Source organism: Castor canadensis, chromosome 11, assembly GCF_047511655.1.
Source record: "Castor canadensis chromosome 11, mCasCan1.hap1v2, whole genome shotgun sequence".
NCBI classification, from domain to species: domain Eukaryota; kingdom Metazoa; phylum Chordata; class Mammalia; order Rodentia; family Castoridae; genus Castor; species Castor canadensis.
In genome coordinates, this window is record NC_133396.1 from 91093025 (window position 1) to 91237203 (window position 144179).

General features: G+C 37.8%; 2 protein-coding genes, 1 long non-coding RNA gene and 1 pseudogene across 10 annotated transcripts; 1 reads left to right on the top strand and 3 right to left on the bottom strand.

The window, feature by feature from the left end:
• Window positions 1-5138: 5138 nt before the first annotated feature.
• Fmo1 (flavin containing dimethylaniline monoxygenase 1) lies at window positions 5139-36190 on the bottom strand. 7 transcript variants are annotated; one of them, XM_074047507.1, is made up of 10 exons: window positions 35813-35946; window positions 28450-28521; window positions 25469-25606; window positions 17803-17991; window positions 16641-16803; window positions 13943-14085; window positions 10519-10718; window positions 8151-8506; window positions 7324-7396; window positions 5139-5896 (listed from the first exon to the last, which is right to left on the bottom strand). In XM_074047507.1, the coding sequence occupies exons 2-10, from the start codon at window positions 28450-28452 to the stop codon at window positions 5554-5556; spliced, it is 1608 nt and encodes a 535-aa protein (XP_073903608.1). In that variant the 5' UTR covers window positions 28453-28521; window positions 35813-35946; the 3' UTR covers window positions 5139-5553. The 7 variants fall into 7 exon arrangements, 6 of the variants coding, with proteins under 6 accessions (XP_073903608.1, XP_073903609.1, XP_020025617.2 ...); XM_074047508.1 differs by lacking the exons at window positions 28450-28521; window positions 35813-35946 and adding an exon at window positions 36056-36190; XM_020170028.2 differs by lacking the exon at window positions 28450-28521 and having other exon boundaries at window positions 35813-35962.
• LOC141413869 (uncharacterized) lies at window positions 36100-56412 on the top strand. Its single transcript, XR_012438839.1, has 5 exons — window positions 36100-36233; window positions 37855-37991; window positions 41260-42889; window positions 44326-52144; window positions 53854-56412. It is a non-coding gene; the product is annotated as an uncharacterized lncRNA (long non-coding RNA).
• Window positions 40008-66255, bottom strand: Fmo2 (flavin containing dimethylaniline monoxygenase 2). 2 transcript variants are annotated; one of them, XM_020170032.2, is made up of 10 exons: window positions 66097-66255; window positions 65601-65738; window positions 56343-56531; window positions 53512-53674; window positions 51964-52106; window positions 49267-49466; window positions 47650-48005; window positions 45955-46027; window positions 44657-44730; window positions 40008-43180 (listed from the first exon to the last, which is right to left on the bottom strand). In XM_020170032.2, the coding sequence occupies exons 2-10, from the start codon at window positions 65730-65732 to the stop codon at window positions 43164-43166; spliced, it is 1347 nt and encodes a 448-aa protein (XP_020025621.1). In that variant the 5' UTR covers window positions 65733-65738; window positions 66097-66255; the 3' UTR covers window positions 40008-43163. The 2 variants fall into 2 exon arrangements, with proteins under 2 accessions (XP_020025621.1, XP_020025620.1); XM_020170031.2 differs by having other exon boundaries at window positions 40008-44730.
• Window positions 66256-89716: 23461 nt separating this feature from the next.
• On the bottom strand, window positions 89717-113065 carry LOC109690588 (putative dimethylaniline monooxygenase [N-oxide-forming] 6; annotated as a pseudogene).
• Window positions 113066-144179: the final 31114 nt, after the last annotated feature.

Sequence of the window (144179 nt, forward strand, 5' to 3'; positions counted from 1 at the left end):
TTACTGATTTGGGTCTTTTCCCTTCTTATTTTAGTCAGATTTGCCAGGGGCTTGTCAATCTTGTTTATTTTTTCAAAGAACCAGCTTTTTGTTTCATTGATTCTTGTACGGTTTTTTTTTTTTTTTTGGTCTCTAATTCATAAATTTTGGCCCTTATTTTTATTATTTCTCTTCTGCTTGTTTTGGGTTTTGTTTGTTCTTGTGTTTCTAGGAGCTTGGGATGTAGCATTAGGTTGTTTATTTGAGATCTTTCTGTCCTTTTAGTATATGCACTCATGGCTATTAACTTTCCTTTTAGGGTTGCCTTTTCTGTGTTCCATAGATTCTGATAGGTTGTGTTTTCATTTTCATTAGATTCCAGGAACTTTTTGATTTCCTCTTTTATCTCTTCTATGACCCACTGATCATTGAACAACATATTATTCAGCCTCCAATTATTTGCATATTTTCTGCTGTTGTTTTTGTTGTTGAGTTCTAGTCTTTTTTTGCATTCTAGGGATCAGATAGATGTAGGGGGTTATTTTTGTTTTCTTATATTTGATGAGGCTTGCTTTGTGCCCTAAGATATGATCTATTTTGGAGAAAGTTCCATGGGCTGCTGAGAAGAATGTATATTGTGCTGTTGTCAGATGAAATATTCTGTAGACATCAGTTAGGTCCATTTGATCTATGGTGTCATTTAGTTCTAGGATTTCTTTGTTGATTTTTTTGTTTGGGTGGCCTATCTGTTGCTGATAGAGGAGTATTAAAGTCTCCCACTACCACTGTGTTGGAGTCCTTTAGTATATGTTTGATAAAATTGGGTGCACTGACATTGGGTGCATATAGGTTGAAAGTTATTATTTCCTTTTGATGTATTACTCCTTTCCTTAGTATGAAGTGTCCTTCTTTGTCTCATTTGATCAATGTAAATTTGAAGACTACTTTGTCTGATATGAGTATTGATATATTCCTGCCTGTTTTCAGAGGCCATTGGCTTGATAAATCTTCCAGCCTTTGATCTGAAGCCACCAGTGTTTATTTCTGTCAATAAGATGGGTCTCTTGTAAACAACAGATTGTCAGATCTTCCTTTTTAATCCAGTTTGCCAAAAGTTGTCTTTTGATAGGGGAATTGAATTCACTGACATTCAGAGTTAATATTGATAGATATGTGGTGACTCCTGCCATTTAGCTACTTTTAAACAGTTTTTAACAGGTTTCTATTTTCATACATAGGCATGAAGTACTTTGATCATATTAACTCACATTACTTTCTTTTCATTGATTCTTAAAAAAATTATTTTTTGACCATGGTTGGTCAAAACCATATGTAATAAATCTATCATATGTACAGTCTTACTGAATACACACACACACACACACACACACACACACACACACACACATGGGTGTGAGTGTGTGGTTAAAGTGGAGTGGATATGAAAAAAGAGGACCCCCCCACCACCAATACAATGGGCCAAATAAGACAAAACTTTATTTCTCTGTCATGTAACAACTTGACTATCTAGTCTGGTAAAGCAACTCTGTGGCCTGGGCTGTTCAGGGATACTTGTTCCTTCTATCTCATTGCTCTGCTTTCTGTCAGGACTTTGTCCTTTTCTGCATGGTTGAAGCTGGGTTGCTGCTATGACCGTGATATAGTTTCCAGGAAAGGGAAAGTAAAGGAGTCCAGAGTAAGCATAAGTGGGCGAGATAGTGCACATATTAGTTCCATTCATATTCTGTTTGCAAGAAAATGATCACATGGCCACACTAGTGCAAGGAAGTCTGGGAAATGTAGTTGGTGGCTAAATGGCCATGTGACCAGGAAGAAGGGATAAACAGACTTTTGATATAAGAACTTGTTTGCCAGATTCTCATTCTGGAAGGGTTCTGGGAGTACTTCTTTCTTCATAGATTGTAGTTCTCTTAACATGCTGAGAATTATGCTGGTCTAGGGATAAGGGTAGATCCAAGGGAATTGTGGAGAAATGGCATCAAAGTCACTGGATTAAGTCAGCCCTGAAGCCTGGTGAGGTGGTATATAATATAGTTTCCATGTTTCAGGAGGGAAAACTATGTTAGGACAAGTGACTGGGTCAGTGTCACACAGCAAGTAACTAAGCATCCGTCCACAATAGGGAATATTGAAAGATACAGAGCACTGGTATAGGGAATAGGCATCTCTCCTTAAGACTAGTCCAGAAGGGGGTGCTGTTTATATGCTTTAGAAAAAATTGCAGAAAATATAAAATTACCTTTGGAGATGAAATGCCTTAGAAGTTCTTCTGACTTAAAAGGTGTACAAGAAAGGAAGTGAGCAAAGCTAAAGTGCTCTGTATACTTCCTCTTTTGTTGGATTTCTGGGAAGTTGTTGTGTTTTCTTCTTTCTGTAATTATTTATTAATTTTTTCTTAGTACTGGGGATTGAATCTTGGACCTTGTGCATGCTAGTCAAGCATTTTACCATTGAGTTACAACTCCAGTCCTGTGTTTTGTTTTCTGGATGAGAAAAGTGGTAATTTTTCCCAGTATGGTGAATGGAGTGATTTCTAGAGTAAGGATTAGAAACCTTTCTTTCTTTTGAGTTTGTTTTCCATTATGGTCATAAAGTAGGCTTAGTATAGGTATAGTTGGAAAAGCAAGGGAGGGATAAACAGGCAAAAGATGCATGTTATTCAGAAAAAAATAGGTGTATATAAAGGGAAAGATACGAAATCCCAGATACAATAGTAAAGTTATACATTGATAGAGAGACAGGCAGACAGACTGATCCATACGCACTTATAGAGTGTGAGAAAGGGAGAGAGACATATAGATACTTTTAAGGAAGAATATTCTTGTTAAATGACTTTTGCTATTAAGACTTTTCTTTTTACATTTTTATTACCATATTATTGTTGTACTGAAGGTACACTGTGACAGTTACAAAAGTTTTTACAATATGTCATGGTTAAATTCACCCTCTCCATCATTCTCCTTTATCCCCTCTCCCTTCCCCCATTCCTGGAATAGTTTCAACAGGTCTTATTTTTCCATTTGCATACATGAGTACATAATATTTCTACCACATTACTCCCCCTATATCCTTTCCTTATATCCTCCCCTTTCCCACTGGAACCAACCCTCAGACAGGACCTGTTTTACCTTCCTTTTCTCCATTTTTGAAAAAAAGACATTTTTGTTTGCTTAAGATAGCTATACTGGAAGTTTCATATATACATTATAAATTGGTTCATCCCCTCTATTTTTCTCTTTTCTGCGATTAAGACTTTTGAAGTGATTTGAACACTGGAAACCACAGGCCTAAATGGTAAAATCCACAGATGTATGTTTTGGAGACATAGCCCTTACCCAACCACTGGTTACCTTTGCTATCTTGCACAAGTCAACTGGCATCCCCTTGTCTGAGTTTTCTTGTTAATTATGTAGTGCAGTTGCACTCCAACCATAAATTTCTTATGATGATTAAATGAGAAAATGGTTGGCACATTATTTATTTTCTAGTAGTACAAATGTGCAGAATATCATTACCACCTCAGTCTTTAGGTGCATTACCAGTTTACAGGATGTGTGTTTTATATTGTTGAAGCAAATGAAGAGGGAGCTTGTTATAGAAAGTGATTTAACCACTACCACTCATGTTTGGCCTAGATTCAAGGAAGGCAAGGGAGATTTTTTGTTATTGTTTTTGTGTTTTGGTGGTACTAGAGTTTTGAATTCATGGCCTCATACTTGCTAGGCAGGCACTATACCACTTGAGCCATGCTCCCACCTTTTTGCTTTTAGTTTATTCTTCAGGAGGAATTTCACTATTGTCCAGACAAGCCCTTGTACTACAGTTCTCCTACCTGTGGCTCTCATGCAGCTGGAATTACAGATGTGTGTGTGTGATGCCATGTCCAGGTTGTTTGTTGAAGTGGGGTCTCACTAACTTTTTTTCTGGGCTAGCATTGAGCTGCAGTTCTCCCAATCTCTGCTCCCCCCACCCCTAAGTAGCTGGAATTATTGTTGTTTTAAAATTTTTGAAAGCAAAAAAAAAGAGAAGGTTTCAAGTACACTCCCACTGGAGGTTGTTTGTATGGGGAAGATGGAACTCGGCCAAAGAGCAAGACATCATATAAGACTGGCATGGGGACCTTATTTGGTTTTCTTTGGTTGGTTGAGAATTGGAAGCTGGAGCAAAAATTAGAAGAACTGGTACTCATTGCCCAAGTCCTGGCTGCTCTGAGCTGACTGCGACACTGTTATAGGTCAGAGTTCTGTTAGATATTCTGGCCACTGTTGATTTGTAGATTCAGTCTCCTAGATCAGTAGATAAGATTCAGCTCACCTTTCATCCTGTGGTTTGCCAATGTGGCCTGGGTGTCTCCCTGGCCTTGTCTCACATTGGGCATCAATCCCCACCCCAACTGCCAGCAGCTTCATGAAGAGTGATAAAATGTCAGCTGTGCTTCAATGGAGAGAAAAGCAGTTCCAAAAGTAATCTAGACTGAATTTTGTGGGATAATTTTTCATTATAAATTTCTATGCTATAAAGTGAAATAGGCCAGGAGGAGTGTTGAAAAGTGAAATAATACTGGGGATGTAGTGGAGCAGACAAAAGTGGAGGAGAAGTGATGTATCTGTAGCTGTGTTGACCTCCAGAGCTCAATCTTACCTGACTCCATAGTTTCTTAATCTCCCCAACTCAATCCATGGGCCTATTTTGAGGTGAGGTTTTCTATCTAAGCCCATTAACCAGGTAAACTGAGGGCTCATTTCCTCTGGTACATGGCATCTTCATCAGATGTAACTGTGAGGTGGGCTGGCTCTAGTTTTTCCTTCCTTCCTTCCTTCCTTCCTTCCTTCCTTCCTTCCTTCTTCTTCTCCTGGGGATCCAACTCAGGGCATGTTAAGCAAATGCTGTACCACTGAGCTATATCCCCAGCCAAGGTAGTTGTTTCTGTGGAGTAAATGTGATTTGAGTCTTTAGTATAATACCAGATGGAGCATTGGTTTTATTATAGACAAGGTTCTGGGGAATGAGCTTTCCCAGGCAAGTACATTCCTTTGGAAAACCTCAAGCTAACAACTTGAACTGCCCATCCTTTTATATGCTTCTTTTTTTCCCAACCCATAAAAAGAGAACAAAGACCACTTGAAACAATCAGCTCCTAGGTTTTTCTTCCTTTTTATTTTTAGTCAGCTAATACCATAGGAGAACCATTTTAGTGCAAATCAATCTTCTAAGAGGTAGGGAGGTTTAGTTAAGATTGGTAAAAATAGTTTTTATGGGAATGAGTTATGACTGCTCACAGTGCTGCCAAGGACAGTGCTGCTCCTAAAATGGACCTGGAAGCTCTCAACACTTCAAGTGCACAGAGTCTTCAGTCATCATCCTCTAGTATTAGACATAATGGTACTGGGAAAGGCTCAGGAGTACCAGGGGTAGACTGGGGTCACCTGGGGAGGAAGGGTTGGACTTCACTATCTGAACATGGTTTATAACTGTGAAGGCAGTGTTGCTGTAATAAAGGAGTCAGAGCATTGTACTCTGTACATTTGAAAAGCCATCTAAATGATCTGGTACTTATAAGAAAATCAAGAAAACAGCTACCAGCAAAGCCAGACAGCTAAAGAGTTTAAGCAAATTTTCAAAGGGCGATGGGGATTCTTGTACAATCCGAGTTTTGGTGACATTCAGTGTTCTGTCCCACTGCATCATGATGGCCTTTCTGGCTCCTTCCCATTTTCCTGTGCCAGTCAGGCGGAACTGGTATGATGAGCACGGGCCAAAGAAGAGGGTCAAAGCCAGGCGTGGGTCCATCAGGAGCATAGAGAACAAATTGGGTTTTGCATTGATGGAGGTCAGGAGATCATCTATGTATTTAATATAATCTGTTTGTAAAGCATTGCAGTAGCACAAGCCAAACCTTTATAAAAGAAAGATTGAGGGGAAGCAAAGAGATAACATAATGGTTATCTTAGAATAAAATAAACTTTGAACATTTGTTCAAAGCAAACAAATACTGTTGCAATATTTGGAATGATTCTGGTTCTCCCCTTTATGTCCATAGCTATCTAATGGTCTCACTCGATTTCTTAAAGCTAAATTATTACTTCATTTGTATAATTTGAAGAACCACAAAAATACATACAGTGAAATTTTCTGTACTACTAGTATTAGTCCTTAGAATTGTCAACTCATCTTCAAGACAAGATTTTTACATTTGTAATAGTTTTAATTCTTCATCTATTAGACTAGAGTTCCATAAAAAAATAAAACCATATTGCAGTTTAAGGGTAAAGAAGAGACATCTAAAATGCTTTTCTTGTTTTAGAATTTGGCACTATGACAAGGATAGATCAACACTTGAACTCTGAGGATATTTGAATGAGAGTAGTGATAAGTTCCTTAAATGCAGTGATTTAAAAAGATTTTTCTGCCACAGAACCTCTTTGTTATTTAAATGAAAATTTATATCAAAGCCCCAAACAGAAAAACAGGTAAAAAAATAAAGCATATAAAGTTAGAGGTATGTTGGTTGATTGGGGGGCCAGATTGGGTGGCCATGAAACATGAAACTTCTTCTTCGCTGTTCATCTCCCTTCTCTCTTATCCCTGACTCGTGAGTGGCAGCCACAGAGCAAAGCACATGTGGAAACTTCTCTAGACAGGAACCAAGAAACATATTTTGCAAAAGGCCAACTGGTAAATAGTATAGTCTCAGAGGACCTAATAGAGTTTCTGTCTCTACTACTTGACTCTTCTATGGTAACACCAGAGCAGTGTTGACAATAGACAAGGAATGAATATGGCTACATTACCACAAAATTTTGTTTATGACTACTTTGGTTTGAATTTCATCTAATTTTCATGTATTGCAAAATGAAAAGCAAAAACCCCATCAGTGGATTTAGCCCACAGACCACGGTTAGCTGACTCCTACTTTAGAGCAGCAACCTGAATGAAAACAGCAGGGCTGACAAAGACCTGTTGAATGAGTAAATGAACAGACGCTTTCAGCAAGCATAACTGTTTGCTTTTGATTGCAGGTCAGGAATGGAATAATGTATGTGATGGATGGATGGATGGATGGATGGATGGAAGTAAGGGTCATTTGTACTCAATCACAACCAAACTCCAGGTCATGCTAGATGACTATGGTCTGTAGTGATAGTTCTGGGAATATTAAAACTTCTAGATTTTCTTTTACTGCCTTTGTCCTTAAACAGGCTCTCCAATTTTTTCCTGTAAGTCTCACATGATACGCTTTTATCCATATACCTCTCACCTCTCTGCTGTTGTTTTACTGATTTCAGTTATGATTCAGAAAGGATGCCTAAGTCGTTCACTCACCCACTGTGCTTGTTTTCTTTTTTTTCATTAACGTCCTTTATCATGACACTTGGTGGTGGTAACATGCTCACACCTATAACACAAACAAAAATACAATTTAACTTCAGATCTAGGTGCTTTTGTACTGCTCATCTTTCATTTCTAGTACCCTGCTACTCATCCGTGTTCTTGGCAATAATGCCACCAACTGAAAAGAGAAGCAACTATGCTAACTGAATAAACCAGCTGATTTAGTCAAAGTAGCAAGAATGTGTATATATTCTTGATATATATATATATATCAGGACTAGGGTGTGAACTCAGGGCCTCATCTTTGTGAGGCAAGCACTCTATCATTTGAGCTATGCCCTCAGTTCCTTTGCTTTTAGTTTGTTTTCTAGATAGAGTCTTGTGTTAACTTTGCCTGGCTGGGGATCCTCTTGACCTCCCAAATAGCTTGGATTACAGGCTTGTGCTTGGCTTTTTTTTTTTTTTTTTTTTTTGAGCAGAATCTTTCTATATAATCCAGGCTGGCCTGGAATTTGCTGTGTAGCCCAGGTTGGCCTCAAACTCGATGATTCGTCTGCCTCAGTCTCTCAAGTGCTAGGATTAAGGACATGGGCCACCACACCTGGCCTGCTTATAATTTTTTGATCACTAATTTATCATTTGTGTTGGTGACAGCACAAGTCAGTATAATAGGATAATTCAGTGGACAATTGAATGGATCCTGCTTTTTAAAGATTCTATTGCTCAAAAGAGGAATTAGGTGATAGTCTCGAATTTCCAGTATCCAAAAACCACATGGCATACAAAAATATATGCCCTGTTATTTCTCATGTGCTTACCTTTTAGGACTTGAACAACCCATCGAGCTTGTGTTTCTCCTGTGGGTATCATGGAGCCCAAAGGTTTGACAAGGCCAATCACAGCCAGAGTTGGTTTTTGCAGATGTGGGGGAAATATATACTTGTATAGCGATGCTTGTTCATCTTCAACTTTCAGAACAGATTCATCGAGGAAGGGGAAAGCAATGGTATATCCAGTGGCAAAGACAATGATATCAATGGGCTCTTCCTTTGGGGTATTGTTGAATATGACAGACTTTTCCTTCACCTCCTTTATGCTTGGCTTGATCAACACTTTCCCAGTAATAATATATCCAGGGAGCTCACTGTTTAGCACAGGCTCTCTCAACTGAGTCCTGAACAAAAACATGGATAGGGAAGAGACCTGCTGGTGAATGATTCAGTCAGCCTTCTCTCCTCTTTTCCCTTCTTTTCTTGGTGTGGGACAAGAGTTGCCAGTCTTGGGAGAAGTTACCTCTGAGAGAAGGGACTCATAATGCCCAAGGGCTATAAAATAGTAGAATTTGGAAGCTGAGGAGGAAACTAGAGCTTTCTCTCATTTCTGTTTCTCTTGCTGATTTTCAGCATTCATCTATTACTGTCTTTTGAGAGATAGATTCATGCTGAAGGTCTACAAGGGAGACCAGTACTTCCCTATCTGATCAGAACTGCTGGAAACTATCTAATCCCTCATCCTAGAAAGCAATTGTATAAGGAAAATGTATATATTTTCAAAAAGGAACAAGGACAGAATAATTTTCTGGCTATACTTTTGGGATCACAAAACTTGCTACTTTGTGAGTTGATGTTTTTATAAGGTAAGCCATTTTTGGTTATGGTGAATGCATAGAAAGAAGCCAGGCATGGTGGCCCATGCCTGTATGGAAGGAAGGAAGAAAGGAAGAGATGGTGTGTTAAAGCAGATAAAACAGTGTTTTCTTTTCCAACTATTTATACTTTACAGAGCTTGGTCAAGTCTTATAATCCTTGTGGACTTCCTTCTATTCATCTATATAGTAGGGATATTAACGATTGCATCCTTAGGATATTTGTAAAAGGACAGAGTATATGAAATAGTATTCATATAAATATAAACTTTGTAGGAAAGACAAAGGTGTTTGTCTATGTTTTTAATTTGTATATGACAAAAGATAATACACATATGAACTGATAAATGAGAAATTTTGTAATTCATAGGTAGTATCTGTCAAAAAAATAAACTTTGGAAGTGATAAAGGATTAACTATGTCAAAGAGGGAAGGGATTTTAATTCTTCATTACTGTGAGCCATTATCTAGGCTAGATAAAACTTAGAAAAGGTTATAGTGGGAGAGTCAATGCCCTTAAGCCTGGAGGTAGAAGAGAGAAGAGAAATAAGGAAAAAAGTGAGGACAATAGACAGAAGTGGTGAGAGGAAAGTAGAAGTATATGGTTGTAATTCACATGTGCATGGAAGCAACACTAGGAATCTCTCTATAGTTATTTGTAGCTCTAACTAGCAAAAATGCTATGTCTTTCTTATTATCTCTTATGTTTTCTCTTCAACAAAATTGGAGAACAAGAGGGCGGAACAGGTTCTTCCTGGAAGCAAAGGGGTTGGGGGTGAGGGGAAGAGGGAGTGGGGCTGGTAGTAGAGGAGAGAGGTGGCCCAAACAATGTATACACATATGAATAAATATAAAAACAATAAAAAAAAATAAAGGTTAAAAAAAGGAAGTAATGGAGAGAGGTCTGCATGTCCGCAGTGGTGGCCTGGGGCCACTGGTCCATAGTGGTGTCTAGAGGGAGACCTGGGTAGATCCCCAGGCTGCAGTGTTACCTGGTAATGGGTTTTCCTCCATATGCCTAATGAAGGAGGAAGTAACACTTTTGGTTTTTTATTGATGAAGTAATTCTTAGGTTGTAACTTAAGGGACAGACTGAAATCAAGGTCATCTTGACAAAGTCAAGAAGCCACTTCCATTAGAAAGATGGTGAAAGGAAACTATAGGATTCCTTTTTTCCAGCACAATGAAATAACATGAATGTGTTGCTTTTGTCAACAAAATTATGGACAAATCCTTGTCTTTTGTTGCTGCAGCAGAGGCCTAAGTAACTTGCCAGGGTCACAGAGCTTACTACTAAAGGAGCTAGGGGAAGTGACTAAATTTTGATAAGCTTCTGTTTTCCCACAATGAATGGGAGATTATAATAATGTTTACCTTAAAGAGTTGTTGGCAAGGTGAATCACATAACTTCATTTACTGAGCACTTAAGAACAGCTAGCTGTCATTATCAAGTAAATTTGTATGAGAATATTTTATATTCAATCAGATTGCCATGTTATTACCTGGTTTGTATGTGCCTTTGGTAGATATGTTATACTTACTTGTCTTCTGGTACTAAGCCATAATTTGTATGATTGAACCAGCTATTCATCTTTCTTGCTATCAACCAGGTCACAATTGGAGTTGGGAGAAAATTTCTGACCATGTTCTGAAATCGTGTTGTGAACACCATGTCCCATGGGTATCCTGAGTCATTGACTCGGCTGATTACCCATGCCCCTCCAGTGGTGCTGAGGAATACCTGGAAGCAATCAAAGAGATGTGAGAGGTGTCATGAACTGAAAGCCATTGCTACATCTGCCACTCTCAAAATACATACCTGACAAGATAGTCTTCTTTATTTTGACTACTATTTTAAAAGTTATTGTTTTGGAATAATAATTTGAAGATGTAGAGTATTAAATGCCTTAGGACATATTCTTGAACACTTCCAGGATTGAAATACTGTGGCAAGCCATAGGGAAATTTGTCTTATGGAAGAAGACAATGAACAGGTGATTGCAATTTTGTGTTCTAACTATTAATAGAAGGAAGTAAGGACAGGGCATGGTAGAAATTGGAAGTTGTCTACAAAGATAATTTCAATGCAAACCACTGACTGACAGTAAAATTCATCATAACAATTATTTTATATCTTTTTTTCTTTTTTTGTTAAGTTAGATTGACTGAGTTTATCAGCATCTGAATTCATTGAGCTAATATGGTTTTTTTTTTTTGGTACCTATACAACAAGGTATTTCCTGTATAACTGTTTAAAAAGAAAAAAATTTAGTCAGCCATCTGTTACTTTGCTGATACAAAACAGTTAACTTTAGCAGATTGCTTTTTCTCCTACCATACTGGGGCATGATGGCCACAGACACAGAGTCAATATTTTGGTTTGACCTTATAACACCATGGAGCAGTATACAGCACACTGGAAATGTGGTAGTAAGCAGCTCAGGCCCATCAGTGCTTCTCACACGAGCTATTTGGCTCTTTGCACTGAACCTGTCTCTCTGTTATAATGCAGAATCAGATATGACATTTTGGTAGATAAGAACTATGTTCTAAGCTAAGGGGAGCTTCTTCATTGGTATAGAAATGATAAGATGTATGCCAGAATATGTTTTCTTATTGAAGAAATTTCCAAATGATTAGAGAAATGAAAATTATATGTTACCCATGTGTGTGTGGTGATCATAGTGGATGGAGCTGTGTTGATTTTCATCTCAGGAGCTCCTTTCTCTTTTTTCAGAATAATGCCACCAAATTGCTGATTGTCTTCAAATCAATCAATCAATCAGTATATTGATTAATGAATCAGCCATCAAGTCCTTTTTTTTTTTTTTAATTTCCAGAAGGGAATATCAAAGTTACACTCCAATCCTTTTTCTTCACAACTATTTTCACTCTTTCAATTATTGGTCTAATTATTTACACTTATTTACTTGCCATCTGGTTTTTCCACAATTATATGTTCCATGAGAGTGGGGATCTTAATATTGTTGTTGTGTGTCTTCAGTCTCACACAATGTTTGGCACATCAAAGTCAACAACTCATATATACTAGTTTGCTGAGTGGCTCTTGATGAGTCTGTAGCATGGTTGTAAAGAACACATATACTATAAAAGGTAATTAACAATACTAAGAACCAAAGCATGCCAACTGAAGAGTGTAAATTATGATAATACACAAATCCTGAAAAGGAGAGATCACTTTGTGTTGGGGTGAGATAGCTGGAAATGTATTGGCTGCAATAGAAGGGAAAGGTCACCATGGAAGGGAGGGGGATGAGGTGGGCAAAAAAGAAACAAAGACCTGGAAAGGGCCATGGAGTAGATCGTTTTGACTGCAGATGATCGTGTAAGGGTATGTGATGGACCAAGTAAAGGTTTAAATGAGATTTTAAACTCTGTGATGCAGGGCTAATATACCAGCAACCTATTATTATCTTTATCAGGTAAGGGGAGTTACTAGTTTTCAATATGAAAGTGTCATGTGAGAACAGGCTTTTCAGAGGACTTGTCTGTTGGTGGTTAAGGGTTTGCATGGATTGTTGAAAGTGCAAGGATGGAATGTGGATAGAGGTTCCAGGATGAAGGGCAGAATTAGGAGCATGAGGTTTTTTTTGATATTGGAGTTTAAACTCAGGGGCTTGAGCTTGCTAGGCAGGCTCTACCATTTAAGCTATTCCTCTAGCCCTTTTTTGCTTTAATTATTTTTTCAGATAGGGTCTTGTGGTTTTTTTCCCAGGGCTGTCCTCAGACCTTAATCCTCACACCTCAAGTGTAGGTGATGTTATAGGTGTGTGCCACATGCCTGGCTTATTTGTTGAGATGGATTCACAATAACTTTTTGCCAGTGCTGTCCTTGAACTGTGAACTCTGCCTCTGGAGTATTTGGGAATGTAAGCATGAGCCACCACGTCCAACTTGGAGCAGGAGCTTTGAGTTAAAGAGACTTGTGTTTGAGGACTGGCTCTACCACCAGCTAGTGGTATGACTTTAGGAAGTTTGCTCAACCTCTCTAAACCTTAGTTTCTTCATCTGTACTCAGGGGTACTAATAGTACCTACTTTCAGGTATTGTTTAAATGGTTAAGAAATGCAGTCATAACTGTTTAGTACAGTGCTTGACAAGGAGTAATCCCAGTAAATATTGGCCATTTTTGCAGTTCTATGAGAAGAGCAATTCAATAGACTCTGTGTGAGGTGGAATGGACCTGATGAGGGTGGTGGCAATAAATAAGGAAAGAACAGGGCAAATGGGAGACCTTCACAAGGAGAAATTACCAGGATTTTCTGACCTATAGGATTGAGTAAAAGAAGAGATGTGGTCTGTGGCTTTTGTTGGGTGGTTAGGAAAAAATGAAATCAGAGACTTGGGCATGGCTCAAGTGATAGAGAGCTTGCCTAGAAAGCACAAGGCCCTGAGTTCAATCCCCAGTACTGCTAAAAATATTGGCTTGGTGCAGTGGTACATACCTGTAATACCAGCTACTAGGGGGTCGAGAAGGGGAGGATTGTGGTTTGAGGCCAGACCTGATAAAAAGTTAGTGAGACCCCCATTTCAATTAATAAGCCAGGCATGGTGGCATGCACCTGTGATCCCAGCTATGTAGGAAGAATAAGCAAGTGAATTCCTGGCCTGAAGCCAGCCATGCGCAAAAATACAAGACCCTACCTGAAGAATAACTAAAGCAAAAAGGAGTGAGGGCATGGCTCAAGTGGCAGAGTGCCTGCCTCGCAAGTGCAAGGCCCTAAGTTCAATCAGCTATGCTGTCCAAAAAAAAAGTCAGAGTAGTTGATCTTGGAGGAAAGACAACAATTGGATTTCATAGTAAAATTTATGAGCATCCAATACAAATACTTTAAAACTCTTGTTTTATTCCTTTAACATTTATCATGATGGTGTCAAGCACTGTTTGCTTGAGATGTGAATCTTAAGCTACACCTCTTCATTAAGTCTCATTGAAAGTGGTACCTTTTTTGCCACATGACTGGCCTCTATTGCAATGTCTGTGCCGGAATTTCCCATTCCAACCACAAGGACTGTCTTGTCTTTAAATATGTCTGGATGTTTATACTGTCGGCTATGAAAGTATTGGCCTTTAAAAGTATTTATACCTATGGAAAAACAAAACCAAATAGAGAATTTATAGGATCAGTGAATGACGCATAAATACTTTTCAGTTGATATCATCCTTTTAACATGACTTACGTTACTATTACTAATATCCTCAGGTTTGAGAAACTCTGAACTCTGAATAAAAAGCTTTAAAAATATTTAATCACTCCATTTAATTATGGATAAAGATGGGTAATTACTCTATCTTACTAGATAGACCACTCGTTTTACTTACTGAGTGATTAACTACTAAGCTGAAATATTGTGGCATAAAGACATATTTACTAAGACTTCATTTATATATACTGTGCAGCTTTTCACAAACAAGAAGCAAGAGCAAAGGAGTTAAAGGGATGAGTTAGTGCTCTATTCAGCAGTTTTTTGGGGATATCTGCCATGTGCTTGGCACTGTGCTAGATGATATGAGGGCAATAGATAAATAAAATGTAGTGTGTGTTCATAAAGATTTATGTGTTAGAGAAATTTGCTCAAAGTCTACCTTGTGACTGACTATAACTCAGGCTGAGTTTGCTGAGTCAGCCAGAGTTGGTGAAGAGAAAAAAAGGTCATGTTAGTGACACCAGGATTACCTCCACTGTGCTAACTAGATATCTTAGGCAGTTGGTGTCAAACCACATTGAGACATCAAAGGCAAATGGAGAGATTTTGACAATACTGTGAAGGCCAAAATAGCTATTTTGAGAGATTATACATTTATTTAAGCTGTGATACTTATTATCACAATTAAGACTCTTTGGACCACCTCCTTAGGAGTTATTTCCAGCATTTTTGGTCCATGTTATTGAGCATTTTTAGTGAGTTTGAAGTTTTGTCATGGTTAACAACCACCCTAGGGAGTAAATACAGACTAAGCAAGTCTGCTATAAGGCAGAGGCAGGGAGGGGATAGTGGGGCTGAAAGACCACCATTTCAAGTCTAGAGTCACAGAATTTTAGAGCTCAAAGGCTCCTTGACAATCTTATAGCCAGCAATTTCAAATTGGTAGTGCCGGTAAATTGACGTTAAGAAGGACTTCAAGTCTCATAGAGCCCTCCTTGTTTGATTTGTGATACATGTGATTGGGGTAAGGTGATTCAAGTTTCTCAATTTAAGAGTGAAAATCAACCTTAGAAAAGAGAAGTGGGAGGCTAAAGATTACATACTAGCTAGTTATGTAGCTTAGAATTTATACCTTCCGGGTTCTAAGTTCATTCTACTCAAACTGAGCTCATTGGCCTAGTGCTTCCAGGGTAGGCTTGATCTCCATCTGACACAACTAGTGATGTTGCTTGTGGGGCAGATCCAGGACTATGGGAAATATTTGAGTTTACTGAACATGAGTATTGTGTCACTCCAGGTCATAGATAGACTGTGAGTGCTACACTGGGCTCCCATAAAACTCTATTTATGCTTTCAATACTAGTTATATATTATCTTATCTACTTCTATATTCTTAGTACCTAGTATAATATACTTAAATACTGAATAAACACAGCTTTCTTCATGCCATAGAGCTTTCTAGACTGTTGGGATGATACCATACCAGGTACTCCTTCCTGAGAGTGGAAGGTGTGGCTGCTCAGAGCATTGCTCTGCAGGCAAGAACTCACAAAGAGTTGTGTTGCCTTGTGAATGACAAGAGTTCATCGTTGAGTGTGTTCAAGCAGAGACTGTTGAGATTCTTTTGGGGATCTTGGAGAAAAATTTCCCACATTAGGAAAGAAACTAAAATTGGTCCTTTTCAGCTCAATGACTCAGTTCTAGGGTAGTTTTCAGGATATGTTTTATCCTAATCTGACCTGGCTTGAGTGACCTCTGTGGTAGATCCAGGACCACTGGAAGTTTATGAGCTTAATTTAAGATTAGTCTTGAGATCACTCGAGGCCATATCTACATGATTTGGAAAAAAAGGTTCCTTAAGTTTTAACTTTTTGAATGCTTACTGTGGTGAAATAAAACAAAGGATTGTGTATTCTATTCCCTTGAGTTGAAATCCAATTGAAATTTGGCATAGATTATCATGAATCATAGTTGCAAAAGCTAGGTAAAGAAACTGAGACCAAAAGATGTCTTAACTTGTCTCTCAAGATTCATTTCCCTGTTGACTGTTTTCCTACTGCCATAAACCTTTGATCTGGTCAATTGCTAGGTTCATATAAACCAAACAGCAAAAATCCAAATTACTCTTTCCTTTATTTACAGATGGATGTTTGTGTCCTCTAAACTCAGCTTTGGCACTGTGTAACTGCTGCTGAAGCAGCAACTTGTCTGAGAATCCCATTTCAGAAGACTTTTCAAGTGCTGTCTGTTGCTAAATGACTCTTACTGAAGCATGAAACTGTTTAGTAAGTTCTCCACTGTTCTCCTTTTGTTCTCATAGGTTGTTTGAAAGTGAAAAGCTTGCTGATTTAAAAAAGTGCTGGTTGGAAAAAACCTGTTATCTCACAACTTTAATTATTTAATGAAGGCACGTAGAAATTTATCCCCAGACCGACTACATATCACAATGGTTCTCCTGAGATAATTGAAAGTCAATTTGCAGAAAATGCTGTACCTGGAAAGGAATCCAGTGGTAGAAAAGGGTTGGTGAGAAAACCAATGCAGACCATGACAGCATCAAAGACGGTTGAGTTTTGTTTTCCTTCATGCAGCGTGACCACTTCCCATTGGCCTGAGATAGCAAAATCTGGGCACTTTTTAACACTGCACACTTTGGTCTGAAAAAAAAAAATCAGAGACATGATTCACAGTTGTCTAGTTTTCCTTTAAGGGATTGTTGACTGATTTGCCAGTTGATTTTTTTAAAGTTCTAATTAGTAAAGCATAATTAGTAAGCATGATCTTAGACTTTTAGTCAGACTACAGACTAACCATGATTTTTTAGATGGAAGTTTTCTAAGCTTGGAGTTATGGAGGGGCATCAAAGAGAAGTGGTAGCAGCATTCATAGATTTTAAGTGATTTGCTCAAATTCTCATGGTAAGTGTTAGAACCAAGATTATAAACTAGGTTTCTGATGTCTCTTATTGTTATTTTTTTGTTATGAAACCTTATTTTTCATAGAGCTCTTTCTTGAACAATAGTTACTCTGATAGAGACATGGATTATCTATCATTGAAAACATAAATTTGGTCCCAAGTATCTTAGCTTATGAAAAGTCTTATAGAATATGCTGCTGAAGTTTTCCTAGATCTAGGGAGCTATTGAAAAGTGCTAACATTATAGCCTGAATATTTTGGGAATAGTCCAAAGTTTAAGTAATCTATATTTTGCACCGAGAATATATGTCCATGAGTACGAGGTTCTGATTCAGGAAATATATTTTTTTTTGGTGATCAAAACCAGAGTTTTGTGCAAGCAAGGCAAACACTGCCCCATCTCCAAGAAATATTTTTATATTAAAAAATAATATAAGAAAAAACTGAAAGCAAAAATTTATCCACTAAACCAAGAAGCATTGCTACCTCTCCTTCCTTTTCAAAAATTTCAAGGAAGATGGATTTTTCAAGTTCCTCCTAATGGGTTCCCTGATTGGTTTACAATATTCAAAGTTCCTATTGGGTTTCTACACTTCCATTACCAACTCTATCTTTTAGAAAAGGTATCATTAATCTTGCCAGTTCAATATCTCATCTACAGAACCTAGGGCTATGTACAGAGAGGTAATAGAAAATAGGAGAATGCTTCCTGACTACTAGTTGATATTTTATGTCTCACCTTAAATTGAATGCATTTCAGAAGATCAAACTGTTTTGCATACATTTTGAGATATTCCAGGAATAGAGAATTTGGCACATAGTTTGGATAATCTTCTGGGAATGGAAAATCTGAGTAACAAGACATCTCCTTGCTGCTGTTGGAAATCACAGACTGGTAGAGACTGGCTCTACCTTCTTCAACATGTTCCTGTAAAACAGTGCACACTCATGAGCATGCATGCATGCATGCTCCCCCCAACTCCTCACAAAATAGATGTTAAGATTTTTGAAATATCAAACATTGACCATGATTAAGGTGATCCAGATGTTATATTCTACTTGCCACCTTTCTAATGGGATTTGCTATTTTCATTTGGGAAACGAAGAAACTTGGGCCCCAACATAAATTGCATGACCAGAACTATTTCCTTCATTACATGGTAACAAACAATCCTGGGATAAATTCACCTGTCCATTTTCATGCAGTATCACTGCAAAGTATAGGAAAATACGGAAATACATAGACGAGAACTTGGAAGCAGTTTTTCGATGATAAATGCTTGCAAGGCACTTTGGTTTCATGGAATATTGTTGGAATGATTATGGAGAAGCAAGTTTCAAGTTATGAAAGCTTTATACAAAGTTCAACCATTTGGATTGTTTTTCACAGAAAAGTCATGGCAGTCTACTGAATGTTTTAAACATGGATGCAATTCATACTACATTTTGGAAAGATAATTCTGGTTCTACAAAAGATAAATTAGAGGGGGCTAGAAAAAAAAAGAAAGGAATCTGGTTAAGAGCATTAAATACAAATCTATTTGGTTGCTAATGAGGAAGAAAGTGGAGAAAATGGCAGTTGGAACCCAGAGAGTTTGGATTTATGAGATGGTAGAAAGATAGAATGCATAGGATTGCAAGACTAATTAGATTTGAGGACTGGGAAAAGAAATAGGTCAATAGTTTCCAAATTGGACAACTATGTGCATGGCACACACTAACCAATTTCCTACTCCTAGTTTTGACTTGAATAACTAGTAAACACCAGTATCTCATAGGACTACCACAAGGTTGAATAATAAGTTTTAGTAATGTCTTTACATACATGGCCTCTGTCTTGGAGGACTGTGCCCCTGATTTCTTTTTTTTTTTTAAATTATTCATTTATTCACATGTGCATACATTGTTTGGGTCATTTCTCCCCCCTGCTCCCCTCACCCACTCTCCTCCCTCCTCCCCCCCTCAGTTCCAGGCAGGTCTTGTTCTGCCTTTATCACTAATTTTGTTGAAGAAAAGATACAAGCCTAGTAAGGAAAACGAAGTGTTTTTGCTAGTTGAGTTGAGGATAGCTATATAGAAATATTCCTAGCATTGTTTTCTTGTACACATGTTTTATGACCCATGTTAATTCATCTCTAACTGATATTTACACTGGTTACTGATCCCCTTCTCATGATAACCTCTGTTGCTTTAAGGTTTCTATATTAGCTCCTCTGGAGTGGTGTGCCCCTGATTTCAATGAGAAAGTCATTAATGTTTTAATATTATTTATCATCTTGGATATGCGTAGTTTCTTTTTCCATTGAAATTAAAATTATTTTGTTTATGTGAACAAGTGGAAACATGAACATAAACTTCACATATAGAGAGGGTTCACTCGGTTCCCCTAAAGGGTATGAATCTAGATCTATGTGACATACACAGCAATCATAGAGGATAACATTGTAAGTATAATTTAAAATCAATGTTATTGGTTTAAATTAAAGCTACTGATCTCATCAAGTGATATGAGTTGACACTATAATCTGCTTATCTGTGATACCACCTCAGACAGCCTCACTTATCCAGAATATAGCTAGAAACTAGAAGCTAAAAGGCTTCTGAGAAAGATGGCAGTTTAAATGTTGATTTTTAAATTCTGCTGGAATAGCTAGAGGAGTGCTAATCAAATGTAGTTTGTGGAGCAGTACCAATCTGAATTGGTTGTTAACAGTCTGTGACAAGATAAATGCAGAAATTGGGAGTCAGCATAGAGAACATTTTACACCAGTAACTTGGCATTGCTCAACATTCAAGCATGTGGACTTCTTTTTGTTGCCCAGGACATAGATCAGTCTTGGTTTTGTCGAACTTGTTGATGAGTTGCATGGATTTGAGCTGTGCACTAATCACATGCAGAAGAGCTGCATTACAATGTGCAATGTTTAAACTTAGTTTGAAAACTGTTATCCAAAAGTACATAAACTCTGGAATCAATTTATTTCATTGAAAGATAATACATCTAACCATAACCTTATATGATAAGTTGTTTGAACTGGCTACTGATAAAGGATCCAATATATATTTTAAAACAATACAGTACCACTTACTTCATTTTGAATAGCAGTTTTAAAAAATAATGCCTTGAACTTGCTGAGATTGCTTTAAGATCTCTTCTTCCATTTCAGCGAACATATCTCTGTAAGCCTTCTTTCTGTACTTTGAATACTATTAAGTAATACTTAGAAAATGTTTAGGTTTACATTATCCCTTGAAAAAAAGCATCGTCACTCATCCTACCCATATTAGGTTCAGTGATAAGGAAGCAACAAGATTAGTTGTCACATTCAAAATCTTATTGGGCTGGGATATAAAACATCAGTTGTAAACATTTAGGGTAAGGCCAAATTTTCCTCATGTTTCTCTGGCTCTAGCCAAATTTTAGTAAGGCCAAACTTGACTCTCTCTCTCTCCTTACCTGCAGAAGGTTCAGGTATTATAATACACATTGTAGAGATTTCCACAAAAATGGTTCAAAAATTTCAAGCATTTTTAATGGCATGTTTAAATGTCAGAGTAATGGGGAATTATTGGAACTCGATAATTCAGGGAGCCATCTTAAAGAAAATGAATAAACTGAATAAACAATAATAGAAGTGAAAATCTCTCTGTTTTGTAAAACTCAGGAAAATAATTGTAGAGGCAGGAAGAGGAAAAGCTTCCATGAAACACTGAAGCCTGTAGTGAAATAATGTATCACAGATGTTAACAGAGTGGAGAAACTGTTAGCTTACAAAGAAAACTTAGTCCCTAGGGTGGAATCAAAGACTTGAACTCTGCTCTCTTCTCTTTCCTTCATTGATTGTTTGTCCTGGAAAAATACAAGGTCTGGAGTATTTAGCACATACACAGTGAGCATGGTTCATGTGACTTCTAAATGGTACTTGTTGGTCTGGGTTCCTCCCCTTCAGTGTTTGCCTCAGATCTGCCCCAGTGATTCCCAGGTCCTTGGGACCTCTCCCCCAACCCCTTTCAGCTGCCGACACTCCTGGCACTGCCTCTGTGTGGGTCTGCCAATTGCCCTGGTGCTTCTAGTGTGGGAGCACATGCCCTCTGAGAATTGATGGGGGTGTGTGTGAGCATTTAGAGGACATGTTCAGGAAGGGGGAAATAAGTGAGGGGTGAAGGGAAGAGATGGTCTGTGGAGAACGGGAAAATAATAGGAGCATGAATGGTGGGGTTTCTGGCTTTCTGGTCCACTTTGATATTGCAGCACAGTGAGAATGCCACTGTGACCCACTACAACACTTAGTAGGACTCTGTGTGCCACAGTCCAGGTTTGTCTGAAGCTATGAACCAAACTCTGAAAATGCATGAAGTGTAGATCATAACAGCACAGCTGTCAGAGTCAGACAGCCCACCTCCATATTCAAGCTCTACATTTTTACTGGGTGATTTTGGAATTTTCTTACCTTCTCTCTTTCTCATTTTTCCTGATCTATATGTAGGAACAATAAGAGCACATACCCCCTAGGATAAATCAAAATAATAACTGTAATGCATTCAGAACAGTGTCTGGGAAGCTTTCAGTAAAGATTAACTATTGTCTGTAACCTCTAAGGAGATTTACTTTCTTGAGATTTGCATGTTTTGGGGAAAACTGTTGGCACTGGGAAGAAAGTGTTGTCAAGTCAAAGGTCTTTCCTTTCTCATCTTAAAAACATATAAAATGGCAGTAAAATTCTCAACTAGAGACCTCTTCTCCATGCACAATATTCACACCTCATGTTCTTCAAGAGTAATTATTTCCTTTCATTAGAATAGCCAGAGGGCTTGGGATATAACCAGAGGAAGAATGCTTGCCTCGCATGTGCAATGCCCTGGGTTTGAGTCCCTTGCACCCCTCTAAAAATATAAAGAAAGAGAACAGCCAGCACCCTCTTTGTTGCCCCTTCTCCGTGGTGAGGCAGACCCTCTTGGATCTGTATCACAGGAGAGTTGTGGGTTCCTCAGAGAAAGTTCAAGGAACCCCAAGAACATGAAGTCTCCTCATGGATGTATAGTAGAAATTCAATAAATGTTTATTGAAGATATGAATAAAATGAAACCTACCAAGATTATTGAAGTTTTAGAAATAAAGCTTTTAAAGAAAGTTTGTAGGAATTGGGTTTACTAAACATAAGGAAGAAATAGCCGAGGAACAATTCCTCAATGATTTAAAGGGGTGAAATATTTTTACACTCCAATACCCTCACTGAAAGTGAGAGAACATGCTGTGCAAGGCACATGGCAGAAGGTCAGTATATGTTTGTAGAATAAATAAAAGGATGCATGTGACCTACAGCGTTACCATCCTACCTTCTCCTCCCTCTCCTCTTGGGTCTGAGAAGGCAGGTTGTGGCACAGGTGCTCCATACAGTTCCTACCTCCTCTTGAGCGTGCTATTGGACAGAAGTGGTGTTTTATCAATGTAGCTTTTTTCTTTTTAATGATTGCCATTTCTCCCCTGCCCCAAATCCACTGTGACTGCTTCTCCATTGCCACCTATGTCTCCTGTGGGAGCTGGGAGGACAAGAAACATGCCCTTGGTAGTAGCCAGTTAAGTGCGAGAATTTAAAATCTCTATAATCTTTGGGTCCTCTTCCTGTTTGGAAATGGAAACTATTCTCCATATGTTTTATTGAACTTCTGCCTTTGCCTCTGTTTTCTTGCATGATGGTCCCTTCTGCCTAAATGGGCACTAAGGATAGTGCTTTGTATATACAGCTTCTGTCAAGTACAGTCGTGCAGGCTCTTTCGTTCTGCAGGTTTTGAATTGGCTGCCTATTTTGAGTGCCAAGACAATGTGAAATGATCGTGTGTGTGTGTGTGTGTGTGTGTGTGTGTGTGTGTGTGTGAAGAGGGAAAAGGTGTCTCCAGAAAGATTCAGGAGACAGCATATTGGAGCTGGAAGGCATCTGCAAGGTCACCTAGTTTGCAGATTTCCAATTAGTTTTAGGAGAATCTCAAGGTATTACAGAGGTACCCTAAGAGGGTACTGTATCAAGAGAGGGCTGCTAAATTAAGGTAGGGGTGGGTTTCTCTACTTTTAGGCCTCTAGGATTCAACATTTATCTGTTTTACAAACTGGCCTTGTCTTTTCATTTTATAAATGAGGTGACAGAAGTGGAATGGCTTATTAATTGGATGCCATTTTACTTGGCCACTGCTTGATAATACCCTTAGTCATCTTTCTGACAGTCTCTCATATTCTCCACAAAATGTTTTCATGACCTTGTCTATTTTTGTAATTCTCCAACTCCATTTACCTTCCCTGTGTCCTCTTCACACTCCATAGCTGCCACGTTTTCCAGGAAGAACTGAGGCCTCTGGAAGGAGAGTGTGCTCTTGCATCCTCTCTCTTCTCACCTTCACAATTTCTCCCGTGCTCACTTTCCCTTCCCTCCACTCTTGGGAGAAGGTGTATCTTGTCTCTCTCACTTTCCAGTGCTAACCCTTCCACTTGCACCTACAGTTAATTCTCTTACATCTGCCACATGCACCAGTAACCTGTTCTTAGTTTATGGAATGCCTGGCACTTTTTCTTTACTAGTTCCCTCCCTGTTATGTTCTGCTGAGTCTTTTTTTCCTGTTGAAATGCTTCAAAAGACTTCCATAGACTTTCTTTTCCATGAAGCCTTCCCTTGCTTCCCACCAGTCGCTATAATTCTGTCTGCGTTTTAATGCCCATAGCACTGCTTCTGACTTGCAAGTTCTTAGTCTTTTTCCATCTGCTTAACAGATCCCCAGGGCAGGGAAAATCCTTCTCATTTTTAGGTCCCCTTATAGTGCTTTCTGCATAGGTGTTTGATCTGCCCAAGTCACAAGTTAGTGAGGCACAGCTTGATCTAGACATGTATCTCTTGATTCTTAGACCAGTGAGTTTTAGTGTTAATAATTAGGTGTCTGTGACCTAAATAAGCATTTTTGTTTGGTGTCCTAAGAAGCTAGGTATAGCCTTTGGTCTTTGGACTCACTTTTTGTTTTCAGTGAGATTATCTTTGACAAACAAATCACCAAATTTAATTAGGTAGTTTCATCTTGTAATCCAGCTTCCAACTCTTATTGATTTCAATGTACTTATCTGGCATATAGTGTTAAGAAGGAATCTGAGACTTATCTTGGGAAAGATAGTAATGTCTTCAATGAGCACTGAGAGGAGAGTTTTGGAACAGGTCTCAGGGTTCTGTCATCCTATCAGAACATATGCAGTTTGAACCATGGGAACAGATGTGCTCTTTTATCTTGTACCCTTTGGAAGGTCTCCATGCATTGATGGTCACATTTGGTGGTTGGGGATATTGAAAATATGCAATTCTTTATATGAGCCAAACTGGCCTATGCAGGAAAACTGTGACTAAACTAGCAATGCTAGAGTCCCTGAAGATTTGCTCACTGAATTAGAAAATCATTATTCTACTCCAGTTCTGAATTCCATCCGTCTATAATGGAGCAATGCTCAGTCTTTCTCTTTGCTTCTCAGGAATCTGAGACTAGGCTATCTGACACCCTGCTCCTTTTCACTATTCCTGATAGCTTTCTCTTTAACATAATGAAAGTTCAAGGGAAAAGTTTCATCCTTGAAAGCGTAAAAATAAAAGCTTTGTAGAGATCTTATACAAATTCTCCCCAGGCTGAGCCCTGGAGCTCACAGAACATGTTCTCTGTCTGGCTTTAGGGTTTCACTGGCCCAAAACAGGGCCATTGTGATTGTTCAGGATCTAGACCCAGTATCCCTTCCCCTATCCAGACAGAAATCCAGCTGAGAGTTGAGAATATTAGTTTCTCTTTTGCTCAGGGAACACAAAAGACTCTAAATTCATTCTTCACTTCTGACTACTTGCAGCATGGACTGGCATTACTTAGACAGCGGGATCTTGATTATGGAACTCATCCTACACTGAGCCCTATGCCACCTTGATGTGGATGGAACAGGGTCAGGAAAAGATGTGAGTAAAAGCAGCAAAGTCGTGCAGACAGAGGTTGAAATTCTTGCTATTACCCAAAATGCCACACAGACTCTGATCCTTCAGACCCCATATACTTCTGTCCTGTACAGAACTTCTGGTTCTGTTCCCCTGGTCCTGAGCCTTGCTGGTCTGCCCCAGTCATTCCATTCTCTTCTATACTTCATGGGCTTCTTTGGAACATTTGTTTTTCTTGACCCTGGGTAAAGTTTGTAAGGCTGCTGATAGTTTCCCCTAAAGCTCAGCTTGTGCCCTGTTTCTATACCTTGCAATTTCAGTGGCTTTTCCTAGCCTCCATTCAGCAGATCTTTCTAGCATTTTCCAGGGCAACCAGCCCTTGTGGAAGAAATACAGGTCTCTTTTTACATCAGCCAAGCCATTCTCCAGTAGACAAATAAAAGCAATTGAAACCCTACTTACAGTGAATCTCCATAGTCCCCCCAGGTCGTCACTCCTCTCAAAGCAGGTGGGCTCCAGTCCTTCCTCCAGGCAGCACTTGATGGAGGCCAGGCCACAGACTCCAGCTCCCACGATTGCAACTCGCTTTGCCATGTTCTCCTGTGTGAAGAAAATGAAGCAGAGCTTGTTATTCACAGAAGCCCCACCTCACCCTTGGCTGCTCTAACAAACTAGGAAAAAAGAATTTGGAAGATAAAGGAATTTTCTCAGTTTGAGTCCTCTCTAGTCTGTCTGTGGTGTGTGAATGTGAGAAGAGAAATGTCCAGGTCATGGGTTTAACCTCTGAGCTTGCTTATGTTCCCACCCCTCACTCTGAGCCTGGGCCCAGTGGCAGTGCAATTGTGGTTTTAGTGCAGCTGTAGCTTTTGGCAGAGTGGCTGAAATTGGACTCTTTAGTGGGCAGAGTCTTGCATTCTGGACTGGGCTGCCTCCAGCTTCCCTGCTCTAACCCTAGAGCTCAATAGAGCAGCAGAGAAGGAGAGGGTCGCCTTGTCAAACACCAAAGCTCAGATTGATGTAGGGACATTACACAAAGCCACACAGCAGCTGGTGGGGTGGAGTTGGGACCAGGAGCCATGACACTTGTGGCCATCACAGGTGCTTCTGCAGCATTGCCCTGTGTGCACCTGACCCTGGCATACTGTCAAGGTCTAGTAGTCACCAGTGAGTGGATGGTCACCACTGGAAGAGGGAGGCTGACTGCTAGTGAGGATTTGTGGTGAAAGGTAGGCATGGATGACCATACCTCACTCTTTCAATCTAATACTGATTGAAAGATTCAATCTAATACTTCACCTCTGGGGAGCATGGCACAGTCACCATTGGCACAGGTTAGAGAACCTTCTGGCACCAGACTATATGCTAATAGCCAGGACTTGTAAGAATACCACGAGGCAATATAGTGGATGATGAAGTAACCAGCTTTGTCAGTTGTTACTGTATGATCTTGGGTAATTATTTAATCTCTCTGGGCATGATATAAATAAAGAAAATAGTAATAGCTTTCTTGCAGTGTTTTGTGAGAATCAAGTGAGTTAACACATGTGTCTTAGAAAAGTTCCCAGCAAGTAGTAAGTGCTCAATAAATGCAAGCTATTATAACTATAAAAACATTTCCAAAATTTATTTCTTCTGTGTTTCACATCAGTGTGTTCCTGTAACATTTCTGGTCAACCGTACACACATCAGCATTATCAAATGATGTTAGATATGCTTCTTATATGTTTTTGAGACATTTTTATCTCCTCAAGTTTGTAAATTTTAAAAGCACAGTTTTCCTGAACATTTGCTAGTTTCACAGATGAGCTCTCCTCAAAGCTTGATGGATATTCATTGTGTTTTAGGATTTGGAACTTGAGAGAAGTAGATCAGCTAAAGAGGATTCATCTGATTTGTTCTCTGTGTCTCCATGTCTAAGGGCACCAGTCGGAACATGGTATGTAGTAGGTACTTAATAAATATTTCTTGGATGAAAAGGTTTCCCTTTTCTGGTATCTATAACAGTATTATAGAGCTGGATACCTCCTACAGCAACAAGATAAGACTTACCAGGGAAGACCTTTTAGATTCCCTTTAGGAGAAGTCATGCTTTAGACACTAGTGGATACTACAGAATCAAGGATCTTATCTTCCCAGGGCAAGAGGAGTAGAGTGACCCTACACTTAGAGAGGAAACTGAACTGTGGATGCTGGGTCAAGGTACATCCTTTTCAGATGCCTGTTCCATTATGAATCAGCTTGGTGATATAGAAAAACTGCTTTCCTCTTTTGAGCCTCATTTGCAAAATAAGATATAATGCTGATTTTTTTTTTCTTGCATTGCTGGGGTTTGAACCCAGGGCCTATACCTTGAGCCATTTCAGCCCTTTTTTGTGAAGGTTTTTTTTTTTTTTTGAGATAGGGTCTTGTGAACTATTTGCCTGGGCTGACTTCAAACTGTGATCCTCCTGATCTCTGCCTCCTGAGTAGAGAGGATTACAAGTGTGAGCCATTGGCACCCAGCCATAATGCTGTTCATTTTTGTGGGACATAACAGGCATCTAATAAAGAATATCTGCTTTGTTGTGGAAAAATTGAGTCCAGGAAAAAAGAGGGAAATCACTTCTAGAAGATGAAATTTGCAGCTATGCACAAAAGCATACTGGCTATAGAAAGTCAGTGAGTGTGATCAGACAAGATATCTATGCCTTACAGGACAACAGGAACAAAGCAGATTAATTTCCAGGAGCTGGATTAAGAAAGTGAGGTAATTTCCCTAGTGTGGCTTCATTAAAATTAGAGATGAGGTCAGTGGAGGAGTGTGGCTTTCCTGAGAAGGGCTAGTCATGTTCACCTGCCTTAGTGTCCAGGGAAGGTGTCCTGGGCAGGAGGGATGAGATGTCATGTAGCAAGGACCAGTGTTGTCTGTTTGCCAAGGTGTTGTAGTTTCAGGTACACACTTGCTGATTGAAGGCATCTGGGCTGATTCAGCAAGTAGAAATGCACCTATTCCAATTACTAGCCTAGGCACAGGAAAGTCCAGCCAGGGACCTGGTTCTCCTGTGAGCTAACTGTGGAGGCCCTGGGGAAGAAGCTGAACTGTCCTAGGAACAGTTTGCAAAAGAGTATGTAGATACTGACTCTTAATCCAAAGGCATTCTTAATGTTTATTTTTCCTTTAAATAAGCTAAGATGGTAGTGATTTGACTTCCTAATTAATAGCTTTTAGAACCTCTCTGGCTCCCTTGAGTGAAGGTCTATCAGCCAAGCACCCAGCTGGACTGCCCTCATGTCAGCCTGGCTGCTTTGAACACTTCATGGATACTTTGAGGAAGTTACACAGCAACCATAGCTGATTGTGCTGAAGCACAACTCTGGCTCCGGAAGGCACTGTCCCAGCTATGACTTGCACTAGACCTTTTCACCATCACATGTGTTGGCAAACTCTACATGACCCTGCTTACCATGCAGCCATTTTCATCCAGGGCAGCTGAAGTGTTCCAGAGAACAGTCAGGAGGGGATTCCAAGATGGCGGCTAGAGGTAGGAAGCAGAAAGCGACCCTCCTATAGTGAAATCTTGGAGAGACGCTGGAGACATACTTTGCAGGCATAATCACCGAGAAAAGGCATAACTTTGACCCCTCCACACCTCCAGCCGGTGCAGAGAATCTCCACTTCACGTTAAACGGAGAAACAAGGAGGGGGAAGACGCGGACCAGGTGAGCTTCGTGGTACCGCGGTACTCCCACAGACAAGCCTGGGCCAGAGCAGCATAGCCCCCTGGATAGACTGACCTCCACCCGGGAAAAAAGGAGAAACTGAGTAATAAGCAATAAGAACAGTTCAGACATGCTGGAAAGAGGGTGGGGCGCCCTGAGTGCTGAAGATTGGGGGAAGGGAATCCTTCCCGGGACTGTAAATAAACAAGCCAGGTGGGCCGGAAAGCCTCTGGCGGGAGCGGGGCGTGCACCCAGCAACCAGGAGCAGGAAAGCTTGTGAGAGTGGAGGAGGGAGGAAAACTCCACAGGAGAGCAGGGAAGACCCACTTCCCACGTGAACTGTAAACAAACATGGCGGCTGGCAGGAGCAGCAGCACTGCCCAGTAAGCAGGAGCAGGAAAGCTTCTGAAAGTGGCAGTGGGAGGAAAACTTCAGAGGAGAGGGGGGGAAGGCCCACTTCCCACATGAACTGTAAATAAACACGCAGGCCTGACAACGCGGGGGCAGTGTCACCTTTCCCAGTGCTTGGAAAGGGGAAAGCCTGTAGCAGAGGCTCCCGCACAGGAGAACTCTGAGCAAACAAAGCCTGTGGGACCAGATGAGTGCTAGCTCACCCCAGAGATCTGCATAAATAACGCCGCCAGCTACAGGCTGAGAGCAGCAGGCAGGCAAGCTACAGTTGCAGATACCACTCTCAGAACTGTCTCCAGATGCTTTTTTTTCTTTTTCTCCCTACCTTTGATGAGAGAACAACTGTATTACACCTGCAAGCCGAAAAACTTACTGAAACTGTATTGCATTTGAACTGGGGACACTTGGTGGGGCTTTTTTTTTTGTGTGTGTGTGTGTGAGTGTGTAGTTTTGTTCTACTTTATGCATCCCCTTTGATGAGACAACTACAGAACAACATCTGAGGCACCAACTCCAGGACTGGAGATTGAGACGGACACCCAAATTATTAAGACTGAAACTGCATTGCATATAAACTTGGAAGTTTTTTGGGTTTTTTTTTTTAATTTTCTATTTTCCATTTTATTTTAATTCATTTTTATATATAGATATTTCTTTCATTTACTTATTTTTTATTTTTTTATCTTTGATTTTCAATCCTCTCTCTGTCTCTCTATTGTCTGTTCAGCTTACTGTCGATTAGTACAATAACACTCCCTGTTTATACCTTTGAAACTCTCTTGTCTGATACCTTGTTCTGCTTTCTCCCTCTTGTCTGTATATTTGTTTTTCCATTTTCTTTAACTTCTTGCTTTCCATCTCAGCTCACCCTTACATTCTAAATATTACCATTGTTATTATTACAAGCTAGAAAATACTTAATTACACACAGTACAGGGACAGTAACAACACCAAGGACAATGATGGGAAGACAGAAAAAACAGGGAAACCAGTTTCCCCACAGCAAAAAATTAGTACAGGAACCAGAGGGGAATGAAGAGAACAGAAACTCAGATCCAGACTCCAACAAAATGAAGATAAACTATGCCAAAGGACCCAATGAAGCCCACAGGAATAATTTAAAAGAAGACATACTACAAGTACTCAATGAGAATTTTATAGAGATGATACTGGAGATGATAGGGTCAACCAAAATGTACAGGAGACACTCAAGAAATTCCAAGACAACAAAAATAGAGAATTTGAAAAAGCAAAAGAAGAAATAAAGGAAACCATAGAAGCACTGTATAAACACCAAAGTGAAAGAGAGAACACAATGAATAAACGGATAAGTGAACTCAGGACAAAAATAGACAACATTAAAGAAGAAAACTGCCAGGATATGGAAAACCTCAGAAAAAAGAATGAAACAGAACTGCAAAACAAAATGGAGGGCCAATCCAGCAGAATAGAACAAACAGAAGACAGAATCTCAGAACTTGAAGATGAAATGGTAATTAAAGGAAAAACTGAAGAACTATTAATTAAACAACTCAAGACCTGTGAAAAGAAAATGCAAGAACTCACTGACTCCATCAAAAGACCAAACTTGAGAATCATGGGCATCGAAGAAGGACAAGAGGTGCAAGCGAAGGGAATGCGTAATCTATTCAACAAAATAATAACGGAAAATTTCCCAAATCTAGAGAAAGATATTCCCATACAGATGCAAGAGGCCTCCAGGACACCAAACAGACCAGATCAAAATAGAACTACTCCACGACATATCATCATTAAAACAACAAGTTCAGAAACTAAGGAAAGAATATTGAAGGCTGTAAGAGAGAAAAAACCAGGGAACAGTCAGGGTGAATATGACAGGGATCAGAGACAACAAAGACAACTAGAACTGCAAAGAACTAAAGATGAAAAACTGTGGGTCCTGGTCACTGGAAGTGTTCTGGAGAGCTGCCAATCCTTAAGAGTCAAGGGTTTTTTGGCCATCTGAATTTCTTCTTTTGAAAAAGTTCTGTTTAGTTCAGTTGCCCATTTCTTAATTGGTTAATTGATTTTAGGAGAATTTAGTTTCTTAAGTTCCCTGTATATTCTGGTTATCAGTCCCTTGTTTGATGTATAGCTGGCAAATATTTTCTCCCACTCTGTGGATGGTCTTTTCATTTTAGAGATCATTGCTTTTGTTGTGCAAAAAATCAAAAGATCAAAAATCGTATGTTCTCCCTCATATGCAGACTTTAGATCTAGGGCAAATGCAGCAATGTTGTTGGACTGGGATCACAAGAAAAGGGGAGAGCACATACGGGAGATATGGGAATAGGTAGAAAACCCAAAACATGAAAGTGTTTGATGTCCCTACTCGAGAGGAACTAATACAGAAACCTTAAAATGACAGGTTATCACTAGCAGGAGATCAGGAACGAATGTAAAGATCAGTTAGAGTTGAATCAACATGAGTCGTAACACATGGGTACATGAGAGCAATAGTAGGAATCTCTCTGTATAGCTATCCTTAACTCAACTAGTAAAGACGCTTTGTCTTTCTTATTATGCTTATGTCATTTCTTCAACAAAATCAGTGATAAGGGCAGAACGGGACCTGCCTGAAACTAAGGGGGGGGGGGAAGGTGGAGAAATGACCTAAACAATGTATGCACATGTGAATAAATGAACAAAATATAAACAAACAAACAAAAGAGCCAAGGGTGTCAGATACCCTAGACCTGAGATCTCTGAACAGTAACCACTGCCCAGGCCCAGGGATCCTGACACTCTAGGCCCAAGAGCTGTAATGCTTGTCACTATCAAGGGCTGAGGACCCAGATATTTTGGGCCCAAAAGCAATAACATTTGTTGCTGTAGGGCAGAGGGTCCTAGCACTGGAGGCCTGTTCAAGAGTTACAAGGTGCTGCCTTCTGCTACTTACTGCTGTCTGCTGCTGCCACCAACTGCTTCTGAAAGCCAAGGATTAAAATAGCTGCCAAGTACCAGGGCCACTGGAGGTTAAAGAAAGTTCAGATCCAACCTAAGTGACTACAGTCATGGTCTCTGATTTTCTAAATCTTGAAGCAATGGGCCCATAGTTCTCAGGGCTTAGAATTGTAAGTCTCTGGAGTTGGAGTTCAGTCCCTTGGCCTTGAACACTCAAGCACCAAGGATTTCCAGCACTGGAAGAGCTTCTCCTCACCTACTCATTATTCTTGTCTAGGTAGAACCCAAAGACCCCAGCCAGCTGATTGGTACCATTCTGACAAAGTAACATAAACGTCTGTCTTTACATCACAGTGAAAAGGATTAGAATTATGGCTAGCAGTAGAACTGAGGAAGCAATTTTAGCTCAGTATAAGCACTTTCCAACATTTTGAGCTCTGAAGTTGACTTTATTTAGGTAGCTTAGATGACAAAATTTTCAAGACAGTTTAGGAGATCAATAGTTCACATAGAGGATGAAATCAAATACCCTGTAAGGTCTTATAATCAGGTTCTGTGAGACATGTTGTGATTAATTCAGTCATCAAACACTTGGTGAATGGCTTCTATGTTACTGAGCCTGTGGCTTGGTGTTGGAGTTATGAAAGATGAAGTAGGCGTGATGCCTTCTCTAGGATAGTCATCAGTCTGATGGAAGAGTCAAAATCAAAAATAATCACAATATTCTGTGTAAAATGCTAAGACAGAGGTACGTCTTATGTACAAACTGCAGTAAGCGCATGAAGGAGAAGGTGCTAGTACTGATTTTGGGGCGGAAGGAAGCATCAGAGAGGAATACAATTTGCTCCAAGTTTTGAAGGAATAGGTAAGACTTCATTGGGCAGAGGAGGGGAGGAAGCAGCACAAGTGAGGACACGAGGTGGTCCCTCTAAGGTGTGTGTGGCTGCTTGACTCCATGATGAGCTTTCCTCTCTCTTGACTCCTAGAGGAACTACAGTGTGTACCCCATAAGAGGGAACTGTATTATACTGGTGACTAACTTGATCATATCTATTAGTCTCCTCTCCACATAAAGCTATAAATTTCCCCAAAGTAGAGTGTTTTCTTGGACTTGTCTGTTTGTTTTATCACAGCTCCTAGTTGCATGCTTGGGCTATAATAGTTGTTTCATAAATATTTGGCATGAGTTGATTTCTTATTGGGTAAAATGAATTCATTCATCATCTTCCATACTTTTCAACTTAAAAAATATTAGATGAGAAAATATTTTCTGGTAGCTAATACTTTGGGTTGGTCAAAGATTCCTGACTCAAATGAAGTCTTCTCCTCAGACTGTAACTCAGCACGAACAAAATAGTCAGCTTCTTCTGAGGAGACAATCTCCCTGGGGCTTTTCATGGGTCATTTAGGGGGTTATGAGTCAGAGTCCTAGGTTTGAGGTTCAGGGATGGCTAATTACCAGTGATGCAACTTGAGGCAAGCAATTGACTATTTCTATGTCTTAGTTTTCTTCTCCCTGTTATGAAGCTAGAAGAATAACTGGTCTTAGACATTGTAAGACTAACACAACTAATGTCTAAAAAACACTTAGCATTGGAATGAGAGCATGGTAGGACCCCAAATAGATGTTATCTTAATATCTTCACAAGATTTTTCTTTCATTATTTGCCTCGACAATTTTGGGTTTGTTTACAGAGTTACAGAATATTTGGAATCACATCTATTGGGGAAAACTAAAAATATGATTCTATAAAGTTATTTTATAAAAAGTGAAAGAAATGAGTAGGGAAATATGAGAATGATAATGAAAAGAAAAAAAAGGAGGGCATAAACTGTTTTCAAATCACTCAGAAAGGTTTTCCCTTTCTCTTTTTGCCTTTTGACTCAAATCCTCTTGGTGTATCATCAGAATCTCATTTGAGCTGGTCCCCACATTTGGAAAAGCAAACATGAGAATACGGAGCACACAGGCAGACAATATAAATTTTGCTGCCACTCTTGGATAAAAATCAATGCTTCTAACTGCTCATCCAAGTACTGATTATTATATGAAATCCATGTGATTTAATTAAAAGTGCATTTTAAGAAAGCTTTATTCTCCTTTTTTTAACTGAAATGATTTTCAATCAGTGACTGCTTTAGTTTTCTATAGAAAGACTGATAACAAAATAAGAAATTTTATTAGGATAAAAAGTACACTAATGTTGCTTATTATTGGGTACTATTTCACATGTGAATACAAAAGTAACGTTTAAAATATTATTGCTTTTTTATGTTAATATTCAATAAAAATTGGCTATTTCTTTGTTGAAAGTTAACTGAAGAACATCATCTTAAGTGAAGTTAGCTAGATTCAGAAAGCCAAAGGTGACTTGTGAAAAACAGATCACACTAAGGGGAGGTCACATATGAGAGAGAGAGGGTAAAGAACGAAGTTAAGAAGGTGAATATTGTTAATGTACTTTCCATATAAAAATGAATATAGAATTTTTAAACCTGTTGAAATCATCATAAGAAGGGGACTAAGGTAGGAAGGAGAAAAACAGAAAGGATGAACCAATTCAGGTTGTAATACATATAGACATGGAAATGTCGCATGAAACTCCCTGTGTAGCTATCTTAAACAAACAAAAATGTCATTTTTTTTTTTGTTTTTACAAAAATGGAGAACAGGAAAGCAAAACAGGTCCTGTCTGGGAGGTACCAGTGGGAGGGAGGAGGATATAAGGAAAGGGTGTAGGAGGGTGAATGTGGTGGAAATATTGTGTACACATGGATGTAAATGGAAAAATGAGACCTGTTGAAACCATTCCAGGAATGGGGTGAGGGGGAGAAAAAGGAGACAGATGGAGGGGGTGAATTCAACTATGATATATTATGAGAACTTTTGTAATGTCACAATGCACCCTCAGTACAACATTAAAAAAATAAAAAATTAAGAAAGAAACATATTTCTATTTTAATGAAGAAAGCCTTGTCAAAGCTAACTAAATAAGAAAGAAATGGGTAACAAAAATTAAGGAAATGCAACTAAATTGGTGTCACTGAAAGTAAATATAAATATAACAAGGAAAATAACTTAAGCAGATGCTTAAGTTGGCTATGAAATTTCAGGCATACTTAGAGATAGTAGATCCAGCTGTGTGGTAGTTGGGGTGGGTGAAGGTGCCCACTTAGTCCCTGGGAACACAGGAGCACAGCTGGTGTAAGACTTGCGGTAGAGCAGTTTCATCCTGTGGGATTTACTTCCCTGTAATGGCAACTTCTTACTTTCTCAAGCCTCTTCCTACCACAACCACCAAATAACACAAATTCTGTTAGTTACAAGGTCATAGTAGGTTCCCTAGGATATAGGGAAATCTCTGAGACTCAGTTCCTCCATCTATAAAATGGATATCATTAAACTAGCTATGTAGAAGTCATTTTTAAACTCTTGATAGCTGGGAGTAGGATTAGCCAAAAAAAGAAAAGAAAAGCCTGGCAATAGCACAAAAATTAAAACATTTCTACTCTAATGCATAGAATGCAGCATGAAACAGAAAAATGAAGACATACCAGCGTAAATTAGTCAGATTTCAAGGAGGCATTGCTTTTTACTTCCCTTTTGTGCCAAATGCCAATGTTTGGTAGGCAAGCCTCCCAAACCATTATCTCAAACTAGAAACTGTTGATGGAAGCAGTTAAGAAAAATGACTGAGTTCCCTGTGCATTAGAAAGTCAAGTATCACCTTTGATTCAACTACTTAATTATTTACCCAGCAGGGTACTTACCAGTGAACACAGAAGACTCAGCAATATCTGACTTTACCTTCCCGCTATAAACACTCACAGACTATTCCTTGCTTTGGAGCAAGGAGTGGCTTTATAGCCCTTACAGGGTCATGGGTAGAGGGAGCTGTGTTCTGGGGAGGTGAATCCTCCCTTGAAGCACAATAACAAAACAGGAAAAATTCTAGCCCCACCTTCCTCATCCAAAGGGATCAGAGATTATATCTTGTTATTTATTTTACATACTTGTAATTCCTGTGCCAAGGGCCTTGCTACACAGTTAGGTCTGTGGAGTGAGCAGAAATCAAAGTAGTCAGTGTTGCCTGGGAGTCAATGGTGAGTCAATGTTGGCTGGGAGTCCCCAGCACACAGGAAGAACCTGGGCTAAGAGATAAGGAATGTCATGCAAAATCTGGAATCCAAGGTTAGCTCTTGTTTATTTTTTAACTTGATTAATTGCAACAGTGATATGCTAAGAGAAACACTGGTGATATGTACTTTAAACTATTCTTCTGCTTGCAAACTATAAATTAACTTAGATAGTTACAGTGCATCCCCATTACTAATGAAATTCATTCTTTGAAGGGATAAGAATAAAATAGGACAACCATGTTAACAGCTGCTATGCTAAAAATTCACTTTTAAGAGTTTTGAACCACTTCACATTTAGAGAAAATTATTATTAAAAAAAAACTATACAACACCCACATTCTGTTTTGGGAGAGACAGCACTAGGATTTGAACTCAGGGCCTCTACTGCTTGAGTCACATCCCCAGCCCTTTTTGCTTTAATTATTTTCTGGATAAGGTCTCTTGTTTTTATCCCAGCCATCCCAGGCCGTGATTGTCCTACCTGTGTTTCCCAAGTTGCTGGGATCACAGGTGTACACCACCATGTCTGACTTATTGATTGAAATGGGTCTTGTTAACTTTTTGCCTGGGCGTGGTTCAAATCATGATTCTCTCAATCTGTTCCTCCCAAGTAGCTGGGATTGTAGGTGTGTACCTCTGTGCCGGGATTTCACCTACAGTCTTAAGTCTAAATTTTAAGGCCTTTTTAAGTGAAGACGAATGCCCAGGTACTTGGGAAGTATAAGATAGATGTACGGGAACAGCATGGCCTGTGAATCACATGCCTTGGGTTCAAGTATTGTGTTCACCAGCTAGTATCAGAGTAATCCTGGAAAAGTTGTATGACTTTTCTCAGCTCCATTTTTCTCAATTAAAATTGACATAATAATGCCTGCTTCAAATGGCCGTGGTGGGATTAGGTGGAGTAATTTATGTTAAGAACCTTGTATATATAAAACCATATGTATAAGGATGATGGTGATGATAGCCTTGTCAAGCCAGATCATTGTAATTGTTTCATAATATTGAAATGAGTCCCACAGGCACTGAGAGGAAGCTCCTAGAGACATTGTGTGCTGAAGCAGGGAGAGAACTCTAGAAGAATAAATCTTTTCTCTTGATTTAACACCATAACCACAGCCTTTGGCCCTGCATCTGAAGGGCCTTATAAATCAGGGAGTGCGTTGCTTGCTCATTGGGCTCACCCCTGGTCTTACTTCTGGACTATTAAATCCTTGGCAAGCAGACAGCATGTGAACTCTGAGTTAAGCTGCCTTCCTGCAGTTATGAAGATGACAATATTTAAATAACAGCAAATTCAATTTTTACCCAGAAAGAAACCTTCAAGATGACTACTAGCTAAAGTATGCTTTTGACAATCAAAATGTATTTGAGATTGAGTCAGGGACACCTTGAGAGTTAAGGTCACTGTTAGTGTCCCAAAGCCTAGCACTTAATTACTTATCTTGATGTATACAAGGTGCACAAGGGCCCTGTAAGTACATGGTACTAACATAAGGGGTATGGAAGGGACGTAAAGTGTTGGCTGAGCATAAACACAGTCACTTTATTATATTACCTCATTTTCCATAATTAGCCAGAGATTACAGTAATTAAAAATGAGAAGACTGGCCACCTTCAGTTTCTGCCATTTTTAGGGACTGTTGTTAATTTATTGTACTTTAAACCCACAGGATGAAGAAAACCTGTATTACTTTATTCAAGTGGACCTAGACTTCAAGAAGCCAGATCGGTAGACAATAATGCTCTCTAGGAAGTACAGACTGTCTTCCAGCAGCATGAGAGGATTGTACTTCATGGCCTCTTACTGGTTGGTTGGGAACATGTGACTAATCTGCTTAAAGAACTCTAAACCAAGTAACATGGGTTCTTCCTGGGTCACAGCAATAAATTGCCAGTATAAGATCCTATAGGACTTTCTTTTCCTTCAATATGGTAACCAGCAACTTTAAAGAAAGTTGTTTCTATAATCCCGGATACCTGAGTGACTATGAAGGGAGAGCCTATCCCCGATGGACCTGCATCAAAGAGAAATAATCTGTTTTATTTCAAGGTGCTGAGATTTGGAGATTACCTGTTAGTGCATCATAACAAAGCACTAGTTTCCTTGATCCTTCACTGTATTTATAAATCATAAATCTTACTTTCTTCCCCTGCTCTAATTCATATTTAGAACCATAAAATTTTAGAGCTGAAATTGAGCATAGAATTTACTTAGTTTTAATCCTGGTTATAAATTAGATCACAAGCCCTGCAAAAAAACAAGTTAAAACAAATACAATACCTACTATTCAACCCTTCCATCCCAAATACCTTTCTCAGTAGTACTTTATTTAAAAAGCACGTGTTCCTAACAGGAGGTAATTCCCTAACCCTTAAATGTTGAGGTTGTTCATTTTCTTTTTGTAAGAGCAAACTTGCAGAATAGAAGCACTGAAAAGGAGGTGGAGGGAGCCTCCAGCCTACTCTATGGCAATTACTGTGCTTGAAATGTGTCTTGTCGCCACCAGTGTTGGTGAGTCAGTGACACACACTTCTGCCATTTGAGCATTAAAACAACTAGCAGCCACTTTGTCTTAGAATTCCTTTAAGTGTCTTTACAGCTTGATCATAATTTTGTGGGAAAGCATACACTTGTGAGTCAGAAGCTACCATATCTCTTAGCATTCTACCCTGTTTCTACTTAAGGAGTTTATAATTCTTGGGAAATGCTGACATGGTTTACTTAGAATACAGTGGATGAAACAAGATGACACTGACAAGTAATCAAAGCTCCTTAATATTCTTATCTGTAGTGTGGGATAGTTGTCCTTGGTTTTCCTAACATACAAGGTTGTGGTAGAATTAGGTGAGACAATATTGTAGAAATTCTTTGTAAATGCTGTAGAACTCAAATTAACTAAACCTGAAAAGTTTGCGTTTGCTTTTTCTTGTTTGCCTTGATCTCCCTAGACACATCACAGTACATGACATACAGTGTACTTAGTAAGTGTTAGGTGAATGAATGAATTGTTGGCCATAAGTGTTTGCTTGTGGGAATCTAGGTTTTCCCATGGTATTACGAGTCTTATAGAAGTCAGGACTCCAAGCTGGTCTCTTGTGTGAGATGCAGACCCTTTTAAGAAACCTCTCTAAGCTTATGCAACCCGAGGGCTTATTTGAAATATATGGACCTTGGATAGCCTCTGGGATCCCCCTGGCCCTAGGCACAGCTCTCCCATGACTTCCACGTACTTTTCTATGGTCTTTATGTCTGCATTGACCTCTTGTGGTTTTATCGTTTTGAGCTATACCAGTCTAAGTGCTGAGCTTAGGTCCTCCTCCTCTACAAAAAGTCAACTTTCAATAAATATTTCTTGTGTTTAATTACTTTACTAAATTCTCAAAGGGCCACAGGGAGAGGTCTCATTGCACACTATACAGCATTTTGTCATCTCACTGACTCTATTCTTCATTTCTGTTCTTACTTTCTTTTTTTATTTTAAAATTTATTTATTTATTTTCAGTGGTGCTAGGGTTGGAACTCATGGTTTCATGCTTACAGGAGCTCTACCATTTGGGCCATGCTCTCCATCCTTTTTTGCTTTAATTATTTAGATAGGGTCTCATGTTTTGTCCCAGGACCCCCTCCAACTGTGATCCTCCCAATCTTTGCCTCTAATTGCTGAGATTACAGCTTTTTTCCTTTTTGAAGTAACTTGAACATTTTGTCTCTTTTCTCTTGAAGGACCCAATTCTGGCCAAACCCAAGTCCCTCAAAGCTTTGCCTCTTGAGCATTTTTCCAAACAAATGCAGCTCTTATTTTCATCCAGACACCATAACACCTAAATTAACATAACATTTAATGATATAGAAATTAATACAAGTTGATCTTATGTTATTAGATACAAACATACTGAGATCATTTTGCATGTTCTGTACTTCAATGTTTTAGTACTGCTGGAGTCATTTCCATCTTTGATGTATAGAGAGTAAACAAAACTAATACAATATTCCATCTCAGATATGAGACATTCATTAGAAAATACAGAGATAATGCATGTTTTAATGGCTTCATCATCCTGTAAATATTCATTTATCACAGGCTTGAGAGGCAGAAGGTCCTAGCCATAAAACCCAGACAGGCCCACTTACAAGTCATATAAAAGTCATTTACTCTAACCGATGCATTGATAGGTTGTGAGAATTAAGTAAAATTGAATTGTTTTTAACATCTAGTGACTTTTTGTATTTTATACAGGTTACTTAGTTTGGTAAAACTTGAAACAACTCAACATCAAGAGAAACTGATGCTCTTATACAATCAACCACTTTCTACTGGCCAGCAGTCCAAAGAATAGAGATATCTAACAATAAAACTCTTTATTAGCTATAAATAAAATCATTGTCCCAGAATATGCAGCATATATGAATGGACACCTGAATACAGAATTAAAATATAAACTTTCAAAATATACTTGTCCTCCACATGTGCAGCACAACCATTCCTTACAATGGTTTGTTTGGACTGGTTGTGGAAGAAGTACCAGCTTCTCAAGGTCTCTTTGATGGCTTGACCACTCCTCAGTGGCTCTGCTGAGTCTTGCTTACATTGCACTGCAGCCTAAGCTGTTTCTACCCGGCCTTTCTTCCTTCTCTCCTTTAGCAAGGATCAGACTTGCACTGTGGGCTGATGACTCTTGCAGCCTTTTCCTGCTACTTCCTCCCAACCCATCCCCCTGCATTTTCCTTACAAAACCTTGGCATGTTTAACCTCACTTTGGTATCTGATCTGGATTAAGTAGAATCTAATCTCAGAAACTTTTTGTTAGCTTCATTGATCCTTTCCCTGGTCATAGGGCAGAATGGACAGGAGGGTGAATTCTGCTCAGTCAGCACGTTCCACCTTCTGGAAAATGCCCTGGAAAGCTGCAGGTCAGCAACAACATCTTCCAACGTGGATGACTGCTTTTAAGGAAGATACTTCTTCTGGGTTAAGCTTTTACAGTCTTTATTATTTGGAATCATTGCTTGAAATTTTATTACATATCATGGCCTGAGTATTTCATTTAAAAAATATCTTTCCTTTTCTGTGCAGATCAAATGTGACCTTTGGCTTTTAATAGAGAAATTGGAGCTGGCATTTAAAGAGGGAGAGAGAAAATGCAAGGTTAGTAAAGACAGATTATGTACGAGGGCGGCCAGTTGACATCTTTTTACAGAAAGCAAACACTGGAGACTGCAGCAGGAAACATCAAAGCTGGGCTTAAGGAGGAATTTGACCCTGTGGAGAGGCAAATGTCATGGACTAATCTCTAAAAGCAGTTTAGAGAGATCCCAAACTAATGGTTCCTAAATTTAATGTGCACAGGAATCTTTTTGGGGGTTTATCAAGCTGCAGATGCCAGCAGAGACTGATTGAGCAGGTTTGGTTATTGTGATGTTTATATTCAGAAACTTCCATCCATAAGATGCTGAGTTATTCTGATGTAAGTGGTGTGTGGATTATAATTTGGAGCAAACATTAGACAGGTTGTCTGGAATGTTTTCATGTTTAGGATGCATGGAGGCAAGAGGAATGAATTGAATAAGCCATTCTCAGAGGCAGTGTTTTCTAGAAAATAACTATTCATGTTTTTGAAAAGGTACCAGAATGTTTAAAAAGATTTCAAAATTTTTTCAAGGCTATAAATTTAATAGTAATTTTGTCTTAGTGCAGCTATTTTTTACCCACTGGTTTAGCATCAACCTGACAAGTGTTCTTCAGTTTCTTCTTTCGTGGAAGTAGGATAATAACCCAAGCTACTTCAGGAGGTAGTAATGATGATGAAATGAGGCAGACCATGTTAAATGATCAGGGCAAAGACTTGTCAAACCTTTTTTGGAAAGGGTCATATGGTAAATATTTTAGGCTTTATGGGCTATATGGTTTCCATTGCAAATACTCAAGCCTGCCATTGTAGCTAAAAGCAGACACAGATCTGTATTTTAATGAAATTATTGGTTGGTGGAGTAGCTCAAGTGATAGAGCACTTGCTTAGCAAGTGTGAGGCCCTGAGTTCAAATCCCAGTATTGCTGAAAGAAAAAGAAACTACAAAAACAGGTGGTGGGCTGGATTTAGTCCACAGTCAATAGTTTCCTGACTTCTGTGATTAAGGCTGGATAATTTAAAAAACATATTAACATAGTGACTTGCAAATAATCATTAGTAAATGACAAAGCAATCATTTTAAATCAAGAGCTAAGTACATACAGCATTTGTGATTTTTTAAAGGAATTTGCTTATAAGAGCAATGAAAAATTTTGAAGGTAAAGGCAAGAAACTGGTGTAATTTCAATGAACATTAAAGAAAAAGTTTCTACAGTCAGAGATTGTCATTATATTATTTTACCATGTTGAGGAAGAAATCCAGGCCAAAATTAAGAACAGTGTTTACAAAGGTTTAGAGGAATAGGGGGAAAAATCTGGCTAAATCTTTGCCCTGTCTGATCCTGGGTCTCTCTTCAGAGGCTTTGGTCTGGGCTCATGGTAGAGCTTATTTCCCAAGCAGCAGTTCTGGAAAGAGCAGTTGTAATGAATGTTCCACAGCCAAATGTTTGCCTGTTATATCAATGTTTACTGACAATGAATTTTTCTTTTTAGTCTTCAGTCCCAAGAAAACTGACATGCTTGCTTTCATCACATGATAGATTGCATCTGTTTAGCATCTCCCTGGTTTCCGATAAGGTTAGTGCTAGACAAAAGGCTCCATCACTAACCATTTCATGTACACGGGAGATCTAGTCTTCCTTCACTCTTATTTTTCCAAAATGCTGCTGATTATCTTTAGCTGTTGTTGAAACAGAATCTCACTTCATGGATGCTGGGGCTGACCTCAAACTCACCTCAGAATCCTCCTGCCTCAGCTTCTCCTGTGCTGAGATTACAGGCGTGATCACCACACTCAGCTCGATGATTATATTAAGTGTTATTGCATCAACATCTTTCACTGTAAATTCCTTCAAATGCATTTTTGATCTAGTTGAATATAAAAGAATATTGTAAATAAAATCAATCAGTTTGGATTTACAAGTAGAGTGCTTTTTCCAAGACTTTTCCTTGGAAAGGTCCTCTAGATGAACATATATTATAAAGTGAACTATAAATAAACTATTAATAAGTATATTACCAATAGTATTTTTTTATAAATAAGAATATTGTAGGGTGAGGTTGTGACCTTCAGTTTTAGAGTCCAGCAAACCTGGGTTCCAACTTGAGCTCCAACTAAAGACTATCTGTGGTTCTTGGGTCTCTAAATCCCAGTTTCATCCTCTGTAAAATGGGTACAATAGCCATACCCATTTCAGAATTGCTATGAGAAGAAAAGAAAATATTATCTATGATGTGTACTCATCACAGTGGTCTATGATGAGCTCTCTATATACATGAGTATATATCTGTACCTATATTTTAGGAAGCTATTACATCATGTTTATTTTTATTTTGCAGCAGTGCTTCTGCCAAAATATAAGGAATGTGGCAATTTGCTTAACTTTCACTATGAGGCCCTGAAAGTCTATTATTTTTATTGTTTTCTAACTTTTTCCTTTAGTTTTTTTTTTTTTTTTTTGAGACAGAGTCCCAATATGTAGCTCAGGCTGGCCAGGAACTCTCAATCCTCCTGGCTCAGCCTCCTGAGCACTGGAATTACAGGTGTGCACCACCATACCTGGCTCCTCCAGTAATTTTGAGTGATTCCCCACCAAGCCCTTGGAGCACAGCCAACTTTGCTAACAAATACAGTCTATGCAGAAACACCACTGAGCATTCCTCTATGGAGTGCAGGACTTTAAAATATCACAATTTAAGTTGCTCACTAATTTACACTGTGGAACCTGCTTTTTATTTTGTGTAATTCTATTGTTTTCCCATATAATTCAAACCCTATAAACTGACAGTGCTGTTATATACCTACATTGGTATTGTTTTATTGTATTTTTTAGAGTCTGGTGAACTTAAGGAAAGGGTGAAATGGCAAAGAAATTTCATGACATCATTTTGGTTTTATATAGAGATCCAATTCTCATATTTCCTGTAATTAACCAGTTTACTTGTCCCTCTTAACTCTAAAATTTAGAATGTAGTTTTAATATTTTCTCTTTTAATCTTTTTTTTTCTTTAAGAGGTACTTAACTGACTGACAAGATAATAAAGCCAAAAGTGCTATGCTGACTGATTAGAACCACTGAAGCTGGAAGAAGAAAGCCACAGCAATAGCAAGAAGCCCCAGGACTTTCAGCAGGAAGCAAGCTGGGAGATTAGAGGATGCCTTCAGAGCCCGAGTTTTCAAGGGCTTCAGTATCCTTTGCTTCTGGGTGACGATGGCATTCCTGGCTCCTTCCCATTGCCCAGGCCCAACTAGGCGGTACTGATAGGAGTTGCAGGGCCCAAAATAGAGTTTCATGGCTAGTTTAGGGTCTTTCAATAAGAGAGAGACCAAGTCTGGCTTCGCACCTATCTCTGTGGCGAGCTCGTCCAGGTAGTCAATGTAATTGGTCTGCAGTATCTGGCTCTGGCTGTTTCCAAACCTTAATGAAGAAAGTGAAAAGGACAGATTCACGAAATGTTCTAAGTTCTGTAAGAATGTGAGGCACTCACTAGCTATGGAAAGAATGATGGAATGAGAGGAGGAATAAATGAATTTTGAATGAATCTCTGTGAGTTTATCCCCTGAGGAGGCCCATATCTCGGACTGGAAGTGGGACTCAAAGTAAATAGCCACAAATCCATGGAAGTTCTAGGAATGTACTGATTTTGATAACTGTATTCTGCAAGCCTCCAGGTAAGTGTGTACTACTCAGGGTTGCTGTAGAGATTCCTGAAATCTCTGCAGGCGAGCTGCTTAATATTTGCTTGTTAAATCACGAAAGTACCTGGACGTCTGGCTGGCATGCAGTAGATGCTCCATAATGCTGGATGAATTAGAACTTGAACATGGGATAACCCCTAATGTCAGACATGAGATTCCAAATCCACTTTGCGAGGGTGCCTTGATCCACCCCAACAAAAACTGCAAATGTTTGAACCTTCACACCCAAACCCCTTCCTGATTTATCTTGATGGGTCTCCTGGCCAAATTTCCAGAAATGGTCAGGCTACTGAAATCACTACTTCTCCATCCAATTCCCCAACTAACCAGAATGTGGATTGTCTGAGATGATGTGAAATCTCACGAGTATCATATGAAACTGAAATGAAACTAAGCCAAGGAACATGTTCTGATTTGGCACAATTTTTATCTTTAAGTAATCAGCTCTTAAACTAGGTTGCATAAGAATCACCTAGGAAGAACACGGAAATGCAAATTGCCTGTTTCATCCACAGAGCTTCTGATTCAATTAGAGTGGGTGTAGCATAGGACTGCTTATTTTTGGATCTGGGGTTAGAACTCAACACCTTGTGTTTGATAGGCAGTTGCTCTACCACTTAAGCCATGCCCCCAGCCTTTTTTGCTTTTAGATAAGGTCTTGGGGCCAGCTGTGTACCACAATCCTCGCACCTCTGCCTCCCTTGTAGCTGAGATTACAGGCATGAACCACTGTGCTGGGCTTGTTTATTAAGATGGGATCTTGCTAGCTTTTTTGACAAGGCTGGCTTCAAGCTGAATCCTCCTGAGATTGCAGGCATGAGCCACCATATGCAGCCCAGGACTGAATTTTTATCAAACAATGAGGTGGTTCTTCTGGTATTTAGATCACTGCTCTGTGAGAAACACTGTTCTATGTTAATAACTTTTTCAAAAACAAGCTTACAGGTCAATTCTTTTTTCATTCCTTTTGATAATGTCCACCATCATAGTCTTCTCTGAGGGCAAACTACACAAGCCTAGAAAATAAAAGATTGGTTTGAGTAGTGGGTTTCATTTAATATCATTACCTTATCAAGCATGTTCTTAAAATTAAATTCTGGCTGTTTAATCATGTCATACCAGAAAGGACTGCTGTGTTACTGAAGGGGGTAAGGCTTCCATAGCATTCTACTGATACTGGCCATGGAGAGGGTATAACATGAACTATGGTGTGAGGTGGATAGGGCTAAGAGAAGAGTCTGGAGAAGGTAAGTATGTCTGAGGCCCTTGGAAGCTGTGCCAAATGGCTTGGGCTCCATCCTGAAGGTGACAGGACCTTGTGGGAGTTTCCTGCACAGGTGACAAGATCAGACTTGCCTTCTGGAAAGATCTGTCTGGCTGCTGAATTTAGGAGAATGGGCTCAAGGGTGGTGAGCCTATAGTTAGGGAGACTAGGTAAGAGGCTGTTAAAGCAACCTGGGTGAAATTTAAGAGTACAAGAGAGTGGGGACGGAGGAAGTAGTGTCAGTGCAAGAGTCATTATCAGGGACTTGATTCCATCTCCTTGCACTGGTGTCCTCTGAGTTTCAGACATGTTAGAAAATGGTCAAGTCTCTTGGAGATGGACGGCCATCCTACACCTCAGATTCAAGCAGTCCAAAACTTGAGCTCATTACTGAGGTCCTCCTGTCTCTATTCTCAGTACCGCCATCCACCCTGTTTATAATGCTAGAGCTTGGCAACCCATCCTTGATTCTTTCCTTTTTCTTCACACATTGAACCAATCATTATGTCCTGCTGGTTTTATCCTTAACTGTTTCTCACTTGTGTGTCCTTGTTTACACTTTGTCTTTCTGCTTTGGTCCAGGCTACATTATATTTTAGCATAGGGGATGACAGATTTCTCATTGATCTCAGCAACTCCAGTCTTTTCCCCATTTCAAATCTATATTCCACACTACAGCTGAAATAATCTACCTTAAATGTAAATCTGATAATGCCTGTTTTCCGCTTATACCCTTTCATTGGTGCCATTGGCTGAAGAGCTTTCTAAAGTGCAGATTCCAGATTTAATCAGTAAGGGACCCCAAGGGTTCACTAAGTGATTGTTTTATGCAGCCACATTTGGGAAGGACTGATTTACATTTTAGAGTACAGAATCCTTAACATAGTGTGCAAAGCTTTTGTGCTGGGTCCTCCTTCTTCTCCAAGTCTACTGTCTTATTCCTCCCCACGTCACATGTCATGCTCTAGGAATGTTAAGTAGCTTGGAATTCTCTATGTGCATCATGCTTTTGTACTTTTTCTCAGGTGATTTTTTTTCTTCACCCTAGAAACTAAGTCATCCAGGAAGTTTTCCTTGATCATATGCTCTCCTGTCACCCCACTCTAAGTACCCTTTTTCTTCTTAGCACTCATGCATTCCTTTGTCAAAGCATTTGCTGTATAATGTGAAAACCACTTGTTAAAATTTCTGTCTCATTAAGACCAAGCACAGGCTAGGTAATCTATGAATCTCTGTTGAACAGATTTGAATTTCAGAAACAGGTAAATAATAGTGTTCTGAGGAAGGGTGAAGTGCTGCACAGATGCTCAGACAGTAATCTTGCAATAATTTTATAAGGTTGTAGGTATTTATGAGGTTGATCTGCTCACTCACCTTTGAAAACTCTTGTCACCCAACGGGCCTGGAGTTCGACAGTTGGGAAAATGGAACCTAGGGGCTGGATGAGGCCAATGCATGCAAGGGTTGGCTTCTCCAGGTGAGGGGGGAACATGAATTTATACAGTGAGACCATATTATCCTCTACTTTAACAAGTGAATCTTCAAGAAAAGGAAAAGAGAAAGTATATCCTGTGGCAAAGACAATGACATCAATGTCGTCCTCCACTGTGCCATCCTCAAAAATGGCAGCAGTTTCCGTGAGCTCTTTCACCCTTGGTTTCACCTTGATGGCTCCATATAGCAGACGGCTTGGAAGATCATCATTCAGTACAGGTTCTTTCATAAGGTATCTGAGACACACAGGAAAAAATAACATTTAGAAAGATCTTTTACTTAGGAAACTTCAGTCCTCTTGACATTTTGGAGGGTGATTTTGAAAATTAAGTAGTTTTTCAGATATTCATGACACTCTAACTTGACTATTTGGCTTGCCCCACCCTTATTATCTGACTTTATTCTCATGTCACAAATCTCTCCCCTCAATAAATAAAGGAAAGCATGCAGGCAATGTGAGTAAAAAGCATTTAGCAACCCTAAGGGCTTAGATAAAATGCCAGCACTTATGGTTAATCTCCGAGTGTGCTGATAATTATTATCTCATTGAAATAATATCTATCATTTTTATGTTATCCAGATTTAATTATTTTGCTGTTTTATTTAATCTGTATCTTATCCTAAGAAATGAAAAAATTCATTAAATCAACAATGAAGCCTACTGTAGGACCAGTATGAAAATTATTGTATAAAACTGGGTTCGGTGACATTTGTTTACCTCAGTATCCATGGAGTCTCTATTTGTAATAACATGGTAGAGGAGCAAATTCTGATTGTATTTCTGGAGTTCTTTTCTTCGTTTGTTTTGTCTTTAGATTTGTGAACATTTTCTTTTTTTTTTAAATAAAATAAGACAATGGCATATATATCAGATCTCAGAATACTGCAGTCACATGATATTTGTTAAAAGATTCTAAAGATCTGTTTTTTTAAGGGAAGGAGATCGTTATCAACTAAAGAAAAATAAACATCTGTAATGTTTGCTTGTACTTATAATATCTATGATGTTTGACTTTGAGATCAACAAATATTTGCTTTTTGGCAAAGAGAAGGAATGTGTTCTCAAAAGCTGCCCATGGGAAAAGCCCTTGTGATGCACAGCGTTAGAAAAACATAAATCAGATGGAGAATTTCACATTCCCTTTGCATCCCCTTGAGAAGAAGGTCATGGTCTCTTGAAGCAGTCTTCTCCAATGTTGGACAGGGTCTCACTATGTAGCCCAGGCTGGCTTTGAATTCACAATCCTCTTGCCTTTATCTCGTGAGTACTGAGATTACAGTAGTGCACCACCAGACTCATCTCTACACCATCCTCTTAAGTAATATTTTTAAGGACATCCAGAACAAATTTGGAGTTCAAACTCCAGGACCTATGCGATATTTATATGGCTATAGATTAATCTACTAGGTTAGCAATTTGGATCTTTGTAAAGAGAGGCACCTTCAGACAACCTGGCTCACCAATGAGTGTACCATGAAAAAGCAAAATAATCCTACTTGTTTTGAGGCTCAAGACCATAATTTTCATGGTTGAACCACTGGTTCATCTGTTGTTCCATCATCCATTTGACAACTGTTCGTGGCAGGACATTTCGGAGCATGGAACTAAACCTAGTGTGGAACACCATGTCCCAAGGATAGCCATCTTCAGAGATTCTGCTCATCACCCAGGAACCTTGTCTGGTACTGATAAATACCTGGTAAACAGAAAGGGTGCCATTTAAGTTAGGACATTGTCCCCCTGAAGAATCTGCTGGATAGATGATACGCATGTTTGGCCCCAGAATTTGCTGAAGTTCTGTTTTAAAGATGATTGGCATTAAAGTGAAGTGCCCCTAGTTTTCACTGCTTCTGGCAACCTGGTCACAAAAGGGGCTTTTGCACCAATGGAGGAGGCTGCAACAGAGTCCTGAGAACTTTGTGGAGCTCTGAGAAAATCCTCGGGTAATACCAATGATCAAATTGACAAGGTTTTACCATGTTTACAGTTGCAATTTCAAGCTCCTGAGGGGAAGTTGCCTTTTCTCTCTCATCTTATGCATCCACCTTAAATCTCTTTTATTATGTTGGGGAAAGTTACAATCCCCACAAATACGTGACTGTAGCCTAACGACTATTCAGGCATCCATGTATGGCTCTGGAATGAGAATAACCAGGGAAATACCTTCCTTCCATACTTAAAAGAACATTGCTATGCATTTTAAAAGTTAAAAACTCTGAACTTATGCTATGGTTCTATTTCTCTACAAGTACATATATTGAGTTCCCTTTCAGATGTGTTCTTTACCTGGTTTGATGTGATTTCCCTTGTTTTCAAAATCCAACAAATATGCATTTGATTTAATTCTTTTTTCAAATATATGTATTTCCTTGTTTATTGTCCCCAATTTTCCAAATGCATAGTTAAACTTCTTCTCAAGTTTTTATGTATTAATTCATGAATTCTATTATTTATGGCTGACCTTTATAAACAAGTGAGAGTCACTTACAAGGGATCCAGTTCACTTAAGAGGTTTAAATTGCAGACTCTGGATCCAGACATCCTAGGTTTGAATTCCAGCTTCACTACTCAGTGGCTGTGATGCCTTGGGTGAGTTATTTCAATCTTTCTGTACCTCAGTTTCATTTTTATATAGAAGGGTGGTGTAACAGTACCTACCTTATGACATTGTTTTGATAGGTTAATTGAGGTGATATGTGTGAGGTACTGACAACTGGCAATCACCGCTAGCTGTTATTATTTTGTAAATGTAGGCTGGAGGAGGGAGTTTCATGCAGTACCTCACATTTGGAGTGAGTCCAAATTTGGAGACAGAGTTTTTGGGGAAGAACCCCAATCCTGGTCCTTTCACAGAAGTTTTGAGAGATATAGGAGGCTTTATATAATTATAGATTTATGTGATCAGTCTAATAAATACTGAAGAGTCACTGAAAAAGATTAATGAGTTATAAGGCACAGAAATATAGCCAAGGTAGTTTCTTAAATATTGAATCTGGCATCATCAGGCTTTTTACATGGCCTGACCCATATAAAGAAATGGCTCTTGACATTTAAGATTTGTTATCTTTGGAACATCTGTTCTAAGTCCAAATCACTGATCCAACCATACACAGTTGTCCAGGATGGATTGTCACTTGGTTGATGGTGAGGTGGCTCAGTTCCTTTCATGTTGTCCCAACACGTTCCCTGGTGCTTTTCAGGTGTGTCTCCCACCTCTCTGCCCTGCTCTGCTTCAAGCTTTTATAGTCATTGCTTAGAGCTATGAAGTCATGTCTTAAAGCTTTGAAAGGCCAATACTTCTTGAGTCTAGGAAATCCTTTTTGATGTTAGTGACCTGATGTGTCCTGGGCTGGCACTGAGCAATACTGACTAACAGGTGACTCTGGAAAGACCTAATGTAAGTTATTCATTAATCTGCTGGGAGGTACCATGTTTGTTTATCACATTTGCTACTAGACATCTCAAGCCCTCAGGACAGGAATGTTTTGCTGGTTGTGGAGATGGCCCAGCTTTCATGGCTAAGAAGGCTAGTGTAGGATTGAGAGGGCTCCTGGTTTAGGCTGGTTGAGAGAGAATACTTTGAGAGAGGACTCTTAGCTATTCTTCCATCATTGTATAGGTCTGTCCTTCCAGAAAGGATTTATTTTCTGCCATTCCTGACAATCTCTGTCAACATTATCTGTGACTTATTTGACTCTTTGGTAATTTAGTGGTGCCACTCCTGAGCAGGTACAAAGATGACAGTGTTAGGAAGGGCTCAGAGAACACCTAAATACTATGGTCTTGGTCTTTTCATGATCCTTGGATAACAGGATTGTCTGTATTTCAAAAATAATTAACATATGCACTTATTTTCTAAAAGGCACTCTTCACACAATATAAGCCGGTCAGCTTCTCATTAGACCCTGTGGATAAAAATCAGGTCTTTTGTACTGAAAATATCTGGTTAAAACTTCCCATTTACAAGTGAGGAAGTGACAGCCCAGAGAAGTGAAATGACTCATTCTAAAATACATGACTGGTTAGTGACAAAGGTGGGATGTAAACTTAGGCTTCTTGACTTCCACATTTCTATGATAAGACACTGGGCAGCCACCTAAGGAACTAATGAGTGATAGAGCCTTGATTATACAGCTGGGGTAATTCTATAGGCACTTCTCCCCATGTCGCAAGATACGAAGGGAGCATCATACCTGAGCAGCCTTCTTACACAGTTCAGCGGCAATATCTGAAGCCGAGTTTCCTATTCCAATCACCAGGATACGCTTCCCTTCAAATCCAGCTGGATGTTTATATTGGCGGCTATGGAAATATTGCCCTTTGAACCTCTCAATTCCTTCAGGGGGAAGAAGAGAGAAAGCTGTGAACTTCCAAGTAAGCAATTCCGTCAAGCTTATTTCAATAAAACTGCATTTTCAACTTTTCCTTTTGAGGGTCAATCATTTGTTTCACTGCTTCCGCTCTTACAGGAGTTATAATAGCAAAGACAATTGCCACACTCAAGTAAAAAGCACATAAAATAATTAGGTATGCATATGGTACAGGTCCTAGAGAGGCTGAGTGTATGTATTTATCAGAGACAAATTGTTTTGATGAATACAGCAGGGTCAGATTCTGACTTCTGACTACCCATTATCCTATTTTGGACTAGTGAGAGTTTCAGATAGACATTAAGTATTGTGAAATGCTGTTATTATAATTGTGTAATAATTAGAATAACATCATTCTGATTTTTCATAAGCAAATAAAAATTAATTACAATAAAAAACAGGCACATTGAAGTTGCACATTGAGTAAGTGATCTTTTGGTTAGTCATATATAAACCTCTCTGCGTCCTCTGTAGTTATTACTTTTACACTTTGGTGGTGGAGTCACTTGAAAGAACCTTTAGATAATTACTTCTTAAAATGGGATTGCCTGGCCAGAAACACAGGCATCAATTGGGAACTTGTTAGAAATGCAAACCCCGACCCTTCTGCCAGATCTAATACCAGAAATCCTGGTATGTGACCTAGCAATTTGTATTTTTTGAAATCTTCTAGGTGATTCTGCTGCTTTAGACCAATAGGGCTCAGTCCTGACTGCATATTAAAATTTCCTGAGCAAGCTTTAATCAGTCTTAGTTCTATTCCAGAGAATTTGAAACTTTCAGGGTGGGGCTCCAGGAATGGGGGCTTTGGAAGCTCCAAGGTGATCCTAATGTGAGAACTAATACCTATAACTGCTGTGTTAGATGTTTTCCTGAGGGCCCTGGGAAGGAAGTGTTTTCTTTGAAGGAAAGGGTTGGTGAGCTTCAGGGCAGCTGGGATCCATTCCTGCTGTCCTTTCTCCATCACTATCCTGTTGCAACATGTATTTTCCAGGAATTTCACCCTTGGAATGGCTCTGTGGAAAAAGTTCCAATGATGTAACAATATTTACATGTGTATGGCAGGACAGAAATAGGCTAAGGTAGGCAAATAGATAAAAGGGTCTCTCCAACAGAGAACCAATTTGTGTAAGAATCTTTGGAAATTCTAGGAAACACTTAGTGATTGGGGGAAGTTCGCTGAGCTCTCTGTTTATGAAGACCCTAAGAGGTCCATTGAAGCAAAGATGCCGTTTGGAGTCTTTCATCTTTCCATCTCTATTCCAACCTATTACTTCTAGTAGGGAAAGCAAATCCTGCCTGTCAATCCAAAGTGGATATAAAGTTCCTGGAAACCTACTCCAACAAGCTGAGCATCCCTGCAGGCCTCACCTGGAAATGACTTGAGTGGGATGTGAGGTAGGATGTGATGGCCACTGCAAACCATAACTGCATCGAAGACAGCGCTTTGCTCCTTGCCATCGCTCTGAGTACAAACTTCCCATTTGCCACAGGATGAGAAATCTGGGCATTTTTTCACACTAAGAACGGTTGTCTTGAACAAACACACAGAAGGCATCATTAGTTATTTTGGCATAGCATGGGCTTTGTTCAGGTCCCTGGATGTAGGAATGAATAGAGTGTTGTATATAACTCCACTTAGTTTTCTTTTGAGTCCATTGCAGACCACTGCAGGCAAAGACTTGTAAATGTATCCTTCTTTTTCTTTGGCAGGCAGCACTAAATATATGCTACTTTGTGCAAAAGGACTGACTCACTTCTCACTTAAGTGAGAAGAGAGAAGGAAGACAAGGTCTGGAGAAGAACATGAAACACATGTGAGTCATTCAAGTGTTCATACAGCAAACATTTGTCAAGAACCACTTATATGTCCACCTGTGTGGTCTCCATCAGAGAAGACATTTAATGTGAAGCACTTTGCAGGTGCCGAGAATATTCTCAGTTCTCCACTGACTAGAAGTTATTAACATTAATTATTTTTTTCAAACAGAGTACATCATGTTAACAATACAGTTCATGATTTCGTCTGAATGAAATAATTTATTGGTTCATTGATTTTTAAAAAAATAGTTCACTGTCTGGACATCTGTTTGTTTTTAAAAGGGTTTACAATGCTCCATGTCTGCTGTATTTAAGAAATAATCTCAAACAGAAGCAAAGCTTGTCATACTTCTAGAGGAATGACATGCTTCTCTCTTGTTTGTAAGTATTTGAACCTCGTACATATGTATTACATAGGCCCAGTTGTTAAAGGTTTGGTCCTTAGCCCAGAGTGCTGTTGGGAGGCAGTGGATTGGTGATTTTTTTTTCTTGGTACTAGGATTTGAATTCAGGGCTTCATGCTTGCTAGGCAGGCATTCTATTACTTCAACAACTCTACCAGTCCTGTTTTGTGTTAGGTATTTTTGAGATAGAGTCTCACAGTGCTGGGGCTGGCCTTGAACCACGATCCTCCTGATTTCTGCCTCCTGACTAGCTAGGATTAGAGGCATGAGCCACCAGTGCCTAGCCAGATTGGTGATTTGTAAAGCTGTCTCAATTTAAAACTGTACATGCAGTATTAGTAGTACATAGAGTATTAATAGAGAGTATTAAAAGTATGTGGGCAGTTTTATAGTGGAGAGTAAAGATTTTAGATTTGTAGGACATAAACTAAAGTACTATAAATTTTTGCTATTCACAATGTGATTTGATGACCAGTACCTTCAGTATCACTCAGAGGCTTTATAGACATGCAGAATCCCAGAACTCACCCTCATAAAAGAACATAAGGAGACCACTTTCTGAACACAAAAGAAATTGCCAGAAATGTAACTCCTCATTGGTATCAAAATCATGGACTCATCCTGTCTCTAAGAAAAATCCCTACACATTTAATGCTAAGTAGATAGGAAATCTAATTACCTCCCCTACACATTCACACACAAAAATACCATGACTCAAATCCTAGAAGAAAGTACTCTGAATAGCCATGCCTATTTAATGAGAATCTGTATTGTAACAGGCTCTCTAGGTGATTCACATGCACATTACAGCTTGAAAAGCACTGGTGTGCATATCTTTGTCACTTGTAAGCAGCAGGGCCTTTCTCAGTTTGCCTGTGTTTTGAATTGGGTCCTGACATCTATGACTTTATCAGCTCAGAGACCAATAAACAGAAATGAGTCTTCCCAACCCTCTCCACCCTCCAGAAAACAATTGTAGCAGTAACACAATAAACAAGAGAAACAATACCCTTGCAACTTTTACATGACCTTTAAAAGAACAGATAGTACAAATTACATTTCATAAGAGGGCAATATATTTGTTGAGTAGATTTAAGTAGACAAAAACCTATAAAAGCTTCTGGCATAAAAATTCTGTCATTTATATGATGTATCTAACAGGAATGGGGGAGCTATACTAGGTAAAACTGGACATTTCGATAGTATTTACAAATATCCATCAAAATCAACTGCCATTAATATAATACAAGATTGGTACATATAAAGCTAGAATTAATAAGAAAATAAGATATGCTGAAAAAAGCCTCATTAACAGAAAAATTCCAGAAATGTAATGTAAAATTTATTTTCTATATAGTTACTAGTTTTCAGAGTGTAGCTTATTGACAAAATGCAGCATATTTAATGAGAATGTTGTATTCTTTTGTTGTTGATTATTGTTCTTGAGAAGGCACAGGAAAAAGTAATTCCAGCTGTATTTTGAAATGTTCTGAACTCTTTGGGTTGCTAGAGATTGCATTCAGCAAAAAGAAATTAGCAAAATTAGCTTCCACTGGCTTCTGAGATCAATGGAAAGTAGTAAGTTTGATTAAATCACATGTCTGAGAAATCCCATTTCTATGGAGAAATTAAAAAATAAAAGAGCAGTTTCATTTTTTTGGTATATATCCTTTCAAGGAATATGAGACCAAGAGAATTGAATGGTAGTAGATATTAGTTTAAATGCAGCTTTACCATCAATATTATCATCATTCAAAGGTTAAATTTTAATGGATTACTTTTCTCTTCTGATAATATATACAATCTATATCAAGGGTAATGACACTACTTTTTGGGTTTAATATCATGTTTTTACCTTTCAACAAAGAATTGGAGTGAGTTAGTTTCATCATAGCAGTAACTTTAAAGAAAAACTTTTCTATTTAAATGTGAACTGAACTAACATAGAGAAGCCCATTTCCCCCCACAATACAATACCTGAAACTGAATATATTTTAGGAGATCAAACTTTTGGGCAAAAATCCTAAAATATTCCAGAAGTTTAGAATTGTGCAGGAAGTTTGGGAAATCTTCAGGCATTGGAAAGTCACTGAAACAGGACATTTCTTTGCTGGTGTTGGTGATGACGGATTGGTAGATACTTGCTCGTCCATCTTCCACATTTTCCTAAAGGATTAAATAAAATAATTAGTGGTAATCATGTAGTAAAACTATTCCTTAGTTCCATACTCTTCCTCCATTTCATCCCTGAGTGAAGCGATTCTCTTATCTTGCTATAGCATGGCTAAAATAGCTGACGAATGTGGTCCATCACTCTGGGTGATGGGACCTGTTTGTTCAATGGAGATGCCATTGACAGTCAATGCCATTGACATTGGTGGGCATAGGGACAGTTCTTTTTGCATACTGTAGGATATTTAGCATCCCAGGTCTTTATCTATTTATTGCCAATTTTTGTGAGCCAGTACCTTCTCAAATTCCCCCTGGAGAAGCTTTATACATCCTCTACCTCTTTAGGAACCAATAAACCTGGACACTGGACAGAGAATGTAATAGAGAATTTAAAGTAAAATGAGTGCTTTTGGGAGCAGGGTTTTCACATCTTGATTTGAATCCTTCTGCACTTACTTTGTGCTTTATGCAAATCAACCTTCCTCAAAGGATAAAGGTGTTCACCTTAAACTTAACTTCTAATGTTAGCAAGGGTACTTTGGACACCTGATTGGACATAGCACATGCTGTATCTGAGTTTATACTTTCTTCTATGAATAGGAGACATTAGTTCTGCATAATGCTCTTTGTGTCAAAATCATGGAAAAGGATTAAGTATGGTGATTTTGAGTCTATGAAATCAACATATGATCAAAGAGGCTCTCATAAGAAAATTTAAATAATGCTACCCAATAAATCCTCAACAGGTGTTTCTGTACATGCATAGAATAAGGTATAGACAGTATTTGCTTTTTTGACTAGCATTAGAATGGGTGTAAAGACATGGAAAGCTTGTAGGAATTCATTATTTGAAAGAAATGGCTTAGTCTTACTTAAACCACACTGTAGCCTCTTCTACACAGTGGCAAAATAGTAAATATTTACCTCTAATCCAGGCACCAATCTAAATCATTTGTGCAAGCTTCTGTCCCATCATTTGCATAAAAATAATTTCTTTCCTGACAAATCTTTAGGTCAAGATTCCTTACATTTTTGGTGGCACTGGAAAAGCATTCTGGACCAGCAGAAGGAGCTTGTTGTTTCAAGTTTGAATCTATCTTTTTCAGACTGTGAGTTTGAGCCAGAATGTGCCCCTGAAAGTCAGTCTCTCTAAGACAGGAATGCACTAGGTGCCCAGTAGCAGTGTCCATTGTTACTGAGGTAGCACAGCATAGCTCTACAGCTCACTGTTCACTGCACTATAAAAGGTCATCCAGGGTGGCTGTGACTGGTACCAAATAACTGGCATAGCATACTGTTATTATACATGAGTTTTCAGACACTTTTTGTATAAGAGGTTTTGTTTGATCACAAAGAATTAAAAAAGAGTAAACTTACAGGATATTAGTATTTTAAATGAAAAACTGTACATATTGAGTCTTATTGTGTCCTAATTTCAGGGATTATCACTACCTAAAATTGTGATTTTTATCATAGCTAAAATGATGTTTGTTTTCAAATGATGTCATTTAAGATAATATGCGAAATATTGTTTCCTTTGTAAATATCTTCCCCCATTTCCCTCCTATCTCTTCTTTTTTCATTTATTCATCCATCCATCCATCCATCCATTCATCATTCATTCATTTATCTGTTTATTCTTGCCTATCATAGGACTTTTCCCATGAGCAGTGTCTTTAGTTTTTCCAGACCAGAATCAAAATCTGGATGATAACTGTTAAAATTTCAGGTGGCTTAGGGTCTCTGCCAACTTTCTAGGTGGCAAGAGTTTGCCATGGTGTAATTGTAATGGTATATGTAAGTATAGAATACAAAAGAAGTTTGCAATAGAATATGAAGGGATTTCTATCTTATACACAAGGATACAATGATCTGAACTTTGGATGAACAAGTAATCATATTTTTATTTTTAAGCACTAGCTCCACATTGCATAATACTAAAGTCAAATTGATGTGTAAACCTTTCCTTGCTGTGTCAGCATGATTGAACACAATGTCCTTGGCAAAACTGAATGCTTAAGTTTTTTATAAACCAAATTCTCAAAATGGGAAATATTTGATTAAGCAAAGAAAGACTATTTTGTACTTCTGAAAACCAGATAATTTTGTGAATAGTTCAGAGTCAATAATGAAGGCTTAGGAATATTAGTGAGTGGGTTAGTACCCTAATTCTACCACCTTTAATGTAAGGGTTTAGGATGATGATAATTTGTTTCCTCATTGTCTCCTGTAAAATGTGGTTCATTAATAACTCTGGCATCAAATAAGCCTATCTATGAGGTTTTACTGAATTGCATGAAGTGCTCAGCACGGTATCTGGTTCAAAATATGTTTTGTTTTGTTTTTTTACTTCTCTTGCTATTTATTTATTTATTTGGCAGTACTGGGGTTTGAACTCAGGTTCTCACGCTTGCTAGGCAGGTGTTCTACTACTTGAGCTACTTCACCAGCCCCTCTCTTGCTCAATAGCAAGGCCATTACAGTTAAACTTACTAAATCAGCCACAGGTTAGAATCAAACTGAGAATGTTATACTATAGCCAAAATGTTAGCTTTTTCTTTTTCAAGAATCAATAAATTAGCTTAAAGCATGGTTGGATTTGTGCTCAGGTCAATGTTAGGGAAATTTTGAGTGATGAGAACTGATTCTGATTCTGAGTTCCTACTGTAATCGCGGGGCCAGGGCAAAACTCTCCTTTACTTGTGCAGTTTATCAGCAAGTGATGATGACATCATGATTCTTTTTCTGCAGATCAGATGATAATATTTATTGTTGGGTTTATTAGTAAGCAACAAGTTTTTTTAACACTTAGTCTGGCTGGGGGTGGTAGGTAAGAGGCTCTCGGTTGCATTGCCAGCACGACAGGGTGTGGTAGGGGAAGCTTTGGTGGTTTGCCTTACATTTAGTTGGTTGAAGTAGATGTCTATGTGTTCGGACAAACTTAGTTTTCCTAGGATTGTGAAAAGAAGATGGTCAATATAGACTTAAAAAACAAAATACATATCAAATGCTTATCTTGCCTTGGCCCTGATCTTGGAGTAGGGATAAGATATAAACAGTGCAAATAGCTTCTGTTTTCTTGGATGCTATTATTATATTGAATTAAAAGGTATCTGAGCTTTGGAGATAGGAAAGTGAAAACAGAAAGAGAGAGGCTTTGCTGACAACCAAGGCAAAGACAGGGAGATGCAGTTTTCAAAACAGATAAATTTAATTCATGTACTTTTATCTTTAGGTAAATATATATTTTAATATAAACATAGCTTAAAATGATACTAATGCACAAATACCATCTGAATTTTCTTATGGGTAGATTTTGTTTGTTTAAGATTATATGTTAGAAGATTTTCCTAACTTAGAATTTTCAGAATGTCAGAAAACTATGCAAAACTAAGTTCAGAGAACACTGATTTTGAATACAGGCTGGATTAAAGTTTATATTTGATTATATTAAAATAAAAATGTTGTAAAACCTAAACTAAGTTTAATCCCAGCACATAGCAAGCAGAGGCAGGAGGATCACGAGTTTCAGATCATCCTGGATAAGTTTGAGGCTAGTGAGACCCTGTCTCATAAAAACCAAAAGCCAAAACAAAGCTAAATGAAGTTTAAGGAAGATTCCAAGGACAATATTTAATCTACTCAAGGGAGTAAACTTATAAAGCAAAAATAGATTCACTTATTATAATTGTGAGTTATAAAAACTTACAAATTGTTCTTTTCTTTATGAAACATCACTATATTGACCTTACCATTCAATACTTTGTTCTCGTGGATAGATACTATAACCAGTAGAAACAATCAAATTACATTTCTCTAAAAATATTATCTCATTCTATCTTTTAACACTTTCATCCATCTATTCTATTACTTGAAATGAATATGACTAAAATTCCTTTTATTTCCTTATGCTACAATTAGAGGCAAAAGTTTGGTTCCCAAATGCAGCAGTGGACCAGTTGCATTAGAAGAATTCTGGGGAGTTTTGAAAAATGAAAAGTTTGAGTTGGTCTGGATGATGGTCAGTTTTTTAGAGTGCTTCCAAGCTGATCATGATGTGCATGAATTTTGGGAACCATTATCTCTATTAGAGTGTCACTGTGTGTGACCATCTTTCCATTAGGCTGGTACCTCCATAAACTGCCATCCTTGATCACTGATAAGTCCTCTAATTAAACTTCATGGCTTAAGTTTCTCCATGGACTTCAGAGTAGAGGGTGTAGTCACTGACGTAGGACATGATTTACTGGCCACTGCATGTTAGCTCTTCTCTCTAGCCTCACCAGTTATTACTCATACACCTGCATCCTTGATTCCAGCTATAGAATATGATTTCTGTTCTCTAACTGCATCAGGTTTCTCACACTTTAAAGCCTTTTCACATGAGAACACTGTTTTTCCATGTTCACATGCCCGATCCCTACTTACTGTCAAGGAAATAAAAGCATTGTAACCTCATGGAAGCTTGCCCAATTCTCAGCTGAGTGAGGTTCTGTGCTTCCATATACTTAGTACATCAGCCCTTATAAAATTTCACTGTGATAGGAATATTCATTTGTATTTTCCCCTGAAGTACAAATTCTTTGACAACAAAGACTGTGTATTTTTGTATTTTTGGCACTTAGTACATGTCTGAACTTCCTAAGCAGTCAATATATTTGTTGAATGAGTGAATAAGTAATGTTTACCAGAATCCTATCTCTGTGGAAGGATAATTATATTAAAATGAGCATTCAGTAGCATGGTGAAATAAGAAAATGGTTTTGTTGATAGTGTGTTATAAACTTTGCTCTATTTTATGCATAAAACATCATGGTTTTCTGATAGTATGCTATAAGCTTTGTTTTAGTCTATGAATCCAAACTTTACTTCTTTAAAAATGTTATAAAAAACTTTTGAAAGCATATCTTAGTTGATGAAGAGACATATGGGACCATGGTATTTATACTTAACTGCCTAGAGAGTTACACATATAAACATGATAATTTGGTTTCATTAAATGGGCAGCAGAGTGCAAAACCTGTTATATTGAATTATGCTGTGATAAAATTATCTAAGAGAATCTCTGCATGTAAAACAGGGTGGAGCTTATCTTTTCTGGAAAGGAAATGGCTCTTTGCTGTAAGCAAGAGCTTGTATAATGTTGTGCTCTAAGCATACCAAACAGGCTGTTAACAAGCACATGCCAAGTAAAACAGAAGAAAGCCTGGAGGGATAGAAAGAATGGATGGAACACATATTTAGGTCAGTGTGGAGCAATCTCATTTGATGATATCCCAGCTACTGGCTTCACATTTTTGTCTTAATCCTTTTCTTTGAGACAAGTTCTTCTCTTTAACCCAGAGTGACCTTGGATTCTCAATCCTCCTGCCTCAGCCACCCCTGGGATTACAGGAATGTGCCAACATGGACTTATGGTCAACATTTTAATCAATAACTATGACAGAGATAAATGTAGGTGGTCATATTTGTGTATACCCAAAAGCAGGGAGACATATCAAAGGTGAAAGGTGATTGAAATTTCAAATAAACATTTCTTGACCAAAGACCAAACCAACTAAATAATGTTTAATATACACAAATGTAAGTTCTTCTAAATAGGGTTAAAACATCAGTTCAACAAAGATAGGATAACAGTGACTTGGATTATTAATTGCTCAAGTGGAAAATACTCTAAGGTTTTAATTGATTTCCAAATGAGTAAGAATCATCAGTGTAATGTGAGAGGATGTATGATGATGAACCCAGGTTTTCTCTCATATTGAGGCTGATTCTAGGATCTATCACTTATCACTTAGTCATCATGGGCAAGCTCTTTACCCTTGGCTTTGGTTTTTAGTTGGTGTTGACAATAAATAATGTAGGAGGTTATTGGGAATATAAGTGAGACAAAGTACATGAAAATCACTTTGCAAATGTTACCTTTTCTTCTGTGAATGCTCAAAAAGCTAACACAACATTATACTGTTTTAGTGGAGGTGGAGACTCCAGGCCACGTACAGTGTAAACCATAGTGCGCAATCATCAGACCAATTGACTATAAATTGGTTGAGGGCAACAACAAATTGTTGATTCATTCTCCTTTGCCTAATATCGTGCCTGGAAACTTTTTGATGCTAAAACATACATCTTGAGAAAGTAAATTCACTTGGAGTATTTGATCTTGGGGGAGTCATGTTTTAAGTGAGAAAGTGATATTTTAGGTTGACTCCAGAGGAAAGAGACCAAGAAGGAGAGATATCTGGAGACTACTTTATGAATATTAATTAAAATAACTGGACATATATGGCTTGGAAAGAAGAGATCTGTGTATAAAAACCCACCCCAAACTCCAGAAAAGCCACATATGTTTGTAATTTCCCTGTGAATGCAAGGTATCAGGAATGATAAAGGAGGCAGAGCAGGTTAATGGCTACTAGTTAAGGATAAGTGGGCTCAGGAATCATAGAGACCTTCATTTTTGTTCTTTTTCCATCAGCTATGATTCCTTGGACAAGTTATTTATCCCACACCCCAGTTTCCTATTTATATATCAATGAGGATAATCATAAGACCTACTTCTTAGGGGTATTATGAAAAAAAATGATGCAAGCCAATTGTTTCTCTGCTGGAGGAAGTGTTGAAAATATGTAATTACTTACCCTACCTATATTCCAAACATGATATCAGGGAGTGCTGGAGAACCTTCTGGAAGAATTTAGCACCATCAAAGCTGGGCATGGATCACAGATTTAATTTTTTTAAATTGTTGCTATTAAATGTGTTAAGTGATCTCAGAATTGTGTGTAAATATAGAAATTAATGACTAACTCATTTTAAAACTGGTTCTGGACAGTAGAGTTGCAAAGAGGCTAAGCTTCCCTAGGATGAGCATGGAAGCTCCCATCATCCTTTTCCCTGCCTCCTCCTCTTGGCAGTTCAGTCTCCAAGTAGCCAACACCCTTGGGTGGTCACAGTGGCAGCCTGTGAAATTTGGCTTATTGCATGTTTCACTCTGCAGGGAGATTGTCTTTGAGTGAACAAAATTATTTACATTTCTCTATTAGATATAGTCTTAAGAGAGACTTGTGATATGATATTGTTACAGGTTCCAGACAGTGGTGTATTTAACCTTTTAATATCCAATGAAGCTTAATTAACTCAGATTTTAATCCAACTTTCAGTTAGTAGGAAGGTATCCCTAATTCTGGAAATTCAGACACTGGGAATGGGATCACAGAAATGTTTGGTGCAGGAAGTACTTTCCTGTAATTCATCAAATCATATTTTTGACAGATCAAAGTAACTCTCACTTTTGCTAACAAAAATAAATAAGGGACATTTGGCTTTTAGATATTAAATCCCAAATTGGATAATGAAATAAAATAATGATAAATTTATTATTAAATGAACATTCGTTATAATTTCTGCATTTTCTCTTAGGTTAAAAATCTATCCGGGGTAAAAAAAAATCCCAATTGCCATCTATAGGTGAATCGAGAGTGGACAAAAATGCTATATATTTGGTTAAAACAGGAATGATCACCATGTTAAATCTCCCTCTCAGGAAAAGCTATAATGACTTTAATGACTAGTTGTTAGTAAGAAATGAATGATTCAAGCTGTCTTTCCAGTTTTTCTCTCTGCAAAGTTACTCTTCTCAAATAAGGATCAATTTCTCCACCATTAACTCTCAGCATGTTTGGATAGTTGAATGAACAGGTTTTTCACTAGTATTTGGGCAATGTTTGCCAAAATTGTTCCATCATAGGATTTATTTGAAATTTGTATTAAAAATCTTCAGTTTTTTTATTCTGTCAGTTTTTTAATCAGTACCTTTAAGATATGCTCTTGGTGTTTCTGATGGTCATATACATTTGAGAAGTAAATTCCTTTTGGCATAAGATTCAATTTGACTTAGCAAAACACATATGGTGGATGACCTTGTCATCCCCATGACTTAGTCAGCCTGTAGGAAGAACCCTTGGATCATCTCTGCTAATATGAAGGTCTGCTCTTCATAGATTAAAACCCTTTGCTCTGTCTGAAATGTTCTCACTTAGATATACCTTATGCGTAATCCAAAAATTATTGCTTCTGAGTTCTGAACTTAAGCATTAACCTTTTTTTTGAGCATTAATGCAAGTTAGGTCATGATTATAAGTTGGGGTTTAGCTGCTTGGAATCATATAGGCCTGGGTTTGTTATATGCCAGTTCCTCTAATCATGTGACTATGACTTACTTACTTATTCTCCCTCATTTTCTATTTGCTCATCTATAAAATGCACAGATATTATTAATACCTAACATACTGAATTCACTTATTATGAATCAAGAACTATTCTAAATTACTTAAATGAATTATCACCTTCCATCTTCATAAAACACTGTGAGATAATTTTCCTGTTATTATCCCCAATGCAACTAATTTACCCCACTCCTCTCACAGCAAGGAGGTGGCAAGCCAGTATCGACCTAAAAGTTTGTGGGAAGGAATAATTATTAAATCTTTACAGCCATCAATATGCCTTTCTTATTTTAATGCAAATGCTGATGGACAGCTAGCATTATCATGAAGAGAGTGATTTAATTACTAGAAAATATTTGATAAAAAGTTTCATAGTTATTATGCTACTGTATAATCAGAAAAACTCAGAGAATGGACATGGTTCCTTTGTCAGAGAAAAATAAAGTCAGTAGTGATGAGGACACATTCTCTGAAGAAACAGAAGTGGTATCTTAGAAAAAAATCCTTATTATTTCTATTTGGTAAAATGTTCTCCAATACTAATATTTACTCTAATTAGTATATCAGAGAATGGCAAAAATATGGGCTGTGAGACAATTGCTGGATACAAAAGAAGAGATTCTTTACATGCCTGGATTGGCCAGCAAGGTTGGCCTACTGTTGACCTGGGGAGAGATGCCAGCCTACGAATCAATTCCTGTATAGCTACTAAGTAAATAAAAATAAAGTTGGATTGAAGTTACTGAAGAAATCCTACACTAAGGCCTAATAGTAGCTGCAATTCACCTTGAAATAGCAACACAACTTTTCAAGAAGCCAGAAAAATCTCACTTACTTTGAACCTCCACAGCCCTCCAATATCTTCAGTCCTCTCAAAGCAAGTGGGCTCAAGTCCCTCATCCACACAGCACTTCATGGAGATCAGGCCACTGACTCCAGCTCCAATCACTGCCACCTTCTTTGCCATCGTCTCCTGTTAAGGAGCGGAACAGTAATTACTGCTTAACTAGGACAAAACTAGAATGGTGTGGTCAGGTAAGTGACTTTAAACACCGCATCAGTGGTAATTTAATAAGCAGCACTAATTGAATAAAATGCCTCACTAATCAAATCCTCATCTCATCTTCCCCTTGAGAAGAAGTTTAGTTGTCTTATGTACTTCACTGCAAATCTTGTTTACAATACCTTGGTTTAACATTAAGAAGCAACTCATTTAGCAAAGCCAAACTATTCAATAAAGTAGCGCCAAGGATGTAAGCCAAGGCTGGTAAATGTTCTTTAGAGTTTTGAGCTTTTCCTTCTCAGCTTCTCTCCCCAGCTATCTTCCTTACCTTTGTTTTTGCCTTTTAGCACTGTTCCTTTGTTGGGATAGTTTTCTCTGTTGGTTGTGTGCTAAGACAGGAGTTTTTAAGGCATGGAACTGGCTGCGAGACAAGGGTGGAGCTTTCCCCTCCTCCTTCAGAACTCTGCCAGCTGACCCTCCAAGGACTAGGAATCCTGAGATTAAGCAAGAACCTCACTTCCTGAGGTCAAGAGGAATGATGGAATGTGTTTGTAATAACAACTGTACATGGAACACATAGCACGGAGATGGTTTAAAAAATTCCTTTTATAATGGATGTAATAACTTTGCATTAACATACTGATTAAATGGATAAAGAAAAAGAAATTAAAGTCATCCCTAACCTCACCAGCCACAAATAACCATAACTACTATTGACATTTTGGTATTTTCCTTCACCAGTTTCATATACACAAACAAATGTGGAATCACACTCTAATTTCCAACTTGATTTTTTACTTTTCATTATACCAATAACTTTGTATCATTGGGAGCATTTTCTTTTGTTTTGTATACTGGGGATTGAACCTAGGAAGGACCTTGTGCATGCTAGGCAAGTGCTCTACCACTTGAGCCATACCCCTGGCCCTTTTGTTTTTACAGTGTCTTTCTGCTACCTTTCACTGGGCTGGACTTCAACTCATGATAGTTTATTTACTTTATTTCCCAAGTAGCTGGGATTATAGATGTGCACCACCATACCCTGCTATTATAAGCATTTTTAATGGTTGCCTCGATTTCATTTAGTTGATGGTGTCGTCTTCCATCTGGCAAATATCCATTTCTGTGTGTTAGGTGCTATTTCTGGCATTGTTCCTGGATAGGACATATTGTGTCCCTGATCTCATGAAAGTGACATTCTTGTTCTGGCTAGGTTCTCTTAGGCTTCATGACTTCCAGGTCTTAGCATACGATGATCACCTGTTCCTAGATTGCTTGCACTCCTCAGATCCATGTTGTATCTTCATTTCTCTGCTTGTAGGTATACTGGCTTATATGAACTGATTGAGACTTAGTGAGAAGCTAGCCATTAGTTTCTTTGGCTTCATAGATACAGAACTTTATAACCTTCCTTTGCTTGTAATCTCAGTTATGAGCCTTAACATTTATTAGAAGACTAAGTCAAGAAGTTAGAAAGCCCTTGTGTGTCATGAATGTAGTCAAAATGATGAAGGTAAAGGATTCACACCAGTGACTCTAAGGACATAAGATGTTTCATATAAATTCACTAAATAAGCATCATATACTTCCTAGCCATCTGACACTGCCTAAATACTGCAGATATAAACAAAAGAGCAAACTCCTTGCTCTTATGGACCTTGATTACTGGTCCATGGTTACTGAAGGGAGCCAGATAGTTAATCAGTACAATGAAATAAGCAGTAGACTTTAATGAAAGCTATGGAGAAAAATAAGGCAGGGAAAGAGCTTTGATGTATAGGAGTGAAGGATAATTTTGAAATGTTGAGGAGTTCAGGAAATGTCATTTTCCCTGAAGTTTCCCCAACTGAATTTGCTCATGATGAAAGGCATTCTTTGTCCAAAGAATAGAGCATCTCTATGACAAGCATGGAAGACACAACAAAGGTGACCATCAATGACTGAGACACAAAAGAACCAAATACATTTATCAGCTACAAAGAAAAAAAATTTAAGCTACTTCCTTGACAGTTGGGTCACAGACTTTGTAAATAACTGATAAATTCACCAATTATGTGTTCACTATTCCTTCTGTATTTATGATACCATAGAAACCTTGTTGGTAATAATTATACTTGACTATCATGCAGAGAAGAAGAAACATCTAGATATTCTACACACTTTTAAAGCTGTCTGAACCCTTGGGGGATGACAGAAGCAGATGGCCTGATTCTTCCTCAGAGATAGAAACTAATGCCATTTAGTGTCAAACTAAACATGCAGCTATGTTCATATAGCACACATCAGCCAAGGAGCAGGCTACTTCTTGACACCAATGCCAGCTGACAAGCTTGCTCTACAGGGTTAACTGTGCTGGCAAATGGTACTAAGTCATGACAAGTACCAGCAGTCTTCCTGGGAGAATGAGTGTATGCTCACAAATGAGTCATAGAATACCTGGCCAATTGCGTATTAGTGAACCTTTAATTCTTTCAAGGTTTTGCTGTTATAAAAGTGCTGTGTACTTTTTGTACATCTCTTCTACACTTATCTAATCATTTTCTCAAAATAAATACCCAAACCAGGACCTGCTAAGTGAGTGTTTGCACATTTTTAAGTGTACAGCGCTCCTCAAACTTTCATGTACATTGGAAACACTTGGAGATCTTGTTAATATTTAGGTAGGGGTGTTTAAAATTCTTTATTTCTAACAAGCTTCTAAAATGTGTCTTTAAACTACATTTTGAGTCACAAGCTTCTAATATGTTTTGCCAAGTTGTCCTTCAGGAAGCAGACACATTTAATAGTATTTTATATTTACAAAGTGTTTTAAATTGCAAAAACTTTCACATGCATTAATTCATTTTACTACTTCAGGGCCATAGGCATTACCCCTATTTTATGGAAATGGAAACAGGCTTGGTTTAGGTATCATTTCATGTTTCTACAGAGTTTAAGAATAGCTAGGATGGATGGGTTAAAATTGATCGATGTACATTATATGTAAATATCACAATGAAATCCCTTTGTACAATTAATTTATGCTAAGAAAAATGTAAGAATGTATATATATATATAAATTGAAAAATATATACAAAAAAGGATAAAAAGTAATTAGGATGGCAATGAACTTCTAAAATCTTGCCACATCAGGAGCCATTGAAGAGATGTTTGGTTATTTAGCATAGAGGATATATATTGAAATTCTATAATAACTGCTTTCAAAAAAGATGCTGTATGGCTGGGCACTGGTGGCTCACACCTGTAATCCTAGCTACTCAGGAGGCAGAGATCAGGAGGATCACAATTTGAAGCCAGGCCAGGCAAATAGTTCACAAGACCCTATCTCGAAAATACCTAACACAAGAAGGATTGGTGGAGTGGCTCAAGGTGTAGGCCCTGAGTTCAAGCCCCAGTACTGAAAAAAAAAAAAAAAAAAAAAGAAGAAGAAAGAAAGATGCTATATGGAAAAGTTCATACAAGCCTGTTCTAGGTAGAAACAAAAGTTTATCTAGTACCACATATGTGAATGTTCCAGAAAACTTGCATTTGCTTCAGCCTAGGAAAGAACTTTCTAGCCAAAAAATGCTGTAAAAATATAGAATGAAGTTCTTGATAAGAAAGTGAATTCCTGTTCCTGTGAGTATTCAAGTGGAGGTTAGATGGCCCATTGTTCATGAGCGCTAGAGGAATTCCTGCAGTGCATGAGAGTAGAGTAAGGCTGATGCTAACTGCAAGGGTAGGACCTGAGATCAGAAATCCTATCATTATCAGTTGAAGTTCTAGGATAAGCACAAAGATGCTGAGACGATTTTAGATTTAAAAATACCTTAATTATTGTAGGGGAGTGGGAGACTGTTGGCTTATTCACCTGACCACATGGTTGGGGGTCCTGGACTCACTCCTTAACCATTCCTGGAAGAGTCCAAGCTCCTTTCATTGGGGATACTTTCTTCCTCCATTTTTAACTTATCTATCACAGCTAGATAAATTATTTTGCTTTAGTTATTTTTTTGGAATAGCGTCTGGTGCTTTTTGCCTGGACTGGTTTCATATCACAATCCTCCTATCTGTGCCTACTATACAGCTAAGATTACAGGCATGGACCATCAAACTCAGATGCTCTCAATCTCCACCTCCCAAGTAATTGGGATTACGTACAAGTCACCATGCCTGGCCTAGAAAACTTTGCAAAACCATAATATACTTGCTGAGGAGCAAGTATGCTGGGAAGACAAGTTCTCTCTTTAAACCACTTTAGATCTTAGATAAATGACAAATCAGATTAGTTCTCTCATCCCTTGACCATGACTTGAGTTTCTCTGTTTAGATGAATTCATCTGTATTTGCTGTGTGATGTGTGTAGTCTTATATTTTGTGTGCTCTATATATTCTGAGCTTCTTCTTCCTCTTCCTTTTCCTTCTCTTCCTCCTCCCCCTCTCTCTCTGTCCTCCTCCCTCTTTTCCTCCTCCTCCTTCTTCTAATGATGATAATCCCTCTGAAGACTCTGGATCAGGGGAGTGTACTGAGAATGCACCTTTACTTCCTCTTTTAACAATAAAAGGGTTATATAAAAGCAGTAAATCTATGATAGCACTAGAAGGGGAGGCCAGATTTAAAAGAAAATTTTGTTGAAATATTCATATACTATATAAGTCACCTATTTTAACATGCAAAATTCAAAGCTTTACATATTTTCAGAGTTGTGTGATCATCACCAAAATCAATTTTAGGACATTTTTATTGCCCCCCAAAGAACTCCTGAAGCAGTCACTCTCCATTTCCCTCCAATTGGATTGCCATCCCCAGCCCCAGGTAACTATGAATTCAGGCTCTATCTCTGCAGATTTTCCTATTCTGGATATTGCATATAAATTGAATCATGTAATTCATTTTTTCTGTGACTGGTTTCTTTTTACTTAGCATAATGTTTTCAAGGTTTATTCATATTGTATCATATATCAGTACTTCATACCTTTTTCTTGTTGAATAGTATCCCATTGTATGGATACTGTATTTTACTTACCCATTTATCGATTGTTAGGCATTTGGTTAGTCTCTGCTTTTTGGCTATTGTGAATAATGCTGTATTCATGTGCAAGTTTTTGTATAAATATGTTTTCATTTGTACTGGCTATGTACCAAAGAGCAGACTTGCTGAGTTATATGGGACCTCTATGGTTAGCATTCAAGGAACTGCCAAGTGGTTTCCAAAGCAGGTGCATTTTACATTCCCACCAGCAGAGGTGGGGGTACCCTTACCAGTGGAGGAAGTTAGGGCGCCATCACACCTGCTGCTTATGTAGCACTTATTATTTACCAGAGATTGTCTAAACTTTACCTACATAAATTTTATGGATTGTTACCACAATCTGATGAGAGAGAAAAACTTGTTATGTGTAGTTTTTGAGTAAGAAAGTTGACACACTCAAGAACTGAGGTAATGGTGAAAATCACACAACAAGGAGGGCTTTGAATCTAGGCCATCTGATTCCACATGGTGAGCTCTTAATCATTGCACTTACTGTCACCTTAAACTCAGAGGTGGCAGGTGTGGGGAGGAGTGTGTGTTGTAGACAGTAATTAAGATTATTAATTAAATGAGAGTCTATGAAACAGCTGGGCTGGTTCTTCTTTCTTCATACTTCTACCCATCCCTTCCCAGCAGTGAGATTGGGAACAGCAGTATTTGCCTCCAGAATTGATTCTAATTAACAGAAAAATTCAAAATCCTTAGAATTGTATGCTCATTCTCATAAAATACCATATCCTAACATTCTTCCTCAACTTCATTCCCACATAATATTTTGCCATTTCCTCAAACTTACCCATTTGTAGAGTCCCACAACTATTGCTTTTGAAAAATTCAGCCTGAAAATTTTTGTCTTTAATTGAAATACTTAATTTATTTGTATTTAATCTCTAAGTCTACCATTTTACTATTTTTATTCTATGTGCTTAACCTGTTCTACATTCTTCTTTGTGCCTACTTTTGGGTTTCTAAAATATTTTTATTCCTTCTCCATCAATAGCTTGTCTCCTACCATTTTTTTAAGGGTGTTACTAAGGGATTAAAATATGCATCCTTGTCCTTTTAAAGTATAAGATAGCTTTGTCTTTTTACCACTTCCAAGACAATGAAAGGTCTACTTGCCACTTTAAATTTATTTATTAATCTCACACCTTTGTAGTACTATTGTCATGTATATTTAATTATTGTTGTGCTTAACACCTTACAAGAATTTTTGGCCACATACAGTCACTATCCATTTAAATTTATACAAATGTTTGCCTCTTCACTCCTTAGTATTTTTAGGCTTCCAACCAAGGTCATTTCATTTGCCCAAAGAACTTTGATATTTCCTTTAGTGTGAGTCTATTGGAGACTAGCTTAGTTTCTTTTTTTGAGTATCAATTACTTTACCTTTATTTTTGAAGGATATTTCCAAAAGGTATGGAGCTCTGAATTGTGAATATTTTTTACATAACACTTAGAAGATATTATTTCATTGCTTTTTGACTTTCATCATTTGAGAAGTCATTTGTTAGTCTTATTGTTGGGAATTTGAAGGTAATTTGTTTTTACCCTACTGTGGTTTACCTTAGCATATACTCCTTGTATTTGGTTTTTGATCCATTTTACTGTACAGGGCATATGTTTTCTTTCTGAGGTGTTCTGGAAGACACTTAGGCTGAATTTGGCTGATTAAAAGTCACAGTCAAAGACCTGGGGTGTTTTCAGATCTACCCTTTCTTGAACTTCAGTTTTTGCCTTTGCACCTTCTTGAGATTTCCAAAAGTCCATTCTCTCAGTTGTTTCTTCCTAAATGGCTCTTGCCTTAAAAACAAATGTGAAACTGAACATCTGGCTTATCCTTAGTGGGCTTTCCACTTTAGAATGTTGGTTCTTGCTGCCTTGATAGTTCTCTGATACTTAAACAATTTTTTAAAAAAGAACATTTTTTTTTAATAGTTAAAGTTGTTCTCCGTGGAGTCTGATGTAATAAAATAGCCAGTCATAGCTAGAAGATTTTAATGATTTTCAGCTATTTCTAATAGTTTGGGAGGTTTCTATTTTCTAGAGGTCCAGAAAAATTATTTGGTTTCTTCTGCTTTTGTTTCTTCATTTTGATGACATTCCATTATTGATTACATTTGAGAGATAATGTCTTTTCTTGACATTGTCCTTTATTGCCAGACTCTCCTCACTTCCCTATTGCACTGAAAATATGGAGATACTATATTTTAACTCTTTTTTTTGTGTGCAGTGCTGGGGTTTGAATTCAGTCTTGTGCTTGCTAGGCAGATGCTCTACCATTTGAGCCACTCCACCAGTCCTTATAACTATATTCTAAAGATAGTATAGGTACCCAGAAGATACAATATTGTTCAAGCTTGTATACTCACTACCCAGTTGAAACTTCTTTGTATCACTCCCTGATTGTATACTTTCATTGCTTGCCAAAGGTAACCAATCTCTTGAATTTATTGAAGAATTATCTCTTTTGCACATTTATCTTTGTTACATACATACAAATCAAAACATTATCTAGTATCATAAAAATGTAACATAATATGTGCATTTTTATTTACTTGCTTTTTCGGTCAATGTTTTCTTTATGGGATCCATGATTCTAATTTAACCAATTTTATTTTATTTTCATCATGTGGAAAATTCTTTTTTATAAACATATCACAATGCATTTAATAATTCTCCATGGACTGCTTAGATTACTTCAACTTTTTCTAATACAAATAATACTGCCATAAATATTCTTGTACATGTTTGCTTGTACACCGTTCAAAAGTTTCACCAGAGTACATGTTTAGCTGTGAAATGGCTAGGCTATACAATATACATATTTTCAACTTTATTAGATAGTGATAAATTTTTCTTCAAAATATTGGTACCAATTTATACTTCCAATAGTGAAGCATTCTTTATGCTCCTCGTTCTATCTGGTATTTGATATTTTCAGACTTTTAATTTAATTTATGGTGATTTTAACACTGTTAAATGATATTTTATTGTAATTTTAAGTTGAATTTCCTTGATTATTAGTCAATGCCTTGAATTAAGAAAAGTTTGGGGATAATGTTTCAGTGCTGAGAGTAACACAGTTGATACTGGAATTAGCTTCTCTTATAAGCCATATGCCTAAATTAGCAGAGTCCCTCAGGAGGTTGAATTTTTCTTAGCTTTGTTAAGGGGAGAAAAATAAACACGGAGTACCATTGGGTTAATTGCATTATAAATGGAGTCAGGAGGCCACTGTTAATTAGATCTCAGATACCCCCCACTGCTGAACCTTTGAACTGGTCTGCAGACACCCCCATACCATGCAAGGTGACCTGTGAAAAAATGTTAACCTCCTTTGACCTTCTGTACGGGGACCTCTTACCCCAAACTATGAGGAGACTGAGAGTGTACCTGATTCCTTTTTTTATAAGACAGATAACTTCTGCCAGTACTAAGCATAATTCCTGACTAAAAGTGCTGCCATTTCCAGCCCCCAAGTGTTTTACAGCATAAGTACAGCTGACATTTTGTAAAAATGGAGTAAAATAGAAAAATCACCAAAAACAGTGAATGGCTTCTCACTTTGCCACCTCTCCCCATCTAGTTGCAAGACTTTGTAGAGACAGACTAAGAAAAAGAAGAGCATAGGTGAGTTGAATAACTTCTATATTGATTAAATTCAGCATATTAGAAACTTACGAAAAGCATCTAAGCAGATCAGAATACAGACTCCTGAAAAGGAATTTCAAATACTAGCAATTTAAAAAGCCAGGCACCACTGAAAAGAATTGTTACGCTAAGAAGAGACAGGTGTAATTTAAAAGGATATGGCATGTTAAAGAGAACCCTTGTAATACATAGCTTGAGGGGAGAAACGGGGCAATAAGAAAGATGATAAATCCTTTGGCAATTTGGTAACAGAAGGGAAAAAGGAGAAAAAAAAGAGAGGAAAAAATTTAAAGTCCTATAAAACAAAAGAGCACTATAAAACAGGTCTCATAACCCCTCCTCCATCATTAAAACAAGCAAAAAGAAAACTCTTAAAAACCTGAACTTTTCTATTCTTTCAGAAGAGGGCACCATTAGATGAGGAATCTATTAAAATAACCCAATATCATAAAAACAAGGAAGATGAAGGTAAGCTGTGTCCAGACAGATAGACAAATGGAAGGGAAGAAAGGAAAAACAGAGGGAAAGATGGAGGGAGAGAAGAGGGAGAGTTGGACAGAAAGAAGGAGGAAGAAAGGAAGGAAAGAAGGAAAGAGGGAGAGGAGGAAGGGACGGAGGGTGAGGGGGGGAAGATGCAAGGCATGTCCTCTGGAGATGCTCTTGAACAGGTGCACAGTAAACAAGCATAAGAATGTTTATGACAGTATTGTTAGTATTAGAGAAAAGCTGAAATAATCTAAGTACTCATCAAGGAAAAGTAGCTAAATGAATTGTAATATATACATATAAATGAAATTTTTTCACACGATGAATATAAGTAAAATGAAGTTGCTCACACTAAAAGGCATGGATCCTATAAAGATAACATTGAGCAAAAAAAAAAATCAAGTAGTACCTAGAAATGGCTGATACAGTCCTACTAGTTTTGAATTTATGATACTTTATAAATTTTAGGCATAGAGTCTGTCTAGCATTTACTTTTTAGGGTAACAGTGTAATTTAGTAAAAATTTTGAATAATGACTTAAATAAATGCAGTGTTATTACTTTCAAGTGTCAGAAGGACCTTGAGGGTACTTTCTTCACAAAGAGATACTCATTTTAATTGCTATAATTATTATTTTTATTGATTTTTGTGTTATAATACTACCTGATTGCAGTATGTTTTCTTACACAGGCAAAAGTTTCCCCATTGAAATTTTGTATACAAAACATTCATTTGCTGTTCAAACTTAAAAACAGAAGCCATAGCTAATGTAGGGGTAGAAAAAGGGATGATCCCTTTCTTAACCATTATAAAGAATCATGACTGAGCCTGGCTTACTTCACTTAACATGATGTCCTCTGCTGCATCCATTTACCTTCAAAGCACATTATTCCTTATGGCTGAATAATACTCCATTGTATATTTTTTTGATCCATTCATCAGTTGTTTGGGTTGTTTCCAAAGCTTGGTTATTGTGAATAGTCTGTGATGAACATTGGTGTTCAGGCTCAGAAACACAAAGGCTGCATGTTTTCTCTCATATGTGTAAGATAGATCCAAAAGATAAATACATACACAAAAACAAGCATGATCATATACAAATTCAGATGTAGAACATGTTTGTGATAGTGAAACTACTCCATGGAACTCGGGGAAAGAGGGAAAGGAAAAGAGAATGACAGAGCATCAGGAATATTGTAAAACATAAGATGTGAAGGTAGAGGCTATAAGGATGTGTTCTGAAAGTTGTTGACAAATAGGGGTGGGAAGTAAAGGGGTAAAGAAGAGTAATGGGTTGAATGGACCAAAGTAAAGTACACCCACAGTGGGCATACATTGAGACACCCCTTTGAACATCAACTTAAATATTAATAATGAAAAACAGGACTGTAAACAACAGGTGTTGGCAAGGATGTGGGGAAAAAGGAACCTTCGTACCCTGCTGGTGGGAATGCAAACTAGTACAACCACTCTGGAAAAAAATTCGGAGGCTTCTTAAAAATCTAAACATAGATCTGCCATATGATCCACCAATCCCACTCCTGGGGATATACCCAAAGGAATACAACACAGGTTACTCCAGAGGCACCTGCACACCCATGTTTATTGCAGTGCTATTCACAATAGCCAAGTTATGGAAACAACCAAGATGCCCCACTACTGACGAATGGATTAAGAAAATGTGGTATCTATACACAATGGAATTCTACTCAGCCATGAAGAAGAATGAAATGTTATCATTCGCAAGTAAATGGATGGAACTGGAGAACATCATTCTGAGTGAGGTTAGCCAGGCTCAGAAGACCAAAAAATCATATGTTCTCCCTCATATGTGGACTTTAGATCTAGGGCAAATACAGCAAGGTGATTGGACTTTGTGGTCACATGATAAGGCGAGAGCACACAACAGAGGTGTGAGGATAGGTAAGAAACCCAAAAAACATGATAGTATTTGATGTCCTCAATGCAAAGGAGCTAATGCAGAAACTTTAAAGTGACAGAGGCCAATAGGAGAAGGGGATCAGAAACTGGTTCCAGAAGAACCAACTTAGAATGTAACACATATGTACATGGAAACAACGCGAGGAATCTCCCTGTATAGCTATCCTTATCTCAACTAGCAAAAATGCCTTATCCTTCTTATTATTGTTTATACTCTCTCTTCAACAAAATTAGAGATAAGGGCAGAACAGTTTCTGCCTGGAAGCGAGGGGGTAGGGGGGAGAGGGAAGGGGCGGGGGTGGGGGGGAGAAATGACCCAAACATTGTATGCACATATGAATAAATGAAAAAAAAGGTAAAGAATAACAGGACTGTAAAATAAGTACAGTGTGAGTGTATGTACTATTGGGCGGGGAGGATAAATGAAGGTGATTAAGGTGAGGGTATATGGTTCCTAGACTTCATATTCCTATATGAAACAGAACTAGGAAACCTCTTGCAGTTGTTTTAAGGGGGGATGGGGAGGGGGCTGGGGGGAGAGACAGTGGGAGCAGTGTAACTAATGTACAATATATTCTAATCAGCATTGTAAATATATCCTAATAAAATTTATAAAATAAAAAAATAAAAAGCTCGTGATGATGATAAAAAAAGAATCATGACTGATAACAAAAGATAAGAAAGACAAACAAATTTATTCGATAATAGTTTTATGTGACTTGGGAGTCCTGAGATTTAAGACCCAAAGACACAGGCTGAATAACCATTTTTATGCTTAGGTTTGATGAAACATGGGCAGCTGTGCAAAGAAATATGATTAAAAACAAGGACGTGATGTAATAGTAATAGACTGAGCAGGGGAAAGCCCAGCAAGGCCTGTCTGTTTAGGTTCTTCTTGGCTTCTCTGTGCAGGATTCCTTCCTTTTGGGTATGGAGCAGGACTCTTTGGATAGGGATTTGACCTACAATCAGACAAGTAGGTCAGAGAATTCCTTTATGATCATCTTTTACACAAAAAAGATGATCATAAAGACAAGTGGGACAAAGTTGGAATGATGTTTTTCGGTTTTATGGCTGGCACGAAGAGGAATTCAAGTTTCTATAGCTTGCCTCAGGGGAGCATGAAGAGTTAGAGATTAGAGGGCAGGAGGCCAGAGAGAAGCTTTGTGAGGTCTTCACTTGGGATATCATTAGCTGAAGTCTAATACTAGCAAAAATAAACTTTAGCTCACATTATATTCATATCATGAGTTCTACATAGAGATTTAGTGAGATGCAGGTAACACTGTGGTTTGTGCAAAGCCTTTAGAAAGGGAGAGGCTGTATTTCTCTCTATCAGTCACTAGCAAAGGTGATGAGAAACCTTTGAAGGATTCTGAGGAGGTAATGCCAGGGCCAGACTCATGCAGAGTGTATAGATAGGGCTGGGCACTATCAAAACTTTTGGCTGTCTTGTTCCAGATCTTAATTGTTAGCTGGGTGATTTATTATGAAGTATCGATCCCATAAATTACCTAGGGACTTTCGTAAGTCCATTATTTTTGCCTTTTTCATTTACAGGATAAGTATCCTGCTTCTGTATGCCTGGGACTCTCTGGCCCCAGAGGACTTACCCGTAAGTACTGTGAGTTTACTGTTTGTTCATAACCTTGGCTTGACCTTTCCTTAGTTCATCTACAACTGTTTGTTCTGATAAAGTACATTCCAGTGAGTCCGTAACTCACTAATCACAACCTTCTCCAGAAGTAACACAGTAACTACTATTATGTAATGTTGATTAAAAACAAACAAGACAAAAAATCCTCTCCATCACCTGGACACAGGAAGTAGTAATATGACACTTGGGTTGTGGTGCCATTGAGAAAGCAGGAAAATAATTTTCAGTTGAGGCTTGATTTTGTGTTTGACACAAATTTTTTTTTTCTTTCTCATAAGGAATAGTCTAGCATCTTTCTAGACTGAATGCTACCTATTTTCAAAACAATTCTTAAAGATATCAGAAGTCATGTATGCAAACATCCTTGAAAAAAATCAAACAATGCAACTGCCAACAGAAAAAGAAGACTGGGGATTTAGCTCAGTAGTTGAGTGTTTAACTAACATAGAGGTGGCTCTGGGTTCAATCCCAAGTAGATGATCCTCCAATTCCCAGTCTTTACCCAATCTTCAGAGAAAGCCACAGACGACAATGGGTTTTCAATATATGTACATATACACATATACATACAAATACTCTCTGGCACCACAGTATTTACCCATAAGGTGAGTACTGTGAGTTTACTGTTTGTTCATATCCTTGCATTGACCTTTTCTTAGTTCATCTACAACTCTTCTGATAAATTACGTTCTAGTGAGTTCAGAACTCACTAATCACATGTATATGTACAGTTACAGAAATGAGAAAATATTATGTGTATTATTGTGTTTCTTGCTTTTTTTTCCATCAAACAATGTATTTTGGAGAGTGTTCCAAAGAATGTATGCATTGATCTGATTTATTTTACTGTATATTATTTTACACTATAGTGGATATTTTAAGGTATTTCCAGTTTTTCATGATTATAAATGAAACTTTAATGAATGTCCTTGTTCACTCATTTTTATGCATTAACACATTTTTAATACTCAAGAAATTGAAGCTCTAGGTTGCAATAAATCCAACACTTCACTTTTAGTTGTTGAGCTGATAGTTGCGGCTCCTGCACTTAAACATGGCACTAAAGGATTCTTTCTGTCCCAAAGACTGATGTCCATCTCTCTAAATGAATGGTGGGCACACTTGGTAAATGCCAGAGACAGTTGGAAGGTTATCCCCAAGGGTAATGAATGTGCTGCGTGTCCAATGAGGTATTAAAGAGGAGGCTGGAAAATGTAGGGAAGACACAAATATCAATCAAAAATTCAATTAGGAGATCTTTAAATTCTCTTTGAACTTTGACAATTGTGATTGAGAGCTTGTTTGGAGGTTATGGCAGGGGAGCACAGTTACTTGTATACTCTTGACCAAAGAATAGTCCTCCAGAAGGTCATCCTTTTAAACAAACACGAGGGACACACATGGAACAGTGAGTGAGGAAGGGGACACTGGCCTAGCCAGCCAAATCAGCCAAATTACTCTGGCAATCAATGGAGTGACAGATGTTGCAGCTAGATTGCCCTAACATCAGAGAATGGTGATTGGAAAATGACAATACATATTGTTTTCAGGGGAGGTAAGGGAAAAGGTCTTGAATTATAAGCCCTTACACTGAAAACTGCCTTCATGGGTTTTATCTGGTCCATCCAAATCTCAAAAATCTTAAAAAAAATCTAGTAGCTAAATAATAAAAATATTAAAAAGAATAGATAAAAATATTAATGTTATACTTCTCTAAAAATATTCAGAAAATTTGGCTGTATGGGGTTTGCGAATTTCTATGGGGAAGTAAAGAAAAATTTCTTCTATGTTTAATTTGCCAGCAGAATGATTGCTATGCAATCTGTCTGACTTACTTATGTATCAGTCTAGTCCCTGAACATATTGGGGTTTGGATACCTTGCATGAAGCCAAAGCCTAAAGGAGCTTAAAGATCTTTTCAAAGCATGAAGAAGACACATCTATAATATGGGCCAGTCCCTTAGTAAGTGCAAAACTCATTAGATGATTGGCAGGGTGAGGTATTGAAGAATCTGTGACACATTAGTCTTCCAAATGCCTGAAGATGACAATTTCCTTTCTCGGAAAGGGAAGATTAACAAACCCAGTCATTAGGGCCTGGTTTTGCTAGTTCTTTCATTATAAGATAAGAAAAGGTAGTTGGTGAATCTAACCCCCATTAATTCTAAGCAGAGGACAGTTGAAAGAACTTAGTCATTGCAGTTCAATGTAAGGTATAATTTTTTTTTGCAGTTCTGGGAATTGGACCCAGGGCCTCACACATGCCAGGCAAGTACTCTATCACTGAGCCTCATCTGCAGCCCAAGATAGAAATTTTAAATAGAGTTAAACCTTCAACACTGCAAAAGTAAGGAGCCCTGACCCCCTTCACATCTCCTTTGTAATCTTGATCAAATTTTTACTGTTCATTAAATACATTGTGCCAGTTTTACATATGTATACATATAGTGTGTAAAGAAAATACGTATACACACATACATATGCATATGTATACATGCATATGTTCTACATATACATATATAAATATAATGGGCACTCTGCATTTAATCATACCTGTGAAGAGTACTACCCACTTCATATATGAAGAATGTTACAGGGGTGGTTACATAAGTGTGCCCTCTTGGTTCTCAATGCCCTTGTTTGATTTTTAGAGGAAACAGCTTTTGGAAAAAACATTGGATTATTTGCAAGAGGGTTAGCTTTGCCTTTAATCCCCACACTTCCTCAAACTTCTTATTTCCTCATTATAAAGAAGGGCAGGGCGATGTTAATAGTTACAGGAAATTCCATAAAGATTAATGAAGAAATGTTTGTAAAAGATTCAAACATGGCACAATACACAAACATAGCAGAGAGAAGAGAATCAACATTAATGAGTTTCTCTGATTACAGTGCTGTATTATTATTTTTATCTAATATGTTCCTTTATGCTGGGATTGTAGAAGCAAAGTATAACATTAAACATGTACTTTCTTACAGGGTGTGGTGGTGCATGCCTGTAATCCTAGCACTTAGGAGGCTGAGGCAAGAGGATTGAGAGTTTGAGGGCCGCTTGTAATGCATAAAGGGATCCTGTCTAACCCCCAATCAGTGGTTATCATTGATAATGAGCAGGCATAAAGTGTTTTGAGATACCCCAGACCCACATGCTCAAACAAACATAGATTTCACAGATGATCAGGCTAAGTTATCAGTCCTAAGAATGAAGCGTCCTTTGGGTTATTATGCTTCCTGCCCCTTTGTTACTCCTCTATGATCCTTTGTTCTCTTCTTATTTGCCTAATTGGTAGTGATGAGAAGGGACATGCTTATGTCTGCTACTACCCAGGACCAAGTACACAGAGGTTGTGAGTAGCTTTCCATCAAATGTAGCTTAAAATTAGTGTTATACATTCCATTGAGTAAGATATCCAGTATAATTTACCAAAGAAGTTTCCATTTGGTCTAAGTATTCTAACAGGCTCAAAACTGCCTTTAGCCATACTTCCACAAGAATCTTTACTCGAGAGAACACACTGTTAGTACTGGGTCTGAGAGGGGAGGAAATTCTCACCCCCTGAAACCTGGCTCAAAAGCATAGACACCTCTATTCAAAATATCATTTTGCTTGTTCTTCCCAAGTTTCTGGAATGCTCTTCATTTGTGATCCCAGATTGAACAGAGAATTCACAGAAATCATGTGTGGGTTATATTTGGAATCACTCTATAGTTCTTATAGGCCCTTTTTCTTTTACAGGATACATCATCATACAAAACAAAGCCCATTCAAGTGTGTACACAAACACACACATGCATACAAATACTTTGGGTCCACATCCAATTTGAACCTCTTTTGATTGATAGAATAAAATGTATATATCCTAAAAACAAACCACAATAGATTGGCTTGATGTTTTTCTTCTCAAATCAGAAATTTTACACTGTCTTATTTCTTTAATTTGATAGGTTGAGTTAGGATATTCATCTTGCTTTTATTAAATTATAGCTGTCACAGATAGCAGTATACTTACCATTTTCTTTCCTAAGGTTAATAGCAGAACAAGCCTCAGTTTTGATGAAGTCAAATATATATATATAATGGATTGTACACTTGGTATTGTAGCTAAGGTGTCTTGGCCTAACAAAGATTGCCTCCTATGTTTTCTTCCAAGATTTTTGTTATTTTAGGATTTTTAGCTCTTTGATACATTTTAAGTTACTTTTTAAAAGGTAATGTCCAAAGATATTCCCCCTCCCCAATATCATATAAATATCCATTTGTCCCAGCACCACCCTGTCTCCACTAGATTGTCCTTCATTTTCTCTCTCTCTCTCTCTCTTTATATATATATATATATATAAAGTTCTTTTTCTGGATAGTCCATTCTTTTCTATTGATCTATTTGTTTATCTTTACTCCCATAACATACTTCACTGATTAATATAGCTTCATAAAATAGTAATTTTTAAAATAAGCACTCAGATTTGTTCTTTTTTTTTCCTTCAAAGTTGTTTTGGCAACTTTAGGTCCTTTGAATTCCTTAGACATTTTAGAATCAGCTTTTAATTTCTACAGAAAACTATGCTGGAATCTGATCAGTGTTGTACTGAAACTGTAGAACAATTTGGGGGAGAACTGGCATCACAACACTGTTGAGTCTTTCAATCAAGGACATAGTATGTATCTCTGTTTAGGTCTTTAACTTCTCTCAGCAGTGCTTTGTAGTTTGCAGAATATAGATGGTGACCATCTTATGTCAGATTTATCTTGTGCATTTCATATTTTTGGATGTTATTGTAACTGGTAGTTTAAAAATGTTCAATTTCTTGTTGCTTATTATTAGTGTATGGCAATGTAATAATTTGCTCTAGTAACTTTTAGATATATTTCACAATGATTTTTACATAGACAATCATGATAACAATAAAGAATTTTACTTCTCCCAATCTAATTTATGTGTCTTTTATTTAATTTTCTTGCCTTATTGAGCTGGTTAGAAACTCTAGTACAATGTTGATTAGAAGTGGGGAGAACATATATCCTCGCCTTGTTTCTGATCTTAGGAATAAAGCATTCGGTCTTTCATCATTGAATATGATGTTAACTGTAGGTAGGTTTTTTCATAAATATCCTTTACCAAGTTGAGGAAGTTTCTTTCTATACTTATTTACTAGAATTTTTACCAGAAGTGGATGTTGGCTGTTGTCAGATTTTTTTTTCTGCATCAATTGAGATGATTATTTGTTTTTTCATTTTTAGTTTCTTAATAAGGTAGATTACATTGACTATTAAACAAGCATTGTATTCCTAAAAAAAATCCTACTTAGTCATGATATGTTATCTATTTTATATACTATTGGATTGTATTTAACATTTGTTAGTAATTTTTGCATGTACTTTTATTAGGGTTATTGATCTGGATTTTTATTTTTTATAATGCTTTTATTTTGCTTTAATATCAGTGCAATGATGGTCTCCTACAATGAACTAGGGAGTGATCTATCTCTTTAGTCTTCTGGCAGAGTTTGCATATAATCAACATTATTGCTTTCTAAAATGTTCATTGGAATTCACTAGTGAAACCTTGGCCTGAAATTCTTTGTGGGAAAAGTTTTTTTCTTTTTAAAAATTCTTCTCGAGATGCCCGCACCCAGATGGCTTGGGAAGACGTGGACAAGGTGAGCTTCACAGTATCGTGGTACTCCCACAGACAACCCTGGGCCAGAGCAGCATAGCCCCTGGACAGACCGACCTCCACCTGGGGAAAAAAGAGAAACTGAGTAATAAGCAATAAGAACAATAAAGACAGGCGGGAAAGAGGGTGGGGCGCACTGAGCACCAAAGATTGGGGGAAGGGAATCCTTCCCGGAACTGTAAATAAACAAGCCGGGCGGGCAGGAGAGGCTCCAGCGGGAGCTGGGGTGTGCACCCAGCAACCAGGAGCAGGAAAACTTGTGAGAGTGGCAAGGGAGGAAAACTCCACAGGAGAGGAGGGAAGACCCACTTCCCACGTGAGCTGTAAACAAACATGGTGGCTGGCAGGAGCAGCAGCACCACCCAGTAATCAGGAGCAGGAAAGCTTGTAAAAGTGGCGGTGGGAAGAAAACTGCACAGGAGAGGGGGGAAGACCCACTTCCCACATGAACTGTAAATAAACACGCAGGCCTGAGAATGCAGGTGCAGTGTCACCTTCTCCAGTGTGCTTGGAAAGGGGAAAGCTTGTAGCAGAGGCTCATGCACAGGAGAACTCTGAGTAAACAAAGCCTGCAGGGCCAGGTGAGTGCTAGCTCACCCCAGAGATCTACATAAATAACGCCTCCAGCAACTGACAGCAGCTGGCAGGCAAGCCACAGCCACAGATACCACTCTCAGAACTGTCTCCAGACTCTTTTTTTTTTTCCTCTCTTTTTCTCCCTACCTTTGATGAGAGAACAACCAAAGTACATCTGCAAGCTGAAAAACTTACTGAAACTGTATTGCATTTGAACTTGGGATACTTGGTGGGTTTTTTTTGTGTGTGTGTGTGTGTAGTTTTGTTCTACTTCATGTGTCCCCTTTGATGAGACAACTACAGAACAACATCTGAGGCACCATCTCCAGGATTGGAGACTGAGACGGACACCCAAATTATTAAGACTGAAACTTCATTGCATTTGAATGTGGAGGTTTTTTTTTTAATTTTCTATTTTTCATTTCATTTTATTTTATTTTTATATATAGATATTTCTTTCATTTATCAATTTTTTATTTTTATTCTTACCTTTTTTTTATTTTTTATTTTCAATCCTCTCTCTGTCTCTCTAATGCCTGTTCAGCTTACTGTCGATTAGTACAATAACACTCCGTTTATACCTTTGAAACTTTCCTGTCTGATTCCTTGTTCTGTTTTCTCCTTCTTGTCTGTTTATTTGTTTTTCCCTTTTCTTTAACTTCTTGCTTTCCATCTCCGCTCACCCTTCCATTCTAAATATTGCCATTGTTATTATTACAAGCTAAACAATACTTAATTGCACACAGTACAGGGACAGTAACAACACCAAAGACAATGACGGGAAGACAGAAAAAACAGGGAAACCAGTTTCCCCACAGCAAAAAATTAGTACAGGAACCAGAGGGGAATGAAGAAAACAGATACTCAGATCCAGACTCCAACAAACTATGCCAAAGGACCCAATGAAGCCCACAACAATAATTTAAAAGAAGACATACTACAGGTACTCAACGAGAATTTTATAGAGATGATACTGGATAGGGTCAACCAAAATGTACAGGAGACACTCAAGAAATTCCAAGACAACAAAAATAGAGAATTTGGAAAAGCAAAAGAAGAAATAAAGGAAACCATAGAAGCACTGTATAAACACAAAAGTGAAAGAGAAAACACGATGAATAAACAGATAAATGAACTCAGGACAAAAATAGACAACATTAAAGAGGAAACCACCCAGGATATGGAAAACCTCAGAAAAAAGAACGAAACAGAACTGCAAAACAAAACGGAAGGCCAATCCAGCAGAATAGAACAAACAGAAGACAGAATCTCAGAACTTGAAGATGAAATGGTAATTAAAGGAAAAACTGAAGAAATATTAATTAAACAACTCAAGACCTGTGAAAAGAAAATGCAAGCGCTCACCAACTCCACCAAAAGACCAGACTTGAGAATCATGGGCATCGAAGAAGGAGAAGAGGTGCAAGCGAAAGGAATGCGTTATATATTCAACAAAATAATAACGGAAAGTTTCCCAAATCTAGAGAAAGGTATTCCCATACAGATGCAAGAGGCCTCCAGGACACCAAACAGACCAGATCAAAATAGAACTACCCCACGACATATCATCATTAAAACAACAAGTTCAGAAACTAAGGAAAGAATATTGAAGGCTGTAAGAGAGAAAAAACAAGTAACATACAAAGGTAAACCCATCAAAATCACAGCAGACTTCTCAAAAGAAACATTAAAAGCAAGAAGAGCATGTGGTGAGATCTTCCGGGCACTGAATGAAAATAACTTCAACCCCAGGATACTCTACCCAGCAAAACTATCATTCAAAGTAGATGGAGCAATAAAAGTCTTCCATGAAAACAGAAACTAAAACAATATGTGACCACAAAGCCACCACTACAAAAGATTCTGCAAGGTATTCTGCACACAGAAAGTGAAATCCAACTTAATCATGAAAAGACAGACAGCACCAAAACACAGGAAAAGAAAAAGCAAGACAGTAGAGAGTAACCTCAACTTAGGTACACACAATCAAACCTTCAAACAACTAAGACAACTAAATGGCAGGAATCACCACATACCTATCAGTACTAATGCTTAATGTTAACGGACTTAATTCACCCATCAAAAGGCACCGCTTGATGAAATGAATTAAAAAGGAAGATCCAACAATTTGTTGCTTACCGGAGACCAATCTCACCGACAGACATAAGCATAGGCTAAGGATGAAAGGCTGGAAGAAGATTTACCAAGCCAGTGGCCCCCCAAAACAGGCAGGAGTAGCAATACTTATCTCTGACAAAGTAGACTTCAAACCTACATTGATCAAACGAGATAAAGAAGGACATTCCATACTAATGAAAAGGGAAATAGACCAAAAGGAAGTAGTAATTATCAACCTATGTGCACCCAATGTCAACACACCCAATTTCATCAAACATACCCTGAAAGACCTAAAGGCATATATTAACGCCAATACAGTGGTTGTGGGAGAATTTAACACCCCATTATCATCAATAGATAGGTCATCCAAACAAAAAATCAATAAAAAAATCCAAGATCTAAAATATACAGTAGATCAAATGGACCTACTTGATGTCTACAGAACATTTCATCCAACTTCTACACAATATACATTTTCCGAGCAGCCCATGCAACCTTCTCCAAAAGAGATCATATCCTAGGACACAAAGCAAGTCTCAGCAAATATAAGAAAATAGAAATTATACCGTGCATACTATCTGATCACAATGCAGTAAAAGTAGAACTCAACAACAAAAGTAAAGACAAAAACATTCAAATGGCTGGAAACTAAATAACTCATTACTTAATGAACAATGGATCATCAGTGAAATAAAAGAGGATATTAAAAAGATCCTGGAAGTCAATAAAAATGAAAACACAACCTACCAGAACCTATGGGACACAGCTAAGGCAGTCCTGTGAGGAAAGTTTATAGCCATGAGTGCATATATTAAAAAGACTGAAAGATCCCAAATCAATGACCTAATGATATATCTCAAACTACTAGAAAAACAAGAACAAGCAAATCCCAAAACAAATAGAAGGAGAGAAATAATAAAAATAAGAGCTGAAATAAATGAAATAGAAACCAAAAAAACCATACAAAGAATTAAGGAAACAAAAAGTTGGTTCTTTGAAAAAATAAACAAGATCAATAGACCCCTGGCAAACCTGACTAAAATGAGGAGAGAAAAAACCCAAATTAGTAGAATCAGGAATGCAAATGGGGAGATAACAACAAACACCATGTAAGTCCAGGAAATCATCAGAGACTACTTTGAGAACCTATATTCAAATGAATTTGAAAATCTTAATGAAATGGACAGATTTCTAGATACATATGACCATCCAAAACTGAACCAAGAGGAAATTAATCACCTGAATAGATCTATAACACAAAATGAAATTGAAGCAGCAATCAAGAGTCTCCCCAAAAAGAAAAGTCTAGGACCTGATGGATTCTCTGCTGAATTCTATCAGACCTTTAAAGAAGAATTGATACCAACCCTCCTTAAACTGTTCCATGAAATAGAAAGGGAAGGAAAACTGCCAAACACATTTTATGAAGCCAGTATTACACTTATCCCAAAACCAGGCAAAGACACCTCCAAAAAGGAGAACTATAGGCCAATCTCCTTAAAGAACATTGGCACAAAAATCCTCAACAAAGTAATGGCAAGCCGAATTCAACAACACATCAAAAAGATTCTTCACAATAGCCAAGTTATGGAAACAGCCAAGATGCCCCACCACTGACGAATGGATTAAGAAAATGTGGTATCTGTACACAATGGAATTTTATGCAGCCATGAAGAATGAAATGTTATCATTCGCTGGTAAATGGATGGAATTGGAGAACATCATTCTGAGTGAGGTTAGCCTGGCTCAAAAGACCACAAATCGTATGTTCTCCCTCATATGTGGACATTTGATCAAGGGCAAACACAACAAGGGGATTGGACTTTGAGCACATGATAAAAGCGAGAGCACACAAGGGAGGGGTGAGGATAGGTAAGACACCTAAAAAATTAGCTAGCATTTGTTGCCCTTAATGCAGAGAAACTAAAGCAGATACCTTAAAAGCAACTGAGGCCAATAAGAAAAGGGGACCAGGAACTAGAGAAAAGGTTAGATCAAAAAGAATTAACCTAGAAGGTAACACACATGCACAGTAAATTAATGTGAGTCAACTCCCTGTATAGCTATCCTTATCACAACCAGCAAAAACCCTTGTTCCTTCCTGTTATTGCTTATACTCTCTCTACAACAAAATTAGAAATAAGGGCAAAATAGTTTCTGCTGGGTATTGAGGGGGTTGGGGGGAGAGGGAGGGGGCAGAGTGGGTGGTAAAGGAGGGGGTGGGGGCAGGGGGGAGAAATGACGCAAGCCTTGTATGCACATATGAATAATAAAATAAAAAAAATTCTTCTTTGCTGTTGCTGGGGATTGAATCCAGGACCTGTTCATGCTAGTCAAGTACTCTACCACTGAGTTACACCCCCTGTCCTCCTTGAAGTAGCTTGTTATTTGTTCATTTTATCTAAGTTGTTGTATTAGTATAAACTTATTGTGCTATCTGGATTTATTGTCAAGCACTTCAGTTAATATTGTTGAAACCATGTTGGTTGATACACTATAATTTATAAGATAAAACACTCTTTACAAAGCCTTTTAAACTTTGTCCAGCCTGAAAGTCTGTGTTTATGTCTTTTCAACTTTCCATCTTTTTTTCCTTTTCTCAAACATCCTCAAATTTTAATTCCGCATGTAAAGTCTTTTAGAGATCAGAGACAGGCTGGTTATTTTCCATTTTACTTAGAGTTTTGTTCAAATGATCCAGGACTTTATATGAGCAGGAAGGAAAGAAGGAGCTCTGTGGTGATTATATATGTCTATGTATGTTTGTGTGTTGTATTCTGTGATTATACTTCTAGGCTGAAATCTGAGACCCAAAAGATTTTATCATTAATAAAATGTGAGCAAAATAGCCAGAAGGAGCACTGGACTGAAAACATTTTTAGCAAGTTGTAAAAGTGACAGGGTCTCTGAGCTTCACTGACAGCTCTTGTACTGGTTGGCTTCACTGTCCAGTTCCATTGGGTCAAGATGGCATTTCTGGCCCCATCCCACTTCCCTGGTCCCATCAGTTGAAACTGATATCGCCTACAAGGGCCAAAGTACACCTCCAGGGCCAGCTGGGGCAGTCAGGAAAAGCCATGGTATGTTTGGCTTGGCCCCTATGAAGGAGTCCAGCTCATCCATGTATGTGATATAATCTGTCTGCAAAGTATAGCTTTGGCCAAACCTGAGGAAAGAAAAAAATTGGAATGAATTCCCAGTTGCAAACAGAAGCATCAATTTTCTATCTTCTGTCTTAGAAAATAACATTTGGCTTAGCACCTTCACTTACACTACCCCTCAACTCTCTTTTTTTCTACAAAATTTAATTTGTTGTTTGTTCTTTGGCTGAGTTTTTCTCCATTCTCCTTCTTAATCTCTATGTGAGTTTGATGTCATTTTGGTCTTTACCCTTGGGCCATGTGGCCTGGAGTGAACTGACCCTCTGGTTCAAGGCAACTGATTAACTTGATTTACTCTTTTTTGTGTGTGGTGCTGGTGGTAGAACCCAGGGCCTCCCACATGCTGGGCAAATACTCTACTACTGAACTACATTCCAAGCCCAACTTAGTTTACTCTTTAACACTTGATTGTTATTTATATGACATCATAAAACATTGTATATATACAAATTGGGACTATGTGTGGTTTTCATATTGTTGAAATATATTAATATAAATTGTTTCATACTTGTAGTTGGAATGTGGCCTCATTTTCTTTAAGGAAATCTGAAGAGCACCTTGCTATTTAAGCCTTTCCTTTTCTTCCTCTTTATTCTTACTGGCCTCTAAAGGAAAGGATATCAAGCTTTATGAATTATTAGCGTACAGGGGTGCCCACCCCTATGGGTGTCCTGTGACTAGGATGAGGTCATGTGGGATCTTAGGAATCCCATTTCTTCTCTAGGCCCTTGAGCCAGTGTCTATCTTAGGGCATCCAATGAATGATATGCTGGAGGCTTGAAAGAAATAAACTTCCTGTATAGTGCTTGACTCATTCAAGTGTGATCTGGTATCTAATTATTCTTTTGACAGATTTTGTTATATAACTTGAAAGTGATTTTCTTTTATTGAAGTAATTAACATGAAAAGGTATGTTTAAGTACCCTAGCCACTTAAATGACTTACTACAATCTCACTTATGTTGTAACTTGAAAACAAATGTTTGGATGAATCAGAAGTGAATATGTTTTTTGGTAGAAAATACCAGGATAGCTGAACTCAATTTAAATTTTCATTTGGCTTTCTTATTATAGTAAACTAGATACCACTGAATGATTCCTGGCTTGCTAGCTTTCTGGCAGAGATATGGCTGCTGGAGAAGGAGCTTTTGAGGAAAGCTTTGGAGCCATTTCTCATATGTAGCACTGTTGACATTTTTGGTGGATGCTTCTCTGCATTATAGTTAGCAGCATCCCAGTCTCAACTTATAGGAGGTCAGGAGCATGCCATCTCCACTTGCAAAGACCATAAATGTGTTTAGATTTTTTCCCAATGTTCCCAGAAGGGCAAAATCATCTTTGTTAGAGAACCTCTTTTCTAGGGTTATATGGGAGAAGTGAAATGACTGTTTTCCATCTAATGTGGGTCAATTATAGCAAGTATTCAAAAAGTATGAACTATGACTGATGACAGTATTACAGACTATATAAATGTTTTGTACATATAAAGCAAATTTTGGGATTTATTTCATTAGCAGGTGCAATTGCTTACCACTTGAGTTTCTTCCCCATTTTCTCATCAATGTCATCCATCATTTCATTTGTAGTTGGCAGGGTACATGAGTCTGGAAAAGAAATGAGAGAAATAATGAAAAAAAATAAAGAAATGTTAATATATAATAATACATGTGGAATTCATCTAGTATTTATGGACTACATCCCTAAAAATATTTTATATTAAGAAGAACTCTATTTGATATTTTGAAAGGAATAACAATTCCCAGATATAAAGATGTGAGAAATTAGGCTGAAGGTGTGGCTCAAGTGGAAGAGCACCTGCCTAGCAAGCACAAAGCCCTGAGTCAAACCTCAGTACTGCAAATTAAAAAAAGTGAGAAGTTAATTAATTTTCTGTGGGGATAGAAAACAATTAACACTGTTGGTAGGAATACAAATTAGTACAACCATTATGGAAAGCAGTATGGAGATTTCTCAAAAAGCTAAAAATAGAATTGCCATATAACCCAGTGATACTGCTCCTGGGCATCTATCCAAAGAAACATAAATCAGGAGACAATAGAGACTCTTGCACACCTATGTTTATCAAAGCACAGTTCACAATGGCCAAGCTATGGAAAAAACCCAGGTGCCCTACAACTGATGAATGGATTAGGAAAATGTGGTATACATATTCAATGGAGTTTTACTCAACCAGAAGAAAGAATGAAACCATGTAATTCGAAGGTATATTGATGCAATTAAGTCAGCTTCAGAAAGATAAAGGCCATGTATTTTCTCTCCTATGTGGAAGATAGATCCAAAAGGTAAACATACACACAAAACCAAGCATGATCATATACAAACATATATGTAGAACATGTCTGCATGTAGAACTACACTATGGGATTCAGGGAAGGAGGGAAAAGAAAAGAGAATGATAGAGTGTCAACAATATCGTGGAACACAACATCTGTGAAGGAAGAAGATATAAGGATATGTATTGAAAACTGTTGAAAAATGGTATGTGGGAAGAAAAGGGTAAGAAGGGTGAGGGAGAGTAATGGAAGGGATTGAATAGACTAAAGTAAAGTACGCTGACATTGGAGATACATCGAGAAATCCCCTTGAACATCGGCTTAGATGTTAATGATGAAAATCAGCACAACGTGTAGGGAGTACTTGTGGAGGATGAACAAAGGAGATTTAGGTGAGGGAATATGGTCGATGGGCTTCATATACACATATGAAATAGAACAATGAAACTTTCTGAACTGCGTTAAGTGGACTGAAGTGGGTTGAGGGGGAAAGATGGTGGGGATGATTTAACCAATGTGCAATATAAGCCTATTGGAATTGTCACAATGAATTCCCCCTGTGCAACAAATATTTCCTAATAAAAAAATTTAAAAAAGATAAAAAAAGTAATGATAGCAGAAATGCTAGTAGTTTTGTCATCCAATATCATATTTCTGTAACACTAGAGGGCCTGGTCCTCAACTTACCTCTGGTACACCTCATACATATAATAGTGTAATAGTTTCTTCATGTTTCTATCTATCCTCTTATTGAAACGCTCAAGAAATAATCTGGTAAAATAGTTTACCCTAAGGTAAATGGCAAGCAAACTAGGTAATGAAAGGAAGCATGGGATTTCAATGTCAGCCTGTAACCAGGGAGGATGTTTTTTTAAGAGACAGTCATTTTTTTCTCAATACATTAATGGGGGCTTACTCAGACTGATGATTGTAATTTATCTGCCTTTGTGACAATGGGAGAAAGTTACTATGATATTTGCAGTGCACAAACACTTTGTAGTCACTGTTAGCATCTATAAGTTTCTGCCTGGCAGTACCCTATGGTCATTCTTTGCTGTATACTCCTCTAGAAAGTAAGGAACCATAATTTTGGTATGTTTTATTTGGTGTGTCCTAAGTGCCAAGGTAGAGCTTGACACAGTAGGTACTAAATAAACATTTATTGAATGTAAGTTTGCTAGGTTTTTGAACTTTATCCAATTTTCTCATAAAAACATTAGGTTCTGGGCACTATTGGGCCTCTCAAGAGAAAAAAAACAATAAGAGTATTTTACAAGGGAGCATTCTTACAAAATGTTTCATGACAGAATTCTTTTAAATAATCATCCTTAATGTTACATTTGAAATGGAAACATATTCATATTATTTTTAAAAATATAAGCATATTCTATAATTGTAATATTTTCTTCATTACTTATAAATTTTATGAACATTGTATTAGGTAAGGTATGTTTATGTAGTTCAAGATTTTTGAGCCCTTGAACAAAGGACTCTTTCAATAATGATGATCAATATGATTGGAGTAATGAAACATTGCCTTTTCCTATGTAATCCTCATTTTTTTGATTTCCTCACATAAGAATTCTTGCAGCCCCTGGAGACCAGGGGTCTAGAGGGAGGAGGGAATGGAGAAGATTGTCAGTGGCCAGAGTGATATCATGATTCTGACACAAGTGATACAAGTGAGGTGTTCAGTATGTGCTCACCACCCACTAGGGTCCTTCCAACCTTTGCAATGTTCCTTAACATTGCAGTAACCCCATTGCTGTCCTCTTACATAAAGCCTTGCAAACTCCTCCCAATTTCCCTATGAGAAGGCTAAGACCTTCAGCATAGCTTTTAAGGCCTTCCATGCTCTGGTACTTTTCTCCATTTCTTGGCACTTCCTGCCTCTGCTTGCACCAAAATGTTTCCTGTTCCTCACATGTTCCATGCCATTCTTCACCATCCTTTCCTTGTGCCATTCCTTACACATGGAATAACTGCCTAACCAATCCCCCCACACCAGAAGACCTCAAAACTTCTCTTATTATAGCATCCCACATGCACATCCCATTTTAAGGCCTGTGAAGTAAAGAAGCATGTCTACTAGGTTCCTTTTGGATCCCCAGTACATTTGGTGGCATACAGTAGAAACTTATTGACTAACAGAATTAAAGACAGAATACCCACCTACTTGCAAACACTTTAGCAGCCCAGCTGGCCTGCAGATCAGCTGTGGGGATGGCAGCTCCAAGAGACTGGACAAGGCCAATCACTGCCAAGGTTGGCTTCTCTAGTTGAGGAGGGAAGATGCCTTTAAATAAGGTGACCTCATTGTTTCTGCTTTTGATAATGGAATCATCAAGGAAAGGGTAGGCATAATCATAGCCTGTTGCAAAGATGACACAGTCAATGGCCTCAAACATGGTCCCATCCTCAAATATAGCTGAGATCTCTGTGAACTCCTTTACACTGGGCTTGATGGACACAGTACCACACAGGATGTGAGCTGGGAGCTCATCACTGAACATGGGCTTTTTTCTCAGGGGACTGTGAAGAAATGAGAGGCAAATGCCCTTGCTGTAATACTTCATTTCCAAGAAATATCTATAACAAATGTTATGGGTATATCATTGTAATCAGAGTGGATCAATTAAAGACTAGCATGAAGGCCACTGAAGTCTCCTTTCTCATGTAAATTTCTTTCCTGCTGTCTCATCATCTGCAAGAATTTGTCTGAGAATATCTGTCTGAGAGTTTCCTCTTTTGCCCCTTGAAACTCTTATGTGTATTTACTATTTGGATATTCACCTAATAGGTCAGAATAAAATTAATTCTAGACATAATAAAGTAGTTAAGAGTTTAGAGTCTGAAGTCAAGATGGCCTTAGTTTATAACCTACATGTGTCTTTTATTAACCATTACTTCTCTTACTAGCTGTTACTTCTCTATTTGTTTCCTATACAGGCAATGGGGAGAAGACTAGAATCTTCCTCAAAAGGTTGTTGAGAATTAGGAGAGCAATTATCTGTAAAGAACTTAAAGCAGTACTATGCACATGCAAACACCATTATTGTAAATGGACTTTCTTACATGGAGAAATCAAGTTTGTGGTTGTGGAATGTTTTATTGCTATGTTTGGTTTTCTTCCATCAGCTGTGGTCACAAAGTAAGCAAAACAACTTTGTTAATGCACTTTGGTTGCCAAAATTCTGGGAATGATATTTTTCATGACAATATATCTCCTGTTGATTTAAGTTTCCTTCAGAGAGTCTGAGATTTCCTCTAAGGATCTCGTATACAAAGAATCTCTGTAAATCTCAGAATTTTTCTCTATTGTTCCATACGTTTTTCCATCTCTGTAACCTCTGTAACCTCTTCTTTTACCTTCTAAGGTGGTAAAAAAGTAGGCCAATAGAGAGGCTTATTTTTCTCTCCCTGTTTTTCTCCTTCTCCCCACCTAAGGTAGGAGTGAAAAGGTGTCATCAGCAACTTAGGGCCATCGGAACTCTTTCAGAGAGGGAATGAATAAATTTTAAATCTATGTTTTGCCTAAATGGTGAAGCCAAAATATAATTTGCAGTTACTCTTATAAGATCTTAACCAACTCAAGCTTGGAAATTTTTATTATATTAAACGTAATCTTAAATGTATAAAATCAACACTGTTTGTTTCTCTAGGGTGATAACAGTCTTCAAGGCTTTGGAATGAGAGTTTGGCTACTAAACCTCATGTTTGGCATTCAGATTTATGATTCCACCTTACTTTTCCTCAGCTGACTTCTCTAAACATAAGGAAACATTTTGGCTACCCTAGGTCAGAAGGAAAAATTTCTTAGTGAATCCTTTCTTTTATTATTCACTAAAATATTTCTTTTTTCTCTGTATATATAGATTCTTCCACCTAGAATGCCTTCCTGATTGGTATATGTTGGATTCTGTCTCCAAAAGAAGAAAATAAATGAATCTCACCAATTTTACAGGCCACATCAGTTCTATGATTCTCCATTGCTTTACCTGTTCCATGCTTCCTGACTGTCCTGCAAAAATGCAAAGACTTCAGGGGTATGGGGGTCATCTACTTTTGTTTTGGGACTTCCTCCTTTTTGAGACATATTGATTAACAGTACTTTATTAGACGCTTCTTAGAAGTACATTAGAAAATTTGAAACCAAGAAGAACCAATATTTGTAAGGCTTTACCATTTACAAAGGTATATATATATATACACACATACTATTAGAATGGTCTTGAGAAGTAGGTAGGTGTTATTATTATTATTATTAATATACTCATTCACCCATAATATATAATATATTATTATAATATTATATAATATATAATATTAATACACTCATTCAAAAAATCAATTTGAGTTTGTTCAGTCCTCTAAGTTTTGTGCTATAGCTTATAACTACCCTAAATGAATCCTGTCTGTCAGGATGATCTATCTGCTTAATTTATCCTTACTTTGCATTTGTCCATATTCTTTTTCACTAGACTAGTTTCAATAAGATTTCCAACCCATACATGGTCTTTGGGTATATTGTTTTTCCTGTGTAGCCCTTGATGTAATCTTACCAGCCTCAATAAGACAACTAATATCTAGGGAGAAAGAATTCACTTGCTAATCTCCTACATTTTTGAATGATAAAATATATATTTGTAGTACCCATTTAAAGCAGCAGGCCGTAGTTCTCATGTTTAAACCATGTGTTCATCTTCTTGACATATAACCAGTCAGAGACAAATGAGGGAAGGACATTCTGGAGGAAGGATGCAAAGCGGGTAACATATACATATATATATCCCAAGGATAGCCATTATCCCAAACCTGACTCATGACCCAGGAATCACTTCTGGTGCTGATAATGACCTGACAGAGAAAGACAACAAAGATTTCAATATTACGCTATAAGAAATAAGTGAACACAACATGATTGGACCCTTCTATACATTTCCTTCACTATCCAGGCAGGAATACTTTCAAAGAGGTGGTTGTATATTAATAGTCCATAACTGAAACTAGTTAGAGGCAGGACTCCTCTCTCACCACCCCAGAAGTCTGGTGTGTGGTTGTTGAAAGAATTAGGAGCATGACTTTTAGAACAAGAGGCTCTGTATTCAATTGTGATGGTTTAAACTTTACAAACTCATAAATTAAGATGGCAGATCTGGTCAAGACTAGTCAAGCCAGTCAGCTCTAGAATGGTGGGTGGTGGGAATGGTTGGGCCAAGTGAGGAAAATATAGCTAAATCTCTAACTGAAATTAGGCTGAGAGGATACCAAGGATTTAATTCTGTTCTCTGTCCTTGGTCTCCTGTTCTCCTCCCTGCATACTTATTCCAAGATATATGGGCATCCTATAGCATGGCAGCCACCTCAGTCCAAGACAAGCCTGGATGCTGGTTTAGTCTGTCATCTTTGTGATAACTCAAGAAAATTTGTAGTTAAAATAACTTTAGGTTTTCTTTTTGCCTGTGTAAAAGTTTATTTATGGAGTACCTGTTTCCTTAAAAATACATTTAGCTTCTTGTCTTCTGACTCAGCTTGAGTCCCCTGGGAGGCCTTTCTTGACTTTATACAGGCTAAGTTAGGTTCTTTTTTCATTGTGTTGCTAGTATCACATCTAATTCTACTGGAAGACTCATTACTTCCTTTTATCATGATTCATGTACCTGTCACGCCATCCCCAGGTGCTAGCCTAACTTATACCTGTAAGTTTAGCTAAACATTGTTCTGACACATAATAATACCAGATATCTGTTGAATACTTGCTGTTGAGTGAATAAATGATAGTAAAAACCAAATTGTCTGATGTTGCAGAACTTCAGAGTGGTAAGCACAGTACTTTTCACATGGTAGGTGATAAGAAATGGTATTAAATAAAGAAAGAGCCTGATGAAAAATCAATTGATTTGGAAGTTATCAGAACATAAAATTAAAATAAGAGATAAACACATACACACTCACATACACACTCACTTATACACTCACACACTTGCCTCTGGCTTCCTCAGAATAATGCACTTCCTTGCTACAGGGGCCACATTACCTTACTTCCCAAGCAGAAGTCCACAAGTCCTCCTTGATGTAAAGAACACATACAGCAGAGGACATGGCAAATATCTTCCCCGATACCTTGATTTTGACTTTACTCTCTCCCAGGTTTATTTCCCTATGCTTTTTCTGTCATGTACCTGTGAAGCCAGACAACTGAGCTCAACAGCAATGTCTGATCCTGAGTTCCCCAGGCCAATCAAGAGGACCCTCTTCCCTTTGTAGGCTTCTGGGCCCTTATAATCCCGGCTGTGGAGGTAGTGGCCCTGAAACTGGTCTAGGCCTAAAAGAAAAATGGGGAATAAGTTGATTTTCAGAAATTAAGAAAACTTGGTTTTTCTTTTTTAACCTGGTATGTATGAAATAAGAACTAGTATCTGTCTGATCTCTGACTTGCAGGTCTTTGATTTTTCTAATATAGTGGTGTAGGAGGCAATTTATTGCTGTATTTAGCACATTATCTACCCTATTTCTTTTGAAATCTCTGGTATCTTAAGAACAATTGCTATATACTATTATTATGTATGTAAAGATGTTTTAATACTTGATATTTGCATATAATTCTCCAAATGATTATATATTTTTCAAACTTACCAGGAAAAGAATCAGATGGCAGGTTGGGGTACACATGGTGTCCTGAACAAATCATGACGGCATCAAAAATAGCAGATTCCTGCTTCTCATCCTATTCAGTGATGACAACCCATTGACCAGTGACTAAGAAGCTGGGACATTTCCTTATACTGGAAACCAGGGTCTTAAAGAAAACCAGAAAAAAATTCCATATATTTGTAATCCTGTTTTTTTTTTCTTCTTTTCTTGCAGTATTTCTGTGGAGGAAACAGTGTTAGGAGCTGTCCTGGTCACGTATGGAAAGGCATCAAAATGAGGGTCACAATGACTCTTCAGTGAATCTTCAAGTCTCATCAGGAAATTGGTCACTTGGGTTTATTTACTTTCTCACATCTTGTTAGTTGATTTGGGGGTAGATAACACTGAGCATCTTTGTGGATGGTACCATGTAACAAATCTACATTATTTGCTTATTGGTGCCCTCCACTGACATGGCTCCCTTCTTTTCTGACTTCATCTTCCATCCACTCAGTAAATATGGTCATGCCGCAGGTTTCATCCTCAGCCTCTCTTTTGCTCCTTTCAGACACTGTCCCTTGGAAGTATGAACAACTTCCATTTTTTGAACACCCACATGAATCGAGCCTTGGTCTCCCCTCTGCTCTCCAGTCCAACTTGACCTTTCTGTCTGCAAGATAATGTGCATGTCCTTACATTTATCTACTTTCTTCCAAGCTAGCTTTGGATTTTCATAGTTCTTTGAAAGTGACACCAAGCCAAGGTGACAGTGGCCCACACCTGTAATCCTAGCTACTTGGGAGGCTGAGATCACGAGGATTGTGGTTTGAGGCCAGCCCAGGCATATAGTTTGCAAGATTTATCTCCAAAATAACTAGAGCAAAATGGACTGGGAGTGTGGCTCGAGTGACAGACTGCTTTCTTTATAAGCATGAAGCCCTGAGTTAAAATCTTAGTTCCCAAAAAAATGAAAGTGACACCAACCTCCAAGCCACCTATTCTTTAAACTCACAACTAGTTTTGTTTATTTCTCTATCCTTACCTTATGTCCACACCATCATTTATCTCAGAATCTCACCACTTCTCTTCCTTTCCATCACTGCCAACAGTGCTTGGTTTAAGTGCTAAACTCCCTTGCCATACATCCTCTAACCTGCTTGTTTGAGGAATAATTCCAAAGGACCACATTTAATATTGTCCAGCCAGAGTTATTGCTGGTACTTCATCATCCCCAGGATTGATTCTACTTTTTTAATACTGTAGTTGAAAGTCCATGCAGTTTTGTTTCTTTTTTTTTAATTTTATTTTTCATACGTGCATACAAGGCTTGAGTCATTTCTCCCCCCTGCCCCCACCCCTTCCCTTACCACCCACTCCGCCTCCTCCCTCTCCCCCATACCCCCTCAATGCCCAGCAGAAACTATTTTGCCATTATTTCTAATTTTGTTGTAGAGAGAGTATAAGCAATAATAGGAAGGAACAAGGGTTTTTGCTGGTTGAGATGAGGATAGCTATAGTGTGAGATTCCTCTCATTGCTTTCCTATACATAAGCATTACTTTCTAAATTAATTTTTCTCGAACTGACCTTTTCTCTAGTTCTCGATCCCCTTCTCCTATTGGCCTCAGTTGCCGTAAAGTTTCTGCATTAGTTTCTCTGCATTGAGGGCAATAAATGCTATCTTGTTTTTTGGGTGTCTTACCTATCCTCATATCTCCTTTGTGTGCTCCCGCTTTTATCATGTGCTCAAAGTCCAATCCCCTTGTTGTGTTTGCCCTTGATCTAATGTCCACATATGAGGGAGAACATACGACTTTTGGTCTTTTGGGCCAGGCTAACCTCACTCAGAATGATGTTCTCCAATTCCATCCATTTACCAGCGAATGATAACATTTCGTTCTTCTTCATGGCTGCATAAAATTCCATAGTGTGTAGATACCACATTTTCTTAATCCATTCGTCAGTAGTGGGGCATCTTGGCTGTTTCCATAACTTGGCTATTGTGAATAGTGCTGCAATAAACACGGGTGTGCAGGTGCCTCTGGAGTAACCTGTGTCACGGTCTTTTGGGTATATCCACAAGAGTGGTATTGCTGGATCAAATGGTAGATCAATGCTTAGCTTTTTAAGTAGCCTCCAAATTTTTTTCCAGAGTGGTTGTACTAGTTTACACTCCCACCAACAGTGTAAGAGGGTTCCTTTTTTCCCGCATCCTCGCCAACACCTGTTGTTGGTGGTGTTGCTGATGATGGCTATTCTAACAGGGGTGAGGTGGAATCTTAGTGTGGTTTTAATTTGCATTTCCTTTATTGCTAGAGATGGTGAGCATTTTTTCATGTGTTTTTTGGCCATTTGAATTTCTTCTTTTGAGAAAGTTCTGTTTAGTTCACTTGCCCATTTCTTTATTGGTTCATTAGTTTTGGGAGAATTTAGTTTTTTAAGTTCCCTATATATTCTGGTTATCAGTCCTTTGTCTGATTTATAGCTGGCAAATATTTTCTCCCACTCTGTGGGTGTTCTCTTCAGTTTAGACACCATTTCTTTTGATGAACAGAAGCTTTTTAGTTTTATGAGGTCCCATTTATCTATGCTATCTCTTAGTGCTGTGCTGCTGGGGTTTCATTGAGAAAGTTCTTACCTATACCTACTAACTCCAGAGTATTTCCTACTCTTTCCTGTATCAACTTTAGAGTTTGGGGTCTGATATTAAGATCCTTGATCCATTTTGAGTTAATATTGGTATAGGGTGATATACATGGATCTGGTTTCAGTTTTTTGCAGGCTGCTAACCAGTTTTCCCAGCAGTTTTTGTTGAAGAGGCTGCTATTTCTCCATCGTATATTTTTAGCTCCTTTGTCAAAGACAAGTTGGTTATAGTTGTGTGGCTTCATATCTGGGTCCTCTATTCTGTTCCACTGGTCTTCATGTCTGTTTTTGTGCCAGTACCATGCTGTTTTTATTGTTATTGCTTTGTAATATAGTTTGAAGTCAGGTATTGTGATACCTCCTGCATTGTTCTTTTGACTGAGTATTGCCTTGGCTATTCGTGGCCTCTTGTGTTTCCATATAAATTTAACGGTAGATTTTTCAATCTCTTTAAAGAATGTCATTGGAATTTTGATGGGAATTGCATTAAACATGTAGATTACTTTTGGGAGTATCGACATTTTTACTATGTTGATTCTACCAATCCATGAGCATGGGAGATCTCTCCACTTTCTATAGTCTTCCTCAATCTCTTTCTTGAGAAGTGTATAGTTTTCCTTGTAGAGGTCTTTCACATCTTTTGTTAGGTTTATACCTAGGTATTTGATTTTTTTTGAGGCTATTGTAAATGGAATTGTTTTCATACATTCTTTTTCAGTTTGCTCATTGTTAGTGTATAGAAATGCTAATGAATTTTCTATGTTGATTTTATATCCTGCTACCTTGCTATAGCTATTGATGATGTCTAGAAGCTTCTGAGTAGAGTGTTTTGGGTCTTTAAGGTATAGGATCATGTCATCTGCAAATAGGGATATTTTGACAGTTTCTTTACCTATTAGTATTCCTTTTATTCCTTCTTCTTGCCTAATTGCTCTGGCTAGGAATTCCAGTACTATGTTGAATAGGAGTGGAGATAGTGGGCATCCTTGTCTGGTTCCTGATTTTAGAGGGAATGGTTTCAGTTTTTCTCCGTTAAGTATAATGCTGGCTGTAGGTTTGTCATATATAGCTTTTGTCATGTTGAGGTACTTTCCTTCTATTCCTAGTTTTCTTAGAGCTTTTATCATGAAATGGTGTTGGATCTTATCAAAGGCTTTTTCTGCATCTATTGAGATGATGAAGTGGTTTTTGTCTTTGCTTCTGTTAATGTGGTTTATTATGTTTATTGATTTTCGTATGTTGAACCACCCCTGCATCCCTGGGATGAAGCCTACTTGGTCGTGGTGAAGAATCTTTTTGATGTGTTGTTGAATTCGGCTTGCCATTACTTTGTAATGAACATTTTGCATCAATGTTCATTAAGGAGATTGGCCTATAGTTCTCCTTTTTGGAGGTGTCTTTGCCTGGTTTTGGGATAAGTGTAATACTGGCTTCATAAAATGTGTTCAGCAGTTTTCCTTTCCTTTCTATTTCGTGGAACAGTTTAAGGAGGGTTGGTATCAGCTCTTCTTTAAAGGTCTGATAGAATTCAGCAGAGAATCCATCAGGTCCTGGACTTTTCTTTTTGGGGAGACTCTTGATTGCTGCTTCAATGTCATTTTGTGTTATAGATCTATTCAGGTGATTAATTTCCTCTTGGTTCAGTTTTGGATGGTCATAGGTATCTAGAAATCTGTCCATTTCATTAAGATTTTCAAATTCATTTGAATATAGGTTCTCAAAGTAGTCTCTGATGATTTCCTGGACTTACATGGTGTTTGTTGTTATCTCTCCTTTTGCATTCCTGATTCTACTAATTTGGGTTTTTTCTCTCCTCATTTTAGTCAGGTTTGCCAGGGGTCTATCGATCTTGTTTATTTTTTCAAAGAACCAACTTTTTGTTTCCTTAATTCTTTGTATGGTTTTTTTGGTTTCTATTTCATTGATTTCAGCTCTTATTTTTATTATTTCTCTCCTTCTATTTGTTTTGGGATTTGCTTGTTCTTGTTTTTCTAGGAGTTTGAGATGTATCATTAGGTCATTGATTTGGGATCTTTCAGTCTTTTTAATATATGCACTCATGGCTATAAACTTTCCTCACAGGACTGCCTTAGCTGTGTTCCATAGGTTCTGGTAGGTTGTGTTTTCATTTTCATTGACTTCCAGGAACTTTTTAATTTCCACTTCTATTTCACAGATGATCCATTCTTCATTAAGTAATTAGTTATTTAGTTTCCAGCCGTTTGCTTGAATTTGTCTTTACTTTTGTTGTTGAGTTCTACTTTTACTGCATTGTGATCAGATAGTATGCATCGTATAATTTCTATTTTCTTATATTTGCTGAGACTTGTTTTGTGCCCTAGGATATGATCTATTTTGGAGAAGGTTCCATGGGCTGCTGAGAAGAATGTATATTGTGTAGAAGTTGGATGAAATGTTCTGTAGACATCAAGTAGGTCCATTTGATCTATTGTATATTTTAGATCTTGGATTTCTTTATTGATTTTTTGTTTGGATGACCTATCTATTGATGATAATGGGGTGTTAAAGTCTCCCACAACCACCGTGTTGGCATTTATATATGCTTTTAGTTCTTTCAGGGTATGTTTGATGAAATTGGGTGTGTTGACATTGGGTGCACATAGGTTGATAATTATTATTTCCTTTTGGTCTATTTCCCTTTTCATTAGTATGGAATGTCCTTCTTTATCTCGTTTGGTCAATGTAGGTTTGAAGTCTACTTTGTCAGAGATAAGTATTGCTACTCCTGCCTGTTTTTGGGGGCCATTGGCTTGGTAAATCTTCTTCCAGCCTTTCATCTAAGCCTATGCTTATTTCTGTCAGTGAGATGGGTCTCCTGTAAGCAACAAATTGTTGGATCTTCCTTTTTAATCCATTTCATCAAGTGGTGCCTTTTGATGGGTGAATTAAGCCCGTTAACATTAAGTGTTAGCACTGATAGGTATGTGGTGATTCCTGCCATTTAGTTGTCTTAGTTGTTTGAAGGTTTGATTGTGTGTACCTACGTTGAGGTTACTCTCTACTGTCTTGCTTTTTCTTTTCTTGTGGTTTGGTGCTGTCTGTCTTTTCATGGTTAAGTTGGGTTTCACTTTCTGTGTGCAGAATACCTTGCAGAATCTTTTGTAGTGGTGGCTTTGTGGTCACATATTGTTTTCATTTCTGCTTATCATGGAAGACTTTTATTGCTCCATCTACTTTGAATGATAGTTTTGCTGGGTAGAGTATCCTGGGGTTGAAGTTATTTTCATTCAGTGCCCGGAAGATCTCACCCCACGCTCTTCTTGCTTTTAATGTTTCTGTTGAGAAGTCTGCTGTGATTTTGATGGGTTTACCTTTGTATGTTACTTGTTTTTTCTCTCTTACAGCCTTCAATATTCTTTCCTTAGGTTTTGAACTGTTGTTTTAATGATGATATGTCGTGGGGTAGTTCTATTTTGATCTGGTCTGTTTGGTGTCCTGGAGGCCTCTTGCATCTGTATGGGAATAGCTTTCTCTAGATTTGGGAAATTTTCCATTATTATTTTGTTGAATATATAATGCATTCCCTTGCTTGCACTTCTTCTCCTTCTTCGATGCCCATGATTCTCAAGTTTGGTCTTTTGATGGAGTCAGTGAGTTCTTGCATTTTCTTTTCACAGGTGTTGAGTTGTTTAATTAATAGTTCTTCGGTTTTTCCTTTAATTACCATTTCATCTTCAAGTTCTGAGATTCTGTCTTCTGTTTGTTCTATTCTGCTGGATTGGCCCTCTGTTTTGTTTTGCAGTTCTGTTTCGTTCTTTTTTCTGAGGTTTTCCATATCCTGGATGTTTTCCTCTTTAATGTTGTCTATTTTTGTCCTGAGTTCATTTATCTGTTTATTCATCGTGTTCTCTCTTTCACTTTGGTGTTTATACAGTGCTTCTATGGTTTCCTTTATTTCTTCTTTTGCTTTTTCAAATTCTCTATTTTTGTTGTCTTGGAATTTCTTGAGTGTCTCCTGTACATTTTGGTTGACCCTATCCAGTATCATCTCTATAAAATTCTCATTGAGTACCTGTAGTATGTCTTCTTTTAAATTATTGTTGTGGGCTTCATTGGGTCCTTTGGCATAGTTTAATCTTCATTTTATTTGAGTCTGCATCTGAGTATCTGTTTTCTTCATTTTCCTCTGGTTCCTGTACTAATTTTTTGCTGTGGGGAAACTGGTTTCCTTGTTTTTTCTATCTTCCCATCATTGTCTTTGGTGTTGTTACTGTCCCTGTACTGTGTGCAATTAAGTATTTTCTAGCTTGTAATAATAACAATGGTAATTTTTAGAATGTCAGGGTGAGCTGGGATGGAAAGCAAGAAGTTAAAGAATAGGGACAAACAAATACACAGTCAAGAAGGAGAAAACAGAACAAGGTATCAGACAAAAAAGTTTCAAAGATATAAACAGGGAGCATTAGTCTACTTATCGACAGTAAGGTGGTCTGTGTCTTCCCAAGCTGTTTGGGCGCTGGCAACTGGTGGCCTGGGGGCCCTCCTTGTTTCTCCGTTTAACGTGAAGTGGAGATTCTCTGAGCCGGCTGGAGGTGTGGAGGGGTCAAAGTTATGCCTCTTCTCAGTTTTATGCCTGCAAAGTGTGTCTCCACTCTCTTGGAGTATCTCTCCAAGATTTCACTATAGGAGGCTTGCTTTTTGCTTCCTCCCTCTAGCCGCCATCTTGGAATCTCCCAGTTTTGTTTCTGATTTACATTTTTGGTGTTATTTTCTGGTATTCCCATAAACTCCTCTGGGACAGAGATTATTTTTCCAGTGTTTATTCTCCCCTCTTACTTACTAACAGATCCCTGATTTTGTTTGGAGTGACCATATACCCAATAAAAGCACTTGTTTCTCAGGTTCCTGTACAAGTTGAATGGCCTAGAAGATACTAGCAGACAATGTTGGATTGGCTTTCCAGAAGAGTTTGTGAAAGGGGGCTGATTCAGCAGGAAGAGAATCATTTTGTCCTTTGTCCTTTCCTCTTTCTTTTTGCCTGGAAGCTGGGTGTGGTGACTCTAGTCCAGCAACTGTTCTGGATTATGAGGCAACCTTGATGTGGTTTTTTCATTCTTCTCCAGGTAAATTGGGCATTTTCACCTCCAATTTTACTCATGTTGTTCACATAACTAAAACACCTACCAAATACACTTCAAATTTTAAAACTTCCAGAAAAATATCTTCCACAAAGTGTTAACCTTTGCTATGTAAATCATGAAGATTTACATAGTATTATTTTCTTCATTAATGGTAGACAACTTTTAAATTCTCTCTCTCTTTTTTGGTGGTGCTGGGGTTTGCATGTTGAGCTTGCTAGGCAGGCACTCTAGCACTTGAGCCATGACTCCAGTGCTTTTGCTTTGGTTATTTTTCAGATATGATCTCACACTTTTTTGTCTGGATTGGCCTTGGACTATGATTCTCCTACCTGCATCTACCACATAGATGGGATTATTGACTTGAACCACCATGCCTGGCTAATTTGTTGAGATTGGGAAGTCTTGCTACTTTTTTTTGCCAGGGATGGCATTGAAGCATGCCTCTAGAGTAGCTGGTATTATAGACATATACCACCACACTCAGCCTAAATTCTTTTCTTTTGTTTAAATTTTTACCTAAATATTATATTGTTACTTACTTTTGATGTACTAATTTTGATCCCCACCTAGATTAGGCTTCTTGAGTAACAAGTTTAAGCTTTATGTTTTGATATACAACACATAGCACAGTGCAAACATGTGTTAGGAATTTTATCAATCTTTGTTGATATCACTGCCATAAATAGAGGCAATTTATGACACTTAGAATGTCATAAATAAATGAATTAGTAGAATGAATAAATGAATGCAGTGAAATGATAATTGGAAAATTTTATTTTAACTATACATTTGGAACTACACCAGTTAAAATAATAATGTAAATGTGACCTCAACTCATAATTTCACTGATTCTTTTCCTCGCTAGTGTATGTGCTTTGCATTTAACAGTAAGTAATGAAGGTTAAGGATTTCAAACAAATATCAAACATTATTGCCCCTTACAGAAATGAAACCTCTATATCATGGCTCTTTTTTTGGCAGTATTGGTGTTTGAACTTAGGGCCTCGCACATGCTGCCAGACAGGTGTTCTACTGATTGAACCACTCCAGCAGCCCATTCTTAAGACTTCAATAAGCTAAGTATGTGAGGGGTGGGAGCGATGACCATATTCGTCATTCATTGAAGTTGTTACTCTTTAAAATGGCAGAGTTCTGAACAAACGCCACATTCATTCCAACCCCCACCCACTGACATTGAACCACAGAAGTCTAAATATGAGCTAGAGAAGTTTAGGTTATTTCCAAATCATTAGAGAGCATGAGGGTGGAAAGTTTATTATGATGGGAGAGCTGCCTCCAACATTTTCTAAGGTATTTACAAGAACCCTCAGAGACTAGGGAAAATGAATCTGGGGCAGGAGAAAGAAAACAGTGCATGAGTATTTTATAATCTGAACCAACAATTGATGTGTGAGGGGCCAAAACATTTGGTGGGACTTTTGTATCTGGGTGCTCTATTCTTACCTCTTCTCAAACACATACTAATGTCAACAGTGTAAGTTACAAGGCCCCTACCTTGAACTGTATGTATCATAAAAGATTCTTCTTTTGAGCAAACGTCTTTATGTATTCCTGGAGCTTGCTGTGGTGCATGTAGTTTGGGTAATCATTGGGGTAAGGAAAGTCTGGAAAACACATCATTTCTTTGGAGGAGTTGGTCAATACAGACTGGTAAATGCTGGCTCTGCCTTCTTCTGCATGGTCCTAGGAAGAGTAACAAGGCTTTAGAAGGAAGCCAAGGATGGTGTTCCTGAAGAGAACATTAAAATCTTGGTTGACTGAAACCTTTATTAATATTTTAAAAATAAAATAAGACATGTAATAGAAAGCTCTTTACATAGCACCAATCACAGAATTGGATCTTTTTCCACATAAAACTCTCAGTCTAATTACCCTAGTATTAGCTCTGTTTTTATAGTATCTTAGAGCTTTCTTCTCTTTTCTTTTTCCTACACCACCACTGGTTCTGACCTCCTCATGTTAGATAACAACAAAACAGTCCAAAAGAGGTAGTGCCTTTCCACCTACTTGGTTGCTCTATGGGGTCCAGCAAACTTTTTACAGGCAACAGAGCCCCATGTTGAAGTGCTTTCTCAGCTCTGATGAAATCAGAATCACCTAGATGATTCTTTAGAACACAGATTCCCAGGCTGCAGCTCCAGAACTTCAGAATTAGTACATCTGAGGTAGGGGTATGAGAATTTGCTTTTTAAAGAAGCTCTCGGGGTTGCTGATGTTTCTGGTCCAGAAACTACAGTTTGAGAACCACCGCTCTGTTACAAATGAAATCTGTGCTTGAAGTCTCTTAAAATCACTGGTTATTGGTCTTCACTCTTCACCAAAGAAACACAGGAAACCACAGGCCTTAGAACATGTGTTAAATCTTGGCACTTCATTTGAAAGCCACTGTGTAATTGAAAAGTGGCTTTTGTTGAGAAGCAGTTGAAAGCTAAATTGGAAATAACATTTCCTGTCTCTTGCAAGGACAGGATAGAAGTGTACACAGTGTGCTGCCCTGAAAATAGATTTAAAAACTGGCAGCCCCTGTATCCCCAAGGTCTGAGAGAATTCCTGTGCAATAAAGAAAAGAAATGGAACGTCATGTTGCTGCCAGATTCAAGACTTCTATCTTTCTCCCACACTAGCTAACCTCTGGAAGATGGAGACAGAAAGTTCTGGAAAGGATTGCCAGAACTGTGTCTCAGGGATAGAGGTGGGGTTGCTGCCTGAGACTTCAGTGTTTCTCCTCAAGTTAAATAAAATCTTTCCTCTACTCATGTATTTCTCATAGATTTTTTTTTTTTTTAAGATCAGAGATTTTGACCATTTTCACTTCACTTTGAAATTTTTGAGGACATCAGAAAAGGGGCGAAGGCCCATGCCTGACAGATGCTCAGGCAGAGTCTTCTTGTTTACTCACAGCTGGTGGTTGTGCAAAGAGGGGAGAAGGAGGTTTCTCAGCTGTCCATTGAAAGGAGAGAGAGCAGAGTTCTGGACTGGAGACCGAATAAAAAATAAAAGACTTTGTTCTGGGAAGCAGAGTTGGTAAAGTTTGGGATTATTTTCATCTTAAATGAATCTCTGCTCTTTCACCCCTTGACCCCAGCCAATCTTAACATGAAGAAAGAAGTTAGAATTTCTCTAAAAGACTGTTCTTCAAACACAGGAAAAACAAATATTATGTAACAATGGACAATTGCTCCAAGGAACATGCCTCTTCATTATTTCAATATGCAAGGATGATTTGAACCAGTAGGAAGGAAATTAAATTCAGATACTGCCTCAGACTTTGCCCTAAAACCGAGACCCAAGCAGTCATGGGAACATTGTTGTTCTCTGTCTTGGATTATAACTGTGCTTCTCTCTCACTTTCCCCCTAGAATATAAGTAACTCGAGGGCAAGGTCAGAGGGTCATTAGCAGTCTGCCTTGATTCCGCTCACACACTCCATCTGCCTGTCTCTGTTTGTCTAAATAGGCCCTCAGGTTCCAGCTCAAAGGCTGTCCTTTGCTTCTCTCTGAGCAACTGCCAAATCCTCTCACCTTATAAAGCCCCTGTTGTCCCTACTGCCCTGATCACACATTCACAGATGGTATAGTTCTTTTAATTCTGCTTTTAAAATGCTGACTGCCAACCTGTTCTCTCATATAATGTCATATGTGAATGAATGGCGGGGGAGAAGTCTAGATAGTTCTAGTTCTATTGGTTACCCCTTTTGGATTATAATGATACTAATATATATTTTGTACAATTAATACAAAGGAAAGTAAAAGGGGCAAAGGGAAGTCGAATGGGAAGGGGAAATGGAGAGGGGGAAGGGATAAGAAAGTAATGGGGGGGTGAATATGACCATAGTACATTATATGCATGTGTGGAAATGCAATAATGAGACCCCTTACTTTGTATAATTAATATAAACTAATATAAATGACACGAATCTATTGCTTGCTTGTTGAGCAATTTCTTATTGCAGTACCAATAAAATCTTTTGGGGACACAAGGCACTATATAAGAGGGTATGAAGTTTAAATCTCCCTCATGTTCAGTCTGCTGAACCATTTGGTTTCCATTTCTCAGAAAAAACACATGGTGAAAAGTTCAGAATTATCAGATTTCTGTCTTCCAGCATAACTTCTGCCTTGCTGAGGCTTTCAAGATGAAAACTTATATAACAAGTTTTTCAAAAATTCCTGTCTTATTATGCATTTTGCCAAGCTCCTTTTCTTAGAAACAAGGAAAGATTGGGGTATGTGGAGGAGGCTAAAGTTTGAAGCATTTAAATGTGTTCACATCCCCATTAAGAATTTAAGTAGAATTTTGCTTATATACATGACCTTGTGGAAAAGAGACATTCCCTATTGTGGATAATCCAAGTCTAATTTTGTATCTTGTCATACTGTCACTTATAGCAATAAGTGCTTCCTTAAATAAACATTCTGCTCTGGCTACACTGGTTAACCCATGGCTCCACACCAGATACAGCATGTGCAGTACCTTCTCTGTGCCTTCCATGGGTTGCTGGTCTCTCCTAAGGTTCTGGTGCTGGCACTCTACCAGTGACTGCATAAATCTGTGGGGTGATATTCCATTCACAGATTATCATGGTAATGGCACTCTGGAATTGTATTACACACTGGTCCTCTATTTTTGGGGGGGACGTTCTTCAAGGTTCAGCTAAGTGTTATCCCTACACGAATTTTCCCTTAATCTACTAAGATTTTAGTACCCTCTTCTAAAAGCTCAAGGCCCTTATCTATTGAGTTGACCATCACTAAGACTAAGATTCTGAAATCTTTTATTTGAAATTCTTACGACCAGATATACTTTAGAATGTGCACAGTTTTGGATTTTGCTCCATAATACTGCTAATGAGATCTGGGGTACCAACCTGTAACCAAATGTATTAAAATTTTTGCAGTGTAACGTAAAGTAGGACTTAGCTGCATGTCAATTCAACTCATTTTTTTGTGACTTCAAGAAAGGCTTTGCTGTCCAATGAGTTCTTGCCCATTTGTTATCAAATGATTGTAGACTTAAATTACCAGGTACTTCATCAAATAGAGGAGAATGATTAGTCATATATTTGTTCTCTTTCAGAACTGGTGCTTATGCTGTATTTAGTTGTTACTGATGGGATGGTAGAGAACCATTTCATGATTGGTCACATTTCCCTGAGCAAACATAAATAAAGAAAATGGAATTTCCAAAAACAAAACAAAAAACCAAAAACCTTATGGATTACTCCCTACTGGAAAATAAGAATTAATGAGCTTATACCTTATCTAGTACTTTTAGTTTAACTGGGCAAACATCTTTTGAGATGAATACAAATGTGTTCCACATTGGCATTTAAATACTCTGTTGAAAGAATTCATTGTTGTAAGTTGGGCACTAACTGAGACTGGTTATAAGATGAATGATGTGGATAGAAGGTCTTTAAGCCAAATATATATCATTTATGTCCAGTCACAATGACTGGGAAATTCAAGACAGTTTCCCAAGCCTGTCTTTTGTCTTTGAAATTTAAAAATTGTGTTTAAATTAGGTGTTTCCTGAGTACATTATTTTTGTGATAGTGAGACCACATGGCAAAGACCATTGTTTTTCTCTCTGAATTTGGAATTGATAGACTATCTGATAACCACATACACAATCAGCATTTATAATAATTTGTATAAGTTAATAATAGGATCATATCCTGTTAGAATTGGAAGGCATATTATTGGTAGCCTTAATTTCCAATGTCTGCATTTGACAAATGAGCAGTTAAGATTGAGAAAGACAAGAACAAGTTTCCTAAAATCTGTTTGCCTAGATAACCTTTGAGATTAGAATTTAGGACTTCTGACCTTATTCAAAGTTTTTCTTTTTTTTAAACCATATACTTGTAATTTAAGAGCAACAATTGATAGAACATTTTCAGTTACACAGGAAGGTGGTGGTATGTTTTTAGCTAATTACTGATATTTGCATCCTTTTTAGCCAGGAGATCTGGGTTCCACAAGCGAAGTGACAAAGCTCAGTGAGCTGATACCTTTTCAGGACAAGCCCTGATGGAATTGAAGTAGTTTTGAGTGGTCAGATGTTAGTGTGCTTTCCAAATCTGAAGCTTTTGTGATCCACCTTCCATGTCTGAATTAGACCTGATCAGATTTGATTTGCGCAAGAACCTATCTCCCTCCTCTAGTGTCCCAGAGACATACCACTTACCAAGAATTTCCACAGCCTCCAACATCACTGCTTCTTTCAAAGCAGGTGGGCTCCAGTCCCTCCTCCAGACAGCATTGTATGGTGGCCAAGCCACTGATGCCAGCTGCAACGATTGCCACTCTCTTACCCATGGTTGTCTGTAGGAGAGTCTGGAAAGATCTTCAGAAGAATGTTCTTTAATGCTTAGAGCTCTTCAGTAGAAATTACTAGTCAAGATTTATGTATCAGGATCCTCACCTTAACACAGGAAGTCATAGATGAACATTAACAATTTATGCTCAGTATTTGTGCCACTTTTGCTATAATAAAATACTAAAACTAGCTTATGCTTATTATTATATTATAATATTTCAAAAAAATTGCAGTCAATGAATACTACAGCAAGAAGGACCTTGAAGGTTATAAATCTAATGCTCTAAATTGCAAATGAAGCTTTGACACATTGAGACTCAAAATTATATCTCCAAGGTTTCAGAGATAAGAAATAAAAGGGCCAAACCAGAAATCAAACCTTCTGCATGAAACCAACTGTACAAATCGTCTCTATGCACATTGAATGCTTGACTGGAAAGGACTTTACTTTTCAATCAACCACCTTCCCCTCCCCTGAGAACTGGCAGGTCTCCAAATGTGGGAGAGAATAGCTTTTAACAATGTCTTTTGATGTAAAAAATTGAAAAACAGGAGGATTTATTATTCTTAAAGTAAAAATTCTTTTTTTATTGTATTTTTCATGGAATAGAGCTGTGCTAAATCCTGGATGAGAAGAACTGAGTGTTGCAGGAATAGGGACAAACAGGAGAGGTGATGGGGAAGCAAAGAAAGAAAGGGATGGAGGAAGGTCATGAACCCTGGTTCTTTGTTCCAACAAAATGAAATAGCAGAGCTGTAAGGTGAAACCCCTGGGAGATTAAGGGACCTGTAATTATTTTATTTCTGTTTTGAAACTATAGAGTACACAAACAAAGACTATGCACCTGGACTATAAGTAAAGATTTTGTTGTGCCAACAGTGAAAAATAGCTCAAATTTCTGGAAACTTAGGAGGGCTTGATTTGAGGAGCTGTGCTAATCCTTGCAAATGATGAGTTTATAAAACCGATAAATGTAAAGGACAGAATTGTGAAGTCAGTGAATCTTGTTTATGACTCTCTCCCACTTCTGCCTCTGCCTTCCAACTTCTGTTTCCCTCCTCTGCCTGCTTTCCTTCATTCTTTCCACTTTAGCAAGTGCCTACATGCCAAGCATTAGAGCATTCTGTCAAGTGCTCAGAGAAGAGTAAACACAATGCTTTCCCTCTATAAACATGTCATCTAATGGGGAGCACTGGAAAGTGTGACAGTGGAAGCATGACACAGTGTTGTGCAAGCACTCTGAAACAGATATGTAGGTACACCTGGGGGAAGAAGAACAATGGACTTAAGAGGAAGTGAGAAGAAAGCTGAGTTTGAAGGAAGAATAAATGTTGCCAGCTAGATAAGAGCTAAGGAACATACAACAAGCAGATAGAAAAATATGTGCAAATATACAGAAAAGTGAGAGAACACAATTTCCTCACTGTTGCTTGCTAGACCTTAAGGTTACGAGAATAGCCGATGAGCTAACCAAATTAACGATTTGTATATCATCTCTTCTAGGTTCTGGGATCCATTTTTGAGAATTCTGGTAAGATCAGACAGGAATTCTAAGATCAGACAAGATCAGATTTGTGTGCAGGCTAGAGTGGTTTGTAATCAAGGAGGCCAAAACCTTGCATTAATAGTCTAGGCCACAGATACTGAGAGCAGTGTCTGAGAACTGTATAATAGAAATAGGACAAGAGATATTGGGGCAGTAGATACTTGGAGATCTGATTGACTATATATTTGATGTTTCAGAGAGGATTCTTCCATCTTTTAAGTTTTTATGCTATGATTTATATATGCTTCACACATTTATTTTTAATTTTTGTTGGGCAGAATGGGTTTGAACTCAAGGCATCATGCATGCAAAGCAGGCACCCTATCGCTTGAGCCAGAGTCCATTTTACTCTGGTTATTTTGGAGAGGGGGGTCTTGCAAACTATTTGCCCAGGCTGGCCTTGACCCAAGATCCTCCTGATCTCAGCCTCCTACATAGCTAGGAATTCAGGTAGCTCACAGCTGCTTCACTCATTTCTTAATACAGGAAGTAGGAACTACTCTTATTTCATGAGGAAAGGAATGTAACATGGGGAATTAGATGCTTGAAATAGATAGAAGGGCCAGAGAAACAGACCAGATGACTGCAGCAGAACAGGTGAGGTCACACCATAGAGCTACTATCCAGAGGGCAGTGAACTGCTGTAATTCATATGAAGTGGGTGGGGTGGGACATGGAACTTAGCTGACGTAAACACATCTGTTGTAACTGTGTGTTTGCCCATTAACACAATCAAGAAAACAGCCTTTGCTTCCCTTTGTCTTCCAAGTCCAGATGTCTGTTTTACTAGTAAAGCCAAAGTTGCAAGGAAGTCTTAGTAATGAGTTTTTTTTTTTTAGTTTTCCAGTCCTTGCAATGTAATTAAGGGAGCCCAGAGTGGAGTAATTAGTGTTTTCTAATTGTTCATTTTTCACCAGACTCTCTCCTGAATTCTCAACTTTGCTAATCATTTTCAGTGTTCTAAGCTGTCGTTTAACTCTGACACATCTCACCGATTAAGTAGTGAGCTGCTTCAACTCAGACCACGTCATGCTAATTTTCTTGTTCCTCTGCCTAGGACTTCACTAAATAAATGACAGGTGTTTTATTAAGCGGCTTTTTAGGAATTTAGGGATTGTAGTGTGCTTTGAAATTACAGAGTTCTATCTCTCAATAAGATGATGGAAGAGATTTAAGAGGCTATGTAATCTCTGACCCCCCTCCGGAGTGGTAGTTAAGAGATTCTTAATATGTGAGGTAACAGCAATTACTGGGTTGGTCTCTTAGGTGTTCTATAAACTTCACTTCTCCATTTTCCAAATTCCATAGGTGGTTTGTACTGCAAATGTCACCCACAGCAGGGCAGTTTCCAGAGACTGCCTATTACCTGGTTCCTTGGGTAGCAGATTAGGATTGGGGAGAGAGTGAGAAAATTAAAGTGTGGGAAGTGCTTCTGCTTGCCAGGCAGGCTAAAATTACAGAATTTGTGAGGGTTTGGGAAGGTTTTTCCCGATGATTTTACATTGTGTAATTCTCGTTTTTGAATTTTGCTGGACCTAATGGAGTTTTGGGAGATCCACAATGATAGCCAGAGCTTTTGATTTATGGCAATTTCTAGACCACTGGGCTTCATTCCATCCTATCTCCTTCTGGCCCAGATGCAGAGGTACTGCCTCACCTGGGGCTGTGCCTAGCTGGATCAATCTCAGTTCAGGGATAGGAGAGAGGCAGGGAAGAAAATTTAGCCTTCTCTTTCTTGGAAATTTACTTTAATAACAGAATATTATGACACCTCACCTTTTAAAGACCCTGTAAGTCAGCCAAGAGGAGGTTCTGGGCCAAGGAAAGAGAAGCTGCTCAGTTATGAAGGTGAAGGGTAGAGCAGCAGAATCTGTCTTCCTTTCTTATCTTCTACTCGTCTTCTTGGGGCCCCTGTCATCAAATGGACTCTATTCATTTTTATGGAGCTCTTATGTTTTGGCAATGAGTTTCCTTCTTTCTCTCCTTCTCAGGGGCTGTCCTGAAGCTGGACTCTCAAATGGCTTCAGAAAATGAGTTTTCTTAAACCACCAATTGCTTCATGCTCTTCCCTAAGGATCAGCAGTAACTTCCCACTGGCATGCACACTCTCCCTCACTTTACCATTTTCTCTGCTTATACCTGTCGGCCAGGATGTCTGATATTGCCTCTCACACAGCCCCATTTTTCCTCATCCCCCTGCAAGGAATCTTGCTCCCTCCTGGCACAGGCCTCTGAAATTGTGGGTAGGATACTCTTCCACTTTCATTTTGTCTGTAGGAGTCTTGGGCATGCTTCATTACCTTCATTTCCTTAGGAAGGTTTTCTAGCACTTACATACTGTGTTGCTAAGTCTCTGCAGACCAAATACAATGTCCCACACTAAGGAAGGTTGTGAATTTTCTCTTAAGTGTTACTTATTATCCTTGTAGGCAGAAAATAAGAGACCAACATGTCTACTTTTTATTATCTTAACTAAGACCCAGAAGAGTTTTCAGTAGAATCTCAACAGGTAAATATTGGTTTAACTTGAGGACATTTACTACGTGTTTTCTTTCTTTTTTCTGTTAAGATGACTTTTACTGCTGCTGCATTGATGGGTTCAAAATTAGTGGGTTTTTTTTCTTCCCAACTTTATTGAGGTATAACTGACAAATAAAAATTGTATATATTTAAGATACACTGCATGATGTTTTGATATACATATACTTTGTGAAATGACAATAAGGAAACTAATTAATACACCTATCACCTCACATAGTTCATTATTTTTTGAAGCTGAGAATATTTAAGATCTACTCTCTTAGCAAATTTCAAATATGTAATACTGCATTTTGATTTTAGTCACCATGATATACATTGCATCCCCATAACTTAGTCATCCTGCTGAACAAACTCTTTCCCTGTGACCAGCATCATCTCATTTCTCCCATCTCCAAGTCTCTGGCAATTTCTCTTCTGCTCTCTGCTTCTATGAGTTTACCTTTTTTCAAATTCCATGTAAAAATGAGAATTAGTGGAATATGTCTTTTTATGTCTGGCTGATTTCATAGAGCATAATGTCCTTTAGGTTAATTGATGTTGTGCATGACAGGACTTTCTTCTTTTAAAAGACAGAATAATGGTTGGTGGTAGATACAAACCACATTTTCTTTATGCATTCAGTGATGAATTTTTAGGTTGATTCTATACCTCAGCCATTGTGAATAATGCTACAATAAATAGGAAAGTGTAGTTATCTCTTTAGCATATTTATTTCATTTCCTTTGACTATATACTCAGAAGTGGAATTGCTGAATCATATAGTAGTTCTATTTTAATTTTTCAAGGCGCCTTCATACGGCTTTCCATCATTATCACGAATGTACTAATTGGCCTCTCCACTGAACGTGTACCAGGTTCTCTTTGTTTCACATATCCTCCCTAACTCTGGTCATCTTTTATATTTTGGTAAAAACCATTCTAACAAGTGTAAGGTTATATCTTGTTTTAGTTTTGATTTACATTTACCTGATGATTAGTGATGTTGAACACCATTTCATATAACTATCAACCACTGTGTATGTTCGCTTTTGAGGAATGTTTATTCAGATCCTTTACCCATTTTTAAATCAGGTTACTTGGTTTTTTACTATGAGTTGTTTGAATTCCTTACATATCACATTGTATGGCTTGCAAAGATTTTTTCTTATTCTATGGGTTGTCTCTTCACTTTGTCGATTGTCTCCTTTGCTGGGCAGAAGGCTTTTAAAATACTGATGCCATTCCATTTGTCTCTTTTTACTTTTGTATCCTGTGCTTTTGGCATAACCAAAAAAAAAAATCATTGTCCAGACAATATCAAAAAGCTTTTTCCCTATGTTTTTCTTTCTAGTAGTTTTTGTAGTTTCAGGTCTTATGTTTAAGTCTCTAGTGCATTTTGAATTAATTTTTGTATATAGCATAAGATAAGCATTCAATTTTTTCCTTTGCATATGGATATCCAGTTTCCCAACAGCATTTATTAAAGATACCATCCTTTCTCGATGGTGTGTTTTGGTACTTTTGTCAAAGATAAGATAATTTCCAATCTCTCTATTCTGTTATTGGTGTATATGTCTGTTTTTACGATAGTACCATATCATCTTGATTATGATAGCTTTATAGAAAATTTTGAAATCAGGTACTAAGATGCCTCCAGTTTTGCTGTTTTTATACAAGGTTATTTATTTATTTTTTTTAGCTCTTTGGAGCCCTTAGAAAATATTTTTCTATTTTGATATGACTTGAGTTAAATCTGTAAATCACTTAGGTTAGTATGGAGATGTTAACAATATTAATTTTTCCAATCCATAAACATGGAATATCTTTTCATTAATTTATGGGTTCTTCAATTTCTTTCATCAGTGTTCTAGAGTTTACAGATCTTTCCCCTATGGTTAAATTTTATTCCTAGTTTTTTTCTTTTTGAAGCTCTTGTGATTTCTTTTTTGGATAATTTGATGTTATCATATAGATATATAACAAATTTTTGTATGGCGATTTTGTGTCTTCCACCTTACTGAATTCCTATATTAGCTCTAGTAGTATTTTTGGTTGAGTCCTTAGGGTTTTCTATATAAAAGATAATATCAACTGCAAACAGATATATATTAAGTTCTTCATTTTCAACGTGAATTCCTTTTATATTTTTATTTTTGTGTTAATTCTTCCTTAAATAATTGGAAGACTCACTAGTGAAGCTATCAGGTCCTTGGATTTTGTTTGATAGGAGGTTTTAAATTATAGATATACTTTCCTTACTCATTATTAATCTGTTTAGATTTTCTATTCCTGCTTCAGTCTTGGTAGGTTGCGTGTTTCTAGGTTACCCAATTTGTTGGTTTATGATTTTTCATAGCAGTCTCTTTTGATTTTTGTATTTCTATAATATCAGTTATAATGTTATAATATATTCTCTAATAATGTACTCTCTTTCATTTATAATTTTATTTATTTTCATTTACTTTGATTTTAATTGTATGTCTTTCAGGTGTACAACATGTTTTGATACACTTATATGTAACAAAATGATTGCTATAGTCAAGCAAATTAACACATCTGTCATCTCCCACTGTTATCTTTCCCTCATTTTTGTGCTTGGAACACCAAAAATCTATTCTCTTAGCAAATTTCCAGTATATGATCCATATACTATAGCCCTCATGTTGTGCTTTAGGTGTCCAGGTTATTCAGCAACTTTGTATCTTATGACCCAAATGTCCCCATTTGTCCCCATTCACCACCCTTTGTAACCACTGTTTTATACTGCTTTTATGCATTTGAGTTTTAAAAAACTTTATAGTATAGTATCCTCCAGGTTCATCCATATTGCTGCAAATGGCCAAAGTTTTTCTTTATATAGGCTGAATAATAGTACATCACACATGCATATTACAAATTCTTTATCCCTCATTCGCTGATGGATGCTTAGATTGCTTCCGTATCTTAACTATTATGAGTAATGCCTTAATGAACATTAGAGTGCAGATATCTCTATGAGGTGGTTATTTATTTTCATTAGGCGTATAACAACCAGAGTGATTAATGGCTCATATGGCACTTTTATCTTTTAGTATTTTGGAGAGTCTTCTTACTGTTTTCTCTAATGTCTGTACCAATCTGTATTTTCCTCAACAGTGTACAAAAGTTCCCTTTTCTCCATACCCTCACCAACACTTACCTCTCCTCTTTTTTGATAGTAGGGAACCCAACTGGTGTGAGATGATGTTTCAGTGTGATTTTCCTTTGTATTTCCCTGAAGATTAGTGAAGTTGAGCAGCTTTTCATATTCTGTTCACCATGTGTAGTGTTTTCTGGAAGAATGTCCATCCAGGTCCCTTGCCCACTCGCAATCATATTTTTTTTCCTATTGAGGTTTGAGTTTCTTATGTATTTTAGAAACTAAACCCTTGTTCAGATATGTGGTTTATAAACATTTTTCTCCAAATCTTTCTTCTCATTTATTGATTGTTCCTTTGGTGTGTGAGAGTCTTTAGGGTGATATACTTCCACTTGTTTTTTCTTTTGTTTCATGAGCCTTTGGTGTGGTATCAAAAGAATCATGGCCACAGCCAATGTCAAGGAGCTTTCCCCTATTTTTTTATTCTAGGCATTTTATGATTTCAGAACTTTTAATGAGGACTTTATTCTCTCTCTCTCTCTCTCTCTTTAGTGATACTGGTGTTTGAACTTAGGGCCTAGACCTTGAACCACTTCATCAACTCTTTTGTGTGATTTTTGTTTTTTGAGATAGGGTCTCACAAACTGTTTACCCAGGCTGGGTTTGAATTGCGGTCCTCCTGGTCTCTGCCTCCTGAGTAGCTAAGATTACAGGCGTGAGCCACCGGCACCCGGCTTTAGTCTCTTTTGAATTTATTTTTGTGTGTGGTATATAAGGGTGTAATTTCAGTCTTTGGATGTAGATACTCAGTTTTTCCAACCCCATTTATTCTTTCCCTTTGGTATGTTTTTTGGCAACTTTGTTGAAGATCAATTGACTATAGGTGGATAGATTTATTTTGGAGCTCTCTATTCTCTTCCATTTGACTATGTGTCTGTTTTTATATCAGTTCTATACCATTTTGATTACCATAACTTTGTATTGTAGTTTGAAATTAAAGAGTATGATGCCTTCAGCTTTTTCTTCTTACTCAGGATTGCTTGGGATTTTTTTTTTTTTGTGGTTCCATTTGATTTTAGGACTGTATTTTTCTATTTCTGTGAGAAATATCATTAGAAGATTGACAGGAATTGCATCGAATATGTAGATCATATTTACTACTCTGGATGGCATGGAGATTTTTGACAACATTATTTCTAATCCACGAGCATGGGATTTTTCCATTTATGTTTACCTTCAATTTTTCATCAATGATTTATAGTTTTCAGTGTTCAGATCTTTAACTTCTTTGGTTAAAGTTGTATCTCAGTATTTTTTTCTTTGATGCTATTGCTGATTGGATTGTTTTCTTTATTTCTGTTTCAGATAATTTGTTGTTGGTACACAGAAATACAGCTGATTTTTATGTTGGTTTTGTGTTTTGGAATTTCACTGAATTTGTTTATTCCAACAGTTTTTTTGATGGAGTCAAACTCTAAACAGAAGAACTTTAACTTCTTCCCTTCTGGTTTAGATGCCATTTTTTTTCTTATCTGATTGTTATTGCTAGCACTGCCAGTAGTATGTTAAATAGGAGTAACAAAACTGGTTGTCCTTGCTTTGTGCTGTATCTAAGAGGAAATGATTTCAGTTTCTTCCCCACATCAATTATGATGTTTTTGGTGGTCTTTTTATTATGTTGAGGAAATTTCCTTGTATACACAAATTTTGACAGTTTTATCATGATGAACTGGTATTGAATTTTGTAAATTTAAAATGTATGTATTGAGATGATTATGGTTTTTATTCTTTCTAGTAAAATGATTTATCACATTGATTGATTTGCATATAGTAAGCCAACCTTGCCTCTCAGGGATAGATCCACCTGGTCATAATATGTAATGGTTTTGATGTGTGGTGAATTCAGTTTGGTAGGTTTTTATCCACCCTTTTGGTATTGAGTATTAAACCCAGGGTCTTGCGTGTTCTAGGCAAGCACTCTACTACTTGAGCCAAGCTCTGAGCCCCTTTTTGTTTTGTATTTTGTTTTTGAGATGGAGTCTCATTAACTTTGCTCAGACTGACTTCAAACTCACAATCCTCCTGTCTCTGGTTTCCTTGTAGCTGGGATTGGATTGCAGGTGTGCACCATCACATTCCAGTCAGTTTGCTAGTATTTTATTGAAGATTCTGGTGTCTGTGTATATCAGAGATATTGACCGATAGGATTGCTTTTCTTGTGGTTTGTATGGATTTATTTTTTCTTCTCCTTTTATTTTATTATTTTTACATTTACTTACATGTGTATACATTGTTTGTGCCACACACCCCTGCTTCCAGTTAGGGTGGTGTTTGCTTCATAAAATGAGTTTGGAAGTATTTCTTCTGGTTCTTTTTTTTGGAATGGTTTAAAAAGAATTGGTACTGTTCCTTGAATTCAGCTGTGAAGGCATCTCTTCCTGGTCCTTTCTTTGTTGGAACATTTGAAGTTACTATTCAGTCTTATTTGTTATATGTCATTATTTAGCCTTCTGTTTTGTGATTCAGTCTTGGGAGGTGTATGTTTCTAGAAATCCATTTCCTCTAGGTTATCCAACTTGTTGGTATACAATTGTTCATAATAGTCCCTTATGAACCTTTTCATTTCTGAGGCATCTAGTGAAATGTCTCCACTTCCATCTCTGTTCTTATTTATTTGAATCTTCTCATTGTTTTCCTACTCTAGCTAAGAGTCCCTATCATTATTTCCTTATTATTTTATATAATTCCTTTTGTCCTATTTACATTTAGTTTGCCTTTGTCTAGTTCCTACAGTGTGACATTGGGATGCTTATTTGATATTTTCTTCTTTTTAAATTCAGGCATTTCTTTCCATAAACTTTCCTCTAAGAACTGCCTTCACTGCTATCATTCCTACTATAAATTTTGGTGCATTGTGTTTCAATATTCATTTGTTTCAAGATATTATTATTGATTTTATTTTTTTTAATAAAAATAATACATATATGTAAAAGTAGGGTTTCGTGTGATATTGCCATACATGCATATGTAACTCAAGATATTTAAAAATTTTCCTTTTTATTTCTTCTTTGGCTCATTGGTTGTCTACAAGTATGTTGTTTAATTTTCATGTATTTGTGAAGTTTCTAAAGCCAGTTTTGTTATTCATTTCTAGTTTCATACCACTGTGGTCAATAAAGATACTTGATGTGATTTCAATCATACATTTGCTAAGATTTATTTTGTGATCTAGCCTACGCTATCTTGAGGAATGTTCTATGTGTACTTGAGACAATGTGTGTTTTGCTGCTGTTAGAGTGTTATAGAATATTCCATATGCCTGTTACTATGGGTCTGGGGTACAGTTCAACTCTGCTGTTTCCTTATTGATTTTCTGTCTGGGTGATTTATCCATTGTTGAAATAGCAGAATTCTGAAGTCCCTTGCTATTATTGCATTGCTGTCTACCTCTCCCTGGCAAATTAAATTAATCACTGTCCTGTGTATTCATAAGAAAATAGTTAGATCTAATACTTGCTTTATGTATTTAGCTGCTCTAACGTTGGGTGCACTTATGTTTGCAGTTGTTACACACTATTGATTAGTTGACCTTTTTGTCATTGTATAGTGACCCTCTTTGTCTATTGTGACAGTTTTGACTTAGAGGCTGTTTTGTCTGATATAAGTATAGGTACTACTTCTTTCTTTTGTTTCTATTTGTTAGGAATATCTTTTTTTTCCATTCTTCCCTTGATGCCTATATGTGTTGTTAAAACTAAAGTGAATCTCTTAAGGTCAACAAATAGTTGGATTTTTAAAATAAAAACCATTCAGATTTTTGACTAGAGAACTTTTGATTGGAGAATTTAATCTGTTACATTCAAGTTTATCATTTATAGGTAAGGATATTCTATAACCATCTTTAATTGTTTTCTGGTTGTTTTGTAGATTCTTTCTTTCTTTATTCTCTTACTGTGTATCATAGTGATTTGATCATCTTCTGTAATGTTATGCTTTGATTTATTTCTTTTTATATTTTGTATATTTACTACAGTTTTTTTTCTTTTTGGTTTTCATGAGGCTTGGATAAAACATTTTATAGTTATAAGAGTCCAGGTTAAGTTGATAACAACTTAACTTTGGTTACTTTTAAAAACCCTACTTTTACTTTCCTCTACATTTTATATTGTTGGTATCACAATTTATATCGTGTCTCTTAACAAAATAATGTAGGTGTAGTTTTTTTTAATAATTTTTTTTCTCTTTACTTTTATATTAGAGATATGTCTTTTACAAACCTCTATTATGCTTTTGTGTTAGCAACTAATGTCCTTTAATTTCTTCTAGAGGAATTTCTTTTAACATTTCTCATAAGGCAGAACTAGTGGGGATGAACTTCCTCAGCTTTTGTTTGTCTGGAAAGTTCTTTATCTTTCCTTCATTTCTAAAGAATAGTGTTTGCACATTGAGAACTGGTCACCTCGTCCAGTCATTATAGACTGGCTTTGGCAGGGAAAACTTCATGGCCTGTTCTGATTGCCAGTGGACTGACATTTGGAGTTCATGGCAGGTGTGAGGATACAGTCCTGAGGTGGATTGACCTGGTGCTAAGGTTAGCAGATAGATCCTGGTGCTTGGATCCACAGAGGCCATCTTCTTGCCTGTGTCATAGGGAGTGGCCTTGAGCCCGAGTCAAATTGAGCAGGCCTGAAGTTGCATCCATGTGTGCAGGCCTGGAGTCTGTGTTCACAGAGGCCAGGCTCATTCTTTGGTCCTCTGGGATTGACTTGATGACTATGATTGTTGAGATAAGCTAGACACCTGTGTTCACAGCAGTTGACTTAGCACTTTGGCAATCTATAAAGTGAAGTCCATTGGAGTAACTTGTTGCTGGGGTGAATCTAATTCCTGGGTCAATGAATGTGGGTCTAGCACTGTGTCAAGAGGAGCTAGCTTAGTACTTATGTTTATGGGGTGGGCCTTGTATTTGGGATCCTGAAGGAGGGCCTGGAGTCTGGTCTTTGGGAGCCAGCCTGGTGCTGGGATGGGCTTAGAACGTGGGTCTGCAATAGCCAGCTTGGTGATTGAAGTGTCAGGCAGGCCTGGAAACCTAGTCCATGGGAGCCAGCCTATAGCCTGAGGCCACAGGGCTGGCCTGGTCCTGGCTGAGCTGGAAGCATGGGTCTGTGAGTGTCATCCAGGCACTAGATTCAAGAGGGAAGGCCTGATGCTGGTGTCCACAGCAAAGTCACTTTATTCTCCCACCCCCATGTAGAAGAGGGTGTTTCTCTTCATGTGTTTGATGAGCTTGAGGGAGGGGTGATGTGAGTAAAGTGAAATTGTCCTTCCTACTCTCTTCAGTGCATCTTTACACATTTTTGTCCCTCACCTAGCTGCTATAATCTCTAACATGGTTTCTTTAGCTCTTGTGTAGGTAATTTTATGAGTGAATGGTTGTTAAAATTGAAGTTATTGTGAGAGAATCAGCACTGGAAACTCCTATTCCACTATGTAGCTGTTGTCCTATAACTATTTTCTTTTATTATTTTTTTTTTGGTAGGACTAGGGTTTGAACTCAGGGCTTTGTGTTTGCAAAGCAGATGCTATACTGCATGAGTCACACCTCCAGTCCATTTTTGTGCTGGTTATTTTGGAGAAGGGCTCTTGCAAGCTACTTTACTGGGCTGCCTTCAGTTCTCCCCATCTCAACCATCCAAGTAGCTAGGATTACAGGGGTGAGCCACTGGTGCCCAGCTAACTATTTTCTTATGAATACATAGGACAGTGATTAATTTAATTTGCCAGGGTATTTCAAGGTCTCTGTTGACCAAGGATTTGCAACAGACTGTGAGTCTTTCCACAGGAATGCTTAGAGCCATTATTTTTTGTTTACCTTATAATATGCTGTATATCTTTTCAGAAAAGTCTATGCCAAATACATTTTTTGATCATTACTACTGAGCAAAACACATTCTCTACTTTTGTTGTTATGAAAACTACCTTCAGATTTTGGATCAACTTCGCTCTGAGATTTTGGCACACATCTTCCTTTTGACCTGTTCAGGAGGAAGAGTGAAGGAAGGAAGTGAATTACATGCTGAGTGATAAAAGCGAGAGCACACAAGGGAGGGGTGAGGATAGGTAAGACACCTAAAAAACTAGCTAGCATTTGTTGCCCTTAACACAGAGAAACTAAACCAGATACCTTAAAGCAACTGAGGCCAATAGGAAAAGGGGAACAGGTACTAGAGAAAAGGTTAGATCAAAAAGAATTAACCTAGAAGGTAACACCCACGCACAGGAAATCAATGTGAGTCAATGCCCTATATAGCTATCCTTATCTCAACCAGCAAAAACCCTTGTTCCTTCCTATTATTGCTTATACTCTCTCTACAACAAAATTAGAAATAAGGGCAAAATAGTTTCTGCTGGGTATTGAGGGGGGGGAGTGGGAGGGGGCGGAGTGGGTGGTAAGGGAGGGGGTGGGGGCAGGGGGGAGAAATGAACCAAGCCTTGTATGCACATATGAATAATAAAAGAAAAATGAAAAAAAAAAAAGAATTACATGCTGAGATGTTTTCTGAGTTTAAGGTTAGTTTAATTACTAAAAAGAAGCTGTTTTCTTCCCTTCCTTCAGTGACATACTATTTAGCCAAGGAATTACTGTATTCAAAACTCTCAATTGTCCCTCAGGCCGATTTTCCCTAGACTAACATTCAGTTCTGTTAATTTCATTCACTATACACAAACACACACACACACACACCACTAGCCTTAGTTCTAGGCCTTTGAGATTCAGCAGTAAACAAATAAAATAAAATATTGTTGAGAAGCCACAGGAGATATGGCTTATTATAGCATTAATTGATCTCTTACATGTAAGTATGTGTTTGTGTGTGGAGAACGATGATGGAGAAGGGAAATATTAAAACAAGTACAGGAATAAGTATAGTACAGAGCAAATATAAATGACATCAAAAGGAAACCAAATTGATATATTCATTCAAAGGAGAAGAGAACACATACATAGGGGTAAGTGGTAAGTTAAGAAAGTCTTTGTGGAAGAGGGGTATTTGAAAGGGTTTAAAGAATTCTTGTTGATTAAGTTATTTTTTCCCAACTTCAAACCTGTCATTGCATGCTTTGCTCTTTGAAATTTTTCTTTGCCAGCTGGCTCCGCTGGGGGAATCTCAAAGACTGGAAAAGAAGGCACTTGCTCCTTCCTGGTGCCTTTTGTTCCTGTAAGCACTGCTGCAGCAAAATGCCCTCTCCCTGGCATCCTTGCTAGTGCTGTAGCTAGTTCCAGCTTATACTTGTCCCAGTTCTCCTCACACCAGTTTCTTCAAGTTGCCTTAGAGCCACCAGCACCAGCCAGCTGGCAATCTTCTTAGAGCTGAGGTACCAGCTGTCCAAGTTCCCTCTAAGCTTACAAGGTTTAATAATTCCGACCTATTCCCTTTGTCTTCTCAGAGAAGACAAAGTATCTGTGATACTCTGTGCTCTCTTTTGCCTTTTAGATTCACCTTGTTAGCACATTTGCATATAATATTGCTATGTTAAAATAACTGGTGATGTGTCTTTTTCCTGTCAGGACACTGACTAATACAGAAACTGTTACCAGTGATAATTTTAGGATGTGGACACTCAAAAATGAGATTTGGGGTTGGTTCGGTCATGTCCTTGGACTGGAAAGGAGTACTAAACTCCTTGAACATTGTGAAGTGGAATGCAGTAACCCAGGCAAGTGCTGTCATCATAATTGATTCTATTACCATCCGTTTTTGACTGTGAGGAAGTACTTATTGAAGCAAGTCCTTAGATGGAACAAGTTATTGCTTCTTTTAATTGTATGACAACATGGATTACCACAAGCTCCAAGGGAGGAATGACAATTTCTAGCATACTGAAGCAGTGAAGAAAGAAATGACAGGCTCAGGTCTTTGGACTCTTCAGTCCAATTCATGCCAGCCAGCCAGAGTGTTCAGGTTATGGACTTAAAATAATCTTATTTATTGCAGCTTCAGGACTCACTTTGCTGAAAATGAGAACTAATTTTGATTTTGCAGATTTCAAAATTATAACATAATTGGAATATTCAGCCTCATCAAGTCTTTCAGGGAAGCTGAGATTGAACCTTTGAATCACTCTGAGCTTCTCTTGCTGGTAGGAGCAGCCACCATCCCATATCTAAGGATGCTGAAAGGTACTGTAGTGACCTCACCTGGGACAATTGTGCCACAAGAGGATGTCTATTCTTGATATCTGCCCCACCCCATCCTTTGTTGCCAGTAGGCTCATAAACCAGTGTTAGATCTCAGCAGCAATAGTACAATACAAAGTCTGACCCAGGAGGAAATAATATAGATTGAAGATAGTTTTGAGAGATGCCTGGATTCCAGGCAGGAAGATAACCATAAATATACATGTGAAGGTAGATTTATTCATGGAACAAACTGTAAATTATATACTTTGTCTAGAACATAGTTACAAGGAAGACTGGAAAAGTAGATTGAACCATACTGGGAGGCACCTTGGATATGATTTAAAGGGAGAAAGAAGAACCAGTGAGGAGCGGTAGTTGGGTGTTTAGAGGCTCACTTCAAGGAGGATGAATTTAGGAGGGACATACTGTAACTGGGACACTAAAGACTAGCAGGCTAATTAGGGGACTATTTCAGTAGTTTAAGAAATAATGATAATGTGATCTAAATTCCTTTTTTAGGATTTTATTCTCTAATTTTACTACTCTATGACATAGGCAGGATATTTTCTTCTTTATTAATTTGTACCTGTTTATTGACCCTCCCCAGTAGAATATAATCTATAAAGTAGGGATAATTTCTATCAAATTCATTCTTGAGTCCCTCAGTCTTAGAGTAGGTACCCTGGCATATAATATGCATTCATGGTAGAAAGCATGAATTCTGCTACTCCTTGCTGCTATACTTTTTAACTGAAACATTTAGCCTGGAAAGCTTGATAATAATTTTGGAGCTGCGGACTGACACTGGAGAGCTGTATACAGCCAAGCAGGAGTCTGAGAGATAAACAGATTCTGTCACCCACTTCTGTCTGTTTATTTAATGCTCTGCATGATGAAGACTGAGTGAGAAGGGGTTTGTAGAATATCTGGGCCTGAAATTCATAGCTCAGAGCCTTTCCTTAATTTACACAAGCTTGATACTAGAGGAGGATTATAAATGCCAGTTGTGTATTCATACAGATGTGCTTGTTCAATTTCACACAGAGAAATTTCAGCTAGCTGATCTTGCTGCCCCTAATTCCTGAGCCAGTGCATACCAAAGTGGAAAGTGTGCAATGAGCAGCTGCAGTGTCTGGAATGGCTTTTTCTTTGGCAATTTGGTATCTGATACAAGCTTTGCACCTGTCCCCTTACCAAGCCATTAATAGATCCTGATGGACAGGCCCCTACCAGGGGTCCTGAGAGTGTGCAGACATCCAATTATAGGGAATATAATTGACCAAGACTCAAGTTGCTTGCTGCCTTGGAATTCAGGTCATATTTGTCCATGTTACTCTTAGCCAACGACTAAGTATGGCAGGAGTAATAAGCCGGCTTATTCCTTATAACCTTAGGACTCCTTTGATACCTAGTTTTAGACTAGAAGCTCCCCTATAGACCTGTCTTAGACTGCTTGGCAGTCTAGGATGTTTGCATTCAACTCTCCTTCCCTGTCTCCTTAACTTAGGGTCTGACAGCTTTCCCTGCCTTTTTCCAATTCCCTTCCTATTATATTTCATAAGTACCCTCCTAGTAATATCCTTGCGTATCTTAGTATATATTTCTTAGACAATTTTGTTCTTAGAGAATATACTCTGTGCCTTGAAATTTACTTTCTTTGTCTTTAAAATTAGAACTTGAACCCTATTCTGATTCCCAGGCCACTTGACTGGGACCCTGGTACTCTGGCATCATTTTTGGTTGTCAACAATATTTCCTCTCCTCAAGTTAGGAGCTAGATATTTTCCCCAGGACATCTGGTCTGTCTAGAGTATTACTCAAACAGATGGACTATCTAGAATCACAGTTCTTGTGGAACCATCCTTAAGACTTTGAATATTGCTATGACCTAGAAACTCATCGCCTTGTTCTCACTGTTGTTACAATGCAAAAATCCACTACCTTGACTTCTTTTTGGAATCAGCCATGAGTTCAGAAAGTTGGACATGGCAAGTTTTGCAGCTTACCAATTATATATGGTATTAACCTTCAGAAGGTGAGTTGCATAAACCTGTGGCCTGCATTACTGAACTTTATTCCCTTCTATACCACCTGCAGTTGAGGTACCAGCTTCCCATATATTGATAATTAGAGTACTAAACAACTATATGAGATGTTGAAATGTACTTCTTTCAGGAAAAGTGACATTTTTAGTCAGTGGGAGTGAATTACATATACTTTTTTGGCTTAGGATGAAAGCAGAAGAAATATGAAGGCAGTGAATATTTGAGTGATATGGAAATACTCTAAGCACAAAAGGAGAAAGGGAAAGCTAGTTACTCAAAGGAAACCTCATTGCCTCTATAGTTTCCCCAATGTCAGGAGTGTTATGGGCTTTCTACACACCTGTGCCATAGAGTAAACATAAACAGAATTGGAATTCTTATTTGTCACATAGCCATACAATTATACAACAAATAGGAGGCTATACATTTCCATGTATGGCTATGTGAGAAATTGCATTACAACTTAATCCTTTTGACAGTCACAATTGGGCAATTATCCTGATTAACTTTAGCTTCTAACATAGAAAGCCTTTCATTTTCAGTCTTCATTCATAGCTAATTTGGTAACTGAGTCTGTGAGAAGGACCTGTGAATACAATTGGTACAAAAAGAAGAGTAATAGAAGGGTAAGACTGATTAAAGTACAATATATTTACAGGTAAAATACCAAGGCAAAACCCCACTGAACAATGAACAGACATTTAAACAAAAATGACAGGAATGTAAAATATGTCATGTTAAGGGGAGGGCATTAGTGGAAGGCGGAGGGTACATGAAGAGGGTACAGGAGGGTGACTATGTTTGGTGTATTTTCTACATGTATATGAATATGGAACATTAAAACCTATCAAATTCATTTTGAGAAGGGACAGAAGGGAGAATAATGGAGGGAATGAACCAAGCAGGGGTAGATTGTATGCATATATGGAAATGTCACAATGAAATCCCCGTACAACTATTATATACTAATAAAAATGTTTCAGAAGTTTTCATTTTTAACTTTAAAAAAGTCTGTAGAAAGTGGTTTGCCTAGCAAAGGGACCATCTCAGAATCAGAAGATAGTGGTTAGAATCTCCTCTGTTAGATAGCGTTATGTTACCCTACGGGAACTGTCCATGGGAAGCTGAGTGTTTAGATTGTAGGAATTCCTATGCCTTTTTATAAGGTTATCCTGCAGCCTGCTAAGGAATTAGAAGTTCCCCATTTCTACTATGCCTCATATGTATATGTAGCCTCAGATCGTATGATGTGTAATCTGTAATATGGGCATAGAGAATGTCATGATAAGTTTGCTGTTGTTTATGAAAACAGGGTGATCAAGTAAATATGAAAGTACTTGGAAAAGAATGTGTTCTACAAATGCCAGATAGTGCTTCTGTATAGAGGCAGCTGTTACCTGTGGCTTAGATTAGCCTCATGACTTATTAACACTGGTTCCTTCCATTAGTTGACTATTAAACCTAAAGTTAAAGTTGGTAATATATTTGTGTCTTTGTCAGTTTGAGCCAGTAGAACAAAATACCATACTATATGCTGGGAATCTTAACAGCAAAAATTTATTTCTCACAGTTGAAGAGGCAGAACGGTCAGGTTCTCAAGGAGAGGCTCTTTCTGGTTGGTAGATAGCTGTCTTTTTGCTGCGTTCTTATCTCTTTGGCCTCTTCTTATAAGGGGACTAATCCCATTCACAAGGGATCTACTCTAGATTTTTAGTGATTTTATAGTGATTTTTATCAGGGGGATTCTGGTCCATTAGGGCATTTTTGTAACTTGCTAGGGCAGTTTTGTTGAATGGTTGGGGAGTGCTAGTTACTAGATGTCCTACAAAGTCCTGCAAAACAAATTATCCCACATTTCAAACAATTTTTGGAACCCACTGGATGTGGATTTGTAGTTGCAAAGCAGGCAAAGATTCGGTACATTATACCTTGTGCAAGTGATATAATATGTAAATATATATAATATATGTTTGATAGGGCATATTATTGATGTTTTACTTCAGGTATGTAGAATATTATAAAACACTTGCTACTGAATTGTGCTGAGAACCACTTACCTATAATATTTTGATAACAGTTGCCATCTAGGGGCCACATGGCCCGGGACATATGTTTAAAAGGTCTTACTTTATATTCTGGTGTTATCGCCAAACAAAATTGTCCATGTGATCACAGATTCACAACAATAGGATTGAAAGAAGATGCCTATCTTAAAACCTTGAATTTGAAGTTCTTTGTACTTCTAGGAGATTATGAATTCCTATTTTTGTAACAAAACCTATAATTAACTTGTGAATATGTGGATGCAGAACTGTGTTCTTCTGTTCTAAAAGTTTTGCTTGTCCTATACAAACATTTAAAATTTATTATAAACATTCTGACATTTCTTCATTAAAAAGACACTGTTAGAAAAACAGAAGAAGGAGCTTATGCCTCTCTTGACCTCTGAAAGGTCTTTGACATACATCTACCTGAAAAGATTACTCTGAGTTAATTAACTTTAATTCAACTCTAACAGTCCATGGGGTACTGGCAGTTTCTGAAAATCTTAGCCAGAGAGCACAGAGGCTGCATTTCTTCTTTAAAAATAATTATTTAAATTGATATGTAATAATTGTACATATTTATGAAGTACAAATGTGATACATTGGTGCATTTGATACATGTGTGTAATTCAGAACCTGGACTTCTATTAACATGTCTTTACTTGCTCAAAGCCAAGTTAGATTCTCTTAGTTTCCTGTTATACCCCAGATGGTAACTGACAGGAACAAGTATCATACCTAACTTGACTTCTTCATCTTAGCTTCTAGCATGGTAGCTTGACCACAATAGGCTATTGTTTAATGTTTAGGGAACTGATGTAAGATATAAGAAAAGTTATTAATAAAATATTAATCTCGTGTTGAATTGTTGCTGAGACCAACAACCTACAGACTTTAAGAAAGATAAAAAGTTATAGTTCATCAAGACCAACAGTAACATAAAATAGCATAGCAATAACAGTAAAAATCTATGCATTATTTTCTGTATCTATGTAGGAATGCATAGATACAGAGAATCAGACAGAAGATTTGTGTGAGGAGAAATAAAGAAATAACTAAGAGCAATAACTCTCACTCAGAGTTGTGGACCACCTGAAAAGGAGAGAATGTTAAGTACATTCTTGTTAAGGTCTGGCCTCACTGCCCAGGCTACAAACTTTGCGGAGGCAGAGAAAGTGTCTTTTTTTTTTTTTATTATTCATATGTGCATACAAGGCTTGGGTCATTTCTCCCCCCTACCCCCACCCCCTCCCTTACCACCCACTCCACCCCCTCCCGCTCCCCCCAACCCCCTCAATACCCAGCAGAAACTATTTTGCCCTTATTTCTAATTTTGTTGTAGAGACAGTATAAGCCATAATAGGAAGGAACAAGGGTTTTTGCTGGTTGAGATAAGGATAGCTATACAGGGAGTTGACTCACATTAACTTCCTGTGCGTGTGTGTTACCTTCCAGGTTAATTCTTTTTGATCTCACCTTTTCTCTAGTTCCTGGTCCCCTTTTCCTATTGGCCTCAGTTGCTTTTAAGGTATCTGCTTTAGTTTCTCTGCGTTAAGGGCAACAAATGCTAACTAATTTTTTAGGTGTCTTACCTATCCTCACCCCTCCGTTGTATGCTAAAGCTTTTATCATGTACTCAAAGTCCAATCCCCTTGTTGTGTTTGCCCTTGATCTAATGTCAACATATGAGGGAGAACATACGACTTTTGGTCTTTTGGGCCAGGCTAACCTCACTCAGAATGATGTTCTGCAATTCCATCCACTTACCAGCGAATGATAATATTTCGTTCTTCTTCATGGCTGCATAAAATTCCATTGTGTATAGATACCACATTTTCTTAATCCATTCGTCAGTAGTAGGGCATCATGGCTGTTTCCATAACTTAGCTATTGTGAATAGTGCTGCAATAAACATGGGTGTGCAAGTGCCTCTGGGGTAACCAGTGTCACATTCTTTTGGGTATATCCACAAGAGTGGTATTGCTGGATCAAATGGTAGATCAATGTTTAGCTTTTAAGTAGCCTCCAAATTTTTTTCCAGAGTGGTTGTACTAGTTTACACTCCCACCAACAGTGTAAGAGGGTTCCTTTTTCCCCGCATCCTCGCCAACACCTGTTGTTGGTGGTGTTGCTGATGATGGCTATTCTAACAGGGGTGAGGTGGAATCTTAGCGTGGTTTTAATTTGTATTTCCTTTATTGCTAGAGATGGTGAGCATTTTTTCATGTGTTTTTTGGCCATTTGAATTTCTTCTTTTGAGAAAGTTCTGATAAGTTCACTTGCCCATTTCCTTATTGGTTCATTAGTTTTGGGAGAATTTAGTTTTTTAAGTTCCCTATATATTCTGGTTATCAGTCCTTTGTCTGATGTATAGGTGGCAAATATTTTCTCCCACTCTGTGGGTGTTCTCTTCAGTTTAGAGACCATTTCTTTTGATGAACAGAAGCTTTTTAGTTTTATGAGGTCCCATTTACCTATGCTATCTCTTAGTTGCTGTGCTGCTGGGGTTTCTTTGAGAAAGTTCTTACCTATACCAACTAACTCCAGAGTATTTCCTACTCTTTCCTGTATCAACTTTAGAGTTTGGGGTCTGATATTAAGATCCTTGATCCATTTTGAGTTAATATTGATATAGGGTGATATACATGGATCTAGTGTCAGTTTTTTGCAGACAGCTAACCAGTTTCCCAACAGTTTTTGTTGAGAGGCTGCTATTTCTCCATCGTATATTTTTAGCTCCTTTGTCAAAGACAAGTTGGTTATAGTTGTGTGGCTTCATATCTGGGTCCTCTATTCTGTTCCACTAGTCTTCATGTGGTACTGTGCCAGTACCATGCTGTTTTTATTGTTATTGCTTTGTAATATAGTTTGAAGTTAGGTATTGTGATACCTCCAGCATTGTTCTTTTGACTGAGTATTGCCTTTGCTACTTGTGGCTTCCTGTGTTTCCATATAAACTTAACGGTAGATTTTTCGATCTCTTTAATGAATGTCATTGGAATTTTGATGGGAATTGCATTAAACATGTAGATTACTTTTGGGAGTATCAACATTTTTACTATGTTGATTCTACCAATCCATGAGCATGGGAGATCTCTCCACTTTCTATAGTCTTCCTCAATCTCTTTCTTCAGAAGTGTATAGTTTTCCTTGTAGAGGTCTTTCACATCTTTTGTTAGGTTTATACCTAGGTATTTGATTTTTTTTTTGAGGCTATTGTAAATGGAATTGTTTTCATACATTCTTTTTCAGTTTGCTCATTGTTAGTGTATAGAAATGCTAATGAATTTTCTATGTTGATTTTATATCCTGCTACCTTGCTATAGCTATTGATGATGTCTAGAAGCTTCTGAGTAGAGTTTTTTGAATCTTTAAGGTACAGAATCATGTCATCTGCAAATAGGGATATTTTGACAGTTTCTTTACCTATTTGTATTCCTTTTATTCCTTCTTCTTGCCTAATTGCTCTGGCTAGGAATTCCAGTACTATGTTGAATAGGAGTGGAGATAGTGGGCATCCTTGTCTGGTTCCTGATTTTAGAGGGAATGGTTTAGTTTTTCTCCATTAAGTATAATGCTAGCTGTAGGTTTGTCATATATAGCTTTCTATTCCTAGTTTTCTTAGAGCTTTTATCATGAAATAGTGTTGGATCTTATCAAAGGCTTTTTCTGCATCTATTGAAATGATCAAGTGGTTTTTGTCTTTGCTTCTGTTAATGTGGTTTATTACATTTATTGATTTTCGTATGTTGAACCACCCCTGCATACCTGGGATGAAGCCTACTTGGGTCATGGTGAAGAATCTTTTAGATGTGTTGTTGAATTCGGTTTGCCATTATTTTGTTGAGGATTTTTGCATCAATGTTCATTAAGGAGATTGGCCTATAGTTCTCCTTTTTGGAGGTGTCTTTGCCTGGTTTTGGGATAAGTATAATACTGGCTTCATAAAACGTGTTCAGCAGTTTTCCTTTCCTTTCTATTTCGTGGAACAGTTTAAGGAGGGTGTGTATCAGCTCTTCTTTAAAGGTCTGATAGAATTCAGCAGAGAATCCATCAGGTTCTGGACTTTTCTTTTTGGGGAGACTCTTATTGCTGCTTCAATTTCATTTTGTGTTATAGATCTATTCAGGTGATTAATTTCCTCTTGGTTCAGTTTTGGATGGTCATATGTATCTAGAAATCTGTCCATTTCGTTAAGATTTTCAAATTCATTTGAATATAGGTTCTCAAACTAGTCTCTGATGATTTCCTGGACTTCCATGGTGTTTGTTGTTATCTCCCCTTTTGCATTCCTGATTCTACTAATTTGGGTTTTTTCTCTCCTCATTTTAGTCAGGTTTGCCAGGGGTCTATCGATCTTGTTTATTTTTTCAAAGAACCAACTTTTTGTTTCCTTAATTCTTTGTATGGTTTTTTTGGTTTCTATTTCATTGATTTCAGCTCTTATTTTTATTATTTCTCTCCTTCTATTTGTTTTGGGATTTGCTTGTTCTTGTTTTTCTAGGAGTTTGAGATGTATCATTAGGTCATTGATTTGGGATCTTTCAGTCTTTTTAATATATGCACTCATGGCTATAAACTTTCCTCACAGGACTGCCTTAGCTGTGTCCCATAGGTTCTGGTAGGTTGTGTTTTCATTTTCATTGACTTCCAGGAACTTTTTAATTTCCACTTCTATTTCACAGATGATCCATTCTTCATTAAGTAATTAGTTATTTAGTTTCTAGCCGTTTGCATGATTTTGTCTTTACTTTTGTTGTTGAGTTCTACTTTTACTGCATTGTGATCAGATAGTATGCATGGTATAATTTCTATTTTCTTATATTTGCTGAGACTTGTTTTGTGCCCTAGGATATGATCTATTTTGGAGAAGGTTCCATGGGCTGCTGAGAAGAATGTATATTGTGTAGAAGTTGGATGAAATGTTCTGTAGACATCAAGTAGGTCCATTTGATCTATTGTATATTTTAGATCTTGGATTTCTTTATTGATTTTTTGTTTGGATGACCTATCTATTGATGATAATGGGGTGTTAAAGTCTCCCACAACCACCGTGTTGGCATTTATATATGCTTTTAGTTCTTTCAGGGTATGTTTGATGAAATTGGGTGTGTTGACATTGGGTGCACATAGGTTGATAATTACTACTTCCTTTTGGTCTATTTCCCTTTTCATTAGTATGGAATGTCCTTCTTTATCTCGTTTGATCAATGTAGGTTTGAAGTCTACTTTGTCAGAGATAAATATTGCTACTCCTGCCTGTTTTTGGGGGCCATTGGCTTGGTAAATCTTCTTCCAGCCTTTCATCTAAGCCTATGCTTATTTCTGTCAGTGAGATAGGTCTCCTGTAAGCAACAAATTGTTGGATCTTCCTTTTTAATCCATTTCATCAAGTGGTGCCTTTTGATGGGTGAATTAAGCCCGTTAACATTAAGTGTTAGTACTGATAGGTATGTGGTGATTCCTGCCATTTAGTTGTCTTAGTTGTTTGAAGGTTTGATTGTGTGTACCTACGTTGAGGTTACTCTCTACTGTCTTGCTTTTTCTTTTCCTGTGGTTTGGTGCTGCCTGTCTTTTCATGGTTAAGTTGGGTTTCACTTTCTGTGTGCAGAATACCTTGCAGAATCTTTTGTAGTGGTGGCTTTGTGGTCACATATTGTTTTCATTTCTGCTTATCATGGAAGACTTTTATTGCTCCATATATTTTGAATGATAGTTTTGCTGGGTAGAGTATCCTGGGGTTGAAGTTATTTTCATTCAGTGCCTGGAAGATCTCACCCCACGCTCTTCTTGCTTTTAATGTTTCTGTTGACAAGTCTGCTGTGATTTTGATGGGTTTACCTTTGTATGTTACTTGTTTTTTCTCTCTTACAGCCTTCAATATTCTTTCCTTAGTTTTTGAACTGTTGTTTTAATGATGATATGTCGTGGGGTAGTTCTATTTTGATCTGGTCTGTTTGGTGTCCTGGAGGCCTCTTGCATCTGTATGGGAATAGCTTTCTCTAGATTTGGGAAATTTTCCATTATTATTTTGTTGAATATATAATGCATTCCCTTGCTTGCACCTCTTCTCCTTCTTCGATGCCCATGATTCTCAAGTTTGGTCTTTTGATGGAGTCAGTGAGTTCTTGCATTTTCTTTTCACAGGTCTTGAGTTGTTTAATTAATAGTTCTTCAGTTTTTCCTTTAATTACCATTTCATCTTCAAGTTCTGAGATTCTGTCTTCTGTTTGTTCTATTCTGCTGGATTGGCCTTCCGTTTTGTTTTGCAGTTCTGTTTCATTCTTTTTTCTGAGGTTTTCCATATCCTGGATGGTTTCCTCTTTTATGTTGTCTATTTTTGTCCTGAGTTCATTTATCTGTTTATTCATCATGTTCTCTCTTTCACTTTGGTGTTCATACAGTGCTTCTATGGTTTCCTTTATTTCTTCTTTTGCTTTTTCAAATTCTCTATTTTTGTTGTCTTGGAATTTCTTGAGTGTCTCCTGTACATTTTGGTTGACCCTGTCCAGTATCATCTTTATAAAATTCTCATTGAGTACCTGTAGTATGTCTTCTTTTAAATTATTGTTGTGGGCTTCATTGGGTCCTTTGGCATAGTTTATCTTCATTTTGTTGGAGTCTGGATCTGAGTATCTGTTTTCTTCATTCCCCTCTGGTTCCTGTTCTAATTTTTTGCTGTGGGGAAACTGGTTTCCCTGTTTTTTGTCTTCCTGTCATTGTCTTTGGTGTTGTTACTGTCCCTGTACTGTGTGCAATTAAGTATTTTCTAGCTTGTAATAATAACAATGGTAATATTTAGAATGGAAGGGTGAGCTGAGATGGAAAGCAAGAAGTTAAAGAAAGGGGAGAAACAAATACACAGACTGGAAGGAGAAAACAGAACAAGGTATCAGACAAGAAGGTTTCAAAGGTATATACAGGGAGCTTTAGTGTACTAATCAACAGTAAGCTGAACAGACATTAGAGAGACAGAGAGAGGATTGAAATCAAAAATAAAAAAAAATAAAGATAAGAATAAAAATAAAAAATAAGTAAATGAAAGAAAAATCTATATATAAAAACATTTTAAAATAAAATGAAAAAATAGAAAATTAAAAAAACCCAAAAAACCAAAAAACCAAAAAACTTCCAAGTTTAAATGCAATGAAGTTCCAGTCTTAATAATTTGGGTGTCCTTCTCAGTCTCCAGTCCTGGAGATGGTGCCTCAGATGTTGTTCTGTAGTTGTCTCATCGAAGGGGACGCATAAAGTAAAACAAAACTACACACACACACACACACACACACACGCTCAAAAAAAAAACCCCCACCAAGTGTCCCACGTTCAAATGCAATACAGTTTCAGTAAGTTTTTCAGCTTACAGGTGTAATTCGGTTGTTCTCTCATCAAAGGTAGGGAGACAAAGAAAAAAAAAAGAGTCTGGAGACAGTTCTGAGAATTGTATCTGCAGCTGTGGCTTGCCTGCCCACTGCTGTCAGCCTGCTGTTGCTGGCGGCGTTATTTATGCAGATCTCTGGGGTGAGCTTAGCACTCACCTGGCCCTGCAGGCTTTGTTTACTCAGAGTTCTCCTGTGCAGGAGCCTCTGCTACAGGCTTTCCCCTTTCCAAGCACTGGGAAAGGTGACACTGCACCCGCGTTCTCAGGCCTGCGTGTTTATTTACAGTTCATGTGGGAGGTGGGTCTTCCCCCCTCTCCTGTGCAGTTCTCCTCCCACCGCCACTTTCACAAGCTTTCCTGCTCCTGATTACTGGGCGGTGCTGCTGCTCCTGCCATCCACCATGTTTGTTTACAGTTCACGTGGGAAGTGGGTCTTCCCTCCTATCCTGTGGAGTTTTCCTCCCTCTGCCACTCTCACCATCTTTTCAGCTCCTGGTTGCTGGGCATGCCCCTGCTCCCACCAGAGCCTCTCCGGCCCGCCCCGGCTTGTTTATTTACAGTTCTGGGAAGGATTCCCTTCCCCCAATCTTCAGCGCTCAGGGTGCCCCACCCTCTTTCCCACGTGTCTTTATTGCTCTGATTGCTTATTACTCAGTTTCTCTTTTTTACCCCGGGTGGAGGTCGGTCTGTCCAGGGGGCTATGCTGCTCTAGCCCAGGCTTGTCTGTGGCAGTACTGCGGTACCACGAAGCTCACCTGCTCCACATCTTCCCAAGCTGTCTGGGCGCCAGCGACTTGCGGCCCAGAGGCCCTCCTGGTTTCTCCATTTAACATGAAGTGGAGATTCTCTGCACCGGCTGGAGATGTGGAGGGGTCAAAGTTATGCCTTTTCTCCGTGATTATGCCTGCAAAGTGTGTCTCCAGCGTCTCTCCAAGATTTCACTATAGGAGGGTCGCTTTCTGCTTACTCCCTCTAGCCGCCATCTTGGAATCTGAGAAAGTGTCTTTCACCTAGCACAGGATCCTGGGCATAACCTCCCCACCTTTTACAGTCGAAATATTATTATTATTAGTCTAGATTCTGCCTATGAGCAAAAAACAATAGATATTTACCATTCTGAACTTGGCTTATGTTGCTTAACATGACATTCTTCATTTCTATTCATCTTCCTGTAAATGACATAATTTCATTCTTCTTTAATGCTGAGTAATACTCCATATTGTATATGTACCACATTATCTTTTTTCATTAATACTATTTTAATTTTGCATTGTATTTAAAAAAGCAAATGTGTGCCTCGTGGTCATAGAAGATGCTAGTTGTGCACATGGATGACATCCTGGCCAATGCTGTGGGACAGCAGGAGCTCCTGACAGCTTCACACTGATGTCTCTATCCCCTGCCCTGCACCCTCACTCACTGCAGTGGCAATACTGGTGTGCACTGCTTGTCACTCCCTGAAGGGCAAGAAGAAATGCCACAAGACAACTTTGATTTGGTGAAGAGGTCAACTTTGCTACGCACTGCTCATAATGAGCCCAGCACTAGCTAGAATTCAAGACTTTAAAGCAGATAGAAGCCTGCAGGCTGCAGCTCTGGTTGTACCACATTGCTTTATCCATTCATCTGTTCTTGGGCACCTAGACTGATTCTTCTCTTCTCTTCTCTCCTCTTTTCTCTTCTTTCTCCCCTCCCCTCCCCACCCCACTGTTCTCTTCTCCTCCCCACAGGCTAATCTTGAACTTCTTCCTGCCTTAGTCTCCAAGTGCTGGGATTATAGGTATGTGCTGCCACGCCTGGCAACATAATGTGTTCTTGAATTCACTTTGCTAATATTTTGTTGAGCATTTTTGCATCTATGTTCATCAAGAATACTGACCTATAATTTTCTTTCCTTGTAATGTCCTTGTTTGGCTTTGTCATCAGTCTACTACTAGCCTTATAAAATAAGTGTGGAAATAGTCCTTCTACTTTGATGTTTTTGGAAGTATTTGAGAAAAATTAGAATTGGTTGTTCTTTAAATAGTTGGTAGAATTCAGCAATGAGGTTGTCTGGTCTTGGGCTTTTCTTTGATGAGAGTCGTCATATTACTGATTCAACCTCCTAGTTTGTTATTGGTCTGTTTAAATTTTCTGTTTGTTCATGATTCAGTCCTGCTAGGTAGTATGTGTCCAGGAACTTATTCATTTGTTCCAGATAACCCAATTCATTAGTGTACAATTGTTCATGGTAGCCTCTATTATCCTTTGTATTTCTGTGGTTTCAGTTGTTTTCTGACCTTATTTGGATGTTCTCTTTTATTACTAGTTAGTGTAGCTTAAGAGTTTGTTGACTTCATTTATCCTTTCCAAACAACCCAGCTGTCAGGTTTCTGATTTTTTCATTGTCTTTCTTGTATCTATTTCATTTATTTCTGCTCTGAATTTATTGACTTCCTTTTGTCCACTTTGAGCTTACTATTTCCTTGAGGTATGGCATTAGATTTTTTAATTTGTTTTTAAGATAATATCTCCTTATGTAGGTAGCTTCAACTGGCCTCAAATTCACAATCCTTCTGCCTCAGTCTCCCCAGTGTTGAGAGTACAGCTGAATACCAGTATGTCTGGCTTTAGATTTTTTATTTGTGATCTTTCTTCTTTTTTTATATAGACATTAATCTTCATAAATTTCCCTCTTAACACTGATTTTGTTGTATCCTTTAAGTTTGTTATGCTGCATTTCTCTTGTTTCAAGGTATTATTTAATTTCCTCTTTGATTTTCTTCTGTGATCCATTGGTTGTTTGGGAGCACGTTGCTTAATTTCCATATAGCTGCATATTTTCCGAGAGTTTTACCATTAGTGATTTTTATTTTCATGTCCTTTTGATCCCAAAAGTTACTTGATATGATTTTGATCCTCCTAATTTTGCTAAGATTTGTTTTGTGGCCTAACATATGGCCTATCCTAGAGAGTTTTCCATGTGTGTTTGAGAAGAATGTTCTATAAATGTTGTAAGGTTCATTTGGTCTGTAGAGTAGGTCAAATCCCATGTTTCTTTTTTGATTCTTCTGATCTGCTCATTGTGGGAAGTGAGATATTGGGATCCCCTTCTATTGTAGTATTGTAGTCTATCTGATCCTTTAATAATTGCTTTATGTATTTAGGTGTTCTAATGTTCAGTACATGTGTATTTATAATTTTTGTGTCTTCTTGGTGAATTAGTCACATTGTCATTATGTAATGACTTTTGTTATCTTATGATTTTTGATTTAAAGTCTATGTTGGCTGAATATAACTATCTCTGCTCTCTTTTCATTTCTATTTGTGTGAGATATCATTTTTCCTTTTTAGTGGTACTGGGGTTTGAATTCAGGGGCTTGTACTTGTTAAGCAAGTGCTCTACCACTTGAAGCATACTCCCAATCCTGTTCATTTTAGGTTATTTTTAAAGTAACTTCTTATACTTTTTTTTTCCTTAACTGACCTGAGACTGTGATCCTTCTACCTATTCTTTCTGCGTAGCTTTTACAGGCATGAAACACCATAACTGGCTTGTTTGTTTATATGGGATCTTGCTAACATTTTGTCCAGGATGGCCTTAAACCATGATCTTCCCAATCTCTATCTCTTGAGTGGCTAGGATTACAAGTGTGAGCCACCATGCCTGGCTTGTGGGATATCTTTGTCTCTTCACTTTCTTTTCTTTTTTTAAAAGACAGATCTTACTCTGTAGCCCAGGCTGATATCAAGCTTACAATTCTCTGCTTCAGCCTCTGAATGCTGGGATTGCAGGTGTACACTACCACCTCCAGCTCAGCCCTCACACATTTTTGATCTGTGTCTATCCCCACTAGCAAAGTAAGTTTCTTGGAGGCAGCATATGATTGGGACATTTTAAAAAAATCCACTCAACCCTCTATGCCTATATATAAGGGAATTCAATCATGTATATTCTAGGTAATTATTGAAAGGTAAGGGCATGCTAGTGTCATTTTCCAGTTTATGTTAATTTGTTGTGTTCTTCTCATTTTATTTTCTTCTTCATTTGCTGTCTTCCTTTGTGGTTTGATGTTTTTCCGTGTGGTGTGCTTTGAATCCTTTCTTTTTATATTACATATAATTAGTATGTGTTTTTTTTTCTTTGTGGTACCATGAGTTTTAAATGAAATACCTTATCCTTATAACAAGCTACAGCAAGTTGATAACAGCTTTCTTTGAACTGCACACGAAACTGCATCTTCACTTCCCCTCCCTTGACTATTATGTGTTTGATGCCAACATTTACATTTGTTT

Coding starts and splice junctions, on each gene's coding strand:
- Fmo1 (XM_074047506.1), bottom strand. CDS start 26,099: ATGGCCACAAGTGTCATGGCTCCTGGTCCCAACTCCACCCCACCAGCT. Junction 25,607..26,036: donor CAGCTGCTGTGTGGCTTTGT/GTAATGTCCCTA, acceptor TTCTTCACACAG/GAGAACATGGCAAAGCGAGT. Junction 10,719..13,942: donor CCAGTCATGTGGCAAAAAAG/GTACCACTTTCA, acceptor GATTGCTTCCAG/GTATTCCTCAGCACCACTGG.
- Fmo2 (XM_020170031.2), bottom strand. CDS start 65,732: ATGGCAAAGAAGGTGGCAGTGATTGGAGCTGGAGTCAGTGGCCTGATC. Junction 46,028..47,649: donor GGTGACAAGAGTTTTCAAAG/GTGAGTGAGCAG, acceptor TTTATTTTCTAG/GCTTGTGTAGTTTGCCCTCA. Junction 44,731..45,954: donor AATGAAAAAAGAATTGACCT/GTAAGCTTGTTT, acceptor TTCTTCATTAAG/GTTTGGAAACAGCCAGAGCC.